At 42.4% G+C, this 139228-nt stretch overlaps 3 protein-coding genes and 2 non-coding genes across 5 annotated transcripts; 3 read left to right on the top strand and 2 right to left on the bottom strand.

Moving 5' to 3' along the window:
* Positions 1 to 20817: 20817 nt before the first annotated feature.
* Positions 20818 to 59146, bottom strand: NDUFS1 (NADH:ubiquinone oxidoreductase core subunit S1). Its single transcript, XM_039469592.2, has 19 exons — positions 58966 to 59146; positions 54503 to 54567; positions 53291 to 53382; positions 50682 to 50789; positions 49921 to 49997; positions 47698 to 47779; positions 47476 to 47606; positions 46850 to 47035; positions 44213 to 44347; positions 43050 to 43164; positions 41573 to 41718; positions 40828 to 40956; positions 37310 to 37439; positions 33139 to 33299; positions 29453 to 29607; positions 25806 to 25981; positions 23850 to 23984; positions 23681 to 23753; positions 20818 to 21181 (listed from the first exon to the last, which is right to left on the bottom strand). The coding sequence occupies exons 2-19, from the start codon at positions 54561 to 54563 to the stop codon at positions 21090 to 21092; spliced, it is 2184 nt and encodes a 727-aa protein (XP_039325526.1). The 5' UTR covers positions 54564 to 54567; positions 58966 to 59146; the 3' UTR covers positions 20818 to 21089.
* Positions 59147 to 59211: 65 nt separating this feature from the next.
* Positions 59212 to 62534, top strand: EEF1B2 (eukaryotic translation elongation factor 1 beta 2). The gene is made up of 7 exons (XM_039469593.2): positions 59212 to 59309; positions 59583 to 59683; positions 60191 to 60313; positions 60944 to 61070; positions 61647 to 61713; positions 62096 to 62221; positions 62335 to 62534. Exons 2-7 carry the CDS (start codon positions 59604 to 59606, stop codon positions 62487 to 62489), a joined length of 678 nt encoding a protein of 225 aa, XP_039325527.1. The 5' UTR covers positions 59212 to 59309; positions 59583 to 59603; the 3' UTR covers positions 62490 to 62534.
* LOC120364459 (small nucleolar RNA SNORD51) lies at positions 61482 to 61560 on the top strand. Its single transcript, XR_005579712.1, has one exon. It is a non-coding gene; the product is annotated as a small nucleolar RNA SNORD51 (small nucleolar RNA).
* LOC120364461 (small nucleolar RNA SNORA41) lies at positions 61839 to 61972 on the top strand. The gene has a single exon (XR_005579714.1). It is a non-coding gene; the product is annotated as a small nucleolar RNA SNORA41 (small nucleolar RNA).
* A 10436-nt stretch (positions 62535 to 72970) lies between the features above and the next one.
* CMKLR2 (chemerin chemokine-like receptor 2) lies at positions 72971 to 123960 on the bottom strand. The gene is made up of 3 exons (XM_074398674.1): positions 123852 to 123960; positions 118016 to 118109; positions 72971 to 74687 (listed from the first exon to the last, which is right to left on the bottom strand). The coding sequence occupies exon 3, from the start codon at positions 74657 to 74659 to the stop codon at positions 73592 to 73594; it is 1068 nt and encodes a 355-aa protein (XP_074254775.1). The 5' UTR covers positions 74660 to 74687; positions 118016 to 118109; positions 123852 to 123960; the 3' UTR covers positions 72971 to 73591.
* Between the last annotated feature and the right edge of the window lie 15268 nt (positions 123961 to 139228).

Genomic DNA, 139228 nt, shown 5'->3' with positions numbered 1-139228 from the left:
AAATTTAAAAAATTAGCCAGTTGGGAGGCCAAATTAGCCAGCTGAGTGGATCACCTGAAGGCAGCAGTTTGAGACCAGCCTGGCCAACATGGTGAAACCCTGTCTCTACAAAAATTAGCTGGGCATAGTGGCGTATACCTGTGGTCCCAGCTGCTCGAGAGGCTGAGGCAGGAGAATCGCTTGAACCTGGGAGGCTGAGGTTGCTGTGAGCCAAGATTGCACTATTGCACTCCAGCCCAGGCAATAGAGGAGACTCTGCCTCCAATATATATACATTTATGCCACTTGTGGTGGCATGAGCCTGTAGTCCCAGCTATTTGGGAGGCTGAGGCAGGAGGATCACTTGGGCTGAAAAGGTTGAAAAAAATTATTTTTAATAATAATGGATAAATACATACATACTCAAGAAGTGCCTATAAATCACTTACAGCATACTAGGCACAGGTGGTAAGGATATTGGGGAAACAGCTCATGCCCTAGAATGGCTTCAGTCTTGCAAGAGACAAAAGAATTATTGTTTTAGGGTTGCTTATTTTTATATAGATCCTTCTGAAATGTAAGCTTTTAAAAATATAAGCTCTATCAGTCTGGGGTTTTTGTCTTTTTTGTTTTGCTTTTGTCTATTTTGTTCATTTGTTCACTCTTTAACAGTGCCTGGCATGAAATATACACCATAAATATTTGTTGGATTAATGAATATTTGAGATTTTGGATTCTTTACTATTTGTATAATTAAGATATGGCTTTTGGCCGGGCGCGGTGGCTCAAGCCTGTAATCCCAGCACTTTGGGAGGCCGAGGCGGGTGGATCACGAGGTCAAGAGATCGAGACCAGCCTGGTCAACATGGTGAAACCCCGTCTCTACTAAAAATACAAAAAATTAGCTGGGCATGGTGGCGTGTGCCTGTAATCCCAGCTACTCAGGAGGCTGAGGCAGGAGAATTGCCTGAACCCAGGAGGTGGAGGTTGCGGTGAGCCGAGATCGTGCCATTGCACTCCAGCCTGGGTTAACAAGAGCGAAACTCCGTCTCAAAAAAAAAAAAAAAAAGATATGGCTTTTAAGGTGATGAAATTAGGAGGACTCTGAGGAATCGATCATGGACTTTCTAACAATCTCACTACAAACGTCCACCATGATTAGCAAAATATCTGTACAATTATAGTTATTTCAACAACCCTCAGCATTATATTCCAACTGGCTATACTATAGTTTAAAAATCTGGGAGTGGTGTTAAGTATTCTTTTTCTTTTCTATTGACATATTTCTGTTGTGCATTTGTATTGCTAAAAATACTCAAAATGAGTGCATACTGCAGGTTATTTTAAAATGACTAGTCTACAGGTCAAAAATTTAAAAATAGAACAAAAGAGAATCACCTGGAATAAAAAGAAAACATACAAGATGAAAAAATATATATGGTCGCCTTATAGCCTTTTGTGTGGAAACTCTAGCGTATTTGAGCAAACATCTTTGAGTATTCCCTTTTCACATTTTGTAGGACATGATCAGTTATACCATCTGCTCCTCTGGGTAGCTTGGCAGCTGTTAATTGACTAACATTCCCTGAGTTCTGTTGTCACCATCAGTGGTTCTAGAACATAAGAACAAAAAAAAGACTGTAAGAATAGCTTTTGTAACTCAAGTTTCCTTTAAATCATAGAGGAAAAAATAACCTGTATTGACAAACTGGGAAAAACTAAATACATATTTACACAGTCATAAGTCATTTTAGTTTTCTCTAAGGCTATTACTATGATATATCTAAATATTTTAAATATATCTATAAAGCAAGAGCAATTAAGTAATGTAATACCAACAGAATTTATACTTCAAATGGGGGGGAAAAATGGATCATCTCATTTTGTGGTAAGATACACAGATGCTTCCTGTTGCCCTGTCCAGAATGATGTTAACATTAACCTCAGAGGAGGCCGTTAAGCCAGCATTGAGCTAGACAGTAACCATTGTCTCTCTCTATTGAGGAGGAGGGGAAGAATGATGTTACCTAAATTTATGAGCTGCAAACTGAATACTTCATACAATGATCATCAATTATGTGAAAAGTTATCATTCAGTTTCTACCGTTTATGTCCTTCTCTCTGATACGAAGCTAAGAAAAAAATTGTAGGGAAGTAACAGACTCCCGTCTGCCTTATTAGAAAGCTCATGCAACTGCACTATGCAGGGCCACTTGTGTTTTTTTTTTTTTTTCCTGTTAGAGGGGAGTTTTTTTCTCTGAATCAGAGTAATACATTACTGAGTTCATTTTTGCTTCTCTCTCTTTATCTTGACTTGAGTTCAGAAAACTTGGAAAATGTTAATTCTTGTAAGCTGTCTGAAAGGATTTTGTATATTTATGGTTTTACATGCTGAGCTATTTTTCCTCAGAAATTCTAACATCAAATGTGTGGATTTTTTCTCACACCAACCAAATTTCCAACTTTCTGGACACCGACGGGGTATCCTACAATTCAATTCTGACATTAACGACCCAGCATTAGCAGTGGACTTCACAGGTTTTAGAGAGTCCTCAATTCCAATGCCATTTGCAAGTACTGGGTCCCCAGGTTAGCCACACACACTTCCGTTGGACTTGGCTACAAAGTTAGGGAGTTCCCATGACTTTCCCCCTTTAGTTTGATAATTTGCTACAATGGCTCACAGAACTCAGGAGCACTCATATTAATATTTATTGGCTTTTTATAAAAGATATAATTTGGGAACAGCCAAACAAAAGAGATGCAGAGAACAAGATATTGGCAGGGGTGTTGGAAGCCCCGAACCCTCTCCAAGCACACTACCCTTCTAGCACTTTTTTCTTTTTTTTTTTAAAGATGGGCTTTCACCGCGTTGATCAGGCTGGTCTTGAACTCCCAACCTCAGGAGAGCCGCCCACCTTGGCTTCCAAAGTGTTTGGATTACAGGCATGAGCCGCCACGCCCAGCCACCCTTCTAGCACTTTGATGCGTTCACCAACCCAGAAGTTCTCTGAACCTGTCATTATGTGTTTGTATGGAGGTTTTGTCAAATCAGTACGGTCAATTAACTCAGTCTTCAACCCTTCTCACTTCCCCACATATTGAGGGGATGGGCTGAAAGTTCCAGGCTTCTCATCAAGTCCTGGTCTTTCTGGTGACCAGGCCCCATCCAGCAGCTATCTAGGGTCCCAGCAAGAAATACCTCAGTAGAACAAAAGATGCTTCTATCACCCAGGAAATTCCAAGAGATTAAGGAGCCCTGAATCAGAAACTGGGGACACAGACACATATTAGGACAAACAACGGTCCTATCATCCCTATCACTCAAGAAATTGCAGTTTTAAGAGCTCTGTGTCAAACACCAGGGACAAAGGCCAAATATATATATATAATATATATATCTTACTATGCCACACGTGCTGACTCCTTATTCTGAAATAAAAGTAAAAAGCAAACATGAAACCAAAAACAAAAAGCCTCCACAATGTACAGGTGTTAGGAGGCCCCATCATGATAAATCTATTGCAAATTGGAAATATTGTTAAATCAAAAATGCATTTAATGTACCTAACCCACCAAATATCATAGCTTAGCCTAGCCTACTTTAAATGTGCTCAGAACACTTAAAATAATGGCCTACAAGTGGGCAGCAATCATCAAACACAAAGTTATTTTTAAATGAAGTGTTGGCTGGGCACAGAGGCTCATGCCTACAATCCCATCACTTTTTGATACTGAGGCAGGAAGACCACTTGAGCCCAGAAGTTCAAGACCAGCCTGGGCAACATAGTGAGACCCTGTCTATACGAAAAAAAAAAAAAAAATTCTTAATTAGCCAGGCATGGTGGAGCACTTATTGTCCCAGCTACTCGATACTTGGGAGGCTGGGGTGGGAGGATCACTTGAGCCTGGGAGGTCAAGGCTGCAGTGAGCCATGATCTGCACTCAGGCTTGGGCAACAGAGTATGACCCGATCTCAAAACAAAAACAAAAGCCAAAACAAAGGCCCACATGTATAATAAAGTGTTGAACAGCTCATACGATTGAGTTTTGTACTGAAAGACAGAATAGTTGTATGGTGACCATAGTAAAGCTGCAAAATACTAAGTGAAATCATAGTAAATCAGGGACCATCTGTACTAAGTTGTCCAATTTTTTTTTTTTTTTTTTTTTTTTTTTTGAGACAGGGTCTTGCTGTTGCCCAGGTTGGAGAACAGTGGTGTGATCCAGCAGTAGCCCAGGGAACAGAGCAAGACTCTGTCTCAACAACAACAACAAAAAAAGCTGGGCACAGTGGCTCACACCTGTAATCCCAGCACTTTGGGAGGCTGAGGCAGGGGGATCACCTGAGGCCAGAAGTTCGAGACCAGCCTGACCAACATGGTGAAACCCTGTCTCTATGAAAAATACAAAAATTAGGTGGGCATGGTGGCAGGTGCCTGTAATCTCCCAGCTACTCAGGAGGCTGATGCAGGAGACTTACTTGAACCTGGGAGGCGGAGGTTGCAGTGAGACGAGATCACGCCATTGCACTCCAGCCTGGGCGACAGATCGAGACTCCTTCTCAAAAAGAAAAAAAAAAAAGAAAAAAAGGACAACTTAGTACAGATGGTCCCTGATTTACCATGGTTTGACTTAGAATTTTTCAACTTTACCATGGTAACCATAGAACTATTCTGTCTTTCGGTACAGAACTCAACGAATTACTTTTTTTTTTTTTTTGACAAAGTCGTGCTCTGTTGTCCAGGCTGGTGTGCAGATTTTGGCTCACTGCAGTCTCGACCTCCCAGGCTCAAGTGATCCTCCCACCTCTGCTTCCCAAGCAGTAAGTAGCTGGGATCACAGGTGCAACACCGTGCCTGGCTAATTTTTTGTTTTTTTGTAGAGACAGGGTCTCACTATATTGCCCAGGCTGGTCTTGAGCTCCTGGGCTCAAGCAATCCTCCTGCCAAGTACCTGGGATTATAGACATGTGCCACTATGCCCAGCATATATTTACTTTCATTAATCTATACTATTGCATCGATATTATTATTATTATTATTTTTGAGACGGAGTCAAAAAAGCGATCTGCCTGCTTTGGCCTCCCAAAGTGCTGAGATTACAGGCGTGAGCCACTGAGCCTGGCTGCATGTTAAATCTTTTGAAGCAGGCCAGACACGGTGGCTCACACCTCTACTAGCACTTTGGGAGGCTGAGGTGGGTGGATTGTCTGAGCTTGGGAGTTTGAGACCAGCCTGGGCAACATGGTGAAACCCCGCCTCTACTAAAATACAAAAAATTAGACAGGCATGGCAGTGTGCACCTGTAATCCCAGCTACTCAAGAGGCTGAGACAGGAGAATCACTTGAACCCAAGAGGCTGAGGTTGCAGTGAGCTGAGATAGTACCATTGCACTCCATCTCAAAAAAAAAAAAAAAAAAATTCTTTTGAAGCACACTAACTCTTCCAAAAATTAAGCTACCTTAAAGGAAAATAGATTTTTTTTTTTTTTTTTTTTTTTTCCCTGAGACAGAGTCTAGCTCTGTCACCCAGGCTGGAGTGCAGTGGTGTGATCTCGGCTCACTGCAACCTCCACCTCCTGGGTTCAAGCAATTCTCCTTCCTCAGCCTCCTGAGTAGCTGGGACTACAGGTGCGTGCCATCACGCCCAGCTAATTTTTTGTATTTTTAGTGGAGACGGGTTTTCACTGTGTTAACCAGGATGGTCTCAATCTCCTGACCTCATGATCCACCCGTCTTGGCCTCTCAAAGTGCTGGGATTATGGGTATGAGCCACCAAGCCCAGCCAGAAAATAGAATTATTAAAATGATAACAGTAAGCAGCCTGTTATTATTTAACCTATGAATCTTAAATAGTAATTACACTTTTAAAATTAGACACATTATTTTTATTTATAAAAATACAGACACATTACAGACGCTTTTCATCTTAACAAATTGGAAAAAACAAGTACTAGCAAGTGAATTACTTAAGATTACATAGACTAGCCCAATTCTAGAGCGAAATGTATTTTATTGTCATCTCGTTGCTAAGTACAAACATATTCAGATTTCACCAGTTTCCCCCTAATGTTCTTTTTCCTTTTTCGTTTCCTTTTTTTTACTTTATTGTCTTTTCTTTCCATTTTGGGGGACAGGATCTCATTCTGTTGCCCAGGCTGGAGTGCAGTGGCACAATCACAGCTCACTGCAGCCTTGAACTCCTAGTCACAAGTGATCCTCCTACCTCAGCCTCCCAAGTACTTGGGACTGCTGGCTGGCACCACCATACCTGGCTTTATAAATTATTATTTTTTAGTAGAGATGGGGTCTTGCTGTGTTGCCCAGGCTGCTCTTGAACTCCTTGATTCAGGTGATCCTCTTGCTTCAGCCTCCTAAAGTCCTAGGGTTACAGGCATAAGCTGCATTTGACCTAGTGTCTTTTTTCTCTTCCAGGTAGTTAATCTTTCCCATCTCAGCTTCCTGATGTGCTGGGATTACAGGTGTGAGCCACTAGGCCTGGCCACCAGTTGTATAGTTTTCTCTTGCTGTTACCACAAATTACCTCAAGCCTAGCAGCTTACGACAACTCCTGTTTACTATCTCAAATTAACATATTCATAGGTTAGATGCTGATTAATGAGTTTATTCGTTTCTACTAGTTGTTCTAACAAATTACCACAAATTTAGTGGCTTAAAATAAAACAAAGTTTTTATCTTACATTTCAGGAGGACAGAAGTCTGAAATGGGTTATAGTGGGTTCAAATTAAGATCTCAACTTAATTTGAGATTAAGTACTATCTCAGGCTGCATTCCTTCTGGAGGCTATGGGGAGAGTCCATTTCCTTGCTGTTTCCAGCTTCTAGAAGCTACCTGCATTTCTTGGCTCAGGTTCCCTTTTAAAGCCAACAGCATAGAATCTTCCAGTCTGCCATCTCTGACCCTCCTGTCTCACTCTCATAAGGTTGCTTCTGATTACACTGGGCCCACTCAGACACTCCAGGACCATCTCCCCATTTTAAGATCCTTACTTTAGTTACATCTAAAGAAATCCCTCTTGCCAGATGAGGTAGCATATTCACAGGTTTAGGGAACTAGAACATGGGCACTTTTAGGAGCCATTATTCTGCCTACCACATGAATATGTTTAGACTAATAAGACAATCAGTTCGTATCAATCAGGCAAAGGGAAAATGTTCCTTAAATGACATATTTCTTTTTACTTTTCCTTCTAATCTTCTTATCCCAATGAGTAGCTTTTTTTCCCCCGAAATGGAGTCTTGTCCAGGCTGGAATGCAGTGGCACCATCTCAATTCATTGCAACCACTGCCTCCTGGGTTCAAGTGAGTCTCCTGTCTCAGCCTCTGGAGTAGCTGGGATTACAGGCATAAGCCACCATGCCTGGCTATTGTTTTTTGTATTTTATTTATTTATTATTATTATTATTTTTTAAAGATGGGGTTTCACCATGTTGGTCAGGCTGGTCTTGAACTCCCGACGTCAGGTGATCCACCTGCCTTGGCCTCCCAAGGTGCTGGGATTACAGATGTGAGCCACCACGCTCGGCCATGAGTAACTTTTAAAAAATTTTTCAATATATTTGCACATTTATCTAGCTCCATAAAAAGTGATGTCATTAATCTTCCATTGGTAGCCCATTGGCTTTTGTTTGTCCTCCAGCAACAGTGAAGAACTCTTGTTAATCCATCTGTCTGTCCTCCTTTGTGTTGATCAAAAACAGCTCAGATTTTTACTGGTTGTAAAAGTGATGGATCATATACTATTGTAAAAGCAATGATTATAATTTGCCATGATGCATTACTCTGCTGTCCAGAGAGCTCAGTTTATTTGACCTGTATTCAGATCATTGGTTGGGAATTATATTGCCAGACCTAAATGAAAAAAAGTAAACATTCTCTTCATATTCTTGGCTATAAGTGTGCTATTACCTTTTATTCATTGAACAAATGTTTAGTGAATGTCTGTGCAAGGTACTGCTATAGGTATTGGTGATGAACAGTGAAGTATAAGGTCATGAATCAAAATATGGGGATATTGCTTTTAATAGCTTAATGTCAGGTAAAAACTCAAGTACAATCTCACATTTACATACTTACTTTCTTCTTTTTTGTTTTTGAGACAGTCTCGCTCTGTTGGCCAGGTTGGAGTGCAATGGCACTATCTGGGTTCACTGCAGCCTCTGCCTCACAGTTCAAGTGATTCTCCTGTCTTAGTCTCCTGAGTAGCTGGGACCACAGGCTTGCGGCACCATGTCCAGTTAATTTCTGTATTTTCAGTAGAGACAAGGTTTCACCGTGTTGGTCAGGCTGGTTTTAAACTCCTGACCTCAGGTGATCTGCCTGCCTTGGCTTCCCAAAGTACTGGGATTACAGGTGTGAGCCTCCGTACCTAGTGTATGTGTAATACAATAAAAACAACTAACATTTATTAAGCACTTACTCCTGCCCAGAGCTTTACACAGATTATTTCGTCTTCCCAAACAACTCCATGAGGCAGGTGTTATTATCAACATCCCCATGTCATAGGTAATAGTAATAGAGATGATATGGCTGGTGAGTGGTAGAGCCAGAATTTAAATCTGGGGAACTGATTCCATCAATTCCTCCCTTAACACATACATCAGTGTGTACAGTATCTCATAGTGTTGCCACTCAGTAGTGTTGGATATTATAATTGCCCAAAATCCTGCTCATAGCTTGATCATGTTTCCGAATTTTGAAATAACACTGAAAAACTATAACCTTAATGGGTAGTAAAACATTCAAGAATGGAAATTTCAGAAAGAGCCTAAGTGCTATACAACTTAGTAAATCAAAACCCTGTTGAACATACATACAATAACTAGCACCCAGGACATTGTTAACTCAAGTTCATCATTGCTGCTGTTGAAATAGCCTCTTTAATTTGACGGCATTTGACTCAGGGAGAATGCAGCTTCAGCACAGTTATTCAGAATAAGGTAACTATATTCTAGTGCCTGTTTTGCCATTAGCAATTACTTTCCCACAATTGAGAAAGACTGCTGTCAGTTTAGTTATTATTTTTCCAGTTCTTAGAAATTTCCTGGAAGAAAATACTTGGGTAAATGAATTTTGGCTGCCTAGTGATGATTCTTTCTTTTTTATGTTCTGAGATCGAGTCTTGCTCTTGTTGCCCAGGCTGAAGTGCAATGGCATAATCTTGGCTCACTGCAACCTCCGCCTCCTGGTTCAAGCAATTCTCCTGCCTCAGCCTCCTGAGTAACTGGGATTACAGGTGCCCACCATCATCCCTGGCTAATTTTTGTATTTTTAGTAGAGACGAGGTTTTGCCATGTTGGCTAGGATGGTCTCAAACTCCTGACTTCATGATCTACCCACCTTGGCCTCCCAAAGTACTGGGATTACAGGCATGAGCCACCGTGCCTCAACTTTTTTTTTTAAGATGGATTTTCATTCTTGTTGCCTTGGCTCACTGCAACCTCCACCTCCTGGGTTCAGGTGATCTCCTGCTTCAGCCTTCCAAGTAGCTGGGATTACAGGTGCCTGCCACCATACCCAGATAAGTTTTTGTATTTTTAGTAGAGATGGGGTGTCTCGAACTTTTGACCTCAGGTGATCTGCCTGCCTCAGCCTGTCAAAGTGCTGATTACAGGTGTGAGCCACCGTGCCCAGCCACACACCTGGCTAATTTTAAAATTTTTTGTAGTGATAGGGTCTCACTATTTTGCCCAGGCTGGTCTCAAACTCCTAGCGTCAAGTATCTCCCACCTTGGCCCCCCAAAGTGCTAGGATTACAGGCGTATGCCACCATGCCTAGTCCTAGATTCTTGAAAGTATATTTTATTAATACCTAATCAGAAAAGTTTTCATATTTGCTTAATTTCTATATTTGAGTACTTAAACATTGCATTCCTAGAAGCATGTAATGTTTTCTAATCCAGGACACTCAAGTCTATAATATTTCCATGATAAAGTTCATGGAGTTTCCCAACCCTACTAAAAAAAAAAAAAAAAAGCCGGGCGTGGTGGCTCAAGCCTGTAATCCCAGCACTTTGGGAGGCCGAGGCGGGTGGATCACGAGGTCAAGAGATCACGACCATCCTGGTCAACACGGTGAAACCCCGTCTCTACTAAAAATACAAAAAATTAGCTGGGCACGGTGGCACGTGCCTGTAATCCCAGCTACTTAGGAGGCTGAGGCAGGAGAATTGCCTGAACCCAGGAGGTGGAGGTTGCAGTGAGCCGATATCGCGCCATTGCACTCCAGCCTGGGTAACGAGAGTGAAAACTCTGTCTCAAAAAAAAAAAAAAAGAAAAAAAAAGAAAAAAGGTTATGCATGGTGACTCATGCTTGTAATTCCAGCACTTTGGGAGGCCGAGGCGGGTGGATTACCAGGTCAGGTAATCCACCTGACCTGGCCAAGATGGTGAAACCCGGTCCCTACTAAAAATACAAAAACTAGCTGGGTGTGGTGGTGGGCACCGGTAATCCCAGCTACTTGGGATGCCAAGGCAGAGAACTGCTCGAACCCAGGAGGCGGAGGTTGCAGTGAGCTATCGTACCACTGCACTCCAGCCTGGGTAACAGAGCAAGATTTCCTCCATCTCAAAAAAAAAAATAAGGCGGTCCAGGCACAATGGCTTACGCCTATAATCCTAGCACTATGAGAGGCTGAGGTGGAAGGATTGCTTGAGCTGAGTTCAAGACCTGCGCAACATAGGAAGATCCTGTCTCTACAAAAAATGCAAAAATTAGCCAGCTGTGGAGGTATGCACCTGTAGTTCCAGCTGCTTTCGAGGCTGAGGTGGGAGAATCACTTGAGCCTGAACTGTTTAGGCTGCAATGCCCTACTGCACTTTAGCATGGACAAGAGAGTGAGGCCCTGTCTACAATAAAAAAGGTTGGCTAAGTGCAGGGGCTCATCCCTAGAATTCCAGCACTTTGGGAGGCTTAAGGTGGGAGGATTGCTTGAGCCCAGGAGTTCAAGACCAGCCTGGGACATAGTGAGACCCTACCTCTATTTTATTTTTTAAAAAGCTAGCTAAGTTGGAATGGAAACAATTATTTCAATTTACATCCACAATTGTACAAGTATTTAAAAAATAGATATAGTTAACAAGAAGGAATATTACTCAAGATAATAAAAAGTTTTGGAATAAAATAGAATGTAAGAAATATGACTTATGTAGTCCAGTAAAATAGTCTAAAGTACATTCAAAATGTTTATATTTATTGTAATTTGAAAGTAAGTTTTGTCACAATATGTATGGCTACACATGACAAATTTCTTTTCTCTTTTGGAGATGGAATCTCACTGTTGCCCAGGCTGGAGTGTAGTGGCATGATCTTGGCTCACTGCAACCTCTGCCTCTTGGGTTCAAACAATTCTCCTGCTTCAGCCTCCTGAGTAGCTGGGATTACAGGCACCTCAATATGGCCAGCTAATTTTTTTTTTTTTTTTTGAGACGGAGTTTTGGTATTGTTACTCAGGCTGGAGTGCAATGATGCGATCTCGGCTCACCGCAACCTCCACCTCCCGGGTTCAAGCAATTCTCCTGCCTCAGCCTCCCGAGTAGCTGGGACTACAGGCACGTGCCACCATGCCCAGCTAATTTTTTGTATTTTTTGGAGATGGAATGAAACCCCATCTCTTCATGTCGACCAGGATGGTCTCGATCTCTGATCTCGTGATCCACCTGCCTCGGCCTCCCAAAGTGCTGGGATTATAGGCGTGAGCCACTATGCCCGGCCCGGCCAGCTAATTTTTGTTATTTTTAGTAGAGATGGGATTTCACTATGTTGGCCAGGCTGATCTCAAACACCTGACCTCAGGCGATCCACCCACCTCAACCTCCCAAAATGCTGAGATGACAGGCATGAGCCACTGCACCCAGCCACATGACTAATTTCTACTAAACTGCTAATCATTTGCAAGTGATTTTGATATATAGGGTCTCCTATCAACAAATTTAAAGAAATAGAAGATAGTGTCCTGAAGAACCAATAAATTGCACAGTATAATAAAAGGAAATGGTGGCTGGGCGCGGTGGCTCAAGCCTGTAATCCCAGCACTTTGGGAGGCCGAGGCAGGTGGATCACGAGGTCGCGAGATCGAGACCATCCTGGTCAACATGGTGAAACCCCGTCTCTATTAAAAATACAAAAAATTAGCTGGGCATGGTGGCGCGTGCCTGTAATCCCAGCTACTCCGGAGGCTGAGGCAGGAGAATTGCTTGAACCCAGGAGGTGGAGGTTGCGGTGAGCCGAGATCGCGCCATTGCACTCCAGCCTGGGTAACAAGAGCGAAACTCCGTCTCAAAAAAATAAAAAAATAAATAAATAAAAATAAAAGGAAATGGTTACTAGTTGACAACAGAGCAAATCCCAATCGGATTATGGGAATGTGAGTGGCTACCAAGCTTACATGAATCACCAAGATGGTGAACAAATAGGAATGGTTAATGACTATAGTTGCCTTGCCAGAAGAAGAAAAGTTTGAAGGCATGATACAATAATTGCATGTAAGAAAATAACTGGGCCAGGTGCGGTGGCTCATGCTTGTAATCCCAGCACTTTGGGAGGCCGAGGCAGGCGAATCATGAGGTCAGGAGTTCGAGACCAGCTTGCCCAACACAGTGAAACCCCATCTCTACTAAAAATACAAAAATTAGCTGGGCGTGGTGGTGGGCGCCTGTAGTCCCAGCTACTCAGGAGGCTGAGGCAGAATTGCTTGAAAACCCTGGAGGCGGCGGTTGCAGTGAGCCGAGATCGCACCAGAATGTCTCAAACAACAACAACAACAACAAACAGAATATAACTTATTAATCAAACCTGCTTAGTAAAGAAGTTCTAACTGACAGGGAATTTTTCACTTGGGTGGTAAAGAAAATGGTGACCAATACCTTTGATGTACTAGTTCACTGGGAGGGGGTAGTTCAGGGGAAAAAAAAGACACTAGGGGAAAGAACTATGGGCCCAATAGGAAATTGATATTTGGAATCTTTTTGGTCACTAAATAAGCTAGATTGCATCAGAGACTCTAGCAAAGAAAATAATTTCTCAGACGTTTATTGTAGGTGACCATGCTGAGTCAGAGGGGGCATCAACCCCACTCTGGGTGGAAAGTGCTCAGAAGGAGAGAGGAATGATCTTTTCCTGGATTAAGAGGACCTATTCAGTAAAATTCCTTGCCTGGTGCCCTAACCAGTATCTTGATGCCTGGAAAAAATTAACTATTAACCCCAGGAGGAAGCAGTTGACTTCCTTTACTCAACAGTAGGGATGAGGCATAATAATTAGGCTTAATATCAGAAAGGTCACATTTAAAAGCATGTTGAATACTGCCCAGGGTACAATACTAAGTAGGCACAGTCCTTGCTTAGTAACCTGAACTGTAAAGCTATAAAGAGTTGCAGGTCACTGTATTAGAAGCGTAAAAGCGGCCGGGCGCGGTGGCTCAAGCCTGTAATCCCAGCACTTTGGGAGGTCGAGGCGGGCGGATAACGAGGTCAAGAGATCGAGACCATCCTGGCCAACATGGCGAAACCCCGTCTCTACTAAAAATACAAAAATTAGCTGGGCGTGGTGGCGTGCGCCTATAGTCCCAGCTACTTGGGAGGCTGAGGCGGAAGAATTGCTTGAACCCAGGAGGCGGAGGTTGCAGTGAGCCGAGATTGTGCCACTGCACTCCAGCCTGGCGCCTGGTGACAGAGTGAGACTCTTGTCTCAAAAAAAATAAATAAATAAAAATAAAAATAAATAAATAAAAAGAAGCATAAAAGCACCTATGATCTCTCTGGTGGTTTGCTTAGCAGAAAGGTTTCTGCCCCTTTTTAGGGTGTTTTTCATTTTCTGAAAATTGCTATTCTTACATATGTAATTACTGAATTAAACCACAAAGATGACTAGAAGAACCAATTCCTACCAAAAAAAAAAAAAAAAAAAAAAAAAAAAGTGGAATAAGATGTGGCTTCTCAAGACCCAAATATATATATGTATATATATATTTTTTTGAGATAAGTCTCACTCTGTCACCTAGTCTGGAGTGCAGTGGCGCAATCTTGGCTCACTGCAACCTCTGCCTCCCAGGTCCAAGTGATTCTCCTGCTTCAGCCTCCTGATTAGCTAGGACTACAGGCATGTGCCACCATGCCTGTCTAATTTTTTGTATTTTTTAGTAGAGACAAAGTTTCACCATGTTGGCTAGGCTGGTCTCGAACCCCTGACCTCGTGATTCGCCTGCCTCGGGCTCCCAAAGAGCTGGGATTACAGGTGTGAGCCACTGCGCCCGGCCTTTTACTTTTTATCAACTTAAAGTTTTTGTTTTCCTACAGATTCTTCATTGAAACAATATGGTGTTTAAAATAATTATAAAGCAATATATTGTAAATTCTTTCAAATGTTCAAATGGTCAAGGTATAACATTCATTTTCTTATGCCATACCATGTTAGTTGATCCAGAAGTACCCACAATTGTTTTTATTGTATCTGCTGAGATACTTTCCATACATACACACACACACACACACACATATATATACACATACATTATTGTACACTTATGTCCTTAATACATCCTGAAGCTCTTTCCATATCAGCATGTTGAGATATAGCTCAAGAAACATCTGTATGTTTCATTTTATGATCATACAAAAAAATGTTTAAGCAGTTCCCTATTGGATATGTGAATATTTTTGTTTTGTCTGACGAACATTGCAAATATACATCCTTTGTCTCACAATGAATCATGCCTTGACTCTCACTCATATTTGATTCAGATGAGACTTTGGACTTTGACTTTAAAGTTGATGCTGGAATAGTTAAGACTTTTTGGGGGCTACTGGGATGGAATGAATTTATTTCGCAAGTGAGGACATGAATCTGGGAAGCCCAAGGTGTGGAATGCCATGTTTTGAATGTATTGTCTCCAAAATTCATGTGTTGAAACCTTAATCCCAATGCAACAGGGTTGGGAGGCAGGGTCTTTTGGAAAATGATTAGGTCACAGGGCTCTGCCCTCGTATTTGATTGATGCCATTATAAAAAGAACTTGCGGGAGCATGTCAGCTCTCTCTTGCTCTTCCATCTTCTGCCATGGGAGGACAGCAAGAAGACCCGTGCCAGATGCTGGCACCTTGATCATGGACTTCCTGGCCTCCAGAATTCTAACTAAATTTCTTTATGAATTACCGAGTCTGGGCCTGGTGTGTATCTTTAGGCTCACATCTGTAACTTCAGAACGTTGGGAGGTGAAGATGGCAGGAGTGCCTGAGCCCAGGGGTTCAAGACCAGCCTGGGCAACAGTGAGACCCGTCTCTATAAAAAAACTTAAAAAATTGGCCAAGTGCGGTAGGTTACGCCTGTAATCCCAGCACTTTGGGAGGTTGAGGCAGGCAGAGCATGAGGTCAGGAGTTCGAGACAGCTTGGCCAACATGGTGAAACCCAGTCTCTACTAAAAATACAAAAATAAACTGGAGGCCAGCGCAGTAGCTCACGCCTATAATCCCAGCACTTTGGGAGGCTGAGGCAAGCCGATCACTTGAGGTCAGGAGTTTGAGACCAGCCTGGCCAACATGGTGAAACCCATCTCTACTAAAAATACAAAAATTAGCCAGGCGCGGGGCACCTGTAATTCTAGCTACTTGGGAGGCTGAGGCACAAGAATCGCTTGAACGTGGGAGGCAGAGGTTGCACTGAGCTGGGAGCAGACCACTGCAGTCCAGCCTGGGCAATAGAATGAGACCTGTTTTAAAAAAAAACAAAAAACAAAAATAAGTTGGGTATGGTGGTGCATGCTTGTAATCCTAGCTACTCGGGAGGCTGAGGAGGAGAAATGCTTGAACCCAGGAGGTAGAGGTTGCAGTGAGCCTAGATCCTGCCACTGCACTCCAGCCTGGGCCATGAGAGCAAGACTTTGTATCAAAAAAAAAAAAAAAAAAAAGGTTACATTCTGTGGAAGAATGAGAAACAAGTAGTCTATCAACTTCTTAAAATTAGTGGGGCATGGTGGTTCAAACTTGAAGTTCCAGCTGTTCAGGAGGCTGAGGCAGGAGGACTGATCACGGGAGGCTGAGGCTGCAGTGAGCTGTGATCATGCCACTGAACCCCAGACTGGATGACAGTGAGACCCTGCCTCAATCAATAAATAAATCAGTCAGTCACCCAGTCTGTGGTATTCTGTTTTAACAGCAGCAACAAAGACAACTAGCCCTGGCCACTGTGTTATGTACATACCTCTATTAGAATATGTTATGACATTACTATAATTGATGCCTAAATATCTTTTAGTATACTGTTAGCTTCTTCAGGATATGAGCTAAATTATATTTGTTTTGTAGTCTTGGGTAAATAATGTACTTGACACACAGTAGATACTCTGCAAATAATGTTTAATAGATGTTGGAATTGAATTTCAGGCTTTGTAATGTCACAGAAACAGGGGTCAGAAGAACTGATCCAAACCCAAGATCTATCCCTACCTTGCCTCTTATTCTTTCTGGCCTCCATTTCCACAATTATAAAATTGTGGATCTCAGCTCACTGCATCCTCTGCCTACTGGGTTCAAACAATTCAGCAGAAGAAATTTTTTTTTTTTTTTGAGACAGAGTTTCGCTCTTGTTACCCAGGCTAGAGTGCAATGGCGTGATCTCGGCTCACCGCAACCTCTGCCTCCTGGGTTCAAGCAATTCTCCTGCCTCAGCCTCCCGAGTAGCTAGGACCACAGGCACTCACCACCATGCCCAGCTAATTTTTCTATTTTTAGTAGAGATGGGGTTTCACCATGTTGACCAGGATGGTCTCGATCTCTTGAACTCGTGATATACCTGCCTCGGCCTCCCAAAGTGCTGGGATTACAGGCTTGAGCCACCACGTCCGGCCCGGCAGAAGAAATTTCTAAGCAGCAAAGCATTCAAGATGTGGTCTGATGCTAGCGGCCTACAATCAGATACAAATAAATAATTTAAAGTTGTAACTTACATTGAAAAGGGAAGCACAGCACATAAGTTCGGAAAATTCACAGGCTAGTCATGTGGCACAGAAGGAAAAAGCACTTTTAGGAGAGGAATACAAGCAGGCTACAGGAATACAGTTGCCCGTACTGGACTCAAACTCATTGGTTCAAGCAATCCTTGTTCCTTAGCCTCCCAAGTAGCCGGTGTTACAGGCTTGTGCCATCATGCTCAACTATTCACCTTATATTGCTGTCCAAAATGTTTTTATTTGAGGCAACCCGAGATAGTAAAAGTACTTCTAATAATTAAACACTCTTGCCATTAGTATCTAGTTGTGTAACCATAGATAAAAAGTTATTTAATATTTCCTGAGTCTCAATACCTGCCATTAGGAGAGATTTAGTGAAGATAAGTCATAATGTATTTAAAGCTTTAATGGCACTTATTTAGAAGGTCCTCAGGAAATCGTATTATTCTTCCAAGATCTTTTTTTTTTTCCTTCTTTTTTTAAAAGACGGGGTTTCACCATGTTGGTCAGGCTGGTCTTGAACTCCCAACTTTAAGTGATCCACCCGCCTTGGCCTCCTAAGTGCTTGGATTACAGGCGTGAGCCACCACGCCCGGCCTCTTCCAAGATCTAAATTACCTTATTCACCTAAAGAGACTTGGCCTTGAGCCTTTGTAGACTTTCTCATTGGTGACTCCTTCATTGCTTAGAATGTCATGATTCCACCAGCCAGGTTATTCTCATCTACATGTATTTTTCTTATATCTGAGGACTCAGTCTGTTTTTCTCTAGCAATTATCTTCAAGATTTGTACTTACAATAACCTTACTATTTGGCATTATGATACTAATATGTGCCCATGAGACATACTGAGCACTACTTATCCCAGACAAAGTATTTTTTAGAGATTATGATTGTTCACCACAAGCTGCCCATCAGGTAGCCCAAGGATCCTGGATCAACTTAGCCATATATCATCTTTTCTATCTGAATGCAGTATTCTCTTACCTACCATATGAGGTCTACACATATTCACTAAGAGTATTATGTAAAATAAAAAACTGGGACTAGGTCTCCTCAAGGTAAGCACAGTGCTAAGGGGTAAGAGACGGGAACTTTGTTTTAAGTTCAAACACTTTAGGCAAGAATTTATACAATTTCAGGCAACTGGGCATTTTTTTTTTTTTTTTTTGAGACAGAGTTTCGCTCTTGTTACCCAGGCTGGAGTGCAATGGCGCGATCTCGGCTCACCGCAACCTCCGCCTCCCGGGTTCAGGCAATTCTCCTGCCTCAGCCTCCCGAGTAACTGGGATTACAGGCACGTGCCACCATGCCCAGCTAATTTTTTGTATTTTTAGTAGAGACGGGGTTTCACCATGTTGACCAGGATGGTCTCGATCTCTCGACCTCGTGATCCACCCGCTTCAGCCTCCCAAAGTGCTGGGATTACAGGCTTGAGCCACCGCGCCCGGCGGCAACTGGGCATTTTAAGCAAAGTACACAACTTCATGATATACCACTAAGGAGGATAAAATAAACAGTTCTAAAAGCTGGTACAGGTGACAAATTTTGTGTAATTTTAAGTTTTAAACTTTTTTTGTAGAGGCAGGATCTTGCTGTTTCCAGGCTGGTCTTAAACTCCTGGCCTCAAATGATCCTCCTGCCCTGAACCCCCAAAATGCTGGGCTTACAGATATGAACCACTGCACCTGCTGTGGTTCCTATACTTGGGCTGAGTCTTTAGTGAAAACAGAAAATAATAACAAAACAAAAAAATTGTGAACATGGTTTTTGGTTTGTTTGTTTTGAGACAAAGTCTTGCTCTGTTGCCCAGGTTGGAAAGCAGTGGTGCAATCAAGGCTCACTGCAGCCTCAAATTTCCCGGGCTCAGGTGATCCTTCCACTTCAGCCTATAGGCATGCATCACCACACCCAGCTAATTTTTGTAATTTTTTGTACAGATGGGGCTTCACTACATTGCCCAGACTGGTCTGCAACTTCTGGGCTCAAGCCACTCCCAAAACTTGGACTTTCAAAGTGCTGGGATTACAGGTGTGAGCCACCACACCTGGTCTTAGATTAAAACACACACACACACACACACACACACACACACACACACACACACACAAAACAAAAAACTTTATCTACCTTTAATTATCGTCTAAGTTAACTAAGATTTTTACTGCTTTTAAAAAAAATTCTCAGTGATCCTTATTTTGATTCTTTTCTGTTTTGACAATTAAAAATTACGAAAGCGGGCTGGGCGCGGTGGCTCAAGCCTGTAATCCCAGCACTTTGGGAGGCCGAGGTGGGTGGATCACGAGGTCAAGAGATCGAGACCATCCTGGTCAACATGGTGAAACCCTGTCTCTACTAAAAATACAAAAAAATTAGCTGGGCATGGTGGCACGTGCCTGTAATCCCAGCTACTCAGGAGGCTGAGGCAGGAGAATTGCTTGAACCCAGGGGGCGGAGGTTGCGGTGAGCCGAGATCACGCCATTGCACTCCAGCCTGGGTAACAAGAGCAAAACTCCATCTCAAAAAAAAAAAAAAAAAAAAAAATTATGAAAGCTGGTAGTTTTGTCTCCTATTACTGGAATAATTTAGTTGATTTAACACTACAGATGGTGTTAGGATAATGAATAAGGAACATCAATGCGAATCTAAATTGTATCTCTTGAGACCTCCCTCATTCCAAAACTGTGCATACATGTAAAACTTATACACAAAAAAAGCCACATAAATCACCATGACATTATAAAAGCAGATTGAATAGAAAAATGTGTTAACCATTAAACTCAATACTAATTCTTTTTTTTTTTGAGACGGAGTTTCGCTCTTGTTACCCAGGCTGGAGTGCAATGGCGCGATCTCGGCTCACCACAACCTCTGCCTCCTGGGTTCAGGCAATTCTCCTGCCTCAGCCTCCTGAGTAGCTGGGATTACAGGCACACGCCACCATGCCCAGCTAATTTTTTGTATTTTTAGTAGAGACAGGGTTTCACCATGTTGACCAGGATGGTCTCGATCTCTCGACCTCGTGATCCACCCGCCTCGGCCTCCCAAAGTGCTGGGATTACAGGCTTGAGCCACCACGCCCGGCCAATACTAATTCTTAGAAGTAACAACCTATGTATTCATGAGAGGAAATGATATTTTGCAGTCAAGAACAATGGGCTTTGAAGTGAGTAAGAAGAATGTTTGAGGCCGGGCGCGGTGGCTCACGCCTGTAATCCCAGCACTTTGGGAGGCCGAGGCGGGTGGATCACGAGGTCAAGAGATCGAGACCATCCTGGTCAACATGGTGAAACCCCGTCTCTACTAAAAATACAAAAAATTAGCTGGGCATGGTGGCGTGTGCCTGTAATCCCAGCTACTCAGGAGGCTGGGGCAGGAGAATTGCCTGAACCCAGGAGGCAGAGGTTGCGGTAAGCCGAGATCGCGCCATTGCACTCCAGCCTGGGTAAGGAGAGCGAAACTCCGTCTCAAAAAAAAAAAAAAAAAAAAAAAAAAAGAATGTTTGAGTCTTTGTCTTTTGCTGTGTGGCCTTGGGCAAGCTATTTAATATACCCAGGCTTCAGTCTTCATCTGTAAAATGAGGTAACAATATCATCTCATATGGTTGTAGCAAGAACAAAAGATAATGCATGTAAAACCAGAGTGCTTAGCACACGTAATAAAGCTAAATAATCATTAGCCATTGTTATTATAATTATTAATTGTAATTATCCCAGATACATATCTGAGCATGATTATATACTTTTCCTATTTACCCAGCTGGACAAAAGCACTGAAATCTAGCACTAGAAAAAAGTGGGCTTTAACTGAAACTCTTTTCACTTCATCCATTTTATAGAATTAAATGATTTACGAAGATAAACAACTCATACTTTAACAATTTCTTTATATTTGTCACAAAGGTTATCAATGCTTTTAAGAGCATCTGCATGAAGTTTTATTATTTAACGTTACACATAATGCATGTTTTTAAAACTGCAAAGTTGATAATATTTTCAAATAGGCATTGCATAATCTTAAATATTACATGATTCAGGTTTTTTCTTTTTTTTTTTAAACAAAGAAATAAACCTGTAAGGGATCACTCCACTATAGTTGTCCATTAATTGTTTGTGGCAAAACTGGGCTCCTTGGAGATGCTTCAGCATATGGATGGTTCCTCAACTGCCTGGGCACCCTCTGTGACAGCTTTGACACATTTGGCCATTGTCTGTGAGGCTCTGCTAATTGAATCTGAAAGATATAAGAAAATGTTATTTTGATAATACAACTTTTTTTTTTGAGACGGAGTTTCACTCTTGTTACCCAGGCTGGAGTGCAATGGCTCGATCTCCGCTCACCGCAACCTCCGCCTCCTGGGTTCAGGCAATTCTCCTGCCTCAGCCTCCTGAGTAGCTGGGATTACAGGCACACGCCACCATGCCCAGCTAATTTTTTGTATTTTTAGTAGAGACGGGGTTTCACCATATTGAACAGGATGGTCTCGATCTCTTGACCTCGTGATCCACCCGCCTCAGCCTCCCAAAGTGCTGGGATTACAGGCTTGAGCTACCGTGCCCGGCCATAATACAACTTTTTAAAAAGCACATAGTGAAACTTTAATGCTGCGCATATTTAGGAGGAAAAGAGATTATAAGGCCCAAAGCAAGCATGTATAATTATATGTAACCAACAGAGTCCAACGACAAACCCCTTACTGGCCAAATGCTTTATTATTTATTTTTTTTTGAGATGGAGTCTTACTCTTGTTGCGCAGGCTGGAGTGCAATGGCAAAATCTAGACTCAACGAAACCTCCTCTTCCCAGGTTCAAGCAATTCTCCTGCCTCACCCCACTGAGTAGCTGAGATTACAGGCATGAGCCACCTTGACTGGCTAATTTTGTATTTTTAGTAGAGATGGGATTTCTCCATGTTGGTCAGGCTGGTCTCGAACTCCTGACCTCAGGTGATCTGCCCACCTTGGCCTCCCAAAGTGCTGGGATCATAGGTGTGAACCATCGTGCCTGGCCCAAATGCTTTCAATTAATAATCAAGTAACTATAGAACAGCTAGACAGTGCAGCAGCCATTAAAAAATTATTAAAAAGGGCTACACACATATAAATAGTAATAATTACATATAAATAATATATAATTATTTAAATAATATTATATTATGTGTGTCCCTGGAGGCAGAGTGATTAAAATGTTAAAAATAATTACAGTTATTGCTTGGTAGTAGGAATGTAGTGACTTTCTTTTTTTTTTATTTTTATTTTTGAGAGGGAGTTTCGCTCTTGTTACCCAGGCTGGAGTGCAATGTCCCGATCTCGGCTCACCGCAACCTCCGCCTCCTGGGTTCAGGCGATTCTCCTGCCTCAGCCTCCTGAGTAGCTGGGATTACAGGCACGCACCACCACGCCCAGCTAGTTTTTTGTATTTTTAGTAGAGACGGGGTTTCACCATGTTGACCAGGATGGTCTCGATCTCTCGACCTCGTGATCCACCCGCCTCGGCCTCCCAAAGTGCTGGGATTACAGGCTTGAGCCACCGCGCCCGGCCCGAAACTCCGTCTCAAAAAAAAAAAAAGAAAAAAAAAATTATTTTAGGTTCAGGGGTACATGTGAAAGATTTTTTTTTTTTTTTTGAGACGGAGTTTTGCTCTTCTTACCCAGGCTGGAGTGCAATGGCGTGATCTCAGCTCACCGCAACCTCCACCTCCTGGGTTCAGGCGATTCTCCTGTCTCAGCCTCCTGAGTAGCTGGGATTACAGGCACACGCCACCATGCCCAGCTAACTTTTTGTATTTTTAGTAGAGACGGGGTTTCACCTTGTTGACCAGGATGGTCTCGATCTCTCGACCTCGTGATCCACCCACCTCGGCCTCCCAAAGTGCTGGGATTACAGGCTTGAGCCACCGGGCCCGGCCATGTGAAGGATTTTTACACAGGTAAACTCATGTCTTGGGGGTGTGTTGTACAGAATATTTCATCACCCAGGAATTAAGCCCAGTACCCAAGACTTGTCTTTTCTGCACTTCTCCCTCCTCGCACCTCCCACCCTCAAATAGACTACGGTGTCTGTTGTTTCCTTCTTTGTGTTCATAAGTTCTTAGATAAATACTGTAGAAGTGATTTTTTGTTGTGCTTTTGAGCATAGGTACTATTTTACAACGAAGGTAACTTATTATCTATTAATAATCTTACAAACTATATCAAAAAATTAAAATAGACTCCTATGTACTTTTAGATAGTTTAAATAATCTGTCAACTATTAAGTACCTCATAACCTAGATGTTATTTCAACTGTTCTAAGAATCTGCAATAAAGAAGTTTGTTTGTCTGCATTCTTAAAAATATTCCTAACAACTTACATCAGAAGCACTGTTTAACATGTTTCACATTTAAATGTTTTGATTCTTCTACCAATAATTCTCAGAAAAACCTAGTTATTTATTACTTGGGATATTCTCCCTAAATTGCCATACAGTGACTTTCCTTAGAACAATACAATTTTATATTTAAAATCTATTAATTGTTTGGATTTTCAAACTTTGCTTACATTTCAGAAACAAAAAAAAAAAAATTAGAGTGTAATCAGAAAATAAGCTAATGTTATCTTCAATGTTTGAAAACCATCAAAGATTAAGAATTGCAAACACTACCAATCATGAATTGGAATTATAATACCAAATGAGGTATTCTGATTACTTCTTAACTCTCATATTTGACATTCATGTTGACAATTACTTACCTGTCATGTAAAAGTCTTTTATAGTTAGCTGAGGTGGAACAAGTGGGTCGGCAAGAAGCTGCTGATTCACCAGCTGCACAAAAAAAGAAGAGATCAACAATAACATGGAAAACTAGTACTAAACCAGAAGATATACCATTATGAAAACTGTTCATAGGCGAACTGTTACCTTTGAGAGCTCATTTGCTTGCTGGAAGTAATTAGCCCCTTCAATATCATCATATCGAACAAGATTAGGGGAGACTTCTTCCAATCTGTTCCTTACTTGATCCAGAGTATCATATGGAAGAGTTATTCCTGCAACCTACATGGCAGGTTCCCCAAAACAACAAAAAGCGGCACTACTGAAAAAACTATTGGTGTCCATTAGCAGAAATACATTTATGAAGAAACAGTTAAGCAGAGAACACAAATATCAAAAATTCTAATTCATAAACAGCTGTCAGTACATTAGTGACTCTATGAAATGATTAAAGAGACAATACTATGCTAAATGCAAATGTTTCTGCTAACAATACACAAAGTTTACAATGTATCATTATTTTAAAAGTCAGGATGCTTACTTTCACATCAATAAAGAGTTAACAGACATATTTTGAGGCAAAAGACAAGTCAACAATTTTCAACAATAAAAGCACCAATTTCAGGCCTAGTGCAGTGGCTCACACCTGTAATCCCAGCACTTTGGGAAAAAGAGGTGGAAAAATTGCTTGAGGGCAGGAATTGGAGACCAGCCTGGCCAACATGGTGAAGCCCCATCTCTACTAAAAATACAAACATTAGCTGCGCTTAGTGGTACATGCCTGTAATCCTAGCTACTCAGGAGGCTGAGGCATGAGAACCGCTTGAGCCTGGGAGATGAAGGCTGCAGTAAAGTTAGATAATTTCACTGCACTCCAGCCTGGGCAACAGAGGGAAACTCTGTCTCAAAAATAAATTAATAAAATAATAAAAGCACCAATTTCAAATTAATTAATTAATTCGACAGAGTCTCACTCTGTCACCAGGCTGGAGCACAGTGGCTCGATCTCCGCTCACTAGAACCTCTGCCTCCCAGGTTCAATCGATTCTCCTGCCTCAGCCTCCCTAGTAGCTGGGATTACAGGTGTACATCACCACATCCAATTAATTTTTGTATTTTTAGTAGAGATGGGGTTTCACTGTGTTGGCCAGGATGGTCTTGCTCTCTTGACATCGTGATCTGCCAGCCTCGGCTTCCCAAAATGCTTACAAAGGGATTATAGGCATGAGCCACTAATTCCCCGCAAATTCCTTTTTTTTTTTTTGAGACGGAGTTTAGCTCTTGTTACCCAGGCTGGAGTGCAATGGTGCGATCTCGGCTCACCGCAACCTCCGCCTCCTGGGTTCAGGCAATTCTCCTGCCTCAGCCTCCTGAGTAGCTGGGATTACAGGCATGCGCCACCATGCCCAGCTAATTTTTTGTATTTTTAGTAGAGACGGGGTTTCACCATGTTTGACCAGGATAGTCTTGATCTCTTGACTTCGTGATCCACCTGCCTTGGCCTCCCAAAGTGCTGGGATTACAGGCTTGAGCCACCGCGCCTGGCTAAATTCCTTTTTTTTTTTTTTTTTTTTTTTGAGACGGAGTTTCGCTCTTGTTACCCAGGCTGGAGTGCAATGGCGCGATCTCGGCTCACCGCAACCTCCGCCTCCTGGGCTCAGATAATTCTCCTGCCTCAGCCTCCTGAGTAGCTGGGATTACAGGCATACGCCACCACGCCCAGCTAGTTTTTTTGTATTTTTAGTAGAGACGGGGTTTCACCATGTTGACCAGGATGGTCTCGATCTCTCGACCTCGTGATCCACCCGCCTCGGCCTCCCAAAGTGCTGGGATTACAGGCTTGTGCCACCGCGCCCGGCCAATTCCTTTATTTTTTAAGAGACAGGGTCTTGCTCTGTCCCTCAGACTGGAGTGCAGTGGTGCAATGAGAGTTCACTGTAACCTTGAATTACTGTTTCTGAATACATATTTCCTATAGAAATTATTTAAATCATCTCTGCATTTCAAATTGGCATCTTCCTTGACTCTGAAAATGATTCTAACAGGCTAAAATGTCAAATATCCCTTTAGCAGCATCACTAAGAAATGCCTCAGAAATTATACCTCAGAGAGTGCTCTTATAATTTTCCAGTCTTCTCTTGCCAAGCCAGGAGGTGTCACTGCTACTTTAGTCTGCTGAGCTCGACCCTCAGTGTTGACGTATGTAGCAGACTTCTCTGTGTAAGCAGCTCCTGGGAGAATAACATCAGCTATGGGAGCCCCAACATCACCATGATGTCCTGTACAAAGATGGAAAATGGTTTTTTTAATTAAAAACCAATTTTCTACAAAAAATTAGCTGGGCATTGTGGCACGTGCCTGTAATCCCAGCTACTCAGGAGGCTGAGGCAGAACTGCCTGAACCCAGGAGGCGGAGGTTGCAGTGAGCCGAGATCGTGTCATTGCATTCCAGCCTGGGTAACGAGAGTGAAACTCTGTCTCAAACAACAACAACAAAAAAAACAAAAAACTAATTTTCTACTGTACATGAAAGACAGTATATATCATTTTAAATCCCATTTTGTAAAGTCACAAAAGTTTTTAAAATTAAAATAAAGCAGTGAAGTAATATAAATTAAAGCCCATCTCACCCCTAATTCAACTCCCTTCCCAAAGAAAATTATCGCTAAAGCATTTGGGCTGGGCACGGTGGCTCACGCCTGTAATCCCAGCAGTTTGGGAGGTCAAGGCAGGTGGAAGACTTGAGACCAAGAGTTTGTGACCAGCCTGGTCAACATGGCAAAACTTCATCACTACTAAAAATAAAAGAAACATAAACGAATGTGGTGGTGTGTGCCCGGAATTCCAGCTACTCAGGAGGCTGGGGCCTAAGAATCGTTTGAACCCATGAGGAAGAGGCTGCAGTGAGCCGAGATCACGGGTCTTTGCATCTTCCTGGGTGATGCAAAGTGACAGAGTGGATTACAGGTGTATATCACTCCACCCTGGGTGACAGAGTGAGACTCTGTCTCAAAAAAATTTTTTTCAGCCTGGCACAGTGGCTCATGCTTGGTAATCCCAGCACTTTGGAAGGCTGAGGTGGGTGGATCATGAGGCCAAGAGATCAAGACCATCCTGGCCAATATGGTGAAACTCTGTCTGTTCTTAAAAATACAAAAAATTAGCTGGGTGTGGTGGCGCATGCCTGTAGTCCCAGCTACTTGGGAGGCTAAGGCAGGAGGATTGCTTGAACCCAGGAGGTGGAGGTTGCAGTGAGCCGAAATCGTGTCACTGCACTCCAGCCTGGCAACAAAGCAAGACACTGTGTCAAAAAAAAATTTTTTTTTAATTAAAAAAAAAAAAGTCTTTTTGGCCAGGCGTGGTGGCTCACACCAGCACCCTGGGAGGCTGAGGCAAGTGGATCACAAGGTCAAGGGATCGAGACCATCCTGGCCAACATGGTGAAACCCCGTCTCTACTAAAAATACAAAAATTAGCCAGGCATTTGGCACATGCCTGTAGTCCCAGCTACTCAGGAGGCTGAGGTGGAAGAACTGCTTGAACCACGGAAGCAGAGGTTGCAGTGAGCTGACACTGCGCCACTGTGCTCCAGCCTGGCGACAGAGCAAGACTCTGTCTCAAAAAAAAAAAAATGTAGAATTGCTCAGATGTACCAGTTTGTGAAATTTGGTAAAACAGACTGAAATGGGGGAAGATGCAAACACAGGAATACGACAGTAGTAATACTAAAAAAGGCATAACTGAAAAATTACAGAAAAATTCAGAAACACTATCACCAATTAGTAACAAAATTGGTAGAAGAAAAAAAGTTATTCAGAAAAGAAGACCTTCAGAAACATCTGAATCAAGTGTAAGAAGTCGTAGAATAGGCCGGATGCAGTGGCTCATGCCTGTAATCCCAGCACTTAAGGGAGGTAGAGGCAGGCAGATCACCTCAGGTCAGGAGCTACACACCCAGCCTGACCAACATGGAGAAACCCTGTCTCTACTAAAAATACAAAAAATAGGCTGGGTGTAGTAGCGCATCCCTGTAATCCCAGATACTTGGGAGGCTGAGGCAGAAGAACTGCTTGAGCCCGGGAGGTGGAGATTGCAGTAAGATTGCATCATTGCACTCCAGCCTGGGCAACAAAAGCAAAAACTCCATCTCACAAAAAAAAAAAAGTCGTGGAATAATATGTACAGTTTAATATAATTTGTGCACATTTGTATATGCGTACAAAGATGTTATGAAGTACGCATATCAAAATTGTCATTAATGATTATCTCTGGAAAGGACTAGGAACAGGATTTTAGTTTATTTATGTTATTATTTTATTAAAAAATAACATTTTTTATTGCTTAGTTACCCAGGCTAGAGTGCAGTGGCATGATCACGGCTCACTGTAGCTTCAACCTCCTGGGCTCAAGTGATCCTCCCACCTTGGTCTAGCAAGTAGCTGGGATCACTGACACGCAGCACCACGCCTAGCTAATTTTTAATTTTTTTTTGTAGAAAAAGGGTTTCCTTATGTTGCCTAGATTGGTCTAGAACTCCTAGGCTCAACAAATCCTCCTGCCTCAGCCTCTCAAAGTGCTGGCATTATGGCATAAGTCACAGCACCCAAGGAACAGGATTTAGCTCATATATTTTGGTTTAACTTTTTTTTTTTTTCTCAAAGTTTCACTCTTGTTGCTCAGGCTGGAGTGCAATGGCATAATCTTGGCTCATAATCTTGCCATAACCTCTGCCTCCTGGGTTCAAGCAATTCTCCTGTCTCAGTCTCCTGAGTAGCTGGGAGTACAGGTGCCCACCACCAGGCCTAGCTAATTTTTGTATTCTTAGTAGAGACAGGGTTTCACCATGTTGGTCGGGCTGGTCTCAAACTCCTGACCTTAGGTGATCCACCTACCTCGGCCTCCCAAAGGGCTGGGATTACAGTGGTGAGCTACCGTGCTCAGCAAGTAATAATAATTTTTTTGTTTGTTCTGAGATGGAGTCTCGCTCTGTCACCAGGTTAGAGTGCAGTGTGCTATCTTGGCTCCCCTCAACCTCCACCTCCCAAGTTCAAGCAATTCTCCTGCCTCAGCCTCCCAAGTAGCTGAGACTATAGGCCACCATGCCCAACTAATTTTTGTATATTTAGTAGAGACAGGGTTTCATCATGTTAGCCAGGACGGTCTCGAAATCTTGACCTTTTGATCCGCCGGCCTCGGCCTCCCAAAGTGTTGGGATTAGAGGTGTGAGCCACCACACCTGGTAGGTAATAATTCTTTTTTTTTTTTTTTTTTGAGACGGAGTTTCGCTCTTGTTACCCAGGCTGGAGTGCAATGGCGCGATCTCGGCTCACCACAACCTCTGCCTCCTGGGTTCAGGCAATTCTCCTGCCTCAGCCTCCTGAGTAGCTGGGATTACAGGCACGCGCCACCATGCTCAGCTAATTTTTTGTATTTTTAGTAGAGACGGGGTTTCACCATGTTGACAGGATGGTCTCAATCTCATGTGATCCACCCGCCTCGGCCTCCCAAAGTGCTGGGATTACAGGCTTGAGCCACCGCGCCCGGCCCGGTAGGTAATAATTCTTAAAAGCAGAATCAACTATGCAACTAATAACACTTACAGTTTGTTTAAAAAAAAAAAACAGATGCGAGAAGGGGAGTGTAAAATTCTCAAATGGAAAACATTCAATTCACTAAACATATTACTAAATGGTTATAATATACACAATGTACTATTCTCTTTTGTTTCTGGTGTCACAGGTGATACTTACCTTGATAAATAATGAAACAATCCTTTGGCAAATCCTGTCGTGTGATACAACCTCCATCTGCTCCCAGGAGAAACAGCACCTTGGGAGGGTTCTTCCGAATTGCTTCCACCCCAGGTTTATAGCCAAGGTCTAAAGCAGCTACTTGACTTGCAATCCTGTAAAACAATTATAGAATTTTACCATAACTGCAGTGTTTTCAATGTAAAAAAATAAATGGAATAATTTCTTGGAATAATTTCAACGCTGTCAAAAAACCTATTTTATTTGTTTATTTTATTTTTGGAGATAAGAGTCTCACTCTGTTCCCCAGGCTAGAGTGTAGTGGCACAATCTCGGCTCACTGTAACCTCTGCCTACCATATTTAAGAGGCCTCCCAAGTAGCTGGGACTATAGGCACGTGCCATCACATTCAGCTAATTTTTATATTTTTAGTGGAGATGGGGTTTCATCATGTTGGCCAGGCGAGTCTTGAACTTTTGACCTCAGGTGATCCACCCACCTTGGCCTCCCAAAGTGCTGGGATTACAAGCTCGAGCCACCATGCCTGGCCAAAAAATCCCATTCTTACCCATTTAAAATAGACGCCAAAACCAGAAACAGCAGTCTTTTACTGTTTTGAGAATGGCAACCAAAGAAATATAAGATTCTTAAGACACTGTGTCCCTCTATGACATAATAACAAATGAAATAATTCTAGAAATTTTATGCCCACTGTAATTGCTTTAAGTCTGACTCTTATTCAATATAGAAAGACATAAAACATGACAAGCTATACATATTCATTACAGAAAAATCAAATGATTTCAAAAATCAACAAGGAGAAATTTATTTATTTATTTATTTATTTATTTATTTTGAGACGGAGTTTCCCTCGTTACCCAGGCTGGAGTGCAATGGCGCGATCTTGGCTCACCGCAACCTCCGCCTCCTGGGTTCAGGCAATTCTCCTGCCTCAGCCTCCTGAGTAGCTGGGATTACAGGCACGTGCCACCATGCCCTGCCAATTTTTTTTTTTGTTATCTTTAGTAGAGACGGGGTTTCACCATGTTGACCAGGATGGTCTCGATCTCTTGACCTCGTGATCCACCCGCCTCGGCCTCCCAAAGTGCTGGGATTACAGGCTTGAGCCACCGCGCCCGGCTTTATTTATTTATTTATTTATTGAGATGGAGACTTGCTCTGTTGCCAGGCTGGAGTGCAGTGGCACAGTCTTGGCTCACTGCAACCTCCACATCCTGTGTTCAAGTGATTCTCCTGCTTCAGCCTCCTGATTAGCTGGGACTACAGGCATGTGCCACCATGCCTGGCTAATTTTTTGTATTTTTAGTAGAGATGGGGTTTCTCCATGTTGGTCAAGCTGGTCTCGAACTCCTGACCTCATGTAATCCGTCCACTTTGGCCTCCCAAAGTGCTGGGATTACAGATGTGAGCCACTGCGCTCAGCCTATATTACTCTTATAAGTAGAAAATAATCTTTTAAGGAAGAGGTCTAGAATAAATAAACTTTGAATAGTAGGGTTGTTGTTTTAGTCTAACTTGCTATTGTTAACTATCTAGAAATAGCCATTCTGAGGACCTACTGTATATAAATAGGTAAAACTTTCTAAAACAAGTTGGAAGCATGCTTCAAAAGCTTCAGAAATGGTTATCCTGTGTGCCCTAATAGTCCTATTTTTAAAAATATATCCTAAGAAAATATCAAGTGTAAAGGTATCTATGTATCACTATATTATTTAAGAAGTTAGGGCCGGGCGCGGTGGCTCACGCCTGTAATCCCAGCACTTTGGGAGGCCGAGGCGGGTGGATCACGAGGTCAAGAGATCGAGACCATCCTGGTCAACATGGTGAAACCCCGTCTCTACTAAAAAACACAAAACATGAGCTGGGCATGGTTGTGCGTGCCTGTAATCCCAGCTACTCAGGAGGCTGAGGCAGGAGAATTGCCTGAACCCAGGAGGCGGAGGTTGCGGTGAGCCGAGATCGCGCCATTGCACTCCAGCCTGGGTAACAAGAGCGAAACTGTGTCTCAAAAAAAAAAAAAAAAAAAAAAAAAAAGAAGTTAAAAACTAGCATCAGGTCGGGCGCGGTGGCTCAAGCCTGTAATCCCAGCACTCTGGGAGGCCGAGGCGGGTGGATCACGAGGTCAAGAGATCGAGACCATCCTGGTCAACATGGTGAAACCCCGTCTCTACTAAAAATACAAAAAAGTAGCTGGGCATGGTGGCATATGCCTGTAATCCAAGCTACTCAGGAGGCTGAGGCAGGAGAATTGCCTGAACCCAGGAGGCAGAGGTTGCGGTGAGCCGAGATCACTCCATTGCACTCCAGCCTGGGTAACAAGAGTGAAACTCCGTCTCAAAAAAAAAAAAAAAAAAAAAAAAAACTAGCATCAGCATACATGTTAAAAAGAAGAAAATGGCTAAAAAATTTATAGTATATTCATGATATTAATTAGCCATTAATGCTTTTATTTATAAACAATTTCTGGAAAAACAAATTCTGATCATAGTAGGAAATTCTCATTTAGCAATGAAAACCTATTAAAACCAGGATACAAAATTGTATTCACAGTATAATTTCACCTATGTAACTAAAAAGTACTACACAGCCACCAGGAGAGTGTCTCATGTCTGTAATTCCGGCACTTTGGGAGTCCGAGGTGGGTGGATCACCTGAGGTCAGGACTTTGAGACCAGCCTGGTGTAGAAACTGTTTCTACTAAAAATACAAAAATTAGCCAGCTGTGGTGGCACACCTCTAGTCCCAGCTACTTGGGAGGCTGTGGCAGGAAGGTCGCTTGAACCTGGGAGGTGAAGGCTGCAGTATGCCAAGACTGCACCACTGTACTCCAGTTTGGGCAACAGAGTGACACTCTGGTCTTAAAAAGTAGAATATTACACAGGGTAAATAAAAACTAGAAGAAAATGCATGTATATAGCAATAATAATTAACTACACAATGAAGAATAATGATCAGCTCCATTTCTGCTCATGTTTGTCTCTTTTCAACTTACCTAAATTAAACCTGCATGATTGATATAGTTAGAAATACAGGCCAGGTGCAGTGTGGCTCAAGCTTATAGTCCCAGCAGTTTGGGAGGCTGAGGAAGAAGTATTGCCTGAGCCCAGGAGTTTGAGATCAGCCTCGGCAACACAGTGAGATCTCATATCTACAAAAATAAAACATTAGCTGGGCATGTGGCATGAGTCTGTAGTTTCAGCTATTTAATACTTAGGAGGCAGGGGTGAGAGACAGCTGGAGCTCGGGAAGTCAGGGCTGCAATGGACTATGATCACGCTATCGCACTGAAACCCCATCTTAAAACAAGAAACCAAATAATTAAAAAGAAAAAAGAAATACTTCAGCTGAATTTTCACATTGGCTTATCATTATATCAAAGAACTTGTTGCAATTTTTGAACCAAGGTATAACTAATATAACAATTTTTAAAGTACTTCACTTTTTTTCTCAACACTTACTGCTATTTCAAGTACTTTTAATATTCCTTATTATCTTGGGCTCTTCTCACACAGAGAGTAAAGGTCTATGTCTATATTTCACACGTGTAGATGGGATAATGTTGCTAAATGTTGCTTGTAAATTAAATGTGACACTGTATCAGGAACACATATACACACACAAAATTACTTGAATTTATAGCATATAAAGCAATTACTCAACAAACCTATGAAGGATATTCATAACTTTCCAATCACCAGTAACACCACTAGTCATCCGAATCTTTTGTGCAATGCTAGAAACAGCTGCAAGAATTGCTGCTCCATCATTTCTTTGTAGTGCAGAACTGCCTAAAACCACCATAGGTTTTTTAGCTTCCTTTAGGACCTAAAAAAAAAAAAATACCAAAAAAACCCAAAAAACTTCAATTTTAAAATATTACAAGTAAACTGAACAGCTAACCACATTTGCCTCTACAATGTATGTTGTCCCAAGTCTTAGATCTAACATGACTGTCTTTGATTTGCTAGCCCAACATACAGACACACATATATAACCAGGTTTAGTTTAATACAAAGCATCTTGGCAATGCTACTGTGACATGCCTGAGTATCAGCTAAAACACATTTTCTAAAAGTAATTATTCAGAATAAAAAGCCTAGCAAATTATCCTGTGGTCAGAATGACTATGGGCGGGTCCCAGAAAAATTGGGAAACTTCTCTACAGAGATTCAGATGGTACTAAATAGGAAAAACCATGCTGAAGTATCGTGTCTACCATCTTCTATCTACTTACCATGCTACAGACAGGGAGGAGGAGGCAGGGAAAGCAATGATCATTAAATCACAATGTTGAATGCCTAACATTTTTAAGGGTTTGTTTTAAACCACAGTAACTCTGAACAACAAAAACTGTGGGAGAATGCATCCCAAGAGTAAAGGAAACTACAGATTTCACAGAAGATGGACAAATAAATTGTAAAGTTATAAGCCAGGCATGGTGGTTCATGCCTGTAATCCCAACACTCTGGGAAGCCGAGTTGAGTGCATCACTTGAGGACAGGAGTTCAAGACCAGCCTGACCAACCTGGCAAAACACCGTATCTAATAAAAACATAGGAAAAATTAGCCAAGCGTGGTGGCATACCTGTAGCCCCAGCTATTCAGGAGGCTGAGGCATGAGAATTGCTTAGACCAAGGAGGCGGAGGTTGCAATAAGCCAAGATCATGCCACTGCACTCCAGCCTGGGCAAGAGAATGAGACTTTTGTCTCAAAAAAAAAAAAAAAAAAAGTGTAAAGTTATAGAATACACAGCTCATTCTCCCACCCATCCTTTGTGTCATTCTTCAATAAATAGCTGGCCACAATCAAAGAATCAGCATGGAAATTATGCTGAGATATTATAAAGAGGTATACATTCATCACAAGAGAAACTTCCCAAGGAAATGTGAATAGTTTAGAGAAATAATTTTTAATAGCCTCAAAGACACTGAAAAATAACACACTCCTTCTCATTTAAAAAGAGCTCAAAGAAGCAACACTGAAGAGATTATTATATAGTAAGGAGATTTGCATCACCGAATTCAGGAAAGAACTGAAAAAGAAACAAATTAAAGAGCTAAATACCATTCCAGAAACAATAAAAAATTAAATAGGCTAGGTGCAATGGTTCACGCCTGTAATTGCAACACTTTGGGAGCCTGAGGTGGGTGGATGACTTGAGCCCAGGAGTTCAAGAGCAGCCTGGGCAAAGTGGGAAAACCATTTCTCCAAAAAGTTGGCCAGGCGTGATGGTGCACACCTGTGGTCCCAGTGACAGCGGCAGTAAGCCAAGACTGTACCACACTGCACTCCAGCCTGGGTGACAGAACAAGACTCTGTCTCAAAAAAGAAAGAAAGAAAACATGACTAAACACAGGGACAGCAAAGACAGAGTATAGGATACAAAACAAGTGGAAAAAGAATAAAAGAACAAAGGAAAAAAGACAGATATGAAAGACCAGGCAAGGTTGGCTCATGCTTGCAATCCCAACACTTAGGAGGCTGAGGTAGGAGGATCGCTTCAGGCCAGGGGTTTGCGATCAGCCAGGGCATCACAATGCACCCCATCTATACAAAAAAAAATTAAAAATTAGCTGTGCATGGTAGTGCCTGCCTGCAGTCCCAGCTACAGGGGAGGCTTAGGTGGGAGGACTGCTTAAGCCCAGCAGTTGGAGGCTACAGTCAGCTACAATTCTGCCATTGCACTGCAGCCTGGGCAACAGAGTGAAACCTTAAAGAAGATTCAGTATCTGCATTGTTATGAGTTATTTTCTTTTGAGACGCGGACTTACTCTGTCACCCAGGCTGGAGTGCTGTCACGTGAACTCAACTCACTGCAACCTCCACCGCCCAAGTTTAAGCTATTTTCCTGCCGCAGACTCCCAGGTAGCTGGGATTATAGGCACGTGCCACCATGCACAGCTAATTTTTAAATTTTTATTTAATTTTTATTTTTTAGTAGAAATGGGGTTTCACCATGTTGCCCAGGCTGGTCTTGACCTCCTGACTGCAAGTGATTTGCCTGCTTTGGCCTCCCAAACTGCTGGGATTACAGGTGTGAGGCCACTATGTCCAGTCAAGAGTTTGTCTGTTCGTTTGTTTTGAGATGGAGTATCACTCTGTCACCAGGCTGGAATGCAGTGGTGCAATCTCAGCTCACTGCAACCTCTGCCTCCTGGGTTCAAGTGATTCTCCTGCCGCAGCCTCCCAAGTAGCTGGGATTACAGGCGTGCGCCACCATGCCCAGCTAATTTTTCTAATTTTAGTAGAGACGGGGTTTCAGCATGTTAGCCAGGATGATCTCGCTCTCTTGACCTTGTGATCCACCCGCCTCGGCTTCCCAAAGTGCTGGGATTACAGGTGTGAGCCACCACCCCCAGTGAGAAACTCATTTATTTATTTATTTATTTATTTATTTTTGAGACAGTTTTCGCTCTTGTTACCCAGGCTGGAGTGCAATGGCGCCATCTTGGCTCACCGCAACCTCCGCCTCCTGGGTTCAGGCAATTCTCCTGCCTCAGCCTCCTGAGTAGCTGGGATTACAGGCACGCGCCACCATGCCCAGCTAATTTTTGTATTTTTAGTAGAGACAGGGTTTCACCATGTTGACCAGGATGGTCTCGATCTCTTGACCTCATGATCCACCTGCCTCGGCCTCCCAAAGTGCTGGGATTACAGGCTTGAGCCACCGCGCCCAGCTATTTATTTTTTTTTGAGATAGAGTTTCGCTCTTGTTGCCCAGGCTGGAGTGCAGTGGCTCCATCTTGGCTCACTGCAACCTCTGCCTCCAGGGTTCAAGCAATTCTCCTTCCTCAGTCTCCCGAGTAGCTTGGATCACAGGTACACGCCACCATGCCCAGCTAATTCTGTATTTTTAGTAGAGATGGGGTTTTTCCATGTTGATCAGATTGGTATCAAATTCCCAACCTCAGGTGATCCACCTGCCTCGGCCTCCCAAAGTGCTGGGATTACAGGCATAAACCACAGCACTTGGCCAACTCGTTAGTTTTTTAACTACCACCACCACCACCACCACCACCACCACCACCACACGTACATTCTAAAATAAAGAGAACCTTGTATCTTTAGAGGGAAAGTACACCCTGTCCTATAAGACATCACCTTTAAGACATATTTTGGTGAAGTTACTGAATTTCAAGAATGATAATCAGAACAGGGATTGGGGCGGGGTGGGGGAATAAACTTTACAGGCTTCTTCACTAGCAAAAGGCAGTGTCTATAAAGCTCAGAAAGGGGAAAAAAGTCTGACCCTGGTTTCACATCCTGACAAGCTGTCTTTTCAGGAACAGACATTCTCAAACAAGCAAGAACTCAAGGAACAGAGGCAACCATGAGTCACCTTTGAGGGGAAAAAAACAATAAAGCCAACAACAAAATGAATTAAAGAAAACTCAACTGAAAAACCATGTAACTGAAAAAACTCTGAAATGAAAATAGGACTGGTAAAATTTTAAGGAATAACTCCTTTTGCAATACAGAAAGATTTAATTGAAGTTGAAAGTGCATTCTTTCAGTTTCACTTCGATTTCTTTTCAGATAATTTCAAGAAAATTAAACCCTGGTAATTAAAAACTGCATGTACAATAAGATCTCATTTTTGTTTGACTATTCATCCATCTTGCTTTGCTCTCTGTATAAATGGAGAGATGATCATGTTGTTGTATCAATACCTGTTTTGAGGTGGTGGAATTTTAGGCAATGTTTTACTTTCTTCCTCACATTCTTTTCAGTACTGGTATAAGTTTTAACAATCACATAGGATTATTACAAAATCAATTAAGTTTAAATATTAATTAAAAATCAACATGAATAGATACGTATAACTTCAGAGCACCTGGCTAAATGGATGGCTACCCGAAGCAATGTCTTGAAGAATTTTGGGGGAGTCTCCCAGGTGGTCATAGCTGTAAGTGAGGTCCACTGGACTGCCTACAAGGGCCACTTTTAAGTCATTGTGCAGCCAGCTGAAATAAAAACAACATTTTTAGAAGTCAATAACTAAGCTAAGCAGTTACCGGTCTCATCAATGCTAAGTGATACATCTATTTACTATTACAAAATGTTAAAAGCACAAAAGCACTGATAATACATTTAACAGATATAATTTACTATACACCTTACAAAACAGTGTTGCAAAAAAGCTCGCCAAGGCAATTCAGTGTATTAATTTGCTGTATAGAAATGCTATTAGGCCGGGCGTGGTGGCTCAAGCCTGTAATCCCAGCACTTTGGGAGGCCGAGGCAGGTGGATCACAAGGTCAAGAGATCGAGACCAACCTGGTCAACACGGTGAAACCCTGTCTCTACTAAAAATACAAAAAAATTAGCTGGGCATGGTGGCACGTGCCTGTAATCCCAGCTACTCAGGAGGCTGAGGCAGGAGAATTGCCTGAACCCAGGAGGCGGAGGTTGCGGTGAGCCAAGATAGCGCCATTGCACTCCAGCCTGGGTAACAAGAGCGAAACTCCGTCTCAAAAAAAATAAAAAAAATAAAAAAATAAATACTATCTAGGCCAGACGCAGTGGTTGGGAGACCAAGGTAGGTGGATTACTTGAGGTCAGGAGTTCGAAACCAGCCTGACCAACATCGTGAAACCCCTGTCTCTCCTAAAAACACAAAATTAGCTGGGTGTGGTGGCACATGCCTGTAGTCCCAGCTACTTGGGAGGCTGAGGAGGCAGGAGAATCGCTTGAACCCAGGAGGCAGAGGTTGCAGTGAGCCAAGATCACACCACTGCACTCTAGCCTGGGCAACAAGAGTAAAACTCTGTCTCAAAAAAAAAAAAAAAAAAGAAAAAAGAAATACTCTATTCAATCAGCTATAAACAAATCTTTTAATTTTAGAATTAATCTGTAATTTTTACTTTGCAATATTTACATGGCAGTGTCATTTATCTCTTAATTATCGATTAAGGACATTTAAACATTTTCTTTTTTTTTTTTTTTTTTTGAGACGGAGTTTCGCTCTTGTTACCCAGGCTGGAGTGCAATGGCACGATCTCGGCTCACCGCAACCTCCGCCTCCTGGGTTCGGGCAATTCTCCCGCCTCAGCCTCCTGAGTAGCTGGGATTACAGGCACGCGCCACCATGCCCAGCTAATTTTTTGTATTTTTAGTAGAGACGGGGTTTCACTATGTTGACCGGGATGGTCTCGATCTCTCGACCTCGTGATCCACCCGCCTCGGCCTCCCAAAGTGCTGGGATTACAGGCTTGAGCCACCGCGCCCGGCCTAAACATTTTCATAATTCATGGAAATATACGTCAGTGAGTACCTTGTATTAGGGAGCACCTACTCTGTGCCAAGTGCTGCACTAAGTGACCTAAGCACCCAAATGCAATGGTCATGAGACCCCCACAAGGGAAGTGCTGCTTTCACCAATGAGGCTCAGGGAAATATACGTTATATTCATATTTATTCTCTATGGCAGAGAACTATGGCTCCAGCTCCTCCAAAAAGTTGTAAGTGGGCCGGGCACGGTGGCTTAGGCCTGTAATTCCAGCACTTTAAGAGGCCTAGGTGAGCTGATCACATGATCAGGAGTTCAAGACCCGCCTGTCCAATACAGTAAAACCCCGTCTCTACTAGACACACAAAAATTAGCCAGGCATGGTGGCATGCACCTGTAATCCCAGCTACTCAGAAGGCTGAGGCCCGAGAATCACTTGAACCCAGGAGGTAGAGGCTACAGTGAGCCAAGATTGTGCCACTGCACTCCAGCCTGGGCGACAGAGCAAGACTCTGTCTCAAACAAAAAAAAAGTCATAAGTGCAGTGACTATATAGTCTGGTTTGTCTGAGACAGTGCTGCTTTTTTTTTTTAATCTGTTATCCTGATATAATAATTCACACTTTCGTTCCCCTAGTTTAGACAATAAACTATATGGCTACCCTCTTTATAAGTCTCTAAGATGTACATTTAAAAGAAAGAAGGCATGTTACAAAGTAACTTGTGAGACTAAATTGCAATGTATGACTCCAGAATGCATCCTGAGGAAAGAAAAAACTTGTTATAAAAGAAATTATGAAAAAAATTAATGAAATTTAAATATAAACAGTGACTTATGAAATAATACTGTATCAAAACTAAATTGCTGGCTGGGTATAGTGGTTTATGTCTATTATTTTCAGCACTTTTAGAGGCCGAGGCAGAAAGAACACTTGAGCTCAGGAGTTCAAGTTCAGCCTGGGCAACATAGTGAGACCATGTCTCTACAAAAAGTATTTTTAAAAAATTAGCTGGGCATGGTGGTGCATGCTTGTAGTCCCAGCTACCCAGGAAGCTGTGGTGGGAGCATCATTTGAGCCCAGGAGGTCAAGGCTGCAGTGAGCTGTGATCATGCCACTACATCCTAGCCTGGGTAACAGTGCAAGATCCTGTATGAAAAACCAAAAAAACTAAATTTCTTTCTTTTTTTTTTTTTTGAGACAGAGTTTCACTCTTGCTGCCCAGACTGGAGTGCAATGGCGCGATCTTGGCTCATCACAACCTCCATCTCCCAGGTTCAAACGATTCTCCTGCCTCAGCCTCCTGAGTAGCTAGGATTACGGGCACGTGCCACCACACCTGGCTAATTTTGTATTTTTAGTAGAGACAGGGTTTCTCCATGTTGGTCAGACTGGTCTTGAACTCCTGACCTCAGGTGATCCACCTGCCTCGGTATCCCGAAGTGTTGGGATTACAGGCGTGAGCCACCATGCCCGGCCAAAATTTCTTGATTATTTCAGAGAATCTTCCTTGGTCTTAGGAAATCCACACTGAGAATTTAGGTATAAAAGGGTACCATGTCCACCAGAAACTACCAAATGATTCAGAAAATTAGATTCTCTCTCAAATACACATACATACATATGTTCAAATATACATACATATATGTATATATATATACACATACTGGGAATCATAATACAAATATGGCAAGATGTTAATTAACATTAGTTAATCTATGTGAACAATATACAAAATGGTATACAAAGACCATTTCAAGCATCTTGAATTATTTCAAAATAATAAGCTAACAAAATAAATTTAAAAGACCAGCAAGGAGAGGAGAAAATGGACCTATCAGAAATTGTTACAACTGGGCATGGCAGTTCATGCCTATAATCCCAGTACTTTCGGAGGCCAAGGTGGAAGGATGGCCTGAACCCAGGAGTTTGAGACTAGCCTGGCAACATGTCAAGGCTCCATCTCTAAAAAATTAAAAAATTAGAAAATATTTTAAATAAGAAGAAATTGTCTTCTAGTTATCTTCTGCAGTCTCATTACCAGCTACACTATTAGGAAGATGTCATTTTTCACAAACAGAAAAATTACATAAATATTTTTAAATCTTGAATAAATATTACCAACCTCTTTCGAATTCTAGCATTAAACAGCGGTGCTTCAAAACGTGGATTTGTACCAACCAGAAGTACAACATCTGCCTCTTCCACACCAGCAATTGTAGTATTAAGAAGATAATTGGAACGCAAATCTGTGCTAGAAATACAATATATAAAATGCAATTTAAAACTAATACATACAGAGAATCCATGCAATATTCTCATACCATCAAACCCATTGCATTCCCAAACAAAAAATTTTACGAAGTATTTCTAAATTAAATGAACATTTCAGATAGTTATTTTTTTTTTTTTAGACAGCATCTCACTCTGTCATCTAGGCTGGAGTGCAGTGGCATAATCCTGGCTCACTGCAACCTCCACCTCCCTGGTTCAAGCAATTCTCCTGCCTCAGCCTCCCCAGTAGCTGGGATTATAGGCACACACCACCATACTTCGCTAATATTTCTGTATTATTAGTAGAGACAGGGTTTCACCACGTTGGCCAGGCTGGTCTCAAACTCCTGACCTCAGGCAATCACCTGCCCTGGCCTCCCAAAGTGCTGGGATTACAGGCGTGAGCCACCGTGACTGGCCTCAGATACTTATTGGTAAGTGGATTCCTCAATTTCCTACAACTTCTGGTTTGATCTTGGGTCTATATGTGAAAATAAATGGGGGATATATTGGAGAATCCAGGTTGTCTCATTTTATACATAACTTGTAACTAAAAGAAGAAAGGAAAGCCTAGACCCTAGCTTCATATTTCTCACCCAGCTCCTGCAGTAGGGAAGACCTCTTCAGTGCATAAGGTGTCAGAGTCCACTCTATTAAGCAAATCTTTGAGAGCTACTAGGGCTTCAGCATCCACCAAGCCACCTGCAATTGCTGCCACATCTTTGCCTTGAAAACTCTGCAACTACAAATAGATGAAAAGGGCATTACCAAGAAACCTACATGCAGCAAAGACCACAATGAAATATTCAGAAAATAAAACAGTAATTGTTTTTAAGTACAAAAAAAGTTAACAGATTTCTGATCTAAAAGTTTTACAACACAGCCAGGCTCGATGGCTCATGCCTGCAATCCCAGAACTTTAGGAGGCCAAGGCGGGCGGATTACCTGTGGTCACAAGTTCAAGACCAGCCTGGCCAACATGGTGAAACCCTATCTCTACTGTTAATACAAAAATCAGCTGGGCGTGGTGGGACATGCCTCTATTCCCAGATACTCAGGAGGCTGAGGCAGGAGAACTGCTTGAACCCAGGAGATGGAAGCTGCAGTGAGCCAAGACTGAGACTGCACCACTGCACCCGCTGCCTGGGCAACAACAACAAAACTCCATCTCAAAGAAAAAAAAAAGTTTTACAATAATTATTAATCTAAAAGTGAGAAGCTGTAGAGCTATTATGTGGGGCCACAGCTAATAACATCAGCTTAGAAGGAAGCTATTTGTTTTATATTTAGGAACAAAGGCACTTCAAAATAAGGTCTGGAGAATAAAGTGGAACTAGTTACCTTAAATGCAACCTCCTCTGAAGTATCTGCCTTCCCCTGTACTGCTTTATGTTGTCTTTCTCTAGTAAGAAAACTATTCCCTCCATTTGTGCTCTGATATGCTCATATTCATTCTCAGATTCTTCTTTAAGAAACACCTCTTGGCCGGGCATGGTGGCTCACACCTGTAATCCAAGCACTTTGGAGGCCAAGGTGGGCGGATCACCTGAGGTCGGGAATTCAAGACCAGCCTGACCAACATGGTGAAACCCCATCTTTAAAAAAAAAAAAAAAGAAGAATCACCTCTGTAGGAAGACAATGCTTTTCTTTTTGAGATGGAGTCTCACTCTGTCACCCAGACTGGAATGCAGTAGCGCAACCTCAGCTCACTGCAACCTCCAAGGAAAACACTTGATAAGCCTGTCCTAGTTAGGCATCCCTTTTATGTGCTCTTACTCATATTACTCCCTATATAATTACTCATAGCTGCATATAATAATTGCTGAATTGTGCAACTTTCTCCACTACAAGATTGTAGGATGCAGGAACCATGTCAGTGGTTTTTATCCCTTAATCTAGCATAATATATCCAGCATATGTCCTCAATAGATATTTGTAAAATGAGAGATTAAATCATAATCCTAGTAAAAGGAAAAAAGGAAAGAAACATACGCCCCCCCGCAACCCTTCATGGTAAAGATGTTTCTTGATCATTGCAAACACTATTTAACACTATTTGTTTCCATTTTTACCATTCCAGCTACACGAGAGAGTGCATCCTCCCAGGAAGTATAGGTTAAAAGCCCTTTTTCATTTCTGACCATTGGCTGGGTAAGTCTTTGACGTTTTAGCCCATCATAGGCAAATCTAGAAAACAGAAATTATACCATTGTGGAATCTTGCTAAAGAAGCAACTATAATTTTCAAGTTTAAAATCAACAAAAAATGTTATTAAAATACAGTGCTGGTTAAAGTATCAAATATCTAAACACCTAGACACAAGTAATTATTCCAGATACTTTTAAAGATGAATAGATTTTATGAACTTCACCTAAAACTAAAATACCATCTAAAAGCTTGATTTCTTCCCTTAAATCCATACAAAAAAAGTTTGATTTCTTATACTTTTAGCTAACTGAACAATCTTAAAATTACAATACAAAGAGATCTGATAGCTTAAAAAGGCAAATCATTTTTATTTACAAAATGTGAGTACCTCTAGATATTTTATCAAAATTACATTGTGCAAACTTTTTTTTTTTTTGAGACAGACTTTCACTCTTGTTACCCAGGCTGGAGTACAATGGCGCAATCTCGGCTCACCGCAACCTCCGCCTCCTGGATGCAAGCAATTCTCCTGCCTCAGCCTCCTGAGTAGCTGGGATTACAAGCACGTGCCACCATGCCCAGCTAATTTTTTGTATTTTTAGTAGAGACGGGGTTTCACCGTGTTGACCAGGATGGTCTCGATCTCTCGACCTTGTGATCCACCCACCTCGGCCTCCCAAAGTGCTGGGATTACAGGCTTGAGCCACCGCGCTCGGCCCTGTGCAAACTCTTACATTTAGTTTCTTTCAAGCAATCATCCCGCCTTGGCCTCCCAGGGTGCTGGGATTACAAGTGTGAGTCACCGTGCCCAGCCTGGCTTCTTTTCTCTAATGAACAAACTGAAATAAGCTGAGAATGTATGAATCTACTTCAATTTCTCCATGTGGGAGGAAAAAAGATCTTTCTCAAAGTAAATAAAATATCCAGGATTGACCTCGGACTATTAAAGTCAGTATTATAACATTATATAAGCAGGGAGTCTATACTCAGTAAATAATTTGCAAATATAAAAGGTAACTCTTTAAAATTATTATAAAATTTCCTTTAAATAAACTGCAAAAGTTAAGGAAAACAATATAGCACATACCTGGTTTTATCAGAGATCCACTCTTCATTGATGTCCTCATGCATACGTGGCAAAATCCTCATCACTTCTCCAGTTCTTGTGCTAACCACAATATTACTCCCAACTGCATCCATTACATCAATGGATTCTGTCTTTCTGAGAAACACATATGGTGTTTACTACGGTGCTTTTTGAGAATAAAATAAATTCTTGTTACCTGGTTTGCCAAAAAAATTTTTACAATTCCCCTTCTGAATTACTGAAAACTATGAAGCTCAGAGGAATTGCAATTAAATAAAAGAACTTCCTACTTTTTTTTTTTTCCCCCATGGGGTCTTACTCTGTTGCCCAGGTTAGAGTGGCATGATCATAGTTCACTGCAGCCTAGAACTCCTGGGCTCCAACAATCCTCTCAAGTCATTTAACATTTTTTTTTTGGTAGAGACAGGGTCTCATTACATTGACCAGGCTGGTCTTGAACTCCTGGCCTCAAGCAATCCTCCCACCTTGGCCTCCCAAAATGCTGCGATTATAGGCGTGAGATATTGCTCCCAACACACCCATATTTGAACACATAAATTCCTGGCACAATAATGAAGGCTTTAAAACTATTATCTGACATAGAGGCTAGATTGAAGGGGTTTCATTTAGCCAAATCTGGGAGCAGGATTTCTGTCTATGGGAGATTAAGGAGCTCAACAAACCTTCCCACTGAAAAGCAAAAGTAAAGCTGGACAAAAATGACAAAACCCACCATCTTAGCAGTTTGGAAATCTACTAAAGGCACACAAGGATGTGGGAAGCTTTTATGCACTGAAAAACTCATGGCTGGGCTCAGTGCTGCTCCTATGCTCCTCTCCGGCCCCTCGAAATGGAATTTTGTTGAGTGTAGGGCAGGCTGTGAAAATGAGAACTTCTTTGCTACTGAGGGAGACAACTCACTTAATTTGGAGCAATAGGCCAACTTGTCTGTGGAGGTGATCCTTGGAGGTCATCATAGCTGAGAATAGTCAAGATTTTACTAGCCTGAGGTTGCAGTGGTAATTGCAGCAAGCATTCCTAGCCAAGGCTGCTATATGCACAGGTGAAACCAGAACGGGCTCAATCTATTCACAAACTCCTAGACAATACCGAGACCCAAATGGCCCAGTGCAAAGTAATGTAACAGTTGGGCAGACTTGAAAACAGCCTCAACTTTTGAAGATGCTCCTCTATCCACATACAGATCCACTGGCAAAGAACATAACTCTTATTAGGTCAAGGTGTTTGAAGTATAATCATACCTGACTACTAAACCATGCAGACACAGGGGAAGTCCTAAGCCTCATTTAAAAATAAAACCAAGAATACTAAAGTATGTTCAAAGAACCAAAGAAAATCATGTTTAAAAATTAAAGGGGATGTATGACAACCACGAATCAGCAAGGAGAGATTCTCAGTAAGGATACAGAAATTATGCAGAAACAAAAAGCCAAATCCTAAAATTGAAAAGTATAAAGTTTGGGTGGATGCAGTGGCTCACACCTGTAATCTCAGCACTTTGGGAGGCCAAGGTGGGAGGACCACCTGAGGTCAGGAGTTTGAGACCACCAACATGGAGAAATCTCGTCTCTCCTAAGAATACAAAAATTAGCTGGGTGTGGTGGCACATGCCTGTAATCCCAGCTACTTGGGAGGTTGAGGTAGGAGAATTGCTTGAGGTGGAGGTTGCAGTGAGCTAAGATCATCCCACTGCACTCCAGCCTGGGCAACTAAAGTGCAACTCTGTCTTAAAAAAAAAAAGAAAGAAAGAAAAAAAAAGAGAGAGAGAGAGAAAGGAAAGTATAAAGTTTAAAACTGGATGATAATTTGTTATGTAAATACTCACACCTTAGGCCAGCACAGTAGCAGCACACGCCTGTAATTCCAGCACTTTGGGAGGCTGAGGCGGGCAGATCATGAGGTCAGAAGTTTAAGACCAGCCTGGCCAACATGGTGAAACCCCGTCTCCACTAATACAAAAATTAGCCGGGTATGGTGGCAGGCACCTGTAATCCCAGAAGGCTAAGGCAGAGAACTGCTTGAACCAGGGAGGTGGAGGATGCAGTAAGCCGAGATTATGCCACTGCACTCCAGCCTGGGCAACAATAGCAAAACTCTGCCTCAAAAAAAGAAAAAAAAAAAAAATTCACACCTCTTACATCTATATACTCCATTTCTTGGTTTAATTGAGAGAATGAGAGATATATACAGAAATTTATGAACAATTTTTTTTACAGATTTGTAACCATAAAGAAATATAAATAAGCTAAATGTCTATTAACAGAAACTGGTTAAGTAACATGACATTCCTAATGGTTGAAAACTTACTATATATCATGGGAGACTATAAATTTAAAATATCAACATTATTAAACTCCTTGGAAAAACACGTGAAACAAATAATTTTGTGGTTGAGTACTTTATAATTAATTTCCAAGAAAACTACAATTAATTTGCACAGGTTCATTCTAACTATTTAACTTCTATTTAAAGGGTTTTACTTAAACAAACAAAAAGTCAACAGACCAAAATAACACTTTCTTCCTGAAACTCAGGAACAAAGTGAACCTTAATTTTTTTTTTTGAATAGTAATGAATTAAGGACAAAAAATAAATTATCATAAAATACAAAGATACCTTGTTTCCCAAGGCCGGGCAGTAAAGGCATAGGGCTTAGAGGTGAGGGCACCTACAGGGCAGATATCAATGATATTTCCAGACAGTTCAGACATGAACATCTTTTCAATGTAGGTACCAACTTGCATATCATTTCCTCTGCCTGTTGTTCCCAAATCATCAACTCCTGCAATCTCACTTGCAAACCTACAAGATAAAAAATGTGCCATCAAATGGTCAAGTCCAGCAAAATTATTTCCTTATTCATGATAACAAAGAAACGATGATTTTCAAAACACTAAAAATAAATGAGTGTATTTTCTATGGTGAGCACAGTCCTAATAAAAAATAATTAAATGTTTGCATTTTGTTGGGGTGTAACACATATGCAGAAACTTGTACAAATCATATGTGTACAACTCAGCAAGTTAAGAGTGAAAGTGAATGCTTGTAGGTTTTAATTTTTAAATCCACCTGAAGTTGGTACTAATTGAAAATGAACTTATTTTATTGGTATATCAAAAATAGCATCCCTCTTCTCCCACCCAACAAAAATAGCCATTCAGTCCGAAGTTATTATTCATCAAATTGTGACTATTAAGTAAGTATACAATGATATTCTCTGAGAAACTAGGAAAAAAATTTACCTGATGCAGCGAGTACACTGTATACATCTTGTCATGATGGTCTTTACCAATGGCCCAATGTTTTTGTCTTCCACAGCACGTTTCCCCTCTAAAAATCGGCTCCTATCATTTCCAAACATCATGGACTGGTCCTTAAGTAGATTATGAAAGAGTCAATCTAATGCTGCTAATAAAATTAATATCTGAGACAACCAAAAAGATTGCCAGAATTCTACTACATACCTGCAGATCACATTCACCTCCCTGGTCACAAATAGGACAGTCCAGTGGGTGATTCGCTAGTAAGAACTCCATCACACCTTCTCTGTATGAAGATTGTAACATATAAAATGACTCTCAAATACATACATGCTGACATAAACAGGTAGCACTAAAAATGACCTATAGGCTTTATTATTTATTTATTTTTTTGAGATGGTGTCACACTCTGTTGCTCAGGCTAGAGTGCAGCGGCATGATCTTGGCTCACTGCTGCCTCCTGCCTCTGCCTCTCGGGTTCAAGCAATTCTCAGCCTCTCAAGCATTTGCGATTACAGGTGTTCACCACTACATCTAGCTAATTTTTGTATTTTTAGTAGAGGCAGGATTTCATCACGTTGGTCAGGCTGGTGTTGAACTCCTGACCTCAAGTGATCCTTCCTGGCCTTGGCCTCCCAAAGTGCTAGGATTACAGGCATGAACCACTACGCCAGGCTCACCTATAGGCCATTTAAACAACGTTCATAGATGTGTATATATATGTATAAACATATATACATATATATATTTGTTGAGATGGAGTCTTGCTCTGTTGCCTAGGCTGTAGTGCAGTGGAATGATCTCAGCTCACAGCATCCTCCACTGCCCCAGATTCAAAGGATTCCCCTGCCTCAGCCTCCTGAGCAACTGGGACTATAGGTGTGTGCTAACATGCCTGGCTAATTTTTTTGTATTTTAGTATAGACAGGGTTTCACCATGTTGGCCAGGATGGTCTTGATCTCTTGACCTCGTGCTCCATCGTGCCCAGCCAGGTGTATATTTTTTTATACAGTTAATAGTAATTTTACATATAGTATCAGAAATGCCAATTAACTACCATTCTAGTAGGTTTTTTTTTTTTTTTAACAGACAGGATTTTGTCATGTTGCCCAGGCTGGCCTCAGCCTCTTGGACTCAAGTGATCGGCCTCCTAATTATCATTCTGGTAGTATTAAACACACAATCTGGAAAATACTTAGAGGAGCCTAGAATAAAATATCATTAGAGGACCTAGAAAACTATTATTTTTGGTCAGGTTTGGTGGCTCACATCTGTAATCCCAGCACTACAGGAGGGAGGTCAAGGTAGGATGATCACTTGAGGCGAGGAGTTCAAGAGCAGCCTGGACAACATAGTGAGCCATATTTCAAAAAAAATAAAGAAAACTATAACTTTTTTTTTTTTGAGATGGAGTCTCACTCTGTCACCCTGGCTGAAGTGCAGTGGCAGGATGTCAGCTCACTGCAACCTCTGTCCCCTGGGTTCAAGTGATTCTCCTGCCTCAACCACCCAAGTAGCTGGGATTACAGGTGCCTCCGTGCCCGGCTAATTCTTTTTGTAGTTTTTAATAGAGATGAGGTTTCACTGTGTTGGCCAGGCTGGCCTTGAACTCCTGACCTCATGATCCACCTGCCTTGGCCTCCTAAAGTGCTGGGACTGTAGGCATGAGCCACCGTGTCCAGCCAGAAAATTTTAACTTTGAACGATATCGAATGATCAAAAGTTGCTGAATGGTCCTCAGAAAATATTCACATTAATTCAAAACAAAAAAAATCAGTGCCAGTACAAATACATCAATGAAATAATAGCTTAGTAAGTCCAGATTCATCCTTTATCACAAGTTGAGCAAGTTACTAAGCAAGGATTTTTAATGTTGATCCTAAGGCTTAATACCATAAACTCCTGACTTGACTTCTTCTACTATGTAGAACTCACTTCTATTGCTCCTAGATGCCAAGCACACCAACTTCTTCAGAGTCTGATATTAAACTCTTAGTTTAGGCCGGGCGTGATGGCTCAAGCCTGTAATCCCAGCACTTTGGGAGGCCGAGGTGGGTAGATCACGAGGTCGAGAAATCGAGACCATCCTGGTCAACACGGTGAAACCCCGTCTCTACTAAAAATACAAAAAATTAGCTGGGCATGGTGGCTCGTGCCTGTAATCCCAGCTACTCAGGAGGCTGGGGCAGGAGAATTGCCTGAACCCAGGAGGCGGAGGTTGTGGTGAGCTAAGATCGCGCCATTGCACTCCAGCCTGGGTAACAAGAGCGAAACTCCGTCTCAAAAAAAAACAACAACTCTTAGTTTATGGGAAGGTCTAAAAAACAAAATGGCAATTTTCTGCTTTATGAAAGCAATGCTACAACATTGAGTATCTCAATGCTACATATTACTCAATGCTACAACATTGAGTAACATTAAAGTACCTGGCTTTCCTGGACTTTTCTGAGTTTGTCAGGATATTCCAACCCTTCATTACTGGCATGGCACAAGCAGCTACAACCTGGGATTTCAATTAAAAAAAAAATGTGTATTTGTATGTATTTGTAATTACAAGCAACTCAATATATAAAAATGTTAAATTATACATTGGATAACAGGCAAAGAAAGAAATATTTTTTAAAACTAAGTTTTCATATTCATAGTATGATGATCTGGTATTTCGCATTTATCTCAGAGATAAAACATCCTGGTTCTTAAGTTTATTCTAACAGTCAATGCAATTTTTTATCTGCTCTGAAACAGAACGCAAAGAACTATGCTTTGATTAGCAGGCACTATTGAGTTAAATATTGCATACACCAAAATGAAACTACTAGAAGTAAACCTCTTCCCTGCAACCCTTTTCTCTATTAAAAATGGCAAGGCATCAGCACTTCTAATGTTCTACTTGGCAACTTTACATCCTAGTTATAAATCACACAACCATTTGGAAATACTGACAGCTGTAAATCCCCTTTAATTTCCAGATCTGTTACAATCATATGGCACACGTATTTATAAAGCACTTCTATCTGTTTCCAGTTTTGAAATGAAGGGAATCAGTTGCACAAAAGAATTAAATTTATAGATAAAAGTAACGAGGGCTAGGTTTTCCACTACAATATTGATTCTAAATAAAGTTTGCTGCAAGATTTAAAGTTTTCTACTTTCTACAGCATGGTATAGAATTTTAGGTATCAAGTACCTTAGGAGCTTTCTCAATTTCAACAAGGCACATCCTGCAGTTTCCAGCAACAGACAACCTTTCATGATAACAGAATCGAGGGATCTGCATGCCAACCTTCTCACAAGCCTAGAAGACAAAGTAAAAAAAAAAAAAAAAAAGCATTAGAATAACCTGACTTCAATGCTGTTATTGCTGAAACACACATATACAGCCATCTCATTACTACTATCTGTCTACGTATCTTCATTCATTCTTACTTCAGTCCGTTTCTTTGCCCTTGATTTTAACCCCTCTCTCCTCTGAAGCTGCCTCAGAGGACCTTAGGATCCTTGGCATGACTTCACCTTACGTGGAAGAAACTGGATAAAGTATCCTTCGACTGTGCTGACGACCTGACTTCCCATATCCGTTTTGAATTGTTGTCCATAAGGTCCCTTCAACCTCTGTCCCACTGGTTTCACACCTGGACTACTTCTTTGCCTCGCTCTCTTCCTTTGAATTAGAGATTTCACTACACATCATCTAGCTAGCTATGATTTATTTCTGTCTTTGTCTCCTATATCCCACTCAGAACTCACCTCCCACTGTGGCTGAAATTTTTCCCAGTTCCTTTTGTCCAGTAAGGGGGATTACCCCGCTCTACCAATTGTCACCTACCCTCCTCTGCAACTTCTTCCTCCTTTTAGTCCTTTTAATGTTCAAATTTCCTCTAGAGTCACTTCTTCCACCTCCAGACTTCATTCTAAAGCAATCTCATCAATTTCCTGTGTTTAAATTATTTAGTTAGCAAAAATGTGTGGAGTGTTTCCTTTGTGCAGGATGCAGGTATAGTAGTGAACAAGACAGTGCCCCAGTCTTCACACTAGCTGCCATTCCTTATGATGATGATGTCAAACTTTCATCTGCAGCTGCGTTACTCCTCCACTTCTCCAAGCTTCAGATTTACAGGCATTTGCATGTGCATGCTCCACAGACAGCTTAAATTCAAATGGCCTCTCCCCTCTACATACTTCAAAATAACTTAACAAATGTAGAAAACCACAAAAATTCCTCTGCTCTCTTTGAATTCTAAAGGACTATCTATCTGTCTCTGTCTCTACTAAAACTTTTGGGTTTTTTCCCTACTATTGAAGCATATTGGGAAGTTCTGCACAACGGGGGGAGAAATTCCTCTGCTCTTCATCATTCCTGAAGGCCTGTCTACATTTCATTCTCCCTTGTATCTACCCTGTTTTCATTCGCATCGCCACTATCTATTTTAGGCCTTTTTGTATCCTGTTCCAATAGCACAAAATGCTTTTTCCTTGTCTCTTATTCCAGTCTTGCTATTCTCCAAACCATCATCCTCTACAGTCACTGTCACCCTCCTTAAATAGGCAACAAAACTCCCGATGGATCAAAATATAAGCTCTTTCGCGTAGCAGACATTGTATTTCATGACTGGACCTTCCTGTCCTCAATAACTTGATTTCCTGTTATCTCATCTTCTACTTATACCTTATGTTTCATCAATATTAAACGATTTGAAGCTTTCAAAACATGACAAGCTATCCGCCTTAACTGATTTTTCCATAGGAAATGCAAGAATGTCCTTATTTCACATATGAACACACCTGTTCATCCTTTAACACTTCCTCAAGGATGACCTGAGGCACCCAACATCTCTTTCCACTACCTCCTATCCCTGCCACAACTTGTCATTGTACCTTAAACACACATTTATATCATATTTTGTGCTTACATGTCTGTGACTGGCAGAGAGTCTAGAAATGACTTCTAAAACGAACAAAGAACATTTAGATCTGTGACAACTTACAAATGGTGTGAAGCATCACCTCTCTATGACCAATTTATTATTTCTGGAGGAATATGAAGAAATTAAATATATAGAGCATGAATTTAAGCACATGCTAGCTACCCTCCGTTTACCTGCTTTGTAGGACATATTCCTATACTACTAATCGCAGAAAGGTTGTATGAAAATGAAAAGCATCAAGCAGGGCTACAACAAAGGAAGGTTGTTTTTTCACAAACTTACCTATAGTAACTAATTTAAGTTACTTCAATTTCTTTTTTTTTTTTTTGAGATGGAGTTTTGCTCTTGTTACCCAGGCTTGAGTGCAGTGGCGCGATCTCGGCTCACCGCAACCTCCGCCTCCTGGGTTCAGGCAATTCTCCTGCCTCAGCCTCCTGAGTAGCTGGGATTACAGGCACACACCACCATGCCCAGCTAATTTTTGTATTTTTAGTAGAGACGGGGTTTCACAATGTTGACCAGGATGGTCTCGATCTCTTGACCTCATGATCCGCCCACCTCGGCCTCCCAAAGTGCTGGGATTACAGGCGTGAGGCACCGCGTCCGGCCCTTCAATTTCTTAATGAGTATGCATTTGGAATGCAGAAGTGAAACAAAAACTACCGCAGTTCACTAAAAATGCCACCAACAAATAAATGATAGCTCACTTTCAAGTGCCAAGATTTAAAATGAAATAATATTAATATAATTTTGCTACATATAGTTCTTTTAAAGACTTACTAATACTTTAAACAGTATAAAGGAATTACATTAGTATTTTTTTTTAAAAATCAGCACACACACAAAACAAAAAATGAGAATGTATGCCTACTTGGAGGACGGTCGTTCCTGGTTCCACCATGACAGACTGACCATCAACAAATACTTCAATCAAGTTGCTTGCTGCTGTGGCAGTTGTTCGAGCTTACCATTAAAGATATTGAAGTAAAAAACAGTTTAACAGAATTTAATTTGTTATAGCAGACAGTAATAGATGAATTAACTCAAACTACAAACCCCAAATTTTTCATTCCGTATTATATCTCTGTATTTTTCTAGATACAAACTTATGGTTATCTATTTTTGATGGTGGTTTAAACTAAAATTTTTCTTTTGAGAAGGAGTCTTGCTCTGTTACACAGGCTGAAGTATAGTGGCACAGTATGGGCTCACTGCAACCTTCACCTCTCAGATTAAAGCAATTCTCCTGCCTCAGCTTCCTGAATAGCTGGGATTACAGGCACATGCCGCCATACTCACTAATTTTTGTATTTTTAGTAGAGACAGGGCTTCTGTTTTCAAACTCCTGACCTCAAGTTATTCTCCCACCTTGGCCTCCAAAAGTGTTGAGATTACAGGAATGGGCCACCGTGCTGAACTTTAAACTGACAAACTGTTAATACCACTGAAAATATGTTCATGGGAAGATCACTTTTCAAAAACAGAATGTGATTTTTCCATTTTGACATTGATGTGTGTAGTTCCTAATACTTTCCATTCCATGATAATTCCTACAAACTGTTTAAAGTAAAATTGTATTTTGAAAATTATTCAACTTAGATCATTTGTTTCTTTTGGGTGTATGTGAGATGGAGTCTTGCTTTGTTGCCCAGGCTGCAGTGCAGTGGCGTGATCCTTGCTCTATGCAACCTCCACCTCCCAGGTTCAAGCAACTTGTGCCTCAGCATCCCGAGTAGCTGGGATTACAGGCGTGCACCACCATGCCCAGCTGATTTTTGTATTTTTAGTAGAGATGGGGTTTCACCATGTTGGCTAGGCTTGTTTCGAATTCCTGGCGATCCACCTGCCTCAGCCTCCCAAAGTTCTGTGATTATAGGCATGAGTAACTGAGCCCGGTCTCTTTATATTTTTATTTTTTAAAATTATAGTTTTAGGGTCTTTGATAAAATATTCCGTAGACTTTTCATAGCCATCTCGGACTAAGAAAAAATATATATATATTATATATATATTCCATAGACTTATAAATTTACAAAAATAAGGTATAATACCCATGAATGCAGATTTCAAAAAAAATACTTACCACATCCTTTAGGAGACTTAGAAAGGCCTACTAAGGCCTTTCTTAGAGGTGTCCTTAACATATTGCTAAAAATAAAACAAAGAATTATATTATTGTATTGGAAAAAACTGGTAATGTTTATGGCTTTAAAGTATTTCACATACATTATGTCGCTGAACATTCATAGGTTCTGATATTTTCCCTCAAAGTCTGTAGATGAGAATTCTTAGTCTCAGAGACATAGACTTGTACAATGTCAAAGAGCTAAGCAGCAACAGCTATTGTATACATTTGCACTTTCTAATTCTATGCAGAGAGGAGTTTTGTCATTTAAAAACATTATTTAGAAAGTATCAAACTTAAAACAGGACCACACAGTAAAATAAACTGCAAGACTAACAGTGAGCTTATCACTAATGATTATGTAAAATAAGGTCTACTTTTCTGCTTTCATTTCCTACCTGCATTCTATTGTTTCATGTTCCAAGCATAGCTGTCTACTAAAGGTTCCTGAGATATTCTGAGATAGCTCACCAGCCCAAGCCTTTGAGGTGTCTTGAGTGCTATTTTCTGATACACTTGTCTTACAGATTTCCAATTACGTGTTTATAAGCCCATTCTGCCCTCACTGCATTAACTCCTTGATTTTTTCTATCTTCAGTACCTATCAACCAGGATGGCACAGAGTAAGCTCTTAAACAACAGTTCTTAACTGGGGACAATTTTGTTCCCCAGGGAGTATTCAACAACAGCTGAAGACAGTGCTGTCGCAAACAGGGGGAAGTTACCAACATCTAGTGGATAGAGGGCAGGGTGCTGGCTAAACACCCTATAACATACAGGACAGTCCTCCACAATAAAAAATTATCCAAAGTATCGATAGTCCTGAAGTTGAGACACTGCTCTAAAAGGCTTACTGAATTACTGAAATAAATGGGGGTGGATTACATAAACACCAAGACTCAAAGACAAACAACACAAACAGAAAGAAAAATTACCGAAACTTTTTTTTTTTTTTGAGATGCAGTCTTACTCTGCTGCCCAGGCTGGAGTGCAGTGGTGCAGTCTCAGCTCACTGCAACGTCTGCCTCCTAGGTTCAAGCAATTCTGCCTCAGCCTCCTGAGTAGCTGGGACCACAGGTGTGCACAACCATACCAGGCTAATTTTTGCATTTTTATTACTTATTTATGTATTTATTTTTGAGGGGCAGTCTCGCTGTCACCCAGTCTCACTGTCACCCAGGAGTGCAGTGGTGTGATCTCGATTCACTGCAACCTCTGCCTCCCAGGTTCAAGCGATTCTCCTGTCTCAGCCTCCCTAGTGCTGAGATTACAGGTTCCTACCACCACTCTGGCAAATTTTTGTATTTTTAGTAGGACGGGGTTTCACCATGTTGGCCAGGCTGGTCTTCGACTCCTGACCTCAGGTGATCAGCCTGCTTCAGCCTCCCAAAGTGCTGGGATTACAGGTGTGAGTCACTTTACCCAGAAAATTTTTGTATTTTTAGTAGAGATGGGGTTTCACCATGTTGGCCAGGCTGGTCTCAAACTCTGGACCTCAGGTGACCCACCCACCTCGGCCTCCCAAAGTGCTAGGATTACAGGCATGAGCCACTGTGCCCAGCCAAGTTACCAAAACTTCTAGACTTGTTGGTTTTTTTTTTTCCTACTTGATCACATAGGCTAAGCACTGACCTTTTTGCCTATTCACTTGATCATATAGGTTAAGCATCTAAAATCATTTGGAACTTCTAAAGGTATTAAAAATGCAAATTGGCCAGATGAAGTGGCTCATGCCTGTAGTCGCAACACTTTGGAAGGCTACCTCAAGGAGTTCGAGATCAGCCTGGGCAACACAATAGGATCCCATCTCTACCAAAAAAAGAAAAATTAGCTGGGTGTGGTGGCATGCACCTGTAGTCCCAGCTCCTCAGGAGGCTGACCTGGGAGGATGGCTTGAGCCCAGGTGTTCAAGGTTACAATGAGCTTTAATCATGCCACTGCATTCCAGCCTGGGAGACAGAATAAGATCCTGTCTCAAAAAACAAACAAACAAACAAGCAAAAAAAGAAGCAGCAAATTATGTGATTAGAATGTATTAAAAAAAATTTCAACAGTAAAGTTTCAATACTTGCAACAGTATTATTGGATAACAGTGCATATACATTGGTTTTAAGCACAAAATTCTGCACACTTATCACAGATGATGTACAACAGGAAATGTCATTAATTCATCATTTCATTAATTAAGAATATGTGATACTGAATTTGCAAACATCAACTCTGTTTCCTGCTAGTGAGTAATTTTGGGTAAATCAGTTACTGGTTCTTGACTTACAGAGCAGGAGGAAAACAGTACTTCCTAGACTATGAGCTCTTAGTAGGAGCTCAATAAATGCCAGTTAAAGTTGAATTCAACTTAGGCAGTACTGGTGGCCACTGACAATAAGTTTCTGTGTGTGTGGCTTTTTTTTTCTTTGAGACAGAGTCTCGTTCTGTCGCTCAGGTTGGAGTGCAATGGCATGATCTTGGCTCACTGCAACCTGTGCCTCCCAGGTTCAAGCAATTCTCCTGCCTCAGCTTCCCAAGCAGCTGGGATTACAGGTACCTGCCACCATGCCCGGCTAATTTTTGTATTTTTAGTTGAGACAACGTTGGCCAAGTTGGCCAGGCTGGTCTTGAACTTCTGACCTCAGGTGATAACACCCACCTTGGCCTCCCAAAGTGCTGGGATTACAGGTGTGAACCACCACGGCCACCGATAATCAGTTTTAAAGTGCTCTTTGTGCTTTTTCTTTAGTACCAGTACACACTGTGTATTTATCTTTATTATTCCACTTACTAAACGGCAGGTTAGTAATCAGTTTTAGTACCTATCAGACTGTAAGCTCCTTGAGGACAAAGAGTTTGCATACTTCCCTTCTTGAAGACCTAACACGGTATCACCAAGTTCTAGAAATGAGTAACATCTGTCTTATTAAAAACTGATGGCATATATAAATGTAAACCTAAGCTTACTGCATTAGAGCATTGACAGATTTGCAATCAACAATCAGTATTTCATTCAATTTTAAAACTTTAATACTACTTAAAATAGGATATAACAACAGTATTCACTTTAGATAGGAAATCAACTAGAACTAGGCTATTGACACTGGCATCAAAGCATAGGCCAAAGGAAGAAACACACATTTGCAACACTTGCATATGTGTTTTGAACACTGACATACCAAGCAGCAACAAAAATAATTGTCTCTTTAGACGGAAAAATGCTAATGACCAATCATTTCTAATACTAGACTGGGCACCTTTCCGTATAGGGACCATACTATTCCACGTTCTCCAACATGGATCCTGCATCCATCCAAGGTACTACCCTATCCCAATCCACCACCACTCCTTGCCTGGGGTATTTCAATAGCTTAACAGGTCACCAGACTTTCACACTGTTCCCACACAGCCCCTCCCCTCTTGCCACCGGCTGTAATCTCAGACTGAAATGCTCTTCCCTCTGATCTTTCGGGCCACTCCTCATCCTTCACATCTTGGCTTAAAAACCAATGAAGGAGATTTTCATTGACCAGCCTATCTAACATTTCCTGACGATTCCCCAGTCATATCTATTTTATTCTTCTTTACGAACTCATTTTTGGCTCGTAAACGCTCAATAACTGTTAAGTGAACTGAATCTCTAATTTCTGGTCGTAACTCGTATAGAGCACTTTCCCGGATTTAAAAAGTGCAGGTGCTCTGGCAGCCCTAACTCGGTGAAAACAAGAGTATTCCGCAAAACAAAAATAACTGTTTACTTACCCAAAGTGACTGTTACACTTGTATACCGTCAATTCGTGTGTGAACAGAGTTGTGCCTGATTCAAGGTCTTACAGTAAAAGCATTAGATCCCAAGAACGTGTAAACAACGTTTTGTTATTCACAATGCAACCCTGGGCTAACTTTTCAAAAGTCCTTTTTCTCAATTTCCTCGTCAGTTAAAGGAATAAAATGCTGTCCAATGCGGTCAATGGACAAAACAAACAGTCAACAGAGGCGTGAACGAAACAACAGCGGCGAAACAACCAGACAGTGTACCAGGTGTGTGGAAATCTGAGGGGACAGGCTCAGTCTTAAGGCCTAAGGCATCGGACACTAGTTCTCTCCTGGGGAACAAAACGTCCTCCTCGGAGAGGGGAATGTCCTGAATCTTCCCTGCAGAGGAAAGGTCGCCTGCAAGCGTGCATTCGGGCCAGCGTTCCCAAGGGTCCCCTGACCCTCCTCTTCCTTTCTGCTTCATCAGCCCAGACTCCGTGGCTAAAAGTCCCTCCCCATCTGCCGGTTCTCAGGGGCTTGTGAGGCGGCGGAGCGGGAGGCGGCGCCCAGTCAAGGACAAGAGAAGAAAAAGTCGCGTGGGCCAAAGGAAACAGTCCCGTCAAGAAATAAACCGCTGACCGACGCATCTCACCCTTCCCATCCATGCAAGACCTCACCTTCTCCTCGGAGCCGCGGAGGCTGCTCTGCTAAACTGTCCGGACCACTACGACCCTAAGGAGACCGGGTCGCTTACTTAATATGGCGGCCTCAGCTAACTCTGTCAGCCGAGGCTGGAGAACGGAAAGCCCGGAGGGACTAGAATCCTCGCATTCGACAAGTCTGTCGGCAATTTCCGTCAGCCGACCAGAGGGTGGAGCGGAGGTCGGCCCAGCGGGGAGGCGGGAAGGACAACTTGGACCCGCAGTTCCGCCGGAAGTGGCCTGTAGCCCCGAGGTCGAGCGTCTTTGGTCATCTCCGGCGCATCAAGGGGCGGTTCCCGTTATCTTCCGGAGTCGTGGAGGTACGACTTTAATAAGACATGCCGGTTTTATTTATTTCCAAACGCAACGAAGGGTCCAGGGACAATTTGTGGGCCACTTAATTCAGGGCCCCCAATTCGTACGTGGAAGAAGTGAGAATGCTAACGCACGTTGACCTTTAACCTTTGGTCGGGCGCGGTGGAGGGAAACGCCTCCGTCTCTATATAAGGAATTTTCCGGCCTCTCTGGGCCCTTTTTTCTCTTTGAGCGCGGGGCGCCGTTAGCGTACGCTCTCTCTTTCTGCTGCTCCCCAGCTCTCGGATACAGCAGACGTCATGGGTTTCGGAGACCTGAAAAGCCCCGCCGGCCTCCAGGTGCTCAACGACTACCTGGCGGACAAGAGCTACATCGAGGGGTGAGCGGACGGGCCGAGACGGGATGGTGGGGAGGCTTGCCGGGGCCGGGGCCGGGGCCGGGGCCACGTGTTGCAGCGTCGGCTGCCCCGGGAGGGAGGGAGGATGAGGGGTTAGCGCCCTCCGTTACCATCTCCCAAGGCCCGCGTGTGGTGCGAGCCCGGGCTCCGGGGAGCGGTTCACTAGCAGTAAATGGTTGAAATGTGCTTTGTTTACACTTAATTCAGCCAGGTGTAGTCGCGTCGCTGCCCAGTTAAAATGTTGGGCTGTAGATAGAGCAATGCTAGAGATTGCAATCGTTGAGGTCTACTAAGTGGCAAGACATTTCTCAGGATAACGTGGCGACCCAAGCATGGTTTGATTTTAAAGAGCTGATAATAATTTAAAAAAAAGTATTAAAGCACCCCTACCGGGGCTAGTGCCCACTGATTAATGTGATGCATGCAGCATTATTTTCGCTGGCGTTTGTCTTTCCAAGGTGTGTATGAACGTTTCTGTGTCATTGGCAGGTATGTGCCATCACAAGCAGATGTGGCAGTATTTGAAGCAGTGTCTGGCCCACCGCCTGCCGACTTGTGTCATGCCCTACGTTGGTATAACCACATCAAGTCTTATGAAAAGGAAAAGGCCAGGTAAAATCATCTTTGTGTCAAGCTGAGCAATAAGACTGCTCTCGAAGTTAATCAGCATGTTCACATGACAAAACTGGACCCAGGCTACTTTAGCTTTGTTGGGATATTGTAAGCTAAATTTTTCAGTAACCTTAGAAGGCCAAGAGACTGAAGTCCTCCATTTTTTCACAGAACAGGTAGAACATGGACAACAGCAATTCAACTTTTCCCCACACTGCCCTGCCAATGTACCTCGACCCTGACCTGGGGGCCCCACCTCTGGGGTGAGAGGGTGGCTCATTCATTCAGTCCTTGGCTATTCTGAAACTGCCAACAAGGGTGGAAGTTTGGGAAAGTGGATTCCATTTCAGTAAGAATGGAACTGAGCATACTTAACGAAATTTCAAACAGAAATGTGCATACTAAAAGAGTAAATCATAGTGAGTGTTGAAAATACTGTTTCACATGGGACTAACGTTTTGTTGGGTGACCAGTTGAACATATGACAGTGTTTACCTGGGAGTATGTAAAAGAGTAAATTATTGCAAAAGGGGTCTAGTGATGAATAGTGATTGAAACAAGTTATTTTGTATGGTCTGGAAAAGGATGTTATACCAGCTCAATAGTGGTTGAATTTAAATGTTTTTCAAGCCTGCCAGGAGTGAAGAAAGCTTTGGGCAAGTATGGTCCTGTGGATGTGGAAGACACTACAGGAAGTGGAGCTACAGATAGTAAAGATGATGATGACATTGATCTCTTCGGATCTGATGATGAGGAGGTATGGCATCTTCTATAAAGAAAACATTGGCTGGGTGCAGTAGCTCACGCCTGTAATCCCAGCAATTTGGGAGGCTGAGGTGGGTGGGTCATGAGGTCAGGAGTTCAAGAACAGCCTGGCCAAGTTGGTGAAACCCCATCTCTACTAAAAATACAAAAAAAATTAGCCAGGTGTGGTGGCGGGTGCCTGCAATGCCATCTGAGGCAGAGAATTACTTGAACCCAGAAGGCGGAGGTTACAAGGAGCTGTGATTGTGCTCCAGCCTGGACAACAGAGAGAGACTCCGTCTCAAAAAAAAAAAAAAAAAAACAACGCACATACACACACTGATCGGCAGTTTATCATTGTGGATAAACCGAATTGCCAGGATTTGAATCCTGGTTTTGATTTACATGCCTTTATCAATTCTGACTGGTTGCATGATGAATAAAATCAAATCACCATCTTTCGGCTGAGTTCGTGATGTATTTGCTTTTTTCTGATAAAGCCAGTCTTTTTTGTGATGATCCCACTAGCTTTAAGCAGACGAACAACTGGCTTTCTGAAAAAATGGATTAATTTTTTTTTTCTTTATAGGAAAGTGAAGAAGCAAAGAGGCTAAGGGAAGAACGTCTTGCACAATATGAATCAAAGAAAGCTAAAAGTAGGTCATTTGTTTTTAACTTCATTTCGTAGTAATGTAAGTAATGTTTTTCAAAGTTGTCCTTGAAGTAATTTCCTTTACAGTCCTTGAATAGGTTAATATTTTAAAACCTCCTGTAGGGGTTCTTCCACAGCTACTGGTCTGCAGCTGTTCTTATGGTAGCAGTTGTGGCATTCCTCTGTGGGAAAGAAACTGTTAACACAATTAAACACCTCTTTCTTAGCAAAACAGAAAGTGGGCATATGTGTGACAGACACAAGATGTATCTGTAGTTTTGACTAAGGAGATAGTCGCTCTCGAAACATTGAGATGATTTGTTTGTGTCTTAGAGGGTGGAAAAAACGTAATTCATTATTTGAGTAATGCTGTTTATGTTTTTTAGAACCTGCACTTGTTGCCAAGTCTTCCATCTTACTGGATGTGAAACCTTGGGATGATGAGACAGATATGGCAAAATTAGAGGAGTGTGTCAGAAGCATTCAAGCAGACGGCTTAGTCTGGGGCTCATGTGAGTTGAGGCATTCCTTTTTTTTTTAAACTGACATCTGGAATTTTCATACAGCTTCATTTCTTTCTCTACAGGACTTTTCTAACTAAGATTTTTCTTAATGCTCTTTTTAGCTAAACTAGTTCCGGTGGGATATGGAATTAAGAAACTTCAAATACAATGTGTAGTTGAAGATGATAAAGTTGGAACAGATATGCTGGAGGAGCAGATCACTGCTTTTGAGGATTATGTCCAGTCCATGGATGTGGCTGCTTTCAACAAGATCTAAAATCCATCCTGGATTATGGCATTTAAATAAAAGCTTGAAAGATTACCTGTGGCTTTTGACTATGTTACACAGAGGGGTGGTGTGTATGTTCCTTTCATTTTGATGGAAGGAATTAAATGAATATGTGATTCCTAAATAATAAAAATTTGGTTGAGCATTGTTAAAAAATGGTAGTGGAGGCTAGGTGTGGGGGTTTATGCCTATAATCCCAGCACTTTGGGAGGCTGAAGTGAGTGGGTCAATACCAGCCTGGGCAATATGGAGAGACCCTGACCCTACAAAAAAATAGAAAACTTAGCTGAGCATGGTGGTGCACCCACCCCTATATTCCCAGCTATTTGGGAGCTTGAGGTGGGAGGATTGCTTGAGCCCAGGAGGTTGAAGCTGCAGTGAGGTGAGGTGGTGCCACTATTCCGGCCTGGGTGCCAGAGCAAGGCCCTGTCTCAAAAAAAAAAAAAAAAATTGTCATGCAACTTTACCCACTTGTGATGTCCTTAGCAATGCCTGATGACGTGATTTATTGTAACCCAGCATCTTTGCATTGGGATCAGTTGTTGGCTGGAAAGCAGTAATTGCAAAGCTCACCTGAAGATGTGAGATGTGTGACACTGCTAGAAGACACCTAACCCAGAGGAGGGAGGGCTTCCCAGAATTCTGCATGAATTAAACAACAACTTAAAGTTTACAAATTTAAAATAATGACTCATGTTGTGAAGAAACCATCTTTTAAGTGTTGGGAATGTGATTTGGAGTAGCACTGTGTCCTGGGAGGTGATTATATAGGTAGCTGGTTCCCAGGCTTCCCAGATAAACTTGACTTTCCTTTGATACTTCATAGTTGCTTGGTTGTGGGGGTGGGGTATGTTACTTGGATTTGGAAATATGATTGGTCCTCATGCTGCAGGTAAATACTGGGCTGAAGGTAGTATGTTGAGTAAAGTGATAAGCATTGGAAACAGCTTCATTTTGACAGTGAATTTGGGGTCTGGCTAATGTTTGATAGGGCTTTTTTTTACAATAGTTTTACAAAACTAGTGCTTGGGAATTGCTGATCTCAAATGATCAAAAATTTTTAGGTCAATTTTTTTTTTTTTTGAGACAGAGTTTCGCTCTTGTTACCCAGGCTGGAGTGCAATGGTGCGATCTTGGCTCACCGCAACCTCTGCCTCCTGGGTTCAAGCAATTCTCCTGCCTCAGCCTCCTGAGTAGCTGGGATTACAGACACGTGCCACCATGCCCAGCTAATTTTTTGTATTTTTAGTAGAGACGGGGTTTCACCATGTTGACCAGGATGGTCTTGATCTCTCGACCTCGTGATCCACCTGCCTTGGCCTCCCAAAGTGCTGGGATTACAGGTTTGAGCCACCGCGCCTGGCAGGTCAATTTTTTAATAGATCAAGACCAGTGTTGGCCCAGTGTGGTGGCTCACACCTGTAATCCCAGCAGTTTGGGAGGCCGAGGTGGGCAGATCACAAGGTCAGGAGTTGAGAGACCAGCCTGGCCAACATGGCGAAACCCCGTCTCTACTAAAAATACAAAAATTAGCTGTGTGTGGTGGCGGGCACCTGTAATCCCAGCTACTTTGGAGGCTGAGGCAGGAGAATTGCTTCAACCCAGGAAGTGGAGGTTGAAGTGAGCCAAGAGTGCAGCCACTGTACTCCAGCCTGGGCGACAGGGCGAGACTCTGTCTAAAGAAAAGAACTAGACAATGCTATTTCCTCTCAATCTGATACTATGTTGTAACTGCCTTGACTGTGGGAAACTGTATTATAAAGAGGATTTAACAGATACACACATTGAATAATATCTCAGCAATGTTTTCGTTTTTTTTTTTTTTTTGTGACGGAGTTTCACTCTTGTTACCCAGGCTGGAGTGCAATGGCACGATCTCGGCTCACCGCAACCTCCGCCTCCTGGGTTCAGGCAATTCTCCTGCCTCAGCCTCCTGAGTAGCTGGGATTACAGGCATGCGCCACCATGCCCAGTTCATTTTTTGTATTTTTAGTAAAGACGGGGTTTCACCACGTTGACCAGGATGGTCTCGATCTCTTGACCTCGTGATCCACCCGTCTCGGCCTCCCAAAGTGCTGGGATTACAGGCTTGAGCCACCGCGCCCGGCCCTCTCAGCAATGTTTATAGTCCAACCAACACAGCCTGAAAGTCATGGGAGGCCAGGTGCAGTGGCTCACACCTGTAATCCCAGCGCTTTGGGAGGCTGAGGCTGGCAGACTACCTGAGATTGGGAGTTCAAGACCAGCCTGACCAACATGGTGAAACCCTGTCTCTACTAAAAATACAAAATTAGCTGGGTGTGGTGGCACGTGCCTGTAATCCCAGCTACTCGGGAGGCTGAGACAGAAGAATCGCTTGAACCTGGGAGGTGGAGGTTGCAGTGAGCCGAGATGGTGCCATTGCACTCCAGCCTGGGCATCAAGAGTGAAACTCTTCGTCTCAAAAAAAGTCATGGGAGACATTTTCAGGTTGTCATTATCATGAGAGCCAGCAGAGGGCAGCACTTCATTTTCTGGAAAACCAGAGCCTGGAAATTCTGAAAATACACACACACACACACACACACACACACACACACACACACACACACACACACACACACACACACACACACACCCCAAAACCCCAAACCTTAAATAAACTTAACTGAATGGTGAATGGTAATAAAAATTCGCAATTATTCACATAGTAAAGGGGTTGACCAAATAGCTTGACCAAAATGTTAAGTATCAGCAGAAGTTTTCCTCTCAGTCTGATTTTATGTTGTGGCTGCCTTGACTGTGGGAAATTATGAAGAGGATTTCTTTAACAGATACATGCATCGAATAATATCTCTAGGCAATGTTTGTAGTCCCAACACAGCCTGAAAGTCATGGGAGACATTTTCAGGTTGTCATCATGAGAGCCAGCAGAGGGCAGCACTTCATTTTCTGGAAAACCAAAGAGCCTGAGAATTCTGAAAATGCCGAAAAAACAAAAACCACCCCAAAACCACGAATAAACTTAAGTGAATGGTAATAAAAATCCACAATTATTCACATAGTAAAGGGATTGAGTTTCAAATAGCTTGATCAAAATGTTAAGTATCAGCAGAAGTCGATGAAAAAACTAACAATAATTTGTTTAGCCTGGATGTGGTGGCTCACTCCTGCAATCTCAGTACTTTGGGAGGCCAAGGCGGGTGCATCACGAGGTCGAGTTCAAGACCAGCCTGGCCAACATGATGAAACCTTGTCTCTACTAAAAATACAAAAATTAGCCAGGCGTGGTGGCAGGCACCTATAATCCCAGCTACTCTGGAGGTTGAGGTAGGAGAATTGCTTGAACCCAGGAGGTAGAGGTTGCAGTGAGCTGGGATTGCACCACTGCACTCCAGCCTGGGCATCAAGAGTGAAACTCCATCTCAAAAAAACAAAACAAAACCAAAAACAACAACAACAAACCCAGCTAGTATATATATCAAATATTTATAGAGTTAAAACACTGTTCTAAATGCTTTACCTGCATTAACTCATTTAATTTTTATAGCAACCTATCCCCATTTTCCAGATCAGGGAAACAGAGGTCTAGAACTTGGAATTAATTTAGCCAAGGTCACAGGGCTAGAATGTGTTTAAGTCATAACTCAAATCCAGCTATCCTGCCTCTGTGGCCCTGGGACTCACCCTCTATTTCAAAGTACTTCCTTTCATTGAGAGGGAGGCAACTCTGTCCATCAGTTCTATGCCCCAGTAGAAAGTATGCCTCACCTTCAGCCCCTCTGTTCTTTACACAGTCAGCCATCCTGTTCTTGGTCATTAGCTCTCTGACAATCCCTTTTCCTCCCTCACCAATCTGATTCCAACCTCCAGGGAGGAGGCTTGGAGTCCCCAAGCCCATATCCAAGCTTGGAGTTTTATGTTACCCTTTGGATCTTTCCTCAAACTGAGAATTTGAAAAATTAACTGCTGTTTCTGCTGAGAAATGCCTACACTGTTTGCTACTTTCCACGGGTAGATTCCTGTTACTCCTTGTGCAAGTCTAGGCCTCGGGCTTCTGATGGAAGGGGCTGCTAGGAAGACCTCTGGTGTGCCTTGGAGACATTTTCCCTTTGCCTTGGTGACTACCATTTGGCTCCCCATTACTTATGCAAATGTCTGCAGCTGGCTTGAATTTCTCCTCAGAAAATGGAATTTTCTTTTTTATCGCATTGTCAGGCTGCAAATTTTCCAAATTTTCATGCTCTGCTTCCCTTATAAAACCGAATTCCTTTAACAGCACCCAAGTCACCTCTTGAATGCTTTGCTGCTTAGAAATTTATTCCACCAGATACCCTAAATCAATATTCCACCAGATACCCTACCATGACTGGGTATCACAAGAACAGCACCAGAAAGACCTGCTCCCATGACTCAATTACCTCCTACTAGGTCCCTCCCATGTGGAAATTCAAGATGAGATTTGAGTGGGGACACAGCCAAACCATATCATGACAGAAGAAATTTCTAAGCAGCAAAGCATTCAAGGGGTGACTTCCGTGCTGTTAAAGGCAGTTTTATAAGGGAAGCAGAGCATAAAAGTTTGAAAATTTTGCAGCTTGACAGGGTGATAGGAAAGAAAAATCTCATTTTCTGAGGAGAAATCCAAGCTGGCTGCAGAAATTTGCATAAGTAATGAGGAACTGAATGTTAATCACCAAGACAGTGGAGAAAATATCTCCAGGATATGTCAGACACCTTTGCAGCAGCCCTTCCCATCACAGGCCCAGAGGCCTAGGAGGAAAAAGTGGTTTCCTGGGCTGGGCCCAGGGTCTCCATGCTGTGTGCAGCCTAGGGACTTGGTGCCTGTGTACCAGCCACTCCAGCCATGGCTGAAAGGGGACAAAGTAGAGCTCAGGCCATGGCTTCAGAGGGTTCGAGCCTCAAGCCTTGGCAGCTTCCACATGGTGTTGAGCGCCCGGCAAGTGCACAGACATCAAGAATTGAAGTTTGGGAACCTCTGCCTAGATTTCAGATGTATGGAAAAGCTTGGATGCCCAGGTGGAGGGGCAGAGTCCTCATGGAGAACCTGTGCCAGGGCAGTGCAGAAGGGAAATGTGGGGTAGGAGCCCCCACACAGAGTTTCTACTGGGGCACTGCTTATTGCATTCTCTAGACCCCAGAATGGTGGATCCATTGATAGCTTACACCATGTGCCTGGAAAATATTCAGATAATGCCAGCTTGTCAAGGCAGCCAGGAGGGATCATACTACGTGACTTCAAATTTTTGTATTTTTAGTAGAGTCAGGGTCTCACCATGTTGGTCAGGCTGGCCTTGAGCTCCTGACTTCAGGTGATCCACCTGCCTTGGCCTCCCAAAATACTGGGATTACAGGTGTGAGCCACTGCACTTGGCCTGGACTGAGTACTTTTGAGTTAATGCTGAAATGAGTTGAGACTTTGGAGGGCTGTTGGTTGGGAAGGCACGATTGGGTTTAAAATGTGAGGACATGAGACTTGGGAGGAGCCAGAGGTGGGATGATATGGTTTGGCTGTGTCCCCACCAAAATCTCATCTTGAATTTCCATGTGTCATGGGAGGGACCCAGTAAGAGGTCATTGAATCACATGGGGCAGGACTTTCCTGTGCTGTTCTTGTGACAGCGAATAAGTCTCAGAAGATCTGCTGGTTTTAGAAAGGGGAGTTTCGGCCGGGCGCGGTGGCTCAATCCTGTAATCCCAGCACTTTGGGAGGCCGAGGCGGGTGGATCACAAGGTTGAGAGATCGAGACCAACCTGGTCAACATGGTGAAACCCCGTCTCTACTAAAAATACAAAAAATTAGCTGGGCATGGTGGCACGTGCCTATAATCCCAGCTACTCAGGAGGCTGAGGCAGGAGAATTGCCTGAACCCAGGAGGCGGAGGTTGCGGTGAGCCGAGATCGCACCATTGCACTCCAGCCTGGGTAACAAGAGCAAAACTCCATCTCAAAAAAAGAAAAAAAAAGAAAGGGGAGTTTCCCCTGCACAAGCTCTCTTCTCTTGTCTGCCCCATGTGAGACGTCCCTTTCACTTTCCACTATGATTGTGAAGCCTCCCCAGTCAAGTGGAACTGTGAGTCCATCATACCTCCTTCCTTTGTAAATCACCCAGTCATGGGTATGTCTTTATTGGCAGCCTGAAAATGGACTACTACACACCAGATACCCTAACTCATCTCTCTCAAGTTCAAAGTTCCACAAATCTCTAGGGCAGGGGCAAAATACCACCAGTCTCTGCTAAAACATTATGAGTCACTCTTGCTCCAGTTCCCAATAAGTTCCTCATCTCCATCTAAGCCCACCTCAGCCTGGACTTTATTGTTCACATTGCTATCAGCATTTTTGTCAAAGTCATTCAACAAGTCTCTAGTAATTTCCAAACTTTCCCACATTTTCCTGTCTTCTTCTGAGCCCTCCAAATTGTTCCAGCCTCTGCCTGTTACCCAGTTCCAAAGTCGCTTCCACATTTTCAGGTACCTTTTCAGCAGTGACCCACTCGACTGGTACCAATTTACTGTATTTGTCTGTTTTCCGCTGATGATAAAGACCTACCAGAGACTGGCAATTTACAAAAGAAAGAGGTTTAGTTGGACTCACAGTTCCACATGGCTGGGGAGGCCTCATGATCACGGTGGAGGTAGAGGAGGAGCAAGCCACATCTGTGGACGGTGGCAGGCAAAAAGACTGCTCCATTCACAATTTTCAAAAGAAAATTGAGAAATTATAGAAATTGAAATATGTTTTTAAACTTGCAGTGAGTAGCAGAGACAGATAAGACAAAGACTCCAGCAGGGACTGGGATAAGAGGAGGATCTTTGGGAAACCCCAAAGACAAGGATATAGATTTCCAGAGTTTCTTCACCTCCACAGTTGGATGCAATCTCTTTCCTCCGAACAATTTGCAAACTTCTTGACTCTCTATGGTACTTATTATTTTCTACCTTATTTTAGGATTGTTTTTAATGCAGGTTTAATCTCACTTTCTAAACACATTCCACTGTGCACAAGACTATGCCAACCTATCACTGAAGTCTGGGGAAGCTCAGAGGCTAAAGAGGCTGACATATCCAGTTTTTCAGAAAGAAATATTTCAGCTGGGCACGGTGGCTTACGCCTGTAATTCCAGCACGTTGGGAGGCTAAGGTGGGCAGATCATGAGGTCAGGAGTTCGAGACCAGGAGTTTGAGACCAACATAATGAAACCGTCTCAACTAAAAATACAAAAAATTAGCCTGGTGTGGTGGTGTGCCCCTGTAATCCTAGTTACTTGGGAGGCTGAGGCAGGAGAATCGCGTGAATCTGGGAGGTAGAGATTGCAGTGAGCCAAGATTGCACCATTGCACTCCAGACTGGGCGACAATGTGAGACTCCATCTCAAAATAAAAAAAGAAAAAAAAGAAACATTTTATAGGGACTTACGAACAGAAGCCATATCTGTGTCCTTGGGTGAACCCAGGAGGCGGAGGTTGCAGGGAGCTGAGATTGTGCCATTGCACTCCAGCCTGGGTGACAGTGCGAGACTCTGTCTCAAAAAAAAAAAAAAAAAAAGGAAAAGAAAAGAAAAGAAACATTTCATAGGGACTTATCAACAGAACGGTGGTAAGACAAAATGGTGGATCCCTGCACCGTTACCCACAAGACCCAGGGCTTATATTCCTTAGGGAAAAAGTGATTTGGAAGGGATATGTAGTCTAAAATGCAACCAATTTGCACCATGAAGGGGTCACTGATATAAAGGTATGCTTTACTGATCTTACACTGGTGTCTCTCTCTCTCTCTCTCTCTCTCCCCCCCCTTCTCTCTCTCTCTCTCTCTCTCTCTCTCTCTCTCTATATATATATATATATATATATATATGAACAGAAGGTGAAAATATATCAATAGGTCCATGCTTTTTCTGAAATCATTCTGAAATTAGACTTGTCCATTTGCCATCTGAAGGTCAGTGTTGTTTTCATATATACAGTTAGTTTTAGTTTATACGTGTTTACATACCCATTTCCTTTTTTTAAAATTTCAAATTTTATTTTAGTTGGGGGGGGTACATGTGCAGATTCGTTACATGGGAATATTGTGTGATGCCGAGATTTGAAGTATGAATCCTGTCACCCTGGCAGTGAGCAAAGTACCCAATAGTTTTGTTTTGTTTTGTTTGAGATGGAGTCTTGCTCTGTTGCCCAGACTGAAGTGCAGTGGCATGATCTTGGCTCACTGCAACCTCTGCTTCCCGGATTCAAGCAAATCTCCTCCCTCAGTCTCCTGAGTAGCTAGGATTACAGGTGCACGCCACCACACCCAGCTAATTTTTTGTATTTGTAGTAGAGACTGGGTTTCACTATATTGGTCAGGCTGGTCTTGAACTCCTGATCTCGTGATCCACCTTCCTCAGCCTCCCAAAGTGTTAGGATTACAGGCATAAGCCACCACACTCAGATTTTTGTTTGTTTGTTTGTTTGTTTTTTTGTTTTTGAGACAGAGTTTTGCTCTTGTTGCCCAGGCTAGAGTGCAATGGTGCGATCTTGGCTCACTGCACCTCTGCCTCCTGGGTTCAAGTGATTCTTCTACCTCAGCCTCCCGAGTACCTGGGATTACAGGTGTGCCACCATGCCTGGCTAATTTTTGTATTTTTAGTAGAGATGGGGTTTCACCATGTTGGCCACGCTGATCTTGAGCTCCTGACCTCAGGTGATCTGCCTGCCTCGGCCTCCCAAAGTACTGGGATAACAGGTATGAGCCACCATGCCCAGTCTTAGCTCCCACTTACAAGTGAGAACATGCAGTATTTGGTTTTCTGTTCCTACATTAATTTGCTTAGGATAATGGCCTCCAGCTCCATCCATATTGCTGCAAAGGACACAATTTCATTCTTTTTTATGTCTGTGTAGTAGTCTATGGTGTATATGTACCACACTCTCTTTATTCAATCTACTATTGATAGGTACTTGATATCCAGAATTCTTAAAGAAGCATTTCTGTTTATAATGATATTGTAGAGGATTAAAGATGAGTGCAATTTTTTTTTGACATTCCTCCTGTTGAGAGTTGGATATCTACGTCTCTTCCCCTTGAACCTGAGCTGGTCTATGCCTGCTTTGACATTACTGTGGAAGTGGTACTGTACCAGTGGCAATCATAGCCTTTAAGAGGGCTAGATAATTTCCACGTTGGTCTCTTGGAGCCCCGCTTTGTCACATAAGAAGTCTGGCTACCCTGAAGTGCCATGGTGGGATAGCTGTGTTGAGAGGGGAGAGAGAGGGAGGGAACGGATGTCTTAGGCAGTTGCCAGCTGTGATTTGCATCATCTAGGCCAGCTGAGGCTCCAGACATTGCAAAGCAGAGAGAGATGAACCTCCCTCCTGACTTCTTTGAATTCCTGACCCTCAGAATTGTGAAAATTATATCACATGTATAAATTGTTTTAAGCAACAAAGCTTGGGAGCAGTTTATTAAGCATCATTAGTTAGCTGTGTTTTCGGAGTGTGGTGATGGTTTCTGTGGACACTGCCCTGGGAACATGAGTCATCATATCCCCTCCTCTTTCATTTCCCATTGCAACCAATAAAGGCTGTTCCTACTATTAGAGAGAGAGAGAGACAAAGAAGAAAAAAATCCCCCCAAATCATTAACTAGAATAGATGCTTTAAGATAATCAAATATTATTTTAATTCACAAATGTGTATACATACATTACATAAAGAAATTGAGTACACATGTTGCATTTAAAAAATGTAGGTTATTTGTTCAAAATTAAAATGAATTTAAGCAAACATTTTAACATTTTAAAAATTAATCATCGATTGATTGATTGAGATGGAGTTTTGCTCTTGTTGCCCAGGCTGGAGTGCAATGGTGCAATCATGGCTCACCGCAACCTCCGCCTCCTGGGTTCAAGTGATTCTCCTGCCTCAGCCTCCTGAGTAGCTGGGATCACAAGCACCCACCACTATGCCTGGCTAATTTTGTACTTTTAGTACAGACGGAGTTTCTCCATGTTGGTCAGGCTGGTCTCAGACTCCTGATCTCAGGTGATCCACCTGCCTTGGCCTCCCAAAGGGGATTACAGGTGTGAGCCACTGCACCTGGCCAATCACATATTTAAGATTAAGACTTAAGTCTTGGCCGGGCGCGGTGGCTCAAGCTTGTAATCCCAGTACTTTGGGAGGCCGAGGTGGGTGGATCACGAGGTCGAGAGATCGAGACCTTCCTGGTCAAAATGGTGAAACCCCGTCTCTACTAAAAATACAAAAAATTAGCTGGGCATGGTGGCGCGTGCCTGTAATCCCAGCTACTCAGAAGGCTGAGGCAGGAGAATTGCTTGAACCCAGGAGGCGGAGGTTGCAGTGAGCCAAGATCGCGCCATTGCACTCCAGCCTGGGTAACAAGAGCGAAACTCCGTCTCAAAAAAAAAAAAAAAAAAAAAAGACTTAAGTCTTTAGAAACATTATTATTTAAAAAATAACTGATATTGCTTTAACAGTGATTAATTCACCATGGTATAATTAGTAAGAATGATGCATTTTATTTAAGTTGCAGAAAATAATTATTCAGATCCTTCCTAAGTATTTTTAGGTTTTTCTTTGTTTATTTGCTTTGAGACAGAGTCTCGCTTTGTCACCAGGCTGGAGTACAGTGGTGCAATCTCAGTTCACTGCAACCTCTGCCTCCTGGGGTCAAGTGATTCTCCTCCTCAGCCTCCCGAGTAGCTGTGATTATAGGTGCATGCCACCACACCAGCTAATTATTATATTTTAGTAGAGATGGGGTTTCACCATGTTGGCCAGGATGGTCTCTATCTCTTGTCCTTGTGGTCCGCCTGACTCGGCCTCCCAAAGTGCAGGGATTACAGGCACGAGCCACCACACCAGGCGTATTTTTAGTTTTTTAAAAATTTTTATTGCCACATCAAAAGGAGTCAAGAGGATCCTTCCTAAGTTTTATATTCACACAAAAATGTGATGACTATATAGTGACCAAAAACAAAAACAATAGAAGTAGGGTCAGCTCTCTATCTTGGAAACAATTTTAATCTGAAAGCATTCATCAGAGGACCCATATGGAAGCCTTATACTGATTTGTGGAAAAGTAGTAACTTATTGGGCTGTTTCCAGGAGACACAGATTCTTCATTTCTGAGTTCCTGAGCTGTTCACTAACCGTGCCAGAGCAGCTGACTTCCCACAGGGTATACTTGAGTATCTCAGCAACCGAGGCCCGGAAGCGAGCTTGGAACTTTTTACTAATTAGGACGTAAAGGATGGGGTTCAAGCAACTATTGAGGAATGCCAAACCAGTGGAGAGGGGGATTCCAGCTTGCAGCACATAGTGGGAATAGCTATTGTGGTGAATGGTGAGCTCCCAAATGCTAAACAGGTGATAGGGAGTCCAGCAAACCACAAAGGCCACAACCACAGCCAGAATTGTCCAGAAATGCTTGCTGGAGATCAGGATGCTTCGCTTCTTCACTTTGAAGATGAGACACATGTAGAAAATACTCATTGTTAGCAAAGGGAAGAGATAGCCAAAGATAAATTTCACCCAGGTCAGAACATGGTGTCTTATCAAAGTGAGGTCAGGATCATGCTTCTGAAAATTGTTATAGCAAAGAGTATGGTTACGGAACTCCACAGTTTCCCGGAAGTATAGGGCAGGACCACCAATTAGAGAAGCCAAAAGCCAGATGAATATAATGACAATCAGAGAGTTGTTGAGGGTTCGATGCCGATGACACAGGACAGGATGGATCAAGTGGATATAGTGGTCCAGGCTGATCACCGTCAGGAAGAAAACACTGGCAAACATGTTCAACTGGGCAATGAAGGAATTGGCTTTGCACAGCCAGATGCCAAAGGGCCAGTGGAAATTCATGGCCACATAGGAAATGTACAGGGGCAGGAAGAGAACAAAAATGAAATCAGCAATGGCCAGATTGAGGAACCACAGAGTGGTGACTGACTTCTTCCACTTGAACCCCGTGAACCAAATGACAATGGCATTTCCCGGAATTCCCAGTACAAAAGCTAAACAATATAACACCAGGGAGACCCAGTGAACAACTCCCAGCTCGACTTTCTCCTCCAAATCAGACTCCAGAGAGTAATAGTCTAGTTCATAGGAATAGTTCTCAAATTCTTCAAATAATGTTTCCTCTATATCTCCCATGACCTTGGTAAATGGAGAATGAAGAAATCTGTAGAAACAAATTTAAAAAGAAAGAAAAAAATTTTAAAGAAAAATAAAATGTTAGTGAATAAGGAACATGAAGATAAAAATATTTCAGGTTATAGATCAGACATAGTAATATATATATATATATATATATATGTGTGTGTGTATATATATATATATATATATATATATATATTTTTTTTTTTTTTTTTTTTTTTTTTGAGACAGGTTCTCACTCTGCTGCCCAAGCTGGAGTGCAATGGCTTGATTTTGGCTCACTGCAGCCTTGACCTCCTAGGCTGAAGTGCCTCCTACCTCAGCCTTCCCAGTAACTAGGACCACAGGTACTCACAACAATACCAAGCCAATTTTAAATTTTTTTTGTAGAGATGAGTTCTCACTGTCTTGCTCAAGCTGATCTTGAACTTCTGGGCTCAAGTGATCCTCCTGCCTCAGCCTCCCAAAGTGCTGGGATAACAGGCATAAGCCACCACGCCCAGCCAACATAGTATAGTTTTTGATAGGACTTGTGGTTATACTCCATATGTTCAAGTCTTGGCAAACCTCAGTTTTATTCAGCTTATCACTCTCCCAGCTATGAAAGTACATTTTTATAAAGTATTTAGTAATTGCTAAATTAAAATGAATGACTCTACAGTTAAAATTCTTCTGTTCATATTGCTTGTAGGGCTGACTAGAGAGAGTCTAACATTCAACAAGCATTTATTAGATTCCTACTATGCATTATTATTTTATGGCAGATGCAAAAAAAAAAACCAGATTAATACTTACACATTGATAACTTAAAAATCTGTATTTCGGCCAGGCACAGTGGCTCACATCTGTGATCCCAGTACTTTGGGAGGCTGAGGCAGGGAGATCACTTGAGACCAGCCTGGGAAGTATAGCAAAAACCTGTCTGTACAAAAAATTTAGCCCAGTCTGGTGGCTCATACTGTAGCCTCAGCTACTCAGGAGGCTTGGGCAAGAGGACTGCATGAGCCCAGGAGTTTGTGGCTGCAGTGAGCTCTGATCAAGCCACTGCACTTCAGCCTGGGCAGCAGAGCAGGACACCACCTCAAGACAAAAATTTTCCTGCAAAATCTGGATTTGCTGTTGCCCTGATTTCTTAAGCTCTAGACAAATAAATTCCAGTTACTTCCTAGACCACTCCACCTATATGTTACTGGAGATTTTGACCCAATATTTTGCTTCTAAGGATGTTTTGAGTCCATGTTTGTGAAACCAAACAGAGTAATCAGAATTATATCAATATGAATGGCTTCTCATCCCAAAGGTAGCTTTTGGAATAAATTTAATTATGGCCACTTAATTTCTATATTAATTTCCTATAGAATGCAATTAAGCTTTATTTAAATTTTTACCTTACTGAAATAATTCTTTTCTACTACAATAATTTATGACAAAGATTGGATTTATTTATTTATTTATTTATTTTTTTGAGACAGAGTCTTGCTCTGTTGCCAAGGCTGAAGTGCATGGTGTGATCTCAGCTCACTGCAGCCTCTGCCTCCTGGGCTCAAGCAATTCTTCTGCCTCAGTCTCCCGAGTAGTTAGGATTACAGATGCCTGCTACCACTCCTGGCTATTTTTAGTAGAGACAGGGTTTCATCGTGTTGGCCAGGCTGGTCTCAAATTCCTGATCTCAAGTGACCCGCCTGCCTCAACCTCCCAGAGTGCTAAGATTGCAGGTGCAAGCCACAGTGCCTGGCCAAAGATTGGATTTATTAATCAGTTTCACTTTATTTTTGTCCATACCAAATTTTGTCTCTTACAATTTCTACCAAAGTAATTTTTATTTTGTGCCTACCCACCTCCCTTTTTTCTCATCAAGTCCAGTTTTTCTGGGTTAAGGAGAATTGAATGTCAGTTTTTCAATCACAATAAAAGTGTACGGTGTGCAACTCTGGCATCTTCCATTTTATTTTGTGTTATTTCTATCTGTAGTATTGAAGATTAAGCAGAAAAAAGATTAATAGTTATATTCATTTCATGGAGCTACAATTATATATGAGGCAAATACGTAAGATTTGAGATTATAAAGAGGCCAAAACATCCTGTGTTGCTCATGAGTTTCTCAAATTCAATTTGACTATCACTGAATTCATTCATCATCCTAGCTAAAACCTTCTGAGAAATCTGACAGGGCATAATTAAAAAACAAAAGCAATTTATTCACTTCCTCCCAGGTCTAGCCCAGTAACATTTTTATTCTTCAGGATTCACTTCAAATGCCACCTTTCTTAGAAACATTTTCTGACTTAGCTTTCTGCAGATAATTATAATAATTATTGTTATTAAAACAATTTATTATAAAATAATAGTCAATGTTATTGAGAATTTACTAGATGCCAGACATGTATGATCTAATTAGATCCTCATAAGAATCTTACAGATACCTGTAATCCCGGCTCTTTGGGAGGCTGAGGCAGTAGGATTACTTGAGGCCAGAAATTTGAGACCAGCCTAGGCAACAAAGTGAGACAGTTTTCTTAAAATAAAAAAAAAATCTTACATTGTAGGTAAGTACAGGTGACCCTTGAAAAACATGGGGGGTGCCTAGAGGTGCTGACCCCACACACAGTAAAAAAAATTCACATAAAACTTTTACTTATTATTGTTTGAGACAGTCTCCCACTGTCACCCAGGCCAGAGTGCAATGGTGCAATCATAGCTGACTGCAGCTTCAAACTCCTAAGCTCAAGTGATTCTCTCACCTCAACTTCCCAAGTAGATGGGATTGCAGAAGTACACCACCATGTCTGGCTAATATTCTTATTTTTGTAGAGATGGGATCTTGCTATGTTGCCCAGGCTGGTCTTGAACTCCTGGCCTTAAGGGATTTTCCTGTCTCAGCCTCCCAAAGTGCTGAAATTACGGGAGTAAGTCACTGTGCCCAGCCTATTATTATTATTGAGATGGAGTCTTGCTCTGTTGCCCAAGTTGGAGTGTAGTGGCACAATCTCGGCTCACTGCAATCTCCACCTCCGGGGTTCATCCTCATCATCTTCACAAGTAGGCTGAGGAGGAGGAAGAAGGCGGGTTGGTCTTGCTATCTTGGGGTGGTAGGGGCAGAGGAAGAAAATCTGCGCAGAAGTGGATCCACATAGTTGAAATCCATGTTGAGAGCTGGGCGTGGTGGCTCACATCTGTCATCCCAGCACTTTGGGAGGCTGAGGTGGGTGGATCACAAGGTCAGGAGATCGAGACCATCCTGGCCAACACAGTGAAACCCCATCTCTACTAAAAAAAAAAACACACACACACACACACACAAAATTATCTGGGCATGGTGGTGCACACTTGTAGGCCCAGCCACTTGGGAGGCTGAAGCAGGGCAATCCCTTGAACCCAGGAGGTGGAGATGGCAGTGAGCTGAGATCACACCACTGAACCCCAGCCCAGCGACAAAATGAGACTCCATCTCAAAAAAAAAAAAAAAAAAAAGAAAAGAAAAGAAGCCCATGTTGTTCAAGGATCAACTGTACTATTATTGGACTCATTTATGAGAAACATTGAAGCTTATAGAAGCTTAGTAACTTACTCAAGATCAGGCAACCTGTGATTGCAGGGTCAGGACCTAAAGTCAGATTCGTTGGACCCATAGCCTGAACTCTTAACCACTACAGCATTCCCCTCTTCTGTCATACTTCTCTTATCACACTTAACACATTATGTTGTCATTAGTTTATTTTTAATTTCTCTCCTACTAGACTGTGAACTCTTTGAGAATAAGGACTGTCATTGCTGTACCCACAGTGCCTTGTACATCTTCATATATCACAGGTGATTAACAGATGCTTAATAAATGATTGGCTCCCATTGCAAACCAAAGATAATTTTAAAATTTCAGGTGAGATTTTGTGAGTTTACCCCTAAGTCAGTGTCACTGCCAGACTCTCTCTAACCTTGACCCACAGTTCTATTACCAGGATCTTGACTTATTCCTCGACACCAAATCCCTTCCTTGGTGGGTCCTACTCCAGTGAGCAAGAATTGGCTCCTGACTTACTGCCCTGTTCTTTCAGGCTTGGGATCTCACCCTGCTCTGTCACTCCTGGTGGCTGACCCTCCCCAGCGTCAGATCCTTTCCAGCTTAGCCTAAAACTTTCTGTCTTGGTTTTCTGCCTATGTCCTAGGACATCCTTACCTTCCTGGTGCCTATGATCTGTTCCTTTAGATTATTAGCAATTCAGAAGCCACAGTGCCCATGGGGTGATCTGAATCACCTTACAAAACCCCAAACAGAATCTCATTCCCCAAACAAAGAAAAGCCCACGGGAGACCCATTAATAGCTTCTAGCCACTATCCTCTAACCCTTCCAATGTCATTACTGACCCTCCTGGGACAGTGTTATCATAACAGGGCCTGTTAAAGGCAACCATCTTCTTCCGCATTCTGTTGGAATGGGTCGGCAGAGTGGGGAGTGGTGGAGAGTGGGATAGTGGTATGTTTATGTGTGTGGGTATGCCTTGAGGATGAGTGATCTATCTGAATAGAACACCTTCAAACAGAAAGCCCTGCACCAGAGAGGTTCTAATCTTCCAGAAAGTAGATGAAAATATTACACTAAAAGTGTAGTTCAGACTTGTAGAAAAGCTTCAAGAACAGCTGGTTGCTGCTCAGCTGAATCCTTTATGGGAAATAGGAGCTTAGGAATTCCCCTAAGATTTAGAGCAAATGTTTTTGTGTGACAGTGATGGTGAGGAGGGGAGACAGAGTGGAGAAAAGAGAGACGGCGGCCGAGCGCGGTGGCTCAAGCCTGTAATCCCAGCACTTTGGGAGGCCGAGGCGGGTAGATTACGAGGTCAAGAGATCGAGACCATCCTGGTCAACATGGTGAAAACCCGTCTCTACTAAAAATACAAAACATTAGCTGGGCATGGTAGCACGTGCCTGTAATCCCAGCTACTCAGGAGGCTGAGGCAGGAGAATTGCCTGAACCCGGGAGGCGGAGGTTGCGGTGAGCCGAGACCACGCCATTGCACTCCAGCCTGGGTAACAAGAGCAAAACTCTGTCTCAAAAAAAAAAAAAAAAAGAAAGAAAAGAGAAAAGGCAGCAGGCACGGTGGCTTATGCCTGTAATCCCAGCACTTTGGGAGGCTCAGGAGGATGCATCACCTGAGGTTGGGAGTTCAAGACCAACCTGACCAACATGGGGAAACCTCATTTCTACTAAAAATACAAAAATTAGCCAGGTGTGGTGGCACATGCCTGTAATCCCAGCTACTTGGGAGGCTGAGGCAGGAGAATCACTTGAACCCAGGAGGTGGAGGCGGCGGGGAGCTGAGATCGCGCCATTGCACTCCATCCTGGGTAACAAAGGTGAAACTTTGTCTCAAAAAAAAAAAAAAAAAGAGAGAGAGAGAATGCAGAACTTAGCCACTGTCCTACTGAGTCCTCAAGCATACACAGTGAACTTTTGAGGGCATGTTCTTGTTTACCTATTACACCTTGTTTGGCTATTGCTTTACAGTTTTCAGGTACTTCCAGGTCTAAGTAAGTTTCTAGACCTCATTTAGACCTTCTCAAATATCTATTCATTTCCTAGGGCTGCCATAACAAAGCACCAGAAACTGCTTGGCCTAAGATGACAGAAATGGTTTGTTTCACAGTCTGGAGGCTCGAAGTCAGAAATCAAGGTTGTTTCCCTCTGAGGGCTGTCGTGGAAAACCCGCTCCATGCCTCTTGGCCTCGCTTCTCATGGTTTGCTGGCAAACTTTGACCTTCCTTGGCTTGTCCATGTATTACATTGATCTCTGTCTTCATTTTTACATGGCATTCTCCCTATGTGACTCTAAATTCCAACCGCCCCCCTCCCTTTTTTTTTTTTTTTTTTTTTTGAGACGGAGTCTCACTCTTGTTGCCCATGCTGGAGTGCAATGATGCTATCTTGGCTCACTGCAACCTCTGCCTCCCAGGTTCAAGTGATTCTTCTGCCTCAGCCTCCCGAGTAGCTGAGATGACAGGCACATGCCACTATGCCCAGCTAATTTTTGTATTTTTAGTAGAGACAGGGTTTTACCACATTGGCCAGGCTGGTCTCAAACTCTTGACCTTGTGATCTGCCCACCTAACCTCCCAAAGTGCTGGGATTACAGGCATAAGCCACTGCACCTGGCCTAGACCCTATTTCAAATAAGGTCATAGTCTGAGGTAATGGGGGTTAGGACTCAACATATCTTTTTTTCTGGTGGGGTAGAAGGGTTACCATCCAACTCACAGCACTAACCCAGTAGTGGCAACCATCATTTCTGAATCCCCATCACTCACTCATTCAGCCAATATTTGGTAAGTGCCCACATTGTTCAGGCACTATTCTAGCTGATTGAAATACTTCACTAAATAAGACAACTATTTCTTTCCTCTTAGATTTTACATTTACCAGGCAGGGATAGATAGTAAAAAAATAATAATAATAATAATAATAAAATTATATAGTGTGTTGAAAAGATGGTAAGTGCTATAGAAAGATGAAAAACATTGAACAAAATAAAGGGAGTAGGAGGTAGTTTTAACTTTCTTTTATTATTATTATTAATTAATTAATTTATTTTATTTTATTTTATTTTTTTTGAGACGGAGTTTCGCTCTTGTTGCCCAGGCTGGAGTGCAATGGCGCGATCTCGGCTCACCGCAACCTCCACCTCCTGGGTTCAGGCAATTCTCCTGCCTCAGCCTCCTGAGTAGCTGGGATTACAGGCATGTGCCACCACGCCCAGCTAATTTTTTTGTATTTTTAGTAGAGACGGGGTTTCACCATGTTGACCAGGATGGTCTCGATCTCTTGACCTCGTGATCCACCCGCCTCCGCCTCCCAAAGTGCTGGGATTACAGGCTTGAGCCACCGCGCCCGGCTTATTTTTCTTTTTTTAAGACGGGGTTTCACCATGTTGGTCAGGCTGGTCTTGAACTCCTGACCTCAGGTGATCCACCCACCTTGGCCTCCAAAGTGCTTGGATTACAGGCATGAGCCACCACGCCCGACCAGTTTTAACTTTCTTTCTTTCTTTCTTTTTTCTTGCTATGTTGCCCAGGCTGAAGTGCAGTGGCGTAATCTCTACTCACTGCAACCTTTGCATCCTGGGTTCTAGTGATTCTCCTGCCTCAGCCTCCGAGTAGCTTGGATTACAGGCATGAGCCACCACAGTCAGCTAATTTTTGTATTTTTATCAAAGATGGGGTTTCACTGTGTTGGCCGGGCTAGTCTCAAACTCCTGAGACTGGTCTGCCTATTTCTATACTTGTTTGCCTCACCATTATACCTAACAATCTATTCTATACACAGCAGAAAGCAGGCTCTTGCCATAATAAAAATCAGATTGCTTTTTCCCTTTGCTAAAATCCTTCAAAGGCTGACAAGCATCTATATGATATAACTTCCTACATTCTTGTTGAACTTTTTTCTTCTTTTCTTCCTCTTGCCTGGTTTTCTCATCCTATCCTAGACATACTGGCATCCTTATTACTTCTAGAATCTGTTAGACACATTTCTGCCATAGGGCCTTTGCTCTGGCTGCCCCCTCTGCCTGGAACACTCTTGCTGGAAATATCCACAACTAATCCCCTCACCTCCATCAAGCCTTTGCAGTTATTTTCTCAATGAGTCCTTCTCAGACCACCTTATTGAAAGTTAAAATGAGGCTGAGCACGGTGGCTCAAGCCTGTAATCCCAGCACTTTGGGAGGCTGAGGCAGGTGGATCACGAGGTCAAGAGATTGAGACTATCTGGGCCAACATGGTGAAACCCCATGTCTACTAAAAATACAAATATTAGCTGGGCATGGTGGCGTGTGCCTATAGTCCCAGCTACTTGGGAGGCTGAGGCAGCAGAATCGCTTGAACCTGGGAGATGGAAGTTGCAGTGAGCCAAGATCGTGCCACTGCACTCCAGCCTGGGCAACAGAGCAAGATGCCGCCCAAAAAAAAAAAAAAAAACAAAAAAAAACAAAAAAAGGAAAGAAATAGAAACTCCAGGTGGGCTTTTCCCTTTTACAACAACCAGTAAGTTATTCCTTGTTCCCAGGGAGGCAATCACAAGATGTATTGCTACTCAGATGCCTCTCCAGAGATCCTGCTTCCCTCAACAGATAGACGAGAGTAGCTGTAGAATTTGGGACAATTCTATTTTTTACCCCTGAGGAAAAAAAATTCCATGGACAAGTCTTAGACTTTCTTAGGTTTCTTTTTTTTCTTTTTTCTTTTTTTTTTTTTTGAGACGGAGTTTCGCTCTTGTTACCCAGGCTGGAGTGCAATGGCGCGATCTCGGCTCACCACAATCTCCGCCTCCCGGGTTAAAGCAATTCTCCTGCCTCAGCCTCCTGAGTAGCTGGGATTACAGGCACGTGCCACCAGGCCCAGCTAATTTTTTTGTATTTTTAGTAGAGACGGGGTTTCACTATGTTGACCAGGATGGTCTTGATCTCTCGACCTCGTGATCCACCTGCCTCGGCCTCCCAAAGTGCTGGGATTACAGGCTTGAGCCACCGCGCCCGGCCTCTTTCTTAGGTTTCTATCAGAATTACCAAGGAGGACCCTGGGAAGTAAATCAAAAACACTGAATCAGCACCCAGGCCGAGAGTTATTTCTGTAACTCTCGAGAGTTTCTATTTCTTTCCTTTTTTTTTTTCTTTTCTTTTCTTTTTTTTTTTTTTTTTTTGACGGCTTCTTGCTCTGTTGCCCAGGCTGGAGTGCAGTGGCATAATCTTGGCTCACTGCAACTTATTATTCCCTGTGGCTGGGACAGAGCCCCAGGCCCCTGAGAGGGAACAGTGAGTAAGTCTCCAGGTAAATGGCACTCACCTGCTACCTGCCATCTCTGGCTAGAAGACCCCTGTGTCTCTGCTTCATCATTGCTCCAATCCCCACAGCTTGAGTCTGTCAGTTTCTACCTGTAAGCTGTGCTCTGCCACAAGGTTGCACTCAATCATGTTTCTAGTTCAAAGTATAACTTAGCAGATACCTAACCCACTTCTACTTCATTCGATTTTTTTTTTTTTTCTTTTTGAGATGGAGTCTTGTTCTGTCACCCAGGCTGGAGTGCAGTGGTGTGATCTCAGTTCATTACAACCTCTGCCTTACCAGACCCAACTAATTTTTGTGTTTTTAGTAGAGATGGGGTTTTGCCATGTTGCCCAGGGTGGTCTTGAACTCCTGGGATCAAGAGAGCCACCCACCGTGCCCAGCTAATATTTTGTATTTTTAGTAGAGACAGGGCTTTGCCATATTGGCCAGGCTAGTCTTGAACTCCTGACCTCAGGAGATTCACCCACCTCGGCCTCCCAAAGTGTTGGGATTACAGATGTCAGCCCCATGCCCAGCCTCGAATTCCTCTTTAAACAAGATATGCACTCTCTTATTTGCTATAGTCATGAGCAGTTCCCAATTACTCACTTATGATACTTTCCAGGATGCTGTCAGCAGTTGAATTTGCAATCTTTCTTTTGCTTCCAGACAGTCTTACTCTCTCTACCCAAGCTGGAGTGCAGTGGCATGATCATGGCTCACTGTTACCTCGACCTGCTGGGCTCAAGTGATCCTCTCATCTCAGCCTCTGGAGTAGCTGGGACTACAGGCACATGCCACTGCACCCAGCTAATTTTTAAAATTAATTTTTTGTAGAGATGTAGGTCTCTTTCTGTTGCTCAAGTTGGTCTTGAATTCCTGAGCTCAAGAAATCTTCCTGTCTCAGCCTTCTAGAAGTTGTCATTTTTACTGATACCATGCTTTATATATAGTTAGAAATACAGTTGTTGAAAAATTAAAACTATGCACATGAGCATGAAAATGAATTGTGATAATGTAATCTCAAAGTAATATCAGCGATCTCAAAGGAAAAATGTGTTTACAAAGAAAGCTTACTACCTTGACCATTTCTGCCAACTTAAAAGGCCTATAGAGATGTTTCTATACTTATTAAAAAGTGGCATAACACTGTATAATCAATCATGTTGTTACACTGTATAATCAATCATTTATTTTTGGTGGGATAAGAAAGAAAGGACAAAAAGAGACACAAAAAGAAAATGGGGGAAATTTTTCCTCAAGTAAGTCATGTGGAGATAAACATATATCCATGCACACACATACATACATGTGCATATATACACATACAAATAGTATTTGAGAGGGGATGGGAGGATGTGAATGAAGGATCAGAGGTGAACAGGAGGGATGTCTGGGCAATAGAAAGAAGCTGGTGGGCAGTAACCAGAAATGAAGACAGATAGGTGGACATTAGTTTTTTTTGTTTTTTTTGTTTTTTTTTTTTTTTTTGAGAAAGAGTCCAGTTCTGTCATTCAGGCTGGAGCGTAGTGGCACGATCTCAACTCACTGCAACCTCCACCTCTCAGGTTCAAGTGATTCTTACTTGAGAATGAAATGTGAAAATCACGTGTAAAAATCAAGGGATTCTCGGCCGGGCGCTGTGGCTCACGCCTGTAATCCTAGCACTTTGGGAGGCCGAAGTGGGTGGATCACCTGGTCAGGAGTTCAAGACCAGCCTGACCATCATGGTGAAACTCCACCTTTAAAAAAAAAAAAAGAAAGAAAGAAAAGAAAAATCAAGTGATTCTCATGCCTCAGCCTCCCAAGTAGTTGGGATTACAGGCGTGTGCCACCATACCCAGCTAATTTTTGTATTTTGAGTAGAGTTCAAGACCAAAACAGGCTGGTCTTGAACTCCTGACCTCAAGTGATCTAGCCCCTTCCTGGATCTCTCAAAGTGCTGGGATTACAGGTGTGAGCCACCACATCTGGCGGCTTTAAACAATCTGGACTTTAAATCCAGGTTTAAAAGAAAGAGGATCTGGCCAGGCGCGGTGGCTCAAGCCTGTATTCCCAGCACTTTAGGAGGCCGAGGCGGGTGGATCACGAGGTCAAGAGATCGAGACCATCCTGGTCAACATGGTGAAACCCCATCTCTACTAAAAATATAAAAATTAGCTGGGTGTGGTGGCGCCTGCCTGTAATCCCAGCTCGGGAGGCTGAGGCAGGAGAATTGCTTGAACCCAGGAGGCGGAGGTTGCAGTGAGCCGAGATCGCGCCATTGCACTCCAGCCTGGGTAACAAGAGCGAAACTCCGTCTCAAAAAAAAAAAAAGAATGCCAGGATGAGGATTTTTGACTTAACAGAAAAGAGGAAATAGCTACTGTATTTGTCTTAAGCCATATGTGCTGCTGAAAGGCAAGTAAATAATTCAGATTGAAATAAAGACTAATAAAGATCTCTATGATCATAAAATGTTTGTGTAGCCGTTTAACCACCAAGCTGCGCTGTGAACAGCAATATATGTAGGGCTACCCAAGTCTATTAGAAATGTATGAAAAGTGCTGGATGTGAAGCAAAGTTCAGAGAACCTTTATGAAGTCTCTGGTTTAAGTTCCAAAGAAAGTGAAGGGACATATTTACCGCAGGGATTCAGCTGCTGCGAGGACGCATGTAATCACATTCCTGGGCTATTGCTACCTAGATACTCAAATGGCAATTTGTGTGTTGTAGAGCATAGAACTACTTATCGAATTAAACAATCTGGTTTCTGATCTATTCAGATGTAATAGATGGCAAAGCTGAAACTCTTTTCTGAATAAATAAGTTTTCCTGGCAAGAGTTCTGGCAGAAAGTGTAATAATAAACAGTTTATAAAATCCACATGATTTTGGGGAAGGACATCTGGTAGAAGTGTGCAAGATTAAACACTTAAATGTGGCTTTAGACAAGGCTTGGCTATAGAGGGAAACATTTTGTTCATCTACCTTGACAAAACACAAAGATTTTTCTGGCAGAACATTTGGTGAATGAAGAGAGGTTTAATTTTCTTCTGTATTGTTGAGTTAGGTAAGTTTTCATGGACCACTGTGAAAATGTGCACCTCACAGAATAAGGCAGTTTAAACTCTAAGCTGCCTTGAACAGAGAGAAGGACTTGATATTGCTGACCTTTGTCTGTGCAGGTTTCCTGTGTAGAGTTCCCCACACACTCTGGTAAAAAGAACTCAAGCTCTGAATGTGTCTCCTGTTAAAACCACAGGGGCCCTTAGGGGAACATGTATTTTGCCTCTGACTAGATAACTAACAGTAATGAATAGAAAAGGCAGGGTGTGATGGCTCACACCTGTAATCCCAGCACTTTGGGAGGCTGAGGCAGGCAGATCACTTGAGGTCAGGAGTTCAAGACCAGACTGGCCAACATGGTAAAACCTCCATCTCTACTAAAATACAAAAATTAGCCAGGTGTGGTGGTGTGTGCCTGTAGCCTCAGCTACTCAGGAGGCTGAGGCAGGAGAATTGCTTGAACCCTAGAGGTGGAGGTTGCTGTGAACCAAGATGGTGCTACTGTACTCCACTCCAGCCTGGGTAACAGATTGAGACTTCATCTAAAAAAAAAAAAAAAAAAAAAAGACCAGGTGCAGTGGCTCATACCTGTAATCCCAGCACTTTGGGAGGCAGAGGCAGGTGGATCACCTGAGGTCAGGAGTTCAGGACCAGCCTGGCCAATGTGGTGAAACCCTGTCTCTACTAAAAACACAAAAATTAGCTGCGTGTGGTGGTGGGTGCCTGAAATCCCAGCTACTTAGGAGGCTGAGACCAGAGAATTACTTGAACCTGGGAGATGGAGATTGCAGTAAGTCGAGATCATACCATTACACTTCAGTGTGGGCAACAGGAGCGAAACTCCATCTCAAGAAAAAAAAAAAAAGAATGAATAGAAAGAATCGATGGACACAAGAGAGAAATTCTCAGGTGAAAACCACAGATCCATGACCTAGCAAACATATGGTCAGCAAACTGTTTTTCAAGGGCTATCTTCTTAGGGAAGAAAGATTTTTTTTTTTTTTTTTTTCAGACAGAGTTTCGCTCTTGTTACCCAGGTTGGAGTGCAATGGTGCGATCTCGGCTCACCGCAACCTCCGCCTCCTGGGTTCAGGCAATTCTCCTGCCTCAGCCTCCTGAGTAGCTGGGATTACAGGCCCGTGCCACCATGCCCAGCTAATTTTTTGTATTTTTAGTAGAGACGGGGTTTCACCATGTTGACCAGGATGGTCTCGATCTCTCGACCTCGTGATCCACCCGCCTCGGCCTCCCAAAGTGCTGGGATTACAGGCTTGAGCCACCGCACCCGGCTGAAAGATTTTTTAAAACATGTATATGTGTGTGTTGCCTGGGGGAGGTGGTATTTGGGACATTGCTCAATATTTTCCACGGTCAAACATAAACTATACTACACTCCAGAATGTACTCAAGATGTTTGGCATCAGTAGAGTATTTTGTTGCCATTCAGATGAACAATCTCTGCTTGGAAGGCGTTGAGGCACAGCAACACTTTAAAAAGAGACCCTGTTTATTCACCCAAGGGAAGCAAAGAGAGTTTAGCTGAAAATGGAAGGTTGGGTGGCGATACTGTTGACTGCAGTCAGTTGGGAGGTGGTGGAACAACCCTCACACCCTAGCCCCTGGCACAGTTTTTCCTGTAATAGAGATGCCGCTTGCCTAGCTGTAGTTCCTATTTCATTTATTAACTTAATGCCAGCCATTAAGACAAATGACAATATTAATATTCTTTGGTATATTAGGAAGACTGAAAGTATTTTGATTGGGTTTAAGAAGAGACAACATAAATGGGAGTGTTCTGATGTTCTGATGATGAAGGCCTTTGAATGTCATGCTTAAAGGTTTGGATTTTATTCCATTGCCAGTTGGGAGCAAGTAAAATTGTTTGTAGCAGGGAGTGACATGACAGAATATTTGTTTTTGTAAAGATCATCTGGTAGCAGTTTGCAAGATGGCTTGGAAAAGGATTTGAATGAAAGAAAGAATCATTTAGGAGACTATTATCACAATGGAAGTCAAAGATGGAAGGGCCTTAGACAGTGAGAGAACTGAGATGAGGGAGAGATGTATTTGAAAGACATTGATTTGAGAAATGAATAGAATCTTTCAGGAAGCTTAACTAAATTGCATATAATCTTCACAATAACATTTTTTATTGAGTTGGCATTGAAAACCAACCTCGAACAGAAAAGCAAGCTAATTTTAGGCAATCAAATGTTTTATCAGTTTTAAAGGCAGTGAGATTGGGAGAGAGAAAGAGAAAGTTTTTCCCTTACAAAGTATAATTGAATCAAATGGAAATTAAATGATACCTATTTTCACGATGCTGGGATCAAATTCTTGTCATAAAAGGCATTTGCAGCCTGATCTGCATGTCAGCCCCATGCTTCATTTTGACAGTTTGAAAAAGAGAACACATCACATGTACAGGAAGTCAACGCCTACTTATGTACCTGTTGTTTTAGTGCTCCACTCAGAAATTAGTGTTCCAACTTGTACAATCTGTATTGCCCTGTTGACTGCTGGGGATGAATGATTATCCTTAAGTTAGGAAGAAACTTTTTTTTTTTTTTTTTTTTGAGACAGAATTTCGCACTTGTTGCCTAGGCTGGAGTGCAATGGCGCGATCTCAGCTCACTGCAACCTCTGCCTCCCTGGTTCAAGCAATTCTCCTGCCTTGGCCTCCTGAGAAGCTGAGATTATAGGTGCCTGTCACCAAGCCTAATTTTTTTTTTTTTTTTTTTTTTTTTTGTATTTTTAGTAGAGAGGAGGTTTTACCATGTTGGTAAGGCTAATCTCGAACTCCTGACCTCATGATCCATCCACCTCATCCTCTCAAAGTGCTGGGATTACAGGTGTGAACCACCACGCCCAGCCAATTTTTGTACTTTTTAGTAGAAATAGGGTTTCACCACACTGGACAGGCTGGTCTCAAAGTCCTGACCTCGTGATCCACCTGCTTCACCCTCCCAAAGTGCTGGGATTACAAGGGTGAGCCACTGCACCCGGCCAGGAAGAAATTTTTAGGCTTAATTCCTTTGCAAGACGTTAAGATAATTAACATACAGGAATAATTTAAATATAAGGCAATATTGTGGTCTATGGGTTGTAGAATTAGACTGCCTGCTCTCCAATCCCAGTCCTTCCTATATCACCTGCTACCAAGAAACCTCAGTTTCCTCACTTGTAAAATGAGAGTAGCAGTAGCTCCTAACTCATGGGGTTGCTGTAATGATCACATGAGTAAATCCTCAAACAGTTGTTAGTTCAGTACCTGGCATATAAAGCATGCTCAATAATTGTAGGTATTGATCATTATCTACAAGTTTTACTTTAGGACTGAAAGCAGTAGAAGATAAAGGGGCAGGCAGAGAGAGAGTGGGACTTCTTTGAGTTACTTCAACAGAAGGGTGAGAAGATTTTAAGTAGAGACTTTAAAACTTTTTTTTTTTTTTTTTTTTTTTTGACGGAGTCTTGCTCTGTCGCCAGGCTGGAGTACAGTGGTACGATCTTGGCTCACTGCAACCTCTGCTTCCCAAGTAGCTGGAACTACAAGCACATGCCACCATGCCCAGCTAGTTTTTTTTTTTTTTTTTTTTTTTGTATTTTAGTAGAGACAGGGTTTCACCATGTTGGCCAAAATGGTCTTGATCTCTTGACCTTGTGATCCACTTGCCTTGGCCTCCCAAAGTGCTGAAATTGCAGGTGTGAGCCACTGCGCCTGGCCAAAACCATGTTTTATTTTGTGAACTTTATGTTAAAAAAAAAAAAACAAAACTGAATCTGCATGGAGTTCACACATTGTTATATGCCTGCCTTCCGAAGGCATCTGAGTTGGGGACCCCTGTTTCTAGCCCCAAAATGCCATGTTTATCACCATATCTGGTTAAAAGTAGTGAGAAAATATAATAATGTACAGCACTATATCTCTCTTAATTCCCTTTTTTAACCTTTTTTTTTTTTTTTTTTTTTTTTTTTGAGACAGGATCTGGCTCTGTCACCTAGGCTGTAGTGCAGTGGTGTAATGTTGGCTCAACTATAGCATTGACCTCTCAAGGCTCAAGCGATCCTCCCACCTCAGCCCCCTACAGTAGCTGGGACCACAGATGCACACACCGCCATGCCCAACTAATTTTTGTATTTTTTAGTAGAGAAGGGCTTTCACTATGATGCTCAGGCTGGTCTGGAACTCCTGAGTTCAAGTGATTTGCCCACTTCAGCCTCCCAAAGTGCTGGGATTACAAGCATGAGCCACTGGGACTGGAGTTCTCTTTTTTTTAAAAAAAAAGTATTTATTTTGTTGGACATGGTGGCTCAAGTCTGGAATCCTAGCATTTTGAGAGGCTGAGGTGAAAAGATTGCTTGAGGTCAGGACTTCAAGACCATAGTGAGAACCTGTCTCTTTTTTTTTTTTTTTTGGAGACGGAGTTTCACTCTTGTTACCCAGGCTGGAGTGCAATGGCGCGATCTTGGCTCACCGCAACCTCCGCCTCCTTGGTTCGGGCAATTCTCCTGCCTCAACCTCCTCAATACTCCTGCCTGAGTAGCTGAGATTACAGGCACGTGCCACCATGCCCAGCTAATTTTTTGTATTTTTAGTAGAGACCAGGTTTCACCATGTTGACCAGGATGATCTCGATCTCTCGACCTCGTGATCCACCCGCCTCGGCCGCCCAAAGTGCTGGGATTACAGGCTTGAGCCACCGCCTGTTTGGCCTGGCCGAACCCTGTCTCTTACAACAACAATAGCAACAACACAACAAAACAAAAATTATTTATTTACCTTTGCAAAAAGGATTTAGTCTAGGTCATTATCTCATGCTCTTCCATCTTTTTTTTTTCTATTCCATAAACTGAAACAAGTGGCAACTTCTTCCCAAACTTTGTCTCAAGTCTGGGAAAGAATCACAATGTAACAATATAATGTAATCAACAATGTAATATTTGAAAGTCTTGATCATAGTAAAGAGAAATTTCCAAATTAGTACAGTTATCCTTCCATATCCATAGGAGATTGGTTTCAGTACCTCCCATACGTACCAAAATTCAAGGATGCTCAAGTCCCTGATATAAAATAGTATAGTGTTTGCATATAACTTATGCACATCATCCCATACACTTTAAATCCTCTCTAGATTACTTATAAAACCTCATACAATGTAAATGCTATAAAAATAGTTGTTGTATTGTTTAGGGAATAACAATAAGAAAAAAGTCTGGGCATGTTTAGTACAGATACAGCCACTGATTTTTTTCTTCTGAATATTTTTTTTTTTTTTCTTTTTGAGACGGAGTTTCGCTCTTGTTACCCAGGCTGGAGTGCAATGGCGCGATCTCGGCTCACCGCAACCTCCGCCTCCTGGGTTCAGGCAATTCTCCTGCCTCAGTCTCCTGAGTAGCTGGGATTACAGGCACGTGCCATCACGCCCAGCTAATTTTTTGTATTTTTAGTAGAGACGGGGTTTCACCATGTTGATCGGGATGGTCTCGATCTCTTGACCTCGTGATCCACCCGCCTCGGCCTCCCAAAGTGTTGGGATTACAGGCTTGAGCCACCGCGCCCGGCTCTTCTGAATATTTTTGATCTATAAACCTACAGATAAGGAGGAACAAACTGTTTCCTTCCTTTCCTTCCTTCCTTCCTTCCTCCCTCCCTCCCTCCTTCCTTCCTTCCTTTTGTTTCCTCCCTCTCTTCATATTTCTCTCTCTCTCTTTTTCTTTCTCTCTTGACAAAGGCTTGCTTTGTCACCCAGGCTGGAGTGCAATGACGTAATTTTGGCCCACTGCAACCTCCGCTTCCTGGGTTCAAGAAATTCTCTTGCCTCGGCTTCCTGAGTAACTGGGATTACAGGCATGCACCACCATGCCCGGTTAGCTTTTGTATTTTTAGTAGAGACAAGGTTTCACCATGTTGGTCAGGCTGATCTCAAACTCCTGACCTCAAATAATCTACCCACCTCAGCCTCCCAAAGTGCTGGGGTTACATGCATGAGCCACTGTGCCTGGCCCCAGCTTTTCTTAAAAAGAGACTTTTGTATATACAAGTCACTTTTTCATCAGGAAGAACACAGGCACTGAATTTGGAAGCCTTGATGGCATAGGACTTCTGTAACTTTACATTTGTAGGGTATGTGACTGGACAACTGTTAGAGATCTGAAATGTTTAGTTTATGTTGCTGATATGTTCATCCATATAAACAGAACTGAAGCTTTAATCCTCTTTAGTGTCTTCTGGGCAATGTCATATATCATAACATAACAAATAACTAATTTTGGAAGCAAGTATCATGGCAGGGTACCTACCAGATTATAAAACTTCTCATACATAGATAATATTCATGGTTTAAAAAAATTTTAAAGGCTAAAAATGACTGTGTCTGAGGCAAGAATATTTAACCATGACCTGAAATCTCTGCAGGTCAAGATAGGCTTCCAAGAAGCCAGGGGACATGGTGGAAATCTCTACTCCTGTATCTTTGCTTTGAAGATGTTTGGTTTTTTGAAGATGCTTTGGTTCTCAATCACACATTGTTAATGACATTTACAGAAGTCCAGGGAGAATATTCGGTTTAGTGTGGGAACTGAATTGGTGGCAAACATACTCTTTTTTTTTTTTTTTTTTTTTGAGACGGAGTTTTCGCTCTTGTTACCCAGGCTGGAGTGCAATGGCGCGATCTCGGCTCACCGCAACCTCCGCCTCCTGGGTTCAGGCAATTCTCCTGCCTCAGCCTCCTGAGTAGCTGGGATTACCGGCACACACCACCATGCCCAGCTAATATTCTTATCTTAATTTACATCAAGATACTTTCTCTCTTAAGAAAAGAGAAGCCTTTTTCCTAAAGGGGAAGGAACATTAATCAGGGAACTCACAGAACATATTGAGATTGCAGCCACTTCACAAAACAATACTGTTTATCATCCAAGAGGTAATAAGTGAACTTGGTGAACGAGTGGGAAGAAAAATCTGTTTCTGTAGCAACACTAATGCTGTTTCAACACAGCAGCAAAAGGAGGGGGAAGAGGACAACAATTCTAGAACTTCCTCTTACTCGCATAGATTATGCTTGAAAATATTTTTGCCTCTTTTTTCTCCTAGGAGGAGATACAGAAGAGTAGAGGATAAAACGTAGACCCGAAAGATAAAGCACAGGTTAAAGGATTTGCTCATTGATCACAACTAAACAATCTGGGTGCCAGATTCATTATTGTGATGGTTTAAGACATTCATTATGGTCTTCAGTTTTGTTTTGTTTGGAGGCAGTGTTTCACTATGTCACCGAGCCTGGAGTGCAATGGCGTGATATGGCTGTCTGCAACCTCCACCTCCTAGGTCCAAGCAATTCTCGTGCCTCAGACTCTGGAGTAGCCACACCCAGCTAATTATTGTATTTTTAGTAGAGACAGGATTTCACCATGCCGGCTATGCTGATCTTAAACCCCTGGCCTCAAGTGATCCACCTGCCTCAGGCTCCCAAAGTGTTGGGATTACAGGCATGAGCCACCACAATGGGCCATCATAGACACTTTAATTATTTTATTGTAATGAAAACAAAGCTAGCAATGGCAACACTGTTTTCTCATGGTCAATCTATATTTGGAACAGCTTGTTGAGTTCTGTAAAACAGACATCGGGAAGACCATTGGAAATCAAAAGTGGTGCGAAAGAAAGAACTCTGGAGGGTGATGTAGGGGACTTGAAATAACGTATTTGTTGGAATCCTTAAGGAACCAGTGAGAAAAGAAGACTTAAGGAGTTTGATGACTATCTTCATATACTTGAAGATGCTAGGGCAAAAAATGTTGGCATAATAGTCAAGAAAATGTTGGCTTAGAAGCAAGAACTTACATCTGTTTAATATCAAGAAAGTTACAAGCCTACCAACCAACAAAGCAAGCAAGCAGAATGGATTGCTTTGGGTGGGCACTAAGGGCATTTGATCACAGCCTGGATGCTGCTGGCTGGGGATACTCCAGAAGGCACTTGACTCAGGCACAAAGGGGGCTTTTCACATCATCCTTCAAAGGTAAGACTCTGATAATGGATCTCATTTTTGAGCTCTTATTCTCTATTTACAGATTAGGAAGCTGAAGATCAAAAAAATTAAAGAATTTACAAAAACTCTTCAGAGGCCAGGAGCAGTGGCTTGCACCTGTAATCCCAGCACTTTGGGAGGCCGAGGCAGGTGGATCACCTGAGGTCAGGAGTTCAAGACCAGACTGACCAACATGGAGAAGTCTCATCTCTACTAAAAATAAAAAATTAGCTGGGCGTGGTTGCACATGCTTGTAATCCCAGCTACTCAGGAGGCTGAGGCAGGGAATTGCTTGAATCCAGGAGGCAGGGGTTGCAGTGAGCCGAGATCATGCCATTGCACTCCAGCCTGGGCAACAAGAACAAAACTTCATCTCAAAAAAAAACAAAAACAAAAACAAAAACAAAAATTATTCAGTGGCATGGTTAGCATTCTTATCCAAATTGATAAATGCCTATGTTCTTAACCACCAGGCATTTGGGGCACAAGAATCCTTCTTCAGGAGTGCTTAAACCCAGCCAGGCACGGTGGCTCACACCAGTAATCCCAGCACTCCAGGAGGCTGAGGTGGGTGGATCACTTGAGCTCAAGAGTTTGAGATCAGCCTGGCAAACATAGTGAAACCCTGTCTCTTCTAAAAACACAAAAATTAGTGGGGTGTGGTGGTGCATGCCTATAAGCCCAGCTACTTAGAGGCTGAGGCAAAAGAATCGCTGGAACCCTGGAGGTGGAGGTGGCAGTGAGCCGAGATCATGCTACTGCACTCCAGCCTGGGTGACAGCGCAAGACTCCATCTCAAAAAAATAAAAAAATAAAAAATAAATAAATAAAATATAAATAAATAAATAGTGTTTAAAGCAGGAGAGAGCGATGCTGAATTTAGAGAATAACTCTATGTTCCTTTTCTAGAGCTGCATCTTTAGCTGAATGACAAAAGAAAACAAAACACAAAACAAACCATTCTTCCCTGCAGAGGAGGGTGACTTGACAGGAGGAAGCCCATAATGATGACGATGCATGGAAAAGAAAGCGACTTCCGTTCTTTCTTAGACTCCCTCCCCACTCCCCTCTTCTCACCTCCGCCTCCAGTGGAACAGCCAGTTTATAAGAACAGTTTTAATTTCAGCTTTTATCCTACCTATAATTTAATACTATGTCAGAGGTCCACACTTGCCAGGGTCTGTTCTGTTCCTCGGGCTGGTTCTGACTCTGTTGTTTAAGTCCCTGCAAGATGACTTTACAAGAACCAAATTGCCAGACCAAATTGTCAACTCTTATCCAGCCTCTGGCAGCTGGATTCTGAGGAATAAATGAAGAGAAGACACTCAGGCAAATGCATATTCTTGTTTTTGTTTGTTTTTAGACAGAGCCTTGCTCCGTTGCCCTGGCTGGAGTACAGCAGCAAGATCTCGGTTCATTGCAACCTCTGCCTCCCGGGTTCAAGCAATTCTCCTGCCTCAGCCCCCCTACCAAGTGGGATTATAGGTGCACACCACCACACTAGCCTATTTTTTGTATTTTTAGTAGAGATGGGGTCTCACCATGTTTGCCAGGTTGGTCTTGAACTCCTGACCTCAGGTGATACACCCACCTCAGCCTCCCAGCCTCCCAAAGTGTGTTGAGATGATAGGCATGAGCTACCACAGCCAGCCAAATGCAAATGCATATATATCTCTATCTATCTATCTATCTATCTATCTATCTATCTATCTATCTATCATCTATGTATATGTGTATTATGTGTGTGTGTGTGTTTGTGTGTGTGTATATATATATATATTTTTATTTTTATTTATTTATTTATTTATTTATTTTTGAGACGGAGTTTCGCTCGTTACCCAGGCTGGAGTGCAATGGCGCGATCTCGGCTCACCGCAACCTCCGCCTCCTGGGTTCAGGCAATTCTCCTGCCTCAGCCTCCTAAGTAGCTGGGATTACAGGCACACGCCACCATGCCCAGCTGATTTTTTTGTATTTTTAGTAGAGACGGGGTTTCACCATGTCGACCAGGATGGTCTCCAACTCTCGACCTCGTGATCCACCCGCCTCGGCCTCCCAAAGTGCTGGGATTACAGGCTTGAGCCACCGCGCCCGGCTATTTATTTATTTTTGAGACAGAGTCTCATTCTGTCACCAGGCTAGAGTGTACTGGAGTGATCTTGGCTCATTGCAACCTCTGCCTCCTGGGGTCAAGTGATTCTCCTGCCTCAGCCTCCTGAGTAGCTGGGACTACAGTCATGTGCCACCAAGCCAACTAATTTTTTGTATTTTTAGTAGAGATGGGGTTTCACCATGTTGGCTGGGATGGTCTCGAACTCCTGACCTTGTGATCCACCTGCCTTAGTCTCCCAAAGTGCTGGGATTACAGGGGTGAGGCACTGTGCCTGGCAAAATTTCACTGCAATTAAAAAAACTTTTGTAGAGATGAGGTCTTGCTATATTGCCCAGGCTGCCCTAGAACTCTTGGGCTCAAGTAGTCCTCCCACCTCAGCCTCCCAAAGTGCTAGGATTACAGGTGTGAGCCACTGTGCTCAACCCAGTCTTTCTTTTTCTTCTTTTGGTAGTTTTATCCTCAAAACCACAAAGGTTTGTGATCCATCTCTGAACATCTGGACAGCTCACTCTGCACATCCAGGGATTCCAGCCAAAGGAATATTTTCCATATTGGTTTTCCCCTTGATCTACCCAGAAGTTCAGATTATCTGATGGAGGGCTGAGATTAGGGTCAGGCAGATGAAGCTGGGTCATGGAAGATAAAGGTAGGACCTTGTCTTTGTTTAAAAATTTGATATTCTGCCGGGCGCGGTGGCTCAAGCCTGTAATCCCAGCACTTTGGGAGGTAGAGGCGGGTGGCTCACGAGGTCAAGAGATCGAGACCAACGTGGTCAACATGGTGAAACCCCGTCTCTACTAAAAATACAAAAAATTAACTGGGCATGGTGGCGTGTGCCTGTAATCCCAGCTACTCAGGAGGCTGAGGCAGGAGAATTGCCTGAACCCAGGAGGCGGAGGTTGCGGTGAGCCGAGATCGCGCCATTGCACACCAGCCTGGGTAATAAGAGCGAAACTCCATCTAAAAAAAAAAAAAAAAAAAAAAAAATTTGATATTTTGTTAATCATGGATTTTTTCCACTAATTTTAATTACTCAGGCTTTTGGTGCCCTGTTAAATTTTGGGCCAAGTGTGGTGGCCCATGCCTGTAATCTCAACACTTGGGAGGCTGAGGAGGGCAGATCACAAGGTCAGTAGATGGAGACCATCCTGGCTAACACAGTGAAACCCTGTCTCTACTAAAAATACAAAAAATTAGCTGGGCATGGTGGTACATTCCTGGAGTCCCAGCTACTTGGGAGTCTGAGGCAGGAGAACTGTCTGAACCCGGGAGGCAGAAGTTGCAGTGAGCCGAGATCACACCACTGCACTCCAGCCTGGGTGACAGAGCAAGACTCCATCTCAAAAAAAAAAAAAAAAAAAAAAAAAAAAAAAAAAATTACCTCAATTGCCTTATCCTAGTTCTGACCTGCCGTAACACTTGATCTCATTTAAGTCATGGAAATTAGGTAGTCCTCTGTGTTGAAAAAGCATTGGAACTTAGAAGAGATGGTTCTAAAATATAGCTCTGACTATCACTAGCTGTGTGACTTTGGATAGGTCAGTGGCCCAGTTGGGACCCCAGATGTCTCATGTGGAAAACACAGGTGACATCTAATTCTAAACCTTTATGATTCTCCCCTGGTGTTTCTTAACTGAGAAGCTCAAAGATGGCAGTGCCACATATTCTAGCTCTTTTATTACTCTCCATGCCTCAAAATAGCACCAAATTCAGTCCCTTGCGGAGTGGACATTCAAACAATGTCTTCCAGTAAATGGTTTTTACACATTGGAACAAAAATATAGATCAAGGTCCAAACTAAAAAGCCTACACAAATTAAAAACATTCTGCAAATGAAAACAAAACCTTCCCAAACAAGAATATTGTACCTCCCTCATTCCTCCTACAGAAAAGAACCAACTGAAATCATTGGTGTTTCTGATTCGTTTAAGTATGGCAAAGTCTTAGTACTTTCTTTTTCCCCCAGGAGATATTCTATTCAAATATTTCAGATTTTGAGTGAAGCACACTTATGTAATCATTCTGCCCTTGGGGCTTTCTGTCCATCTAAAGATGCTAGAACCACCCTAATGAGTCACAGTTCATAAAATGTAACATCTGTGAGAGAAGGTTATAAACATCAGCAGTGCCCAAAACAGCTGTAGAATTTTAGAAGAAACAGAATTTCCACTTTCCAACTAGTTCTTCATATTTAAGTTGGCATAACTAGAAAGCAGAGAGAGAGAGCATTTGTGCATATAGCCCAAACCCCCTTTTCTTTTCACCTTTTTGCTTTGAGAAAGAGAGAGAGAGGCTGGGTGCAATGGCTCACGCTTGTAATCCCAGCACTTTGGGAGGCTCTGGTGGGCAGATTACTTGAGGCCAAAAGTTTGAGACCAGCCTGGCCAACATGATGAAACCCTGTTTCCACTAAAAATACAAAAAATTATCCGGGCATGGTGGTGCATGCCTGTAATCCCAGCTACTTGGGAGGCTGAGGCACAAGAATTGCTTGAGCCTAGGAGTGGAGGTTGCAGTGAGCAGAGATCCCACCACTGCATTCCACCCTGGGTGACAGCACAAGATTCTGTCTCATTTAAAGAGAGAGAGAGAGAGAGAGAGAGAGAGAGAGAGAGAGAAAAGAGAAAGTGTGTGAGTATGAGTATATGCATGAGAAAGAGTACAGGGAGGGAAAGAGGCAAAGGAGAGAGGGAAAAGATACTGATTCAATGGTAAAATACATGACCTTGAAATATAAAACATAGGCCAGGCGCGGTGGCTCAAACCTGTAATCCCAGCACTTTGGGAGGCGGGGGCGGGTGGATCACAAGGTCAAGAGATTGAGGCCATCCTGGTCAACATGGTGAAACCCCGTCTCTACCAAAAATGCAAAACATTAGCTGGTCATGGTGGTGCGTGCCTGTAATCCCAGCTACTCAGGAAGTTGAGGCAGAAGAATTGCCTGAACCCAGGAGGTGGAGGTTGTGGTGAGCCGAGATTGCACCATTGCACTCCAGCCTGGGTAACAAGAGCGAAATTCTGTCTAAACACACACACACACACACACACACACACACACACACACACACACACACATATATATATAAAACATATTGGTGGCCGGGCATGGTGGCTCATGCCTGTAATCCAAGCACTTTGCTCCTGGATTCAAGGACTCAAGGAATTTTGCTCATGCCTGTAATCCAGGCCAAGGCGGGCGGATCACCTGAGGTTGGGAGTTCAAGACCAGCCTGACCAACATGGTGAAACCCCATCTTTAAACAAAACAAAACATATTGGCTGGGCATGGTGGCTCATGCCTGTAATCTTGGCACTTTGGGAGGCCGAGGTGGGTGGATCACCTGAGGTCAGGAGTTCAAGACCAGCCTGGCCATCATGGTGAAACCCCATCTTTAAAATAAATAAATAAATAAAACATATTTGGGGAGCTCTTTTCTTAGCCTCTTTTTTTTCCTTTCTTTCTTTTTTCTTTTGGTGAGACAGAGTTTTGCTCTTGTCTGCATCTCGTGTCAGTCTTGGCTCAATCTTGGCTAACCGCAACCTCCCACTCCCAGGTTCAAGTGATTCTCCTGCCTCAGGCTCCCAAGTAGCTGGGATTACAGGCATGTGCCACCACACCCAGCTAATTTTTTGTATTTTTAGTAGAGACGGGGTTTCTCCATGTTGGTCAGGCCAGTCTCAAACTTCTGAATTTGTGATCCTCCCGCCTTGGCCTCCCAAAGTGCTGGGATTACAGATGTGAGCCACCGTGCCCGGCCCTATGACATGTTTTCCGCATACCTATTTGCTAACCAGTGATAGAAATGAAAGGGCAAGAACCACATCAGATACCTCTTGACAGTTTTGTAAATTGCTTCTGGACACAAAGAGTATATAGTAAGTCATTTTAATTTACTTAATCTTTCTTTCATAGTTGATATTAACCGCCTTGTCCCAGAAGCAAAGGTCTTGTACTTGAGGGAAATGAAAATGGCCTTCTAAAGGCCATTAAGTATGGTGGGTCATAGAAAGGATAGACGTAGGTACATATCTGCACTGTCTATGGTCTTAATACTTTAGATAATTCAAAAGCCAAGTACATCTCCAGGTATTCAAGTTCAAGAAAATGGCTACAAAATATCTTGACATGTATACCAGTAATACACTATATCTTCAAGGAAACATAACACAAGCATTTTTTTCTTTTTATGCTTCTATTTTATTTCTATAGAGATGGGATCTTGCTATGTTGCCCAGGCTGGACTAGAACTCCTGGCCCAAGAGATTCTCCCTTTAAGCCTCTGGAGTAGCTGGGATTATAGGCACGCACCATCATACCTAATAGGCAGTTCATTTCCGACAAGGAACTTGGAAGGAACATGGTAAAAAACCACTTGATATGAGAACATTTTGTTTAAAAAATTCTACTTTTAGAATAATTTCCTTTATCTTTTGTTCTCATCACAGATTTTCTCTAACAAGGCAAAGTCAGACAAAGCATTTTTTTCCCTTTTCTTTCTTTCTTTCTATTACTATTTCTATTCTATTTCTATTTCTATTCTATTATTATTATTATTATTATTATTATTTATTTTTTTTTTTTTGAGACGGAGTTTCGCTCTTGTTACCCAGGCTGGAGTGCAATGGCACGATCTCGGCTCACCGCAACCTCCACCTCCTGGTCTCAGGCAATTCTCCTGCCTCAGCCTCCTAAGTAGCTGGGATTACAGGCACGCGCCACCATGCCCAGCTAGTTTTATTGTATTTTTAGTAGAGACGGGGTTTCACCATGTTGACCAGGATGGTCTCGATCTTTCGACCTCGTGATCCACCCGCCTCGGCCTCCCAAAGTGCTGGGATCACAGGCTTGAGCCACCGCGCCCGGCCTATTATTATTATTTTAGAGGCAGGGTCTCACTCTGTCTCCAATGTTAGAGTGTAAGGGCATGATCATAGCTAACTGCAACCTCAAACTCCTGGACTCAAGGAATCCTCCCACCTTAGCCTCCTGAGTAACCGGGATTACAGGCACCTGCCATCACTCCTGGCTAATTTTTGTATTTTTTGTGGAGATGAGGTTTCACCATGTTGGCCAGCCTGATCTCAGACTTCTGACCTCAAGTGATCCTCCCAAAGTGCTGGGATTATAGGCATGAGCCACCCTGCCTGGGCAGTGTTCACTTATTAAGCAACACCTGCATTGAACTTTACATCATTGCAATGCAAAGCAAATAATCTTCTCCAACACGTTTTCCTAGCAGATAATGTGTCTAGGCAGTAATTGCAGACCCCAAATTATTTCCTTAAAATGGATTTCATAATTTTACATTAAAGAGATACGTAATGTTGACTAATGGTTTATTTAGTGCCTTTTCACAATGAAAAGGAAGCAAATATAGTGTGCCCCAGTGGGGTCCCAATCAACCACTTTTCATATACATTTCCTTTGGACAAGTACCATTCACCAAAGGCATCAAAGTTAGTGTCCTGTGATGACCTGTTCTGTCATTTAAACATCCTAAACCTTTCTCCTTGACCTTGAGCTCAATGTGAGCCAACAACGGGATGTGACAGCTAAAAAAAAAAAAAAAAAAAAAAAAAGTATTTGCCCTTTGGCTTGATAGAATTGGAGAAGTGTTTATCCAATTCTACTTGAACTCATCAGACAGCACCTAGGGGTACTTTGTTCTTTTCTAGGAATTACAGTTTAAGAGAAACAATGATAAACAGGAATATGACCAGAGGAGAGAGAACCGGATGGACAGAAACTATATCATGTGAGGTGCACTGAACAAACTGGTGGAAGCTATTTTTCTGGGAAAAGAAAGAGCAGGGTCACATTTTTTCAAATGTCCAAGGGCTGACATTTGAAAGAGGAAACTGAGGCCGGGCGCGGTGGCTCAAGCCTGTAATCCCAGCACTTTGGGAGGCCGAGGCGGGTGGATCACGAGGTCGAGAGATCGAGACCATCCTGGTCAACATGGTGAAACTCCATCTCTACTAAAAAAATACAAAAAATTAGCTGGGCATGTTGGCGTGTGCCTGTAATCCCAGCTACTCAGGAGGCTGAGGCAGGAGAATTGCCTGAACCCAGGAGGTGGAGGTTGCAGTGAGCCGAGATCGCACCATTGCACTCCAGCCTGGGTAACAAGAGCGAAACTCCGTCTCAAAAAAAAAAAAAAAAAAAAAAAAAAAAAAGAAAGAGGAAACTGTTTAAATTGGCCTCAAAAAATTGAGGGACACTAATGTTAGCTCAATGTAAGGCAGAATTTCCTAAAGATTATAGTTGTTAAACATGTAATAAATTAATTAAATGAGTTATTTATTCAGTACCTACTATGTATTCTAGGCCCTGGAGAAAGAGCAGGACACAGAACGTATGGAGCTTTCATTCTACTGTAAAGCTATGTCAGAGGATGGTACATTTCTCATGCTTAGAGATGTTTAATGATGCAACCATAAAGTGAGGGGTTTCAAGCAGGAAATCAGATATTACACGGGATTGGACTTACTGATTATAAAGTTCAGTCGATGCTGACACCGTAAGGTTCTGTTAGGTTCTACCAAGTTTTTCGGAGGGACGGGGTGACATGGAGGGTATAGAGGCTATGATTTTTTTTTTTTTTTCAATCTTTAAGCTGTTTGAAAAGGGGTGGATCTTGGCTAAAGATCATGGGATCACAGCCTTGGTTGTGCGTGTGTGTTTTTCCCTTTGTTTTTTTTTTTTTTTTTTTTTTTTTTTTTTTTTTTTTTGAGACGGAGTTTCGCTCTTGTTACCCAGGCTGGAGTGCAATGGCGCGATCTCGGCTCACCGCAACCTCCGCCTCCTGGGCTCAGGCAATTCTCCTGCCTCAGCCTCCTGAGTAGCTGGGATTACAGGCACGTGCCACCATGCCCAGCTAATTTTTTTGTATTTTTAGTAGAGACGGGGTTTCACCATGTTGACCAGGATGGTCTCGATCTCTCGACCTTGTGATCCACCCGCCTCGGCCTCCCAAAGTGCTGGGATTACAGGCTTGAGCCACCGCGCCCGGCCTCCCTTTGTTTTTAAAAGATGGGTCTCAGTTGCCCAGACTGGTGTGCAGTAGTGCAATAATGGTTCACTTTCAACCTATGGGGCTCAAGCGATTCTCCTGTTCAGCCTCCTGAGTAGCTGAGACTGCAGACACGCCACCACATTCCGCACTAGCCTTGCTAAAGCTGGATGGCTTCCATAGGTATTCGCCCAGGGCGCCCGCCTCCTAGGGCTGGGGATGGGGCGGTGGGTGGTTGCGGCAGCGGTTGCGGGGGCGGGGTTTCAACCCACCCAGGTCAGGCGGCCAGCTTACCTTACCACGAAAGAGGAAAACTCTGCTCCTCTCAGTGCCTCAGTCCACATGGTACTATGGACCTCAGATGCTGCTGCCCCTCAGGGCCCGTCACCCCTCCACCAACTGCACCCACTCCAGCGCGTTTCCTCTCCTGTAACAAACACCTCCCAAACTCACCTTCTACCCTAGTTCTTTCCTGCTACCAAATCGACCTCCTCCCTCCTAGACACCATGTTTTGTGCCTCTTTGTAGCCACAAACTTGAACCTAGCTCCATTTGAAAGAGCCCCAGGCCGGCACAGTGGCTCCTTCCTGTAATCCCAGCACTTTGGGAGGCGAGGCGGGCGGATCACTGAGGTCAGGAGTTTGAGACCAGACTGACCAACATGGTGAAACCCTGTCTCTACTAAAACTACAAAAAAAAAAAAAAAAAAAAAAAAATTAGCCAGGCGTGGTGGCACATGCCTATAGTCCCAGCTACTCGGGAGGCTGAGGAAGGAGAATCACTTGAACCGGCACCCGGGAGGCAGAGGTTGCAGTGAGCTGAGATCGCGCTACGGCACTCCAGCCTGGGTGACAAAGCAAGCCTCTGTCAAAAAAAAAAAAAAAAAAAAAAAAAAAAAAAAAAAAAAGCCCAGTATCTGTGTCTTGCACTAATTACAAATCGTGTCCACAGCGCACTCCCCGACCTCCACCTCCAGGGGAGGATTGGGGGCTGGAGATTGCATTGATTTCCAATGGCCAGTGGTTTAAATCAATCATGACTAAGTAATGAGCCACCGTAAAAACCAGAGCTTCCGGTTTGGTGAACGCGCGGAGGTCCCGGGAATGGTGGCGCGCCCAGAGGGCATGGAAGCTCCGCGCCCCTTCCGCAGACCTTGTCCGTGCCTCGCTCCCATCTGGCTCTTCTTGAGTTCTGGCCTTTGTAGTAATCTTGTAAGTACACCATTTTCCCGAGTTCTCCGACCTGATCTAGCAAACTAATGAATGTGAGGGGCGATCGTGGGAAACCTGATTTATATTGTATTTTAGAAGAATAGGTAACAACCTGGTCTTGTAATTGGGTTCTGATATAGGGGCGGTCTTGTGTAAAGAAGCCCTTGATCTACGTGGGTCTGCGCTATTTCCAGGCAGAAAAGGTCAGAACTATTTTTTTTTTTTTAAACGAAGTTTCGCTCTTGTCGCCCAGGCTGGAGTGCAGTGGCGCGATCCCGGCTCATTGCAACCTCCGCCTTCCGGGTTCAAGCAATTCTGCCTCAGCCTCCCGAGTAGCTGGGACTAAGGGCGCGCGCCGCCAAACCCGGCTAATTTTTCTGTTTTTAGTAGAGACAGGGTTTCACCATGTTGGCCAGGACGGTCTCCATCTCCTGACCTCGTGATCCACCCGCCTTGGCCTCCCAAAGTGCTGGGATTACCGGCGTCAGCCACTGTACCTGGCCGAACCGAGTTAATTTTTAGGACAACAGTTTATATCCAAGCCTGGCAAGGTAGCTTATGCCCGGAATCCCAGCCGGGCAGAGGATTGCGTGAGGCCAGAAGTTGGAGACCTATTTGGGCAACATAACAAGACCCAGTCCCTAAATAAGTTTTTTTTTTTTTTTTTGAGACGGAGTTTCGCTCTTGTTACCCAGGCTGGAGTGCAATGGCGCGATCTTGGCTCACCGCAACCTCCGCCTCCTGGGTTCAGGCAATTCTCCTGCCTCAGTCTCCTGAGTAGCTGGGACTACAGGCACGCACCACCATGCCCAGCTAATTTTTTGTATTTTTTAGTAGAGACGAGGTTTCACCATGTTGACCAGGATGGTCTCGATCTCTTGACCTCGTGATCCACCCGCCTCGGCATCCTAAAGTGCTGGGATTACAGGCTTGAGCCACCGCGCCCGACCTAAATAACATATTTTAAAATTTTTATTATTTTTATTTGTTTTATTTTTTTTTGAGACTGAATGTTGCTCTATTACCTAGGCTAGAGTGCAACGGCAGGATCTCGGCTCACTACAACCTCTGCCTCCTGGTCTCAAGAGATCCTCCCACCTCAGCTTCCTGAGTAACTGGAATTACAGGCATGAGCCACCTGTCTGGCTAATTTTTTTTTTCTTTTTTGAGCTGGGGTGTCACTCAGGGTGGAGTGCAGTGGTGCGATCCTGGCTCACCGCAGCTTCCACCTCCCCAGGCTCAGGTGATCCTCTCACCTCAGTTTTTGCATTTTTGTTGAGATGCAGTTTCACCATGTCACCCAGGCTGATCTTGAACTTCTGGACTCAAGCAATCTGCCCACCTTGGCCTCCCAAAGTGCTAGGATTACAGGCATGAACCACCAAACCTGGCCTCTAAAAATTTTTTTAAGTTAGCTGGATGTGATCATGCATACCTGCAGTCTCAGCTGCTTGGGAGGTTGAGGTAGAAGGATCACTTCAGTCTAGGAGTTTGAGGCTGTAGTGAGTTATGATCCTACCACTGTACTCCAGACTAGGCAGACCAGAAAAGACCTCACAGTCTCTTTAAAAAAAGAAAAGAAAAGAAAAAGCTGGTCACAGTGGCTCAGGCTTGTAATCCCAGCACTTTGGGAGGCTGGACTGAGAGGATCACTTGAAGCCAGGAATTTGAAGCCTGGGCAACATGGTGGGACCTTGTCTCTACAAAAAAATTAGCCAGGCATGGTGGTGTACACCTGTAGTCTCAGCTGCTTCAGGAGCTAAGGAAAGAGAATTGCTTGAGCCTAGGAAGTCGAAGATCCAGTGAGCAGAGACTGCACCACTATACTCTAGCATGGGTGACAAAGAGAGACCCTGAATCAAAGATAAAAATTAAAAAAAAAGGAAAGAAAAGAGTTAGAGAATTGCTTGGTGTGGGAAAAACTCTCTAACCTGGTGGCCGAAGTATTGAGAATATTTTGAGTATACTCAGTATATATAACCTATTACTCTAATTTTCTATCTCAAGTACTTTTCAATTTCCTATCTTCCTTCTATTTCTAGTGTCCTTCTAGTTCCTATGTTCTTTTCTTTTCCTTTTTTCTAGTTACAGGATCTTGCTCTGTCACCCAGGCTAGAATATAGCAGCCTGATCATACTTAACTGCAGTCTCAACTCCTGGGCTCAAGTGATCTGGCCTCAGCCTCCCAAGTAGCTGGGGCTCCAGGCATGTGCCACCATGCTCAGGTTAGTTCCTGTTTTTTTATTTATAGGTACTGCTTTGCATGTTTTTCTCAGCCCAGCATAGATACTAAATCAAATACATTGATCAAGCTTGTCATATAAATGTTTTGGTACAATCAGTTCCTGTTCTTTCATCAGTGATCTAGGGAACTGGAGAAGAAACCACCAGTAAACCATTCTAGGTTTGTTGTATAAAAGACCAAGATAGTATATGTTAGGGCATAGCACAGTGTCCAGATCATAGTAAGAGCTCAATAAATGTGCAACATCATTGTTATGACTTTACTTGATTGATCCTTTCATTAGAGTGTATTATGAAATATTTCACACGCCTTACATGGCATTGTTGAAATGTAGCAAATTCTTGGACTTCTAGATAATTTAATGATCAATGGCTCTAATCAGAGAGCTCATTTGATAATACTATTTGTGGTTACTTTTTTTTTTTTTTTTTTAAAGATGGAGTCTTGCTCTGTTTCCCAGACTGTTGTGCAATGATGCAATCTCAGCTCACTGCAACTTCCACCTTCTGGGTTCAAGCAATTCTCCTGCCTCAACCTCCTAAGTAGCAGAGATTATAGGCATGAGCCACCATGCCTGGGTTGTGGTTACTTTTGATGGCATTTTGGATCTGGGTTTCATTCTAAGAGAAAATATCAGCTGAAAGACTGCTGTGAGCAACAAAATAATGGTTTCCTGCTGTTACAGTAAAGCTACACTGTGTTCATTCCATCTCTGACAAAGTGACACATTCTGATCCTGTGATAATGTTCCACCAAAGGAGTTTGTTTATTTTGCAGCAAAAGATTTCTGTAGATGAGTTCATTTCTTGTGATGAATATCAGTATAACATATCCAAGCTACTTGCTGTGATCTCACTGACCTGCTATAATCCAACTGGCTAAAGAAGCAATCAGTGGTTTGTCTTAGCAAGAGATATATTTGATTTGTTTATTCTCTTAAGTTTGATGAATATATCATTTACTGATTGCTTGAGAAAAAAGTAAAAACAAGTGGTTATCATGTGGGAAATTACTAAAGAGCATCCAGTGATTCTCAGCAGATTTTATTTAACATATCTAGAAAATGGTTCTTTATTTTTGAAAATCTATCTTTATTTAAGGCTGAAAGATGTGTGAATATTCTTGTAAGTGTTCAAGTAACAAGTTAAAAAGCTAAACTTTTTTTTTAACTTCCTGCATTTTGGGAAATCTAACATTTTTTCTGAGGAAGTCTCAAAATATGACTTCTTTTTTTTTTTTTTTTTTTTGGAAACACTCTGTCTCCTGGCTAGAGTGCAGTAGCAAGAGCATAGCTCACTGCAGCCTCAAACTCCTGGGCTCAAGTGGTCCTCCCACCTCTGCCTCCCCAGTAGTTGGGACTACAGGTGTACACCACCAAACCTAGCTAATTTTTTTTTTAATTTGGGGTAGAGAGGGGGGTCTTACTATGTTCAAGATGGTGATCCTGAACTCCTGGGCTCAAGTGATCTTTCTGACTTGGCCTCCCAAAGTGGTGGGATTATAGTTGTGAGGTGAAAATGCCACTTTTACACAGTGTTAGGTATATTATCATCCTTCCTACAAGACAAGCAGTTTTCAATGTGTGCTGAAATACACCCTTCCCCATTCAACTGCCAAAAATCCAAAAAGAAGATCATGGAGAAATACCATATTTATATATGAAATATCATTCCAGAACAAAGAGTCCCTCCCAGAAAAGAAAAAACCATTTGATTTTACCTTCTAAGTTTTTCCCAGCCTTTTGTTTGCTGCATGTAAAGAACCTTAATTAAGTGTGCATTTACATGTATGTGTTAATAGTAATAAAATTGTTCGAAAGGTGGATGATTTTATTTTGAATACAGTTAATAAAATGAGAATCCCATTGGGCACAATGACAAATGGAAAGGCCATATTTAATGTTATCAATACAATTGGGTGACAATAAATAATTTATATCAACATGACATGTTCCATATAGTAACCAAAAATTCATTTGACAAAGCTGTTATCTCCTGAACTTGCTGGTGGTTTTGGAACTAAAGAGAAAATCACCAGCTCTTCTAAAGCGTAAGTGGTACTTTTAGATATGGCTTCCCTAAATGAACTCTTCCCTGCCTCCACAAACCTATGCCCCCACCTAAATCAGGGCCTTTGCTGTAAGCTCCTCATTTCCATGTTACTATGCATGTGGAAGCTTATTTCATGGATGTCTGTCTCCCCCAGTAGCCTGCGGTTTTGCTTACCTTCATACTCTCAGAGCCTAGCACAGTGCCTGGCAGAAGAGCTCAATAGTGTTCCTTGAAGGAAAGACTATTCAGTAGGCTTTGTTGAAGGCATTCATGTACATGGGCATCTTGGCAATAACGATTTTGTCTGAGAAGGCAAATGTGAACCAGAGAGGAGAATTTAAATTCTTATTTATCAAATCTATTAGTTCCTGTTTTATTTCTCTCTCTCCTTTTTTTAAATCAAAGGCATTAAAAGAATGTCGAGTACCTAGGAAAGCCAGCCCCACTCCTGGTGTGTTCAGTCTGTTCAGTCACTTTCCTTCCTTAGCCCAGCACTTTTGATTGACAGCAGTTCCCATTTCCAGGAAAAGATGATGATATTTTTCTCTAAATTGGTATGAGGAAGTAACAAGTACACTATAAACCATTGTCACTGTCATGTGTTGCTTATAATTTTTTTTTTTTGTTTTGAAATAGAGTCTCTTGCTCTGTGGCCCAGGCTGGAGTGCAGTGGTGCAACCTTGGCTCACTGTAACCTCTGCCACCAGGGTTCAAGGGATTCTCCTGCCCCAGCCTCCAGAGTAGATGGGACAAGTGTGCACCACGCCACCTGGCTAATTTTGTATTTTTATTTTTATTTAATTAATTAATTAATTTTATTTTTTAAGAGACGGAGTCTTGCTCTATCGCCCAGGCTAAAGTGCATCTCAGCTCACTGCAACCTGTGCCTCCTGGATTCAAGTGAATCTCCTGCCTCAATCTCCTGAGTAGCTGGGATTACCAGCACCTACCACCATGCCTGGCTATTTTTTTGTATTTTCAGTAGATATGGTGTTTCACCATGTTGGCCAGGCTGGTCTTGAACTCCTGACCTCAGGTGATCCATATGCCTCGGCCTCCCAAAGTGCTGGGACCACAGGCGTGAGCCACTGCATCTGGCAATTTTGTATTTTTAATAGAGACAAGGTTTTATCATGTTGGCCAGGCTGGTCTCAAACACCTGACCTCAGGTGATCCACCTGCCTCAGCCTCCCAAAGTGCTGGGATTACAAGCATGAGACACCCTGCCTGGCCTGTTGCTTATAATTAAAACCAGTTGATCTAACTCCATTCAAAGGAAGCAAGTACCAACCACATCTAATTATGTAAGTAGCATTTAATACATACAGTAATATTCAGCATTTCCTGAGTACTTGTTAAGCACAGTACAATGCTAAGCAACTTCACATGCATTGTCACATTGATCTCTCACAAGAATCCTGGGAGGTACTGTTATTATTTCCACGAGGCTAAGAGAGCTTTGGCACTTAGTAAAAGTGGGGAAGACCAGACTAAACATCTGGGTCTGTCTGACCTCGGAGCCTTCCTTCTTAACTCCTGTACACACAGTCTCTCTGAGTAATGATCTGTTAAGGTGTTCATCTCCCTTAGTAAACTAAGAACATCAAGGGCAAGGATTATCTTTTACTCATCCTTGTATCTCAGCAAGGAGCAGAGTGCTCAATAGGTGCTCAATGAATGTCCAGTGAATGAAGAAGGAGGTGCTTTCTCAATCATCAAAACTATTATGTTTAGGCTGGGTGTAATCCCAGCAGTTTGGGAGGCAGAGGTAGGAGGATTGCTTGAGTCCCGGAGTTTGAAACGAGCCTGGGAAACATAATGAGACCTCCATCTCTACGAAATCAAAAAATAAGCCAGGCATGGTAGTGTATGCCTGTAGTCCTAGCTACTCAGAGGTGGTAGGATCACTTGGGCCTAGAAGGTTGAGGTTGCAGTGAACTGTGATAGTGCTACTGTACTCCAGCCTGGGCAATAGAGAGAGCTGTGTCTCAAAAACAAACAAATCATGCTTACTGTGGTTTTAATGTGTAGAAATACACAAATGTTTATATAAATGAGAAATATTTACATATATAAATATATGTAACTTTTTTTTTTCCAGACAGGGTCTCACTCTGTAATGGAGGCTAGAATGTAGTGGCATGGTCACATTGCCCTGTAGCCTCCACCTTCCAGGCTCCAGCAGTCCTCCTGCCTCAGCTTCCTATGTAGCTGGAAGTATAGACACGTACTACCATGCCTGGCTAATTTTTAAAATTTTGATAGAAATGTGGACTCACTATGATGCCCAGGCTGGTCTCGAACTCTTGGGCTCAAGCAATTCTCCCATCTTGGCCTCTGAAAGTGCTTGGGCTACAGGTGTGGGCCATGGGGCCCAGTCCCCTATTTTTATTAAATTATCAATTCATTTTTTATGTTAAAGCATAAGAAACTGCTATTTTGTTAGATCAAAAATGGTCAAGGTCACAGCCAGGCCCAGTGGCTCACACCTGTAATCCTAACACTTTGGGAGGCCGAGGCGGGTGGATCACTTAAGGCCAGGAGTTGGAGATTAGCCTGGACAACATGGTGAAACTCTGTCTCTATGAAAAATACAAAAATTAGCCACAGATGGTAACACACACCTGTAATCCCAGCTACTCTGATGGCTGAAGCAAGAGAATCACTTGAACCTGGAGGTGGAGGCTGCAGTAAGCTGAGATCACACCACTGCCCTTCAGCCTGGGTGATAGAGTGAGACTCTGTCTTCCCCTGCGTCCCCGCCACCCCAACACCAAATAGCACTTTTTTTGGTTATTTGTTTTCTAAAACTTTTTTTTTTTTTTTGAGATGGAAACTTGCTCTGTCACCCAGGCTGGAGTGCAGTGGTGTGATCTCGGCTTACTGCAACCTCCGCCTGCCAAGTTGAAGCGATTCTCCTACCTCAGCCTCCCAAATAGCTGAGACTACAGGCCTGTGCCACCATGCCCAGCTATTTTTTTTTTTTTTTTTTTTTTTTGCATTTTTAGTAGGGATGGAGTTTCATTGTGTTAGCCAAGATGGTCTCCATCTCCTGACCTTGTGACCTGCCCACCTCTGCCTCCCAAAGTGCAGGGATTACAGGCGTGAGCCACCGCACCCAGCTTGTTTTTTCAACTTAGATTTTAAGTTCTAGGATACAGGTTCAGGATGTACAGGATTGTTACATATGTAAATGTGTGTCAGGGTGGTTTGTTGCACAAATCAACCCATCGCTTAGTATTAAGCCCAGCATCCATGAGCTATTCTTCCTGATGCTCTCTCTCCCCCAACCCTCCCACATGCTCCCGTGTGTGTTGTTACCTCATGTGTCCATGTGTTCGAATCATTCAGTTCCCATTTATAAGTGAAAACATGCCATGTTGCTGTGTATGGTTTTCTTTTTCTTTCTTTTTTTTTTTAAGAGACAAAGTCTAACTCTGTCACACAAATTGGAGTGCAGTGGCACAATCTCAGCTCACTGCAACCTCTGCCTTCCAGGATCAAGCAATTATCATGCCTCAGACTCCCGAATAGCTGGGACTACAGGTGCATACCACCATGACTGACTGATTTTTGTATTTTTAGTAGAGACGGGATTTCACCATGTAGGCCAGGTTGGTTTTGAATTCCCAACCTCAGGTGATCACCTGCCTCAGCCTCCCAAAGTGCTGGGATTACAAGCCTAAGCCACCATGCCTGGCCTCATGTTTGGTTTTCTGTTCCTGTGTTAGTCTGCTGAGGATAATGGCTTCTAGCTCCATCCACGTCCCTGCAAAAGACATGATCTCATTCATTTTCATGGCTGCATTGTATTCCATGGTGTATATGTACCACATTTTCTTTATCCAGTCTATTATTGATGGGCACTTAGGTTGATTCCAGGTCTTTGCTATTGTGAATAGCAAATAGTTTTTTTTTTTTTTTTGAGATGGAATCTCACTCTGTCGCCAGATTGGAGTGCAGTGGTGATATCTTGGCTCACTGCAACCTCTGCCTCTCAAGTTCAAGCAATTCTCCTGCCTCAGCCTCCTGAGTAGCTGGGACTACAGGCGCATGTCACCACGCCCAGCTAATTTTTGTATTTTTAGTAGAGACGTGGTTTCACCATATTAGCCAGGATGGTCTTGATCGCTTGACCTTGTGATCTGCCTGTCTCAGCCTCCCAAAGTGCTGGGATTATAGGTGTGAGCCACTGTGCCTGGCTGCAAATAGCATTTTATACAGCACAACCGAATAAAGAAAAAGCTCTATCGGCCGGGCACGGTGGCTCACGCCTGTAATCCCAGCACTTTGGGAGGCCAAGGCGGGTGGATCACGAGGTCAAGAGATAGAGACCATCCTGGTCAACATGGTGAAACCCCGTCTCTACTAAAAATACAAAAAATTAGCTGGGCATGGTGGCACGTGCCTGTAATCCCAGCTACTCAGGAGGCTGAGGCAGGAGAATTGCTTGAACCCAGGAGGTGGAGGTTGCGGTGAGCCGAGGTGAGCCGAGATCGCGCCATTGCACTCCAGCCTGGGTAACAAGAGCGAAACTCCATCTCAAAAAAAAAAAAAGAAAAAAGAAAAAGCTCTGTCAACTCTTACTTATACAATTAAGTAAAATGTTTCACTGTCAGATTTTGCCACTCAACTAGAGGTTTATCATTATAAACTCTTAAAGAGAAAGTTTTGTGAAAATTAAGGATGTCACATCTACAAGCCATTTTTTCTACATTCAATGATCTAACGTTGACTCAACTTTGTATTTTATTATTTTCATGCCATTAGGGACAATTTAGTCTTAATGAAAATTCAAGCAGGCACATATATACATACATATATATTCCTGCTTAGATTCTCCACCTTTTTCAAGCTGCCAGGTTGTCTACTTTGTTTCAAAATCATTCTCCATGAAGTCTTTTCTTTTTCAGATTAACTCCACCTTTATCCCATGCCTTACCCACCCCCAGTGTTCGTCAAGCACTTTCATAATGACGATATTTCATGTGTTGATAGTGATCACTTTTTGTTGAAATATTGGTCTCTATTGTATTCAATTATATAAAGCACTTAACATGGAGGAACTTTACTCAACTCATTCAGTTATTGTTATTACTATTATTATTTTTGAGATGAGTCTTGCTCTGTCACCCAGACCAGGCTGACCAATATGGTGTCTTTACTAAAACTACAAAAATTAGCCAGGCGTGATGGTGTGTGCCTCTAGTCCCAGCTACTCAGGAGGCTGAGACAGGAGATTACTTGAATTCGGGAGGCAAAAGCTACAATGAGCAGAGATCTCACCACTGCACTCCAGCCTGGGTGGCATAATTTCTAGCAAAAAATTTCTGCCTGATTCATGTTATATTTTATTCCTGTTCATACCACTTTCTTTAACAATGAAGAACATTTTTCTACTTATTTGAGTTTCAACAAACTAATCAGAACATATTAAGATCAAGTTCATATTGAAAAATGTAGAAGACTTTTTCCCACTAAATATTAAGTACCCATTGTATATGCTAGATAATCCATCATATAGATCACACTGAGCAGTGACTTAATAAGAAAGGGTTTAAGAAAAAAATCCAAAAAGGAATTGGAGAGTTTTAGAAGGAATCTTATCCATTTGATTTATTGTAAAGGAAAGGAAGCCAAGGTCCGGAGAGTTTGCTCCATCTCATGCCATGAGACAAATTAGAGGCAGAGCTCAGGGACGACTTGGCAAAATCAAAATAACAAGTGTAAAGATAGGCCGGGCGCGGTGGCTCAAGCCTGTAATCCCAGCACTTTGGGAGGCCGAGGCGGGTGGATCACGAGGTCGAGAGATCGAGACCATCCTGGTCAACATGGTGAAACCCCGTCTCTACTAAAAGTGCAAAAAATTAGCTGGGCATGGTGGCACGTGCCTGTAATCCCAGCTACTCAGGAGGCTGAGGCAGGAGAATTGCCTGACCCCAGGAGGCGGAGGTTGCGGTGAGCCGAGATCGCGCCATTGCACTCCAGCCTGGGTAACAAGGGCGAAACTCCGTCTCAAAAACAAAAAACAAAAAACAAAAAACAAGTGTAAAGATATTGTGCAGTCGCCTGTAATCCCAGCACTTTGCGAGACCGAGGTGGACAGATCACAGCGTCAGGAGTTTGAGGCCAGCTTGACCAACATGGTGAAACCCCATCTCTACTAAAAATACAAAAATTAGCTGGGTGTGATGGCACACACCTGTAATCTTAGCTACTCAGAAGGCTGAGGCAGGAGAATTGCCGCAACCTGGGAGGAGGAGGTTACGGTGAGCCGAGATTGCACCATTGCACTCCAGCCTGGGCAACAGAGCAAGATGCCGTCTCTCTCAAAAAAAAAAAAAAAAAAAAAAAAAAAAAAAAAGATATTGTAGATATTGTGCAGTTACAGGCATATTTGGAAATTGTCCAAATCCACCTGTATTTGTTATTATCAGTCAAGCAAATATTGACTGAACCCTCAGTTACTGTGATGAGAGAAGACACAGGATTTTAGGGAAAAGTTCTTAACCTCAGAAAGCTTTGAGTTGTACTGCCTGGAACACAGAACTAAGTTCATAAACTAGGAAGTTTTAAAGTTCTGTAGTGCCTAGAGAATATGGAGTTCAGAAAAGGAAGGGATTGGAATTGAACTGAAGTATACAGGCTCACAGTTCATGGGGAAGGTGAGAAGGTGTGAGGGTTTTGCTGTGCCATCATAGGTCCAAGTGAGATGAGAAGATCTGGACTTTGGCCACCAGCTGGGGCACACCTACCAGAAGTCCTTCCTGGCCTAAGTACCGGAAGAACTTACTGCGAGGGAGGAGCCTGGCGGAGCCTTTGACCTCTGAGAGGAGAGGAAGTGTGAGAGAGGCAAAGGTGGCTCACGCCTGTAATCCCAGTACTCCGGCAGGCCGAGGGAAAATGGTATGGATACATTGCCTGAAGCAGTGTAGTGGCATAAAAATTATTTTGAGCAGAAGGGATTTGAGTTTTGAAATCTCTTATCTGCCTAAAAGCAGAGCCCTCCAAAAGAACTCAAGAGAATTTATGTGCCATAGATCCCCTCCCTGGAAGTAATCAGGGAAGACTGACTCTTATCACCAGAGATGAGAAGTCTTCCACCACACCCGAAAAGATATTGTCACTAAAACTCTCATATCACTGGTCTATTCTCCTAAGGACCCATTTATGTTTCTAAAACGTCATGTGTTTTCTCATAAGTGCCCTTCTTCTTTTCCATTTCTCCTATTCAGATGGCATATATAAAACAAAACAAAAAACAAAAAAACACGCACAGAAAAAGAAAAAGATGGCATGTAAGCCCCAAATTCTAACTGCCCATCTGAGTCCTTTTTTTAATTTAATTTAATTTTTTATTTTTTAATTTTTTTTATTTGAGATAGGTTCTGGTTGCCCAGGCTGGAATGTAGTGGCACAATCATAGCTCACTGCAACCTCTGAGTCACATTTACTTGGAAACACCCATATCTATGTACATATAATTACATTTTATTTTCTCTTGATAATCTTTCTTCTGCCAATTTCATTTGCTGGCCCCTGGTAACAAATCTAAGAGGGAACAGGAGAAGATTTTTCTCCTTGACACATCTGTAACCTCACCATCAGAGTAACAGATCTATTATCAATTTTGCATTCAATCCTTTCTACTTCATTTACTTTTTACATGATTATAATTCTGGTTAACATGATCTGTTATTAAATATTTATCTCAGGGATATGACAATTAGTGGTAAAGTAACAGAAATGAATGACCTTTTATAAGCTAAATTACTTAGATAAAATCATAAAATAGGCCATGAAAAACATAATAATCTAGCATCTGGAAGATGTACAAATATGATGAGAATTATTCACTAAGAATAATTACTTGTAACTTGAGACCCAGAGAATGTTCCCTTGGCCTTTTTTTTTTTTTTTTTTTTTTTTTAATAAAACAAAAATACCATCGGATTGATGTAACAACAGGTTTGTGGATTCTTGAGTGAATGAGTCCGCTTTAAGTGAAAAAGTCAATTTAAGATCATTATTGCCAGTGAAAGTTCTGTTATCGAACGTTATTTGGTTTTCATTAGCTTTCTTTTGGAGGAAAAGATAAAAGCAATTGGTGCTCACAGTTTCTGACTAGAAAAGGAAAAATTAAATAGCGGAACCCTTCTCTCCCAGTCTTCCCTGCATTTAGCCATCTATCCCTTGTTGGGAGAGCCTGGACATCAATTAATCGAAAAAGAAATTGAGAGTGAAATTTCAAAAAGGCAACAACAACAAAGAAAGGGGAGAGCACAGCAAACCACAAGCCTTTCATCGTAAAAAGGGGGAGCCAGGGTGGGGGAACTGCATTACAGCTCAATTGAGAACTTTTCCCCACTTTGTAATCTAAAGAGGGCAATATCAGTTTTCATCTCAGAGTACCATTATTTTTTCTGCTAGTTTCTCAACAGTGAGCCTTCCACAAATGATGTTTGACTATTTCTAGATCACAACTCCTTAAAAGCCAGATTTATGAGCTGTAATTATGTAGGTAAAAAGCTGAGAAAATCACTGAAAGTTCTTTGTTGGCCCACCCCAGCAACATGCTCATTTTCTCTCTTGCAGGGTTTTAGGATTCATCAGCAGCTGTAGTGAACCCTATAGGAACGTCCCTAAACACTTTTGCCAAGACCAAAAATATGAATCTGCAGACAGTATTTTGCAAATGATCAGGAGTCCTTTTCCTTTTTTGCTAGCTAGTAGTTAGTCAAAATGCTGTTTTGTAAATAAATCATCTGCAGGAATCCTCATCAGGTCAGCTCTAAATGTGTCAGTTTGAGGAAAATAAACAGGAAAGCACTTACCAGTTAATTTTCTGGGATGAGAGAAGCTATTGTCCCACCAGAAAGAAATGGAGAAAGGTGTTCTAAACGGCTTCGTTCCTCCTTCCACTGGTATCTGGCATTTGAAATGACAGTGTAGAGAAGAATGATGTTGGGTTTTGAATGTGGTTCTTCCCTTCCCCCACCACCCTCCACTAAAATTCATCATGCAGGCCAGGTGGGGTGGCTCACGCCTACAATCTCAGCACTTTGGGAGGCTGAGGCAGGCGGATCACAAGGTCAGGAGTTCAAGATCAGCCTGGCCGACATAGTGAAACCTTCCCATCTCAACTAAAAATACAAAAATTAGCCGAGCATAGTGGTGCACGCCTGTAGTCTGAGCTACTCAGGAGGCTGGGGCAGGAGAATTATTTGAACCTGGGAGGTACAGGTTGCAGTGAGCCGAGATTGTGCTACTGTGCTCCAGCCTGGATGACAGAGCAGGACTCCTTGGAGGAAAAAAAAAAGAAAAAAAAAAAAAAACCTCATCATGCAATCCTGGAATAAAGTAAGCAATGAACATCTGTACAAATTAATTCTCTCTCCCAGCCTGTGTTTGTGTAACAAGTTTGTTTTTTGAATGGAAATCATTGCTACTATTTGTTCTGCTGCCCGCTGAAAATCAGTGACGAATGGGGGACACCCAACGCTTCTTTGTCTGGGTAGGCTTTTGCTTAAGAAGAGTCAAGTTAAATTAGCAGAGACAAGCCGGGCACAGTGGCTCAGCCTGTAATCCCAGCACTTTGGGAGTCCAAGGTGGGTGGATCACCTGAGGATGGGAGTTGGAGACCAGCCTGACCAACATGGTGAAACCCCGCCTCTACTAAAAACACGAAAATTGCCAGGTGTGGTGGCACATGTCTGTAATCCCAGCTACACAGGAGGCTGAGGCAGGAGAATCACTTGATCCCGGAAGGTGGAGGTTGTGCCACTGCACTCCAGACTGGGCAACAGGAGTGAAACTCCATCTCAAAAAGAAAAAAAAAAAAAAAAAAAAAATGAGCAGAGATGGAATGTTCTTCAAATGCACGGTATAAGGCTCATTAGGAGATTTTACTTTCTGGGCTTCAGTATGTCCTGACAGTGAAGAGATGGAATCACATATTAGTTAGGTGTGAATTTTAACTTTTTTTTTCTTTTCTGAATCGGAGTCTCACTCTGTTGCCCAGGCTGGAGTGCAATGGTGTGATCTTCAGCTCACTGCACTCTCTGCCTCCCAAGTTCAAGCAATTCTCCTGCCTCAGCCTCCTGAGTAGCTGGGATTATAGGCACCTGCCACCACATCCAACTAATTTTTGTAATTTTAGTAGAGATGGGGTTTCACCATATTGGTCAGGTTGATCTCTTGGCCAGGCTGGTCTGGAACTCCTGTCCTCATGATCTGCCTGCCTCAGTCTCCCAAAGTGCTGGGATTAGAGGCATGAGCCACTGCACCTGGCCTGAATTTTAACTTTTAATTTACTTACATAGGCCGGGCGTGGTGGCTCACGCCTGTAATCCCAGCACTTTGGGAGGCCGAGGCGGATGGATCACAAGGTCAAGAGATCGAGACCATCCTGGTCAACATGGTGAAACCCTGTCTCTACTAAAAATACAAAAAATTAGCTGGGCATGGTGACGCATGCCTGTAATCTCAGCTACTCAGGAGGCTGAGGCAGGAGAATTTCCTGAACCCAGGAGGCGGAGGTTGCGGTGAGCCAAGAACGCACCATTGCACTCCAGCCTGGGTAACGAGCGAAACTCTGTCTCAAAAAAAAACAAAACAAAAAAAAACCAATTTACTTACATAGATAGTTTGAAAGATAATTTTCTTGGTACTGAGGGAATTAAAGGTTTGATTTTTTTTTTTTTTTTTTAGAAGGAGTCCTGCTCTGTTGCCTAGGCTGGAGTGCAGTGGCATGATCTCAGATCACTGCAACCTCTGCTTCCCAAGTTCAAGTGATTCTCCTGCCTCAGCCTCCTGAGTAGCTAGGATTACAGGCACCTGCCACCATGCCTGGCTACTTTTTGTATTTTTAGTAGAGATAGGCTTTTGCCATGTTGGCCAGGCTGATCTTGAACTCATGACCTCAGGTGACCCACCTGCCTTGGCGTCCCAAAGTGCTGGGATTACAGGCATGAGCCCCCATGCCCACCCTTAAAGGTTTGATTTTTTTTTTTTTTTTTTTTTTTTTTTTCAGATGGAGTCTCACTCTGTTGCCTGGGCTGGAGTACAGTGGCATGATCTTGGCTCACTACAACCTCCGCCTCCTGGGTTCAAGGAATTCTCCTGCCTTAGCCTCCTGAGTAGCTGCGATTACAGGCATGTGCCACCACGCCTGGCTAACTTTTTTGTATTCTTAGTAGAAATGGGGTTTCACCATATTGGCCAGGCTGGACTCAAACTCCTGACTTTGTGATCCGCCAGCCTCGGCCTCCCAAAGTGCTGGGATTATAGGCATGAGCCACCTCGCCGAGCATAAAGGTTTGATTTTTATCTCTGGTCATCATCTGTGGGCCTGGCAGATATGAGCCCATCTGTGTTCCTCAGGCAGGACTCAGAATTCATAAATTCAAAGGATGAGAAGTGTGGAGCATGAAGGTAGACATGCCTTGATGTGGCAGGCTTCCCTCTGACAGCTAGCTATCTTTATTTTTGTCTGGTCTAACTTCAGCTTAACCATGTGATATTTGAAATTGAACATTGTTAGGCCGTGAAAGGTCAGCTGCCAGAGAAGCATACGATTTTGTTTTTGTCCACTGTTAAAGACCAAGTCTAAGTCTAGGAAATCCAAAGCAGGAATTCTCATGGTAGGGGTCGGGGGTGGGGAGGTGCAGTTTTGCAAAGTACGGATATCCCTCTGTCCTGTAAGAATGAATACTCTCCCAGACCTACCCGCAATCCCTTGATTCAGTCTTGGCATATTTTTCAGTCTTTTGTGAGACCAGATGAATAGATGTGGTCAGTGAAGGGGGTAGTTACTAGAGCTCTGTTAATTTCCATTCCTTTGCATTAGCAGTATTAGTGTTTACTATAGTTCTGTACTATGTTCTGTAATCACACAAAATCACAATTTCACCTGTAAAAGCTATTCCTGAAGAGTATTTCAGGGAGTTACTTTACATGAGTTTATTTTTGGCTGTAGAGCAGGAGGCAATGAGTAGCAAAGAATATAAAAGGCGACAAGAGAAATGACATTGATCAAGGATTGTCCTATGTGCCAAGCATAGTTTAAGCACAGTACACACGGAAACCCAGGAAAGTGTATGCATTTTTATGTTGTAGTTACCACCTAAAACAGTATTAAAACATATACTTGCTTCACTTTGAAATTAGTCTAAGAATAAATAAAAGGAATAAATATCTCTGCAAATAAGACTTATAGTTTGATATGTGCTTGAAGAGCTTCCCCTTGATACTCTAAGGCATGACTTGCAGTTGATCTGCTGTGCAAAAGTAGCTGAAGTGCTCAGGTGTACTAGAGATAAGCTACCTGCTACCTCTGAGCTCTGAGCATTAAGGGTATAGTAGATACCAGCCAGGCTGTTTGCTGCATTGGTTAAGCTGGTGGGTTAGTTAATTAGAGATCTGTTAAGAGAGCCTTTCGTGTAAGCGGCAGAGTTGTGGTTTGGTTCCAGATGTTGTGATTTCAAAGATCATTCTCTTAAGAGATTTAAACATTGGGCTATCAATTTGCTTATTGGAGGAGATATTTACCAAATTGAGTGACTGAGAGGAAGGGATAGCAAAACTTCTACCAGGTAGAAGGATTTCAGGACAATTTTGCCACTTTCTTTTTTTTTTTTTTTTTGAGATGCAGTTTTGCTCTTGTTGCCCAAGCTGGAGTGCAGTGGCACGATCTTGGCTTACCACATCCTCTGCCTCCCGGGTTCAAGCAATTCTCCTGCACCAGCCTCCTGAATAGCTGTGATTACAGGCACCTGCCACCACTCCTGGCTAATTTTTTGTATTTTTAGTAGAGATGGTGTTTCGCCTTGTTGACCAGGCTTGTCTCAAACTCCTGACCTTGTGACCTGCCCGCCTCGGCCTCCCAAAGCGCTGGGATTACAGGCATGAGCCACTGCACCCAGCCAGTTTTGCCACTTTCTAAAAAATCATTTGCAGATTTTCTGAAGGCTATTATGGCTGGTATTTCAATAGGTTTCTTTTCGTATATATTGTTTTTATTTTTAAAAATAGAGATGGGGCCAGGTGAAGTGGCTCATGCCTGTAATCCCAGCACTTTGGGAAGCCGAGGTGGGTGGATCATCTAAAGTCAGGCATTCGAGACCAGCCTCACCAAAATGGTGAAATCCTCTTTACTAAAAATACAAAAATTAGCCAGGAGTGGTGGAATGTGCCTGCGGTCCCCAGCTACTCAGGAGGCTGAGGCAGGAGAATTGCTTGAACCCGGGAGGCATAGATTGCAGTGAGCCAAGATTGCGCCACTGCACTCCAGTTTGGATGACAGAGTGAGACTCTGTCTCAAAAAAAAAAAAAAAAAAATAGAGACAGGGTCTCACTGTGTTGCCCAGGCTGGTCTGGAAATACTGGGCTCAAGTAATCCTCCTGCCTCAGCTTCCCAAAGTGCTGGGATTACAGGTGTGAGGCACCATGCCTGCTCTCAAAGGGTTTCTTGACGAGAATGTGTGCAAGCAGATCTAAATGGAGGGCCACCTGGGTTCAGAGATGGAAGGATAGCAATGCCGCTATCATATTATTTTGGGGAATAGGATCTCCCATTTCATACAAATAGCATTTCTCCACTAATGCTTGAAATATCACTGTTAGAAAACTGCTCTTTTGAAGAGATTACATTGTAAAAGAGAAGATTTATATTAACTTAATGAAGCTTTAATTGTAAGAAAGGGTTGGATGATTTTAAGCGGGTCATTCCCTCCCTCCCATCAATCTCACCAGAACAACTGGGGTCGGCAACTTGGCCTTCCACCTTTTGATATCATCAAGGTTAGCATTATTCTTTTTTGTGTGATGTTAAAATAGCATAGTCCCCCAAACGTCTAAAAACTCTGATGATAGAAATTTTAGAAATAGACATTTGGGAGAATATTATATAATCAAGTCATATTAATTCTTGTCAATGACCATTTCTAATCTTTTTGTTGTTGTTTGAAAAAACAAACAAAAAAAATCAGTCCAGAACAGAAGCACTGGAAAAGAGATATACAAAAGGACATTTTCTTACAAAGAAGCTGATTTATGAATAATAGAAAGACATTTACATTTTTCTCCCTGTCAGGGTGATGAATATCTTGTGTAAATGCCTGGTTCTTCAGGGTAGGCAGGTTGGAGATTATACTTGGGGGGCCCTTACTTGGTTGAACTGTGAGGCTAGAGACACAAAAAGCTTTTTGCAGAGACTGAAATGGTCTCACAGTGGCAGGCTCAGTAGCCCTGGGGGGTAACAGCAAGCAGCCATGGCAACCCAGCCATACAGGGAAGTTTTCATCCACTTAAACCAGAGCCTACTTAAAGGCTGCTGAATGAGGATGAAGCATTGTGCAGATTCTCGCTTCTAATTCTGTTTTGCCCCATGTAGAGAGCGCGTCTTGAGGATACTTAGAGGGAAAGTCTGCGGAGGACTTAGCTCTCCAACTTTTCCACTAAGATTCCCGAAGTTCTAATTACTTGTGGAAATGTGGGGAACAGCTTCTGTTCTATATCTAATTTGAGTAAACTTTCACTTTTAATATGCCAAATTCGAATTCAAAAGAGATTCAGTTACAAAGCATTTTTAGGTTTTCTTAAGTACAGTCTACTGGCTCAGACAGGACATGCTGGCGGGTGTGAAGCTTTTGGGGCAAAGCAAGCACTCACCTCTCTGGAGTTGCTGGTGCCTGTGGCTGCTGAGGGGAAGGAGCGCGTGGCCAAAGTTTTCAGGGCTCTGGGCTCTGTCTGAATCCTTGTGGTTTAATGATTTCTCTGGGAGGATGCGTCACAGCTGCCCTGAGTCCAGTAAGAAGTATTTCCTGTCTTTGCAACAAAGGGAGATAAATAATCTTTTAAGTTATTGCCCTGGAAAAGGAAATGTGGTTTGCCAGTGGTTAAGTAAATCTGTTGTACATTAGTTAGTCAACAGCGTCTGGGTGACACCATTGCTGGCCCTGATTCAAAAGAAAGGACTGCTGTGGGCATTCAGGTCACTCCCAACTACCTACTCTAATTATGCTACTTGTCTCATTAAACTGCAGATAATTGTGGCTATGATGTAAGTGTATCTGGATTTTTCCAAAATGCTACTTATTAGAAAGGAAAAGGATCAGAAAAGACAGCATATTTTCTCAACCTCTTTAAACTTGTTCAGCTGCTGCTTTTGCATTTTGCATTAGGAAATTGGTAGCCTGAAGGCTTACTGCAGCTGTGGATGTATTTTGTTTGTGAAGCAGTGTTTTCTAGAGTTTGAATTAATTTTCAACATTTAAAAGTCAGGAATCTTAGCCATCTAGATTATCGGCTCCTCAGGAAAAAATTAGCAGACCTGGGTACAGTGGGACTATGTCCCAACAAGGACACTGTTCGAGGTGTCTGCACAGCGGCTTACTCCCAGCACCACCTGCCTACTTTTGGCTTGGTATCACGGTCCCAGCTCCACACCCTCCTCCTCTGTCCTCCTCACTCAGGGACACCAACTGGATCCTCTAGCAATGTGCACTTTCAATTTTTTTTATCTTTCTAATTTTTTTCCTATTGAGTTTCTTCCATTTTGGAAAATTGAATGTGCAGAATAATAAGTCACTGGGTGCTTATTTTTATTCCATAAGGAACTTGTGATTTGTTCATTAAAAAAATGAATACCCAGTGTTTCCATAGTAAAACTTGAATGCAGTGTAAAGCACTGTGAAATTAACAAAACCAACCTTGCGGAGCTCAACTATGGAACGGAGGCATGATGAGAGGAGGTGTAGCAGGGAGCAGTCCACCTGGGTGTGGGCAATAAGGGGCCTTCTGTCTGTGGAGAATTTAAAAACGATAATAAAACCAAATAAGCCCTCCTGCTTTTTGTTGTAACCATGTGCCAGCAATTCTCAGGTCAATCACTAAATGCTCCTCCCCTCAAGAGACCTTGTTGGTTTCAGTTGTAAACAATTACTGTGATTATGATGAGCTGTCATTTCATGTGTGTGTATTATCTACTCTTAAATAGACAATGTATTTTACATAAAAGCTAAGTATTATTATTTTAATCTTTGTTATTTCTTTTTAATAGACAATGTAGTTTACATTAAAGATGACAATTATAAAGATGGCCCGATGCCATGTGTTGATTTAGATATGTTTTCTTTTGAGATTCAGTTGATAATTGTTCCAAAACATTGGCACAGATTATATTTTCCCACTATGAGGCAACGTGTGCCTGCATTCAAACAATAGATTTAAAATACATAATGATAGCGTAATTAGGGCAAAAACAAAGAAGCAGAACTTAAGTCATTTCAACTTCTTTATTCCATATTCTGTCTTGGAATTTTTAGTTTAGTTTTTTTTTTTTTTTTTTTTGAGACAGAGTCTTGCTTTGTTGTCCAGGCTGGAGTGCAGTGGTGCAACTGGGGCTGGCTGTACCCTCTGCCTCGAGGGTTCAAGCGATTCTCCTGCCTCAGCCTTCTGAGTAGCTAGGACTTCAGGCGTATGCCACCATGCCTGGCTAATATGTTGTATTTTTAGTAGAGCCGGGGTTTCACCGCATTAGCCAGGATGGTCTCCAACTCCTGACCTCGTGATCTGCCTGCCTTGGCCTCCCAAAGTGCTGGGGTTACAGCATGAGCCACTGCGCCTGGCCTGACATTTTTAGTTTTTAAAAATTTTAAACAGTGAAACAAAAAGAGTGCTTCAAGGTGTACTATTATTTTGCCCTTTGGCAATTGTAAATTTTAGTTCACAGATAAATTTTTTTGCTGAATTTGGATATTTTTTACATTAAAAAATTTTTTTGGGGGGGATGAAGTCTCCCTCTGTCACCCACACTAGAGTGCCGTGGGTGATCTTAGCTCACTGTAACCCCCGCCTCCTGGGTTCAGGCGATTCTCCTGCCTCAGCCTCCCCAGGAGCTGGGATTACAGGCATGCGCCACCACACTGGGCTAATTTTTGTATTTTTAGTAGAAACGGGGTTTTGCCATGTTGGCCAGGCTGGTCTCGAACTCCTGACCTCAGGTTATCCACCTCTCTTGGCCTCCCAAAGTGCTGGGATTACAGGCATGAGCCACTGGGCTGGGCCTAAAAATTATTTTTAAAATGATCTGTTTTCTCAAAGTAAAAAGTTAGTACCAGTACAAAGTAAAATCTAAAATAATACAGCTAGGCTCAGTAGCTCACTCCTGTAATCTCAACAATTTGGGAGCTAAGGCAGGAGGATCACTTGAGCCCAATAGTTCGAGACCAGCCTGGGCAACATGGTGAGACCCTGTCTCTACAGAAAAAAAAAAAAAAGCTGGGCATGGTGGCTTTCACCTGTTGTCCCAGCTACATGGGAGACCGAGATGGGAGGATCACATAAAATGGTTACAGTCTACTAAAAATACAAAAATTAGCTGTGCGTGGTGGCACACACCTGTAGTCCCAACTACTTGGGAGGGTGAGACAGGAGAATCGCTTGAACCCAGGAGGCGGAGGTTGCAGTGAGCCGAGATTGCGGCACTGCCCTCCAGCCTGGTGACAGAGTGAGACTCTGAGTAATATATATTCACAGTACAAAAACAGAAAAAATGGACAACGATTTCTTCACAGTTTTTATATCTAACTAACAATTAGACCATAGATCTCTTGGTTATAATATGACATAATATTTTATACACATAATTGTCCAGCGATTAATAACTAAATTTTAATAAAACTGAAATGTCTGCAGAAGATCCAATTTAGGCAACTACTAAATCACATCATTGCCGTAATGCCTTTATTTCTTGATTCAGTCTGTAGTTTTAAAACAACATTTAAAAAAGTTTTTAAATTTATTTCATTCCTCTTTTTTTATTTTTTGTTTTTGTTTTTGAGACAAGGTCTTGCTCTGCCACCCAGGTTCTGGAATGCATTGGCACAATCACACCTCATTGCAGTCTGGGTAACAGAGCAATACCTTGTCTCAAAAAAAAGAGAGAGAGAGAGAGAGAGAGAGAGAGAGAGAGAAAAGAAAAAAAGAAAAGAAAAGTAAACTTAACCCCCAAAACCAAAACCTTTTTTTCAATTAAGTAAGTTGTGGCCAGGGCATTGTGGCCCACACCTATAATTCCAGCACTTTGGGAGGCTGAGGTGGGAGACTCACTTGAGACCAGGAGTTCAAGACCAGCCTGGGCAACATAAGGAGGTCCCCTTTTGAAAATGACAAAAATAATTCTAACCAGCACCCCCTCATTTAGAGAAACCGGTCTTGACATTTTGGCGTATTGTTTATATTTTAAAAATATCTGGCTAGGCATGGTGGCTCATGCTTGTAATCCCAAAACTTTGGGAGGCTGAGGAGGACAGATCACAAGGTCAGGAGTTTGAGACCAACCTGGTCAACACAGTGAAAACCCGTCTCTACTAAAAATACAAAAATTAGCTGGGTGTGGTGGTATGCGCCTGTCATCCCGGCTTCTCTGAGGCAGGAGAATCGCTTGAACTTGGGAGACGGAGGCTGCAGTGAGCCAAGATGGTGCCATTGCCTGGGCACCAGAGCAAGACTCTGTCTCAAGAAAAAAAAGAAAAAGAAAAGTCTATGCAAGATTAGGTCATACATGGAGCTTTTATAACCTACCCATTTTACTTATATCATGAGCATTTTTTCATGTCATTACATATTATTCACAAACATGCTTTTAATGACTGCATAATATCATACTCTACAGAGTTCTTTAAGGCATTTTAAAAAGTGACAACTAAATTTATTGCCATCCTGGAACACAAAAGTTTCAGTGCTGTCGAGCCTGTCTTCCAAGCAATTACTAGTTTATCTTATGCTGAAATAAAGTATTATCAAGTTGGATCCTAAAGGATAAGTACACTTTAAGAAATATTAAAGTAAAAGACAAAACCTTAGCACAGGCTGTAATTTAGACAAAATAAAAAGAGAATCTGTCTTTTTATTATCTGTCAACAAACAGTTTAGAAAGCTTTTTCCATAAAATTAAATAATGACGTGATATGTTATTCCCTGTACTTTTAGCAGCATAATTACAATAATGAGACTTATTTAATATAATGAGACTATATTTTAAAAATGTTATGCCAAGCATGCTACTTGGTGTTGCTTTGCTATTAAGCTACTTAATATTTTCCATTTAAATTTTTATGAAATACAGGAAGAACGTGAGGAGAAATTCTGTTGAATTATAAAGCATATTGAAATAGAAAAAATGAAAGCCTCTCTTGCATCGTCTAGTGTCAGATAGCAACAGAGTTGCAAGCTTATAGCTTCAGCTAGAGTCCACAAGCCCTCTGCAATGAATACAAATTTATAGCGCCTTAAAGCATAATAAAAAGAGCATGCTTGATATTTTATTTCCTCTCCTGTCATTGTGGCTATCAAAAAGTTGCAGTTAATGTCAGCTTTGGAAATTTGTCTGGAAAACCCAAAATTATTATGGCACCAATGCACATAAGGGTGATAAATGCAAAGAGCAGGGCACTCTTGGCCAGAACAGAAAATGGAAATGGCGCTGAAGAAATTACTCGCTGATAGAAAAAACAGAGTCAGACTGATTAAGTGCTGTTGCACTTGGAGATAAAGAGCCCAGCCCTGAGAAAGGCACCGACCACACATTTTCCAGGAGTGGTCTTTCCTCTCTAGAGTGAGACTCTTCAACTTCCAATTTTGTGATTAGTCCCTTGTTTCAGAGGGAGAGGGGAAATCATCATATACCTATGGCAAAATCTGGGCCATTGGAAGGACCAGTTTTTAAATCCCTGTTGCTCTTGCACTGCCTGGCTGGGTGACCTTAAGCATGTTTCTGAAATTATTCAAGCCCTGTTTTTTTAATCTGGAGAATGGAGATAATGATATTACCTATATCATAGTGATGTGAGGTTTCACTGAGACGGTATATGGAAAGCAGTAACGAATAAAGTTTCAATAAATGTTTGTGTTATTATTACTTTATATGAATTGCCCAAGATACTTCTTTCTGGTTATACTTGCTTTATTTTTATTTTTGGAACAGAGTCTCTATCGCCCAGGTTGGAGTGCAGTGGCATGATCTTGGCTCACCGCCAACCTCCATCTCCCTGGTTCAAGTGATTCTCCTGCCTCAGCCTCTCAAGTAGCTGGGATTACAGGTGCACGCTACCATGCCTGGCTAATTTTGTTTTGTATTTTTAGGAGAGAAAGGGTTTTGCCATGTTGGCCAGGCTGGTGTTGAACTCCTGACCTCAAGCGGTCCACCTGCCTCAGCCTCCCAAAGTGCTGGCATTACAGGTGTGAGCCACCATGCGCAGCCTTATACTTTTTTTCTTTTGAGACGAGGGCTCACTCTATTGGCCAGGCTGGAGTGCAGTGGCCATCATCTGTAGCCTTGACCTCCTCGACTCAAGTTATTCTCCCATCTCCGCCTCCAAAGTAACTAGGACTCTAGGCATGTGCCCAGCTAATTGTTTTTTTCCTGTAGAGTTGGGATCTCACTATAATGTAGATAAATCCCCAAATTAGGGTCAGTTCGGGAGGGTTATTGACTTCACACAGGAGAGAATTCAAGAATAAGCCAACAGAATACAGTGGAAGCAAAGGAAGTTTATTACAGCAATAGAGTATGGGAAAATGGCTGCTCTATAGGCAGAGCAGGGCGATCCTACAGGTGGAGAGTAGCATATACAGATTGCTGTCCAGCTAGATTTATAGACATTCACAAATTTTCTAGAAAAGGGGTAGAGAGGTTCCAGGACAGAGAATTCCTCCCTTTTTAAGCCATATAAGGTAACTCCTGGGCATTGCCGTGACATTTGTAAACTCACGGTGCTGGTAGGCGTGTCTCAGCATGCTAATGCATTATAATTGGCTTATTTTCACTTTTTTTTTTTTTTTTTTTTTTTTGAGACGGAGTTTCGTTTTTGTTACCCAGGCTGGAGTGCAATGGCGCGTTCTCGGCTCACTGCAACCTCCGCCTCCTGGGTTTTGGCAATTCTCCTGCCTCAGCCTCCTGAGTAGCTGGGATTACAGGCATGCCCCACCATGCCCAGCTAATTTTTTGTATTTTTAGTAGAGACGGGGTTTCACCATGTTGACCAGGTTGGTCTCGATCTCTTAACCTTGTGATCCGCCCGCCTCAGCCTCCCAAAGTGCTGGGATTACAGGCTTGAGCCACCGCGCCCGGCCCTATAATTGGCTTATAATGAGCAGTGAGGGCAACTAGCAGTCCCTTTTGTCATCATCTTGGTTGCAGCTGGTTTTGGCCAGTGTATTTACTGCATCCTGTTTTTTTTTTTTTTTTTTTTTTTTTTTTGAGACGGAGTTTCGCTCTTGTTACCCAGGCTGGAGTGCAATGGCGCAATCTCGGCTCACCGCAACCTCCGCCTCCTGGGTTCAGGCGATTCTCCTGCCTCAGCCTCCTGAGTAGCTGAGATTACAGGCACACGCCACCATGCCCAGCTAATGTTTTGTGTTTTTAGTAGAGACGGGGTTTCACCATGTTGACCAGGATGGTCTCGATCTCTTGGCCTCGTGATCCACCTGCCTCGGCCTCCCAAAGTGCTGGGATTACAGGCTTGAGCCACCGCGCCCGGCCTACTGCATCCTGTTTTAACCATGTTCTATTTTGATCAGCAGGGTCATGATGGGTGCTCAGAAAACAAGTGCTGCTGATCAACAACCTCAACTCTGTTGCCCAGGTTGGTTTTGAACTCCTGGGTTTAAATGATCCTCCTGCCTTGGCCTCCTAAAGTGCTAGGATTACAGGTGTGAGCCACCATGCCCAGGCTGGTTATACTCTCTGTTGGTAAGGTGCTATACCACCTCTTCACCTTATGACAGGGACCACAATTACCACCTAAAAATCCATTCCCTCCTTTTCATCATCAGAACCACAGTTTAACTTAGGACAGCAGTGTACTCAGACAAAACAGTACACTTCCCAGCTTCCAGTGAAACTGAGCATGGTCACTAAGATTTCAGAAGAAAACGCTGGCTGGGGCTTCAAAGAAAGCTGGCTCAGATTTCCAGGTATGACTTGGAAGGTTGACAAGATGGCTGTAGCTTCAGCAACTCTTTTGGAACTACAAAGGAAAGGAAAGTTTAAGGGAGAAATTACCAAAACTGTCTCAGTTTGGAAATTCTTGAGGCACTGAAGTAATGCTAACAACCTTTTATTTCCAGAATTTTTGTCTCTGGAGACATACGAGCTCTTATGTGTTTATGTCACCATAAGAGTTTGCTATGATATGTTGCCAAACCAAGCTGTGACTCATATACATCACACCGTGTTAAATTCCTTGAAAAATAATGACCATTTTATCATTCAAGGTATCATTACAATAATGTCTCATTGTATGAGTTGATCTGGGTAACTTTGTGTTTGAAACAAATAAATGAAAAACAACTGACTGCAAACTCTCCCTCACAGAATTTTTGTAAAGATGGAATGGAAAGAAAACCCATAAGTTAACCTGCTTAGCACAGCCCCTGACTCACAGTGGTTACTTGGTTCATAGTGGCTAATATTATAGGGCTACCACAAAGGGAAGCAAGCTAGAAAAAAATCCTGTTTATCCTTGGACTAAAAAGCAGGGACAATCATTTTTCTAGCTCATCCGTTGGCAATCTGTATTGTTATTTTCCAAACCTTTTTTTGCCCGACAGATTTGTTATTCAGGAGGATTTCAGCTCAAAAATAATTGAGACAGCAAGGCCTTAAGGAAAGGCAATGGAAACTGGAATTACAAAAGGAGTGGCCTTCTACTTGAAGAGAGCGCCAGGTAACAATTTGTAATCTCTGGATGTTACGTTTCTGGGATATGAGAGAAGTCATATGACCGAACACTGTACCCAGTATCTGAAGGGATTACTTCAGTGCTTGGTAGATGTAGATGCAGGAAAAGGCAGCCGTGCCTGGTGCTTAGTGTTAGTTGGCCATGGGCTGTTTATGACTCACATACATCACACCATGTTTGTTGCCTCTTCATTCTTCACCGGTTGTGTGTGCAAGTTCAGGTGGAGCTGGTATGTAACATGTGGTGGAAATTTGGACTGTGATGTCAAAAGGTCACTCACTGGGGAAGCAGGTCTATTCTCAGCTGACTGTAGTCAGCCATATTGGTTCCAGCCGGTTCAGTCTGTCAACCAATTTTGTTGGAAAGGGAAAGGATTGTAACAAACTGTTTCCTTATCTGCTGCCCTGCAAGAGAAACTCAAGAATTTTTTTGTTAGTTCCCAAATTCTCTAACCCTGTGGGGCACAGTTTCCAGAGGCTGGCTTATTCTTTCCAGATGCTCTACTCGTATTTGCTGGTGATAAAGCCAGTATCACAACATGGAGGAGGATTGGCTCAGTGGCTCTGTGTGAAGTTTTTATTTTATTTTATTTATTTTTTGAGAGACAGTCTCACTCTGTTGCGTAGGCTGGAGTGTAGTGATGTGATCTCGACTTACTACAACCTCTGCCTCCCAGATTCAAGTGATTCTCCTGCCTCACCTTTCTGAATAACTGGAATTATAGGTATGCACCACCAAGCCTGGCTAGATTTTTTTGTATTTTCAGTAGAGACAGTTTCACCATGTTGGCCAGGCTGGTGTCGAACGCCTGGCCTCCAGTGATCCACCCACCTCGACTTCCCACAGTGCTGGGATTACAGGCATGAGCCAATGCACCTGGTCTGTGAGAAGTTTTTTTTTTTTTTCCAAAGATGGGGTTTCACCATTATGGCCAGGCTAGTCTTGAACTCCTGACCTCAGGTGATCCACCCACCTTGTCCTCCCAAAGTGCTAGGGTTACAGGTGTGAGCTACTGTGCCTGGCCTCCTGTGAGAAGTTTTTAAATGGTGAAAACATCTGTAAGGACCTTCCCCACAACCTGTGTTGGTCAGTGTGACAAATGACTAATAATTAATTTCGAAACTTTCATATGGACATCATTCCCAGAATGAAACCTGAGTAAGGTCACTATTCACATGTCAAGGGATTTTTTTTTTTAATTGCCCCAGTCTGTTTTAGCATTACGCTATTTTTAGGTAAGCTGTAAAAGAGTGAAAAAATGGAAGAGACAGCTCCTAGACACTGTGTATTTATCTAATCTTAAATTTATTCTCACTGGACATAGGAGAAAGGCGTCTCTGAAAATTGTTGGCAATGTCCTGAGAGTCTTGGTGTCACAAACATCTTATTGTGAAGCCACGGTGTTCTAGATGATGTGTAAAATGCACAAAAGGTAAGATTACTGCTTTCCCATAATTTTGCACTGCTTATCCAAACTATGACCTAATTTAAGTGGAAGGAAACATTTTGTACAACAGTCATTTATAGCTATATTATATATTATAGAATTGGTAACCACTTTCTAAAATTATAAATCTTTTTTGTGACCTGTAATCCCAACACTTTGGGAGGCCAAGGTGGGCAGATCACTTGAGGTCAGGAGTTCGAGACCAGCCTGGACAACATGGTGAAACCCTGTCTCTACTAAAAATACAAAAATTAACCAGGCTTGGTGGTGTGTGTCTGTAGTATCAGCTACTTGGGAGACTGAGGTGGGAGGATTGCTTGAACCCAGGAGGTGAAGGTGGTAGTGAGCTGAGATTGCACCATTGCACTCCAGCCTGGGTGACAGAACAAGACTGTGTCTCAAAAAAAAAAAAAAGAAAATGGAGGTTGTAGTGAGCCAAGATTGCACCAGTGTACTCCAGCCTGGGTGACAGAATAAGACTCTGCCTCAAAAAAAAAAAAATCTATTTTGTGATAGTGAAAAACAAGCTAATTCAACTCTACACTGTATATAAGAGACACACATAAATCAAAGAGATTATGGTATATCCATACAATGGAGTCTTTTGCAGTTGCAGAGAAAGACAATCTTTGTGTACATAGAGTGATCACCAAGAAATATTTTGGCAAAAAAAAAAAAAAATGACAGTCTAGAACTGTATTATAGTATGCTAATGTCTGATTAAGACAAGGTGTGTGCATATGTGTGTCTATATGTGAATATGTGTGTGTATACATGTGTGCTCACACACACTTCTGTATATACTTACTGTTGGAAATGATGCTTGGTGCTACAAAGAAAAATCAGCATCGAGGCAAAAGATATTTTGGCAAGGCAATTTTTACTTTCTGCAGAAAGGGTGCTCTTGTCAGCTATCTTGCCACGAGAGTACAACAAACAAAGGAAAAGAAGACACATTTATCCTTTACGCATTTGGGGTCGTCTGTACTGCTGCGTCTGATCTTCTTTAGCTTGAGCTAGACTTCACAATCTAAAACTGAACTTGATTGGCTAAGAACTTAAAACTTTTTTGAATAGGTGAAAGCAATGGAGAACAAAAAGGAAGTCTAAATAAGGAAGGGGCATAGGCTGCTAGTTGGGACATGCCTGTGAGCACGTCTAGCCCAGATATGTTGGTTAAAGTACAAGGACATAGAATGTACTACGTGCCTGTGAGCATGTTTAACAGCTACATAGGATATGGCTTAACAAAAAAGCTATTAAAAAGCAAGAAGGCTTTGAAGAAAGTTAGTCTTTGAAAGAGACTATTATTTCTAACATTTATTATTATTCTTTAATAAAAAAGAAAACTTTGAAGAGGAACTTTTCTACTTCCCACACTTATATTAAAATGATTATCTGTAAATGGGATAGTATAAAAGGTGAAAAAGATAGGAATGAAAGCTATCCCTATCAACAAGCCCTTCCCTTTGCAACAAAAGGTTTCTAAAAAGTGCCTTGAGCTGGGCATCGTGGCTCATGCCTATAATCCCAGCTACTTGGGAAGCTGAGGTGGGAGGATCACTTGAGCCCAGGAGTTTGAGCGTGTAATAAGCTATGACTATGCCACTATGCTCTATCCTGGGTGAAAGAGCAAGACCCTGTCCTGCAAAAACCAAAAAACATGTATCTTGATATATAATTCTCTTTTTGTAATTATATTTGTTTTATTTAATTAAAAGAATAAAACTGAATCAAATGAAGAGAGCAGTCTTTAAAAATGGAAAACAATCTGAAACTAATGAACCTAACTGTGTGTCAAGTTGGTAGCATATTCATTCAGGAAAAAAAAATTCCTTCAAATGACTTTAAAATACAGTATTTTTTCTGCACATCCTTATGAGATATAATTTAAGAACAAAAGAACTACAGAAAAACTTGAAACTGCAGTCAGTATTTATTGATAGTAGAAATATTGGCATTATTTGAAACTATTATTGACATATTGAAAAGTATAGTGAAATTAAAACTTATATAAATGTCATTCGGAATGAAGATATTCAGTAATCAGTGTAAGAGCAAAGAAATAATGTACAAAAATCAAGGAAGTTTATATTCATGGGTTAAAAAAAACCAGAAGAAATGTATAAATTAATATGAATGAAATGAAACAACTTTTTTAAAAAGAAAAAATATTTAAAAATTTAAAAAGGAAGTTAAAACATTGCAATTTTAAATTTGAATTGGAAATAATGAACTCAAAATTATATTTTTCTCTTAAAAATGTACATTTTAGCAGGCCGGGCACAATGGCTCACACCTGTAATCCAGCACTTTGGGAGGCCGAGGTGAGGGGATCATGAGGTCAGGAGTTCGAGACCAGCCTGGCCAACATGGTGAAACCCTGTCTCTACTAAAAATACAAAAATTAGCTGGGCGTGGTGGTGGGTGCCTGTAATTCCAGTTACTGGGGAGGCTAAGACATGAGAATTGCTTGAAGCTGGGAGGTATAGGTTGCAGTGAGCCAAGACTGTGCCATTGCACTCCAGCATGGGCAACAGAGCGAGACTGTCTCAAAAAAAAAAAAAGTACATTTTAGCTCTGTTTTCCAAAACACCTGGAAGTAATAAAAAGCATGTAGTGACAAGCTCCAGTTGTGCCTAGATTATAGTCTCTATCCATTTTCTTTACAAAGCTGTCCCAGCTGTTTGGAAAAATGATAGGAAATATACACTGCCTGTGTAAGGTTGGTACCTATATGAGCTGGAAAACAAAGACATTATAAATTAAGTCAAAAGGATAAAAGAGCCATCTTTTGTTTTTTTTTTTTTTGAGATGGAGTCTCACTCTGTTACCCAGGCTGGAGTGCAGTGGCACGATCTCGGCTCACTACAACCTCCGCCTCCTGGGTTCAAGTGATTCTCCTGCTTTGGCCTCCTGAGTAGCTGGGACTACAGGCATGCACCACCATGCCTTGCTAATTTTTGTATTTTTGGTAGAGACAGGGTTTCACCATGTTAACCAGGCTGGTCTTGAATGCCTGACCTCAGGTGATCCTCCTGCCTTGGCCTCCCAAAGTGCTGGGATTACAGGTGTGAGCTACCATACTCAGACATAAAAGAACCATCTTGAAGGGCCTTTCTCTGGTCTTAGAAGAGACATTTTGGGCAGAAATCAAGATAAATAGTGACTGTAGCTCATCAAATATATTAAAAATCTATGAGTTCATAATGACACTGAAGGAAAAACTAATTGGTCACTATTTGGAGGTTGTTAGGACATTATAACTCATTTATGGTCATTACCCTGTAAATAAGGACAGAATTAAGCATTTTCCTGTATTTCTTGTGTACACTATGCCCAGGATAGCCAAATAATTAATAAAGGAAAGTTTTTCTCCACATAAAAACACCAGCTTATAATTGCAGGAGAAAAATATCGTAGGATTAGAAAATCACCATTTTGCACCTCCTAAAGACATATGGATCTAGGCAATGATCTTCAGTGGATGCTAAAATAAGTAGATTAAAGGTTGATGGAGGAACTTTATCAATGAAGAATTAGGCTGCCTGAACCCAACTGATCGATCTTAACATCACTAAATGTGGGCCAGCCAGACATTCTGTGCCTCTTAATGTGATACAATAGAAAGTGTACAGCATCACCTGTGAAGTATTCCTGCCTAAAGTAAATTGAGCCAAATAGAATCAAATCTCTAAATCTAACTACCATTTTGCAGGAAATGCTGGGGATGGAGGAAGAGTTAAATGACATTTTGAGAAAGCAACCAGCCACATCTAAAATGTGTAACATTCTAAAGGATAAATGATTCTCCAACAAATTTATTGTATGAGAATCAAAGGAGAGATGAGGAACACATAAAATAAAAGTGATTTAAGGGGCTTTATTTATTTATGTATTTACTTTTGAGATGGAGTTTTGCTCTTGTTGGAGTGTAATGGCGTGTTCTCAGAGCACGGCAGCCTCTGCCTCCCAGGTTCAAGTGATTCTCCTGTCTCAGCCTCCTGAGTAGCTGGGATTACTGGTGCATGCCACTATGCCCAGCTAATTTTTGTACTGTTAGTAGAGATGAGATTTCATCATATTGGTCAGGCTGGTCTCCAACTTCTGACCTCCTCAGCCTCCCAAAGTGCTAGGATTACAGGTGTGAGCCACCATGCCCGGCCTTAAGGGACTTCATAGCTGGATAAAATCTGTAGACCTACCTTGTTTGAAGCCTGACTGCCTTTGAGACAATCAGGGAAATTTTAACACACACTGATTATTAGATGAAGTAAGTAAAGGATCCCTTGTTAATTTTGTCAGGTGTGATAATGGAAAGATGATTATGTTTAGAAAATTTGTTAGTTAGCCATGCATACTGAAGTGCTTATGGGTTTAATCATATGGTGTCTGGGTCTTTTTTATTTTTCTTTCTTTTTGAGACAGAGTTTCACTCTTGTTGCCCAGGCTGGAGTGCAATGGTGCCATCTCGGCTCACTGCAACCTCTGCCTCCTGGGTTCAAGCGATTCTTCTGCCTCAGCCTCCCAAGTAGCTGGGATTACAGGCATGCGCCACCACACCTGGCTAATTTTGTATTTTTATTAGAGATGGGGTTTCTTCATGTTGGTCAGGCTGATTTTGAATTCCCAACCTCAGGTGATCGGCCCGCCTCAGCCTCCCAAAGTACTGGGATTACAGGCGTGAGCCACTGTGCCTGGTCGATATCTGGATCTTTAAAATATGCCAGTGTCCTAAAATACTAAACAAAAAGATTTAAGGAACGGTATGGCCATCAGGCAGAAATGTTTCAGAGATGACCAGGAGGGTAGAATGGGAAAGTATTCCTTTGTTTAAGTAGCAGGTAAGTCTTTGATGACTTTACAAGAGCATCAACAGACAGATGGGTGGTCAAGGAGCAAGCCGGACCAAATGATTTGGGGATTAGTTAGAGGAAAGGGGATAGACAAGTGCAGTCAGTGAGAAATTACTTTTTTTTTTTGAGACAGAGTTGCCCAGGCTGGAGTCCAGTGGCACAATCTTGGCTCACCACAACTTCTGCCTCCGAGGTTCGAGTCTACGTGTGCCATCACACCTGGCTAATTTTTGTATTTTCAGTAGAGATGGTTTTCACCATATTGGTCATGCTGGTCTTGAACTCCTGACCTTGTGATCCACCTGCCTTAGACTCCCAGCATGCTGGGATTACTGGTGTGAGCCACTATGCTCGGCCGCCAAGGGAGAATTTAATACCACCAAGAGTGTGTTCTCCATCTGGGTCTCATAGTAATGGTTCCTACATCTGTTTTCTCAGATAGGACCACAGAGAAGGTTTCTGTGTTTTCAGAGTTTTGTTTTGTTTTTGTTTTTTTTTTTCCTTTTCACAAGAATGGAAGTGAAAAATAGATCTTCCTTTTGGCAGCATCATGCTACCTGGCCCTTCCTTCCCTGCCAAAATGGGTTGCACTGACAGAGGGGGCCCAGTCTATGGGCCCTAAAATCAGAGCAAGAGGAGATGGGGCTGGGCTGGGCTGGGGCAGCGGCAGGTTGAGACACTTCAAACTTTAGGAAGTCTGTAGAGGACTTACTTAAGTATTCCAAGAACACTAGTAAGCAAAGTAAAATGGTTGGAAACTTTAACCCGTCTGGGCCTGGAAACTCTGAGAACCAAGCATGATGGGATATTTGGAACTCCTTCCCCATCTTCAGGCAGGATCTGGGATTTGTTGCCTGTCTGAATCCTGGTGCATTTATTCAGGCACTGCAGTTACCCACTTAGCAGCTCTCCCTGGTTTCCCTTAGTGGAGCCCAACTGGGCAGGAATGTCATTAATTTGCCCATGGCCTAAAATCCTAGCTAATGCTTTGGTGGACCA

This window comes from Saimiri boliviensis, chromosome 5 (genome assembly GCF_048565385.1).
Source record: "Saimiri boliviensis isolate mSaiBol1 chromosome 5, mSaiBol1.pri, whole genome shotgun sequence".
NCBI classification, from domain to species: Eukaryota; Metazoa; Chordata; class Mammalia; order Primates; family Cebidae; genus Saimiri; species Saimiri boliviensis.
The sequence above is the reverse complement of the archived record's forward strand: the minus strand, read 5'-3'. Positions and strand labels throughout refer to the sequence as shown.

Excerpts from the sequence above, each read along its gene's own strand:
- CMKLR2 (XM_074398674.1), bottom strand. The coding sequence starts at position 74,659 with ATGGGAGATATAGAGGAAACATTATTTGAAGAATTTGAGAACTATTCC.
- NDUFS1 (XM_039469592.2), bottom strand. The coding sequence starts at position 54,563 with ATGTTAAGGACACCTCTAAGAAAGGCCTTAGTAGGCCTTTCTAAGTCT. Across the intron at positions 37,440-40,827 it reads AATGCTAGAATTCGAAAGAG|CTGGCTGCACAATGACTTAA; the intron begins GTTGGTAATATT and ends TTTTTATTTCAG. Across the intron at positions 23,754-23,849 it reads AAGCAAATGAGCTCTCAAAG|CTGGTGAATCAGCAGCTTCT; the intron begins GTAACAGTTCGC and ends TTTTTTGTGCAG.
- EEF1B2 (XM_039469593.2), top strand. The coding sequence starts at position 59,604 with ATGGGTTTCGGAGACCTGAAAAGCCCCGCCGGCCTCCAGGTGCTCAAC. Across the intron at positions 59,684-60,190 it reads GACAAGAGCTACATCGAGGG|GTATGTGCCATCACAAGCAG; the intron begins GTGAGCGGACGG and ends TGTCATTGGCAG. Across the intron at positions 60,314-60,943 it reads TATGAAAAGGAAAAGGCCAG|CCTGCCAGGAGTGAAGAAAG; the intron begins GTAAAATCATCT and ends ATGTTTTTCAAG.